The following is a 136,059-nucleotide window of genomic DNA, read 5'->3' as shown; positions in this document are numbered from 1 at the left end:
AGCTGATTGACTTATCAGGACCTGAATAACCATGAAGAGGTTACAATGCTGCAGGTCCAGAGCCTAATTACAATCTATCTTGGGTTACCTTCGGCCTCATAGCAATTCCTGGCTCACTTCTGTGTCTGAACTAATGCCCTTGTGACTATCAGGTGGAATGTTTTGGAATGTTATTAACTGAGCAGACCACTAGCTTCCACCAAGCAGAAGGCTAGGGATGTCATCAAATAGCATCTGAAGCCTGGAGCAGAATTGTCTCCATTTGGTAGTAACCTGCTACCTGATATTTCTTTGTATTTGTTATGACTTTGTTTTGTTACTGTACCAGCGTCTTGAAACTGATGCCAAGTTGTGACACGAGATGTGGGGAAAATGTACTCTGTGTTCTTGGGCCATGGTCACTCATTTTGGGCTCCAGAAATAATACTGTGTTATCTCTTTGAAATGGGAGAGTGCTTCTTGAATCAACAAGAAAATTGTGGCTGAATTAGGTGACCCAAGCCTGACCTGAAGTCAAATGTTGCCTTAGTAGAGTGGTGGAGTATGGGAGATTCCTGACACTTAGCTCTGATCAGATTGTGTCTTTTATTTTAGAGTCTCAGGGGTCAGAGTCTGATAGCCTTTGTTAATACTGCCACTGTCAAACATTCACTGAATCTAACTCCACCTACTCGAGGTATTGTTAAGATCAGTGCAATGATTTTGAAACCTTGTGGTTATAAAAGCAATATTTATATTGTTTATTTAGAGAAAAGATCTCCATTTTAAAACTCTCTTGAAAAGCAACTTTTAGGTGCTTAGGTTATTAAAATTTACCTGAGTTTCTTTCTAAGAAAAATAGTAAGAGTATAAACTATTACTACAGGTAGCATGATATTTTTTGGTTTATTTGTATTTTTGTGATCTATTTGTGTTTCTTATAATAAAGATCTTGTCATTGAAAATAAATACTGCTTGTTCACATTTTGTTTGGCATTGAAGTCTTTCTTTCTTCCTTTCTTTTTTTTTTTTTTTTTTGTTGAATGCCATTTATTGAAGGAGGGGGGAGGTCTTAAATACAGGCTTACAGCACAATGGGAGAACCCCAGAGGGCAGAAGTTCGATAACGATGTTTTATAATCTTGCATCTAAGCTGTTAACATCCATTATGCAGGATACACAGACAAGGAACTTCTCTTAAGCATTCAGGAGGGTGGAACCCAGAAGGGAATTAGCACAGGGAGGATATGAAGGTCAATGTCAGCAAGCAAGGCAACAGTTACCCCAAATGGGGGCCAGGACCCTACAGGTCCCCCTTTTACTATAAAATGAGCTTCTGACTTAGGTTGTGAGGGACGTCAGCAGGTCACCTTACCCATCCATCATGGAGACACCTGCCCAGGCCACACAGGTGCTCTGTCTTAGGTTGGTGAGCACCCCCCAGGCATTACCCATCTCTGAATACTCATTACCATACAGGCTCAATCATGTGTGAGCTGCAGAGTTAACTGTTGCTGAAGATTTCAAAGTGGCACTGGGCTTGCAATCTGTGTGTTCAACACAGAAAAGACCAACAGAAGTCCTATCCCACCCATAGCCAGTAGTGTTTATTTCTGTATGAAAAAATAGTCATTTTCTTTTGGTACATTTTTGGCCATGTAGACAATTAATTTAAGGACAGATTTAATAAGAAAACTAGTCTTTAGTCAACTAATTTTTATAGGGAAACTTAATGAGTTATATAATTATATACTTAATGTTGTGCCCAGATTGTAACCCCCAGAGAGACCACCAAGGATGAGCATACCAGAATGCAAAAGCAAGGTTTATCTGTTACAAGTCATGACAGGGAACTCATCTCAAGTGAGGCAGGGAAGAGTTACTCTTTCTTGGGGAAGTTAGTTTTTATAGGCAAAACCCATAAAATTTCTTAGAAGGGAGGGGGTTAGTACGGGTCCATCCTTGATTGGTCCAGTTTTTCCCGGGCCTGGACTTTAGCTTATTCTAGCTTATCTGTTTGCCCTATCAGGAGTTTTACAACTCCTCTCCAGGGTCTGGTCATGTTATCTCCGGAGAGGGGCATCTCGTGGTTAATTGGTTACCATCAGACATCCTGACTCTGTTCTTTTGAGTTTCTGGGGCTGGCGCCATCATTTCTGAGGACTTGAAATTGGCCTGGGTCTATCTATATTGAGATATCTTTGTCTAAGGCCCCCTTTTTGAGACAATAGAGTGAGGGTCTTGTTGTGCCTAGATCATATCCCCAAAGCCACCACTGGAGACTTTAGGTACAGAATGCAAAAGTAAGGTGTTTTCTAAGTTTACAAGCCTCCAGGGAGGCTCTTCCAAATCTCTAGCTCACAGCAGGGAGGTTGGAAGGAGCACTTCCCTTTCTTTTTGAGACTAGTTCTTAAAGGCACAGACCATATAATTTATTTTAACCTGCCTCCCTTTTTAGTCTTTTGGTTGAATATCCTGACTGTGTTTTCCAAAGTCCCTGTAGCAGATACAGCCACCTGGGGAAAAGGAGTCTAAGTTCTTATCTACACTTAGGAATCCTGGTTTAAGCTTCTCTTTGTCTGTAGGGGATAGAGTGGGGCATTTTACTGAGGTGTCACATTTAACTATTTGATAACAGTTTTCTAGAAATATGCATAAAGGGATTATTACAAATTTGGGAGTTGTGGATAGAAAGATGGCTCAGGGGATAAGAGTACTTACTGCTCTTGTACATGACTTAGGTTTGGTTCCAAGCATCCATGTGGCAGCTAATTACTATCACCTGTTACTCTAGTTCCAGGGGATCCAACCCCCTCTTTTGGCCTCTGTGGGCACTTCATGCATATGGCACTTAATCATATAAGCAGGCCAACACTCTTACACACACACACACACACACACACACACACACACACACACACACACAATTTAAAATGGAGTAAATTTCACCCCTGCAGCTTTAGTATCAGTTAAGCATGTGGGCATAACATCTTCCCACAGATAAGCCTCTTTAATGCCTCTGTATACTGAGGTCATATAGATTTAGTAGTAACACTGAGCATTGACAATGGCATGAACAATGGGTCCTCGTGTGTAGCACGAATCTTAGAAAGTCTTATTAATAAAAACAAACCTGGAGCTGGGTATTGGGGTGAACGCTGGAAGATCAGAGAGATAGAACAAGCCACAGCTTCCTCACCTCGCCGGTTCCTCAGCTGATCTTGTTTCCTTAGACTGGAAGCTTCTGAGTCCTCATCCAAATGGATCTCAGCTGAACTGCTGCTAAAAGCCTAAAAGCTTAACCAGCCTAGTTCCTGGTTTTCACACCTTATATACCTTTCTGCTTTCTGCCCTCACTTCCTGGGATTAAAGGTTCACTTCTTGGGATTAAAGGCGTGAGTCACCAGGCCTGGCTGTTTCCAGTGTGGCTTTAAACTCACAGAGATCCGTATGGATCTCTGCCTCCCAAAGTGATAGGATTAAAGGCATGTGCACCACCATTTTCTGGCCTCTATATCTAGTGACTTTTCTGTCCTCTGACCCCAGATAAGTTTATTAGGGTGCACAATATTTTAGGGAACACAATACCACCACACATGTGAGGAGATCTTCTCAGATGCCTTCCTTCCCGTTGAAACATACAAGCCAGGGCAAAGGAGGGAAGTTGTGATGACAGGTAATTCATCTTTCTGTGCAAGAGGATCCAGAGAAGGAGCCTGACCTCGCAGAGCACCTAGCAGTCCTCCCTGAAATCACCTAAGTGTCTTTGATCTCCTGACATCCCTTGCCCCTCTGTAGGTGACCGCACTGCTGTGACACAGGCTTCCTCACTTAGATGCCGATGTGTGTCTTTGAAATCGCACATTTCCCCTCATCTGCAGAGCCTATGTTAATAATAATATGCATGTATGTATACATGCGTATGTTATTTATGCATGTGTATTTGTAGGTCACAAAACTAGACAGGGGCTCCTGAGCAAAGAAGAAGAGGCCAGGAGAGGGACAGGGAAAGGAGGGGGTAATGGAACACATGCATCATGAAAGCAGAAGGGGAGACCAATCTAGAGAGAGGAAAGGAAGGAGCCAGCAGCAGGAAGAAGGCACGGAGGAGGGTATTTGGAAAGGGGGGTGGGATTAGAACAAAATAAAAAGACATGTATGTGTGGACATGTCATGATGTAACCCATTGCTGTGTTTGCTAACTTGAAAAATACACCAGTGACAGAGGAATATTTTCTGCAGGGGAGCTGATGAAAGCTCCCGAGAAGCTGGGTCTGGTGTGTCATCTCTAGTCTCATGTCTGGCTCGTCCTTCACAATGGAATGACAGGGTCTCTACTAGAGCAGTCCCATGGGGTGACATGAATGGCTGTTGCCCTCGCTTTCCTGTCCAAATCTATATCTGTTTACAGATAGCACAGACATGTAACATTCCTTATAAATGGGTTTCTGCTTAAATACACAGAAGAGGTTGATTTTTAAATATGCATCCACACTGTGGTCTGAACCTCACCCATGGCAATCTGTCTTTCCAGCATTTTACTTGTATTTCCACGTTACAACTTCCTTATATAACAAGGAGAGTCAGACTGCAAAACAGAGACTGCTCTGGGATCTTGGCTCCATCCAGGGACAGCAACAAAATCACAGTGAACCCAGAGTCTGGGAGAGACCCGCTCAAGCCCTACCACAAAGTGGGAACAGCAGAGTGGAAATGTGCTTACCCCAACAAACTCTGCCTGTGTTCTGCTGTGTATACACCCACGTTCCTCCCACAGCATGCCATTCCCCGATACAGGGCCCGAGGTATAGGGTGATTATTGCTTTGCATGGAAAAGTTCTGTTCCAAACACATCTCTTGTATGATCACAAATTCCCAAGTCCCTGTGAGACAGATGCTAATGTCAACTTCAGTTTATTCAGTGAAGACTCAGGGGCACAGAATGGTTAGAGAAATATGGTCAAGGTCACCGTCAGAACTGAGTCGGAGATTCCAATTTTCAGCTCCTGTAACCTGGCACTGCCGCTGATTTCTCTACTCTAGAGGCACCGAGTTCCAGCAACATTGAGATGAATGACGTTTCTTTCCTTGTTTGTATTTAATGGTGACAATGCAGGGTGGACTCCATTCTCCTTGTGGGTTCTTTACAAGAACAACTCCTTTAGGGAACACCGGAAACTGGAGACAACATGGACCCCAACCACAAATGAGGCAGAGGAAGACACTGTAGGGACTGTGGATGCTCACAACAGCTGAGTGAGCCACCTGATGTCTGAAGGAAGACTGGTTAGAAGGCTTCTCCCATCTCTATGATGTAGGAGAAAACACATTTGGCCTTTGTCCGGATCATAGTAATCTTCATCTCCACCATGTGGGGTTGGAATTTCCAAAGCTTTGGGTAAGGTCTTAAGTTATTACTAGGCTGAGCTCCTGTCTAAACTCTAGTTTCTCAGAGAAATGTTGCCCCCAAAAGGTCTATAAAAATATTGCTTCTGCAAGTGGGTCAGAGCTTAGATGTGGAAAATGCTTTATGTGCAGACAGACTTCATTGGGGACTTAAGTGTTGTCTGTGTTTATTTCACCTTTTGTTTTTCCTTCTTGCTGTCCCCTTCTATTCCAGTCCCTTCATGCTGCCCCTCCTTCTAACCTGTGTATCCTGTTCCCCTCTCAGCCTGGGGAGAAATTCACGGTCTGGGAATGACAAAACTCCCTGTACCCTAACCACATCCCCTCAGCAAAGGAATGGACATTTCAGGAGAAAGGACCTGTGTAACCAGAATCATTGGAACTTTTTTTGTCTCAGAGGAAAGTTTATGTGCCTGAGTTCATAGGATGGGAGTGAGCACTCTGCAGCACTGCCTGAAGATGGGGCTGGAATCCAAACAGGGGCTTAAGTTTAAGCTGGAAGAAGGCATCCTCATCCACGGTGGAGGGCAGGAGCAGCTCTTACAGAGGTTCCTGACCTTGAGTTCAGTTCCCGACAACAGAAACAAACAAACAAAGGCAACGCATAAAAATCACACCAAGAGTAGGTAAGTCAGGATGTCTTGGGAACACAGTCTGTACTACTGATGCTCCATCCTCTTGGAGGTTTTGGTTATCTGGAGAATACAGTATCTTCTAGAATTAGCTGTTTCCCAGAGAGAGTAAGCTATTGTCCTGTGAATTTAATGGTAATATACAAAGCACTCAACCTGGAGCCACATCCCCCATGAATCCGCTTTCTTTAACTTTCCCACACCACGTGTTCATATTGCCTCTGTCCTAAACAGTCCCTGGGTGGGGAGCTGAGCAGCTAGGCGTTACCTGTACAGCCCGGAGCGAATTAAAGTGAGTAAAAGTACTCCAAACTGGACTTGCTGAAGCCTTCTGCCTCACTTTGCGTGCCCCCCTATGAAGGGACCACTGAGGCTATCGGCCAGGCTTCCCTGTCTGTTCCGCCTCCTGACTCAGCCGTGTCCCTCCTCTTTTAGCCCCGCATGACTCGGGCTGCTGTTTTTGTGTCTGTCGCCTTCAGTATCCGGTTAAGACAAATACCAGGTACAAATGTTGAAACTGTTAAATATTTCAGCATTTGAAATGAAAGCCAGGGCTGCATCTTTCTCTGGCAGCTGATTAAACAGGGTTTGAGCTGGCTCATCCTGTTTATCAGCACGAGCTGGGGCTGGAGTTAATTGTCTCATCTCTGGCAGCACAGCCTTTCTGGATGTGAGCTCTGCTACCTGGATCGTGGTCTCTCTGTGTGGGATGCTGAGGCTTTCACAGGTGAATTGGTGCTTTGGGGGACCACACAGCGCTAAAGCCACCTCTAGCTTCAGAACCATCGTTTTCTACAAATAACAGTGCTATTTGGAATGGCTGTTAACTCCTCAAAATTCTTTTAGTTTCCATGACACCACAGTTTTTTTGAATTTTCTCCTACATTTCTGATTGCTCTTTTAAAATGCCTGCTTTATATATTCCTTTCCCTCTCTACCTCTGATATTTTCACTTTGAAAAGTGGTTATTGAACAAGCACTACACACACACACACACACACACACACACACACACACGGAAAGTGTTCAATGAAAGTATGTCTGCACACATATCTGTGTGTGTGTGTGTGTGTGTGTCCATTCACACGTGTGTGTGTGTGTGTGTGTGTGTGTGTGTGTGTGTATACAGGTGTGTGTGTGTGTGTGTGTGTGTGTGTGTGTGTGTGTGTGTGTCATGGTGGTCATATGGAGGTCAGAAGGCAACATTAGGGAGTTGGTTCTCTCCTTCCAACTGTGTGTCCTGGGGATCCAACTCAAGTCATCAGGTTTGGCGGCAAGTGTCTTTACCTGCTGATCTATCTCACTTGATCCTCAGTGCCAGGTTTTTACTTTGGCTAAAATGTGTGCTTGTGCACATATAAAGCACACAAAATACAAAATGACATTTACATGCAATATACGATGCATTTTATTTACAAACACTAGAGTGCTATTAACAGTGACTGTTTTATTTTTTCCTTCAGCAACTCACTGAAAAACTACTCCAGACCAGACATGCTAAGGAACTGGAAATACCGTGGTGATAAAGCATAAGACATTTCACTGAGTTTCATTGAGTTTACATTGTACTGTGAAGAATAATTACAAACTAAAACAGGAAAGTACAGATGATTTCTGATAATGAAAGGTGGTTATAAATTAATTCGTGGCTGGGTATGGTGGTGCAGGCCTTGAATCCCAGCACTCAGGAGGCAGAGGCAGGTGGATCTCTGTGAGTTTGAGGTCAGCCTGGTCTACACAGTGAGTTCCAGGACAATTAGGGCTGTTATACAGAGAAACTGTGTCTCAAAAAACCTAAAACAAACAAACAAACAAATAAACAAATAAATAATAAATTCATGCTAATGTGAGAGAGGAGAGAGAGAGGTGGCACTGTATAGTATGGACAACCAAGGGCTCTTCCAAGAGCCCAGTAGTCAAGTTGAAATAGCCAGTGAACAACCAGAAACCAGCCTGGGAAGCTCAGCAGGAAGAGCAGTCCAAGAATTGACCAGGATCATTAAGAAAAGAATGGAATCAAGGATGACTACTCAGGAATGCTGTCACGCACCTTGCTTCCTTCACTAATGACTTAGGTAAGACCGCATTCCATGTCTCTCACAGGTAAAGTCACTGCATTCTGTTTGGCTGTTGTTGGGCATCCCAAACCCCAGAATGTGGTAAATCTGTCCTGTGTTAGTGATGGGAGGGGTTGGGCAGTAGGTAAAGCAGGCACTGATAGGGAGAGTGAGTCCTGGCATCCCATGGCATGCTGGGGTGAATATTGTCAATAATAATATAGTGTGTATTTCAAAATAAATAGAAAGGAGGATGTTGATGCCTCACTACAAGGAAGTGGTAAAAGTTAAGGTGTTGGATATAGTAATTGCTCTGGTTTGATCATTATATAAACATGTATCAAAATTTTATGTGTATAGACAGGTCTACATGTATTAAATCTTTACACTGTACCATATACATTTTCCAAGTGAAAATAAATTTCCATTGGTGGATATAGCTCAGTGGAAGAGAGGCCTGGGCCAGCATACCAGAGACCCTGGGCTCCAAGCCCCAGGACCACCTAAAACAGAAAGTAAAAATGTATTTCCAGGCTCTATTAATTCAAGTTTTACTGATTTCAATATATTTGAGCTTAAACATTTTTCTCCTAAGGAAAATAAATATTTAAGGTATAACCTCTGAAATAAAATTATTGGGACAAAGTATACATGACATTAATTGTGGTAATATTTTATTTGTGCTTTGATAAACAAAGCTTGCCTGGAGATCAAGAGGGAAAGGCCAGCCATTTTAAGTAAACAAAGTCAGGCAGCACATGCCCTTAATCTGATCACTTAGCAGGCAGGGTCTCTGTGTGTTCAGAGCCAAGTGTGGTGACACACGCCTTTAATCCCAGTACCAACCACAGAGACCTGGAGGTCTGTACAGACAGACAGTGACAAGGAAGTGAGGTAGCTTGGCTAACAGCCAATGAGAGGGCAGAAAAGCAGGCATATGAAGGCATGGGTAGACAGGAAGTAGCTCGCATTTGGAAGCTGCAGAGTTGGTGAGGAAAGGTTGGCTGATGGCTTTTCCTATTTCTCTGATCTCCAGGGCTTCATCCCTATATTTGGCTCCGTGTTTTTTAATTCATAAGATCATTTAGAAATTTATCAACAATTAATGTTAATTAATCTTTCACAGCATCACTCATGGCAGTTTTGTAAACACATGCTCCCATCAACATGTGTGAGCGTGGGCATTTCACATTCCTGGATGTGTGCTAGTCATTTTAACGTAAGTTTAAAAACTCACAGTTTCAAATACTAGGGTGCAATTTTACTTTGCATTTTTCTTCTGAACGTGAATAAAATGTCTTATAGGTATGATAGCCATTTGCATTTCCTTTTCCTTGAACAAACTATGTCTTTTGTGCATTTTTTCCTTCATGACTATTAATCTTATTGTATTGATTGAAAACAGCCACTCAAATATTAATAAAATGAGTCCCTTTCATAACTTCAGTACAGTCTCCTAACCTGACCCATACAGTATCCCTTTATCCCATCACTGCCAAGAAGAAAAAATCATGTTGATGGATTTTTAGAGTGCCCCAAGAGCTTATACTGCTGCTCCTTTTACCTGGGCTCTCATTTCTCATCTGTCTGTCTCTGGTTCTCCCTGCGTGGCTTTAGAACTCACATCTTATTTATATTCTAAGTTATCATAGCCTGAGGCTTGTACTACCCAAAGTCTAGCTTTTTTCCTATAGAATCTTGTATTTTCCTCATTGTAGTGCATATACAGTTTGCAATTACTTTCCTATCTGCCAGATGTCCTAGGTTGAAATCCATATAGTTCCAATCTCTATTTCTGTGATAATCTGGACAGGCGCTGGAGTATAGTGACATTTCAATTACTGTGGAATCCTCAGTTGTTCAGTTCCTGGCATGGGACACTATAAACATTTATTGACTGCACCTGTGGGTGAATGCACAAGTTCTGGTATTTTCTGAGCTGCATGTACTTAAGTTTTGTGCCCATTTATGTTCTCTCATATAACAGGACACACCGAAGGAATGTTGTATAGAGACAGGCACATCAAGGAACTTTATTTCCTCTAGTCATCTCTCGCAAGTCAACGTGGATTGTAATTTTTCTTCCTCATATCTTTGTCTTTATTAAAGACAGTAATATTTCCTTCAGATTTCTGGCTGATACAAATACTTATACCACATGAATACAGCTTTTCATCCATCCTTGGGCCATTATCCTGCCCTGTAGAGCTAGTACCATGTTCTCTTCTATTTACTGGATTGTGTGTGTGTGTGTGTGTGTGTGTGTGTGTGTGTGTGTGTGTGTGTGTGTGTGTGTGTTTAAGAATGAATAATTGTCATGGGAAATCTGATAGGCAATAAAGACTAAAAATAACCCATAGGGAAAAATGGTTATTAGCTTGATATTTAAAAGATTCAATCTTACCAAATAAACAATAAGACAAAAAAAAAAAAAAAAGCCAATTGAGACAAAATACCCCACACCAAAGGAAACAAAACCAAAAAACCTGGAGTTGCTTTTGTGTTGGCCAACCACTTCTGGGGCCTGTCCTAGAGTGCAGTTGACATACCCAGCAACACTCTACTGGAGACCCAGCAGGTATCAACTGCAAGTAGATTCTTGGTTAAGGGGGTACTTTGTGTCCACTTCCCCTTCTCAGTGCTGGGAATTGGGGGTTTTTGTCTGGTTTGAAGTTGTGCAGATCTTTGATTTCGTGTGTGTGTCTTTTTTTTTTTTTTTGAGAGAGAGAGGGAAGGAGGGAAGAAGAGAGAGACGATAAAATTGGTAAGTAGGGAGATGGGGAGGATCTGGGAGGTTCAAAATATATTGTACAACTTTTTTCAATAAATGAAAAATTGTTGTAAAGAAATAATTCAGAATTTTGCATGTCAATGTACATATGTACATACCTGTAAGCAACTGGATGTTATTCGTGCCACCTGACAGAAATTTTACTTAGTGTTACATAATGAATATGCCCTAAAGTAAAAATAAATCACCCAAACTTGTTTTATACAAACTTTAATTATTTTATAATTGGTTCTATTTACTGCTTTGACATTTTCACTAAGATAAAAATAGTATAGCTAATAATAATCTCTATAAAGCATATTCCATATTCTGAATTTATCTTTTATTATTAGTTTTTAGGGGAGAAGATTTATTAACGTATCATAAAAGAAACAGGAAAATAGCTTCAACTAAAGTAAGAATACCTTGCCTTACACAACACAAGTGTTTTGCATATATAGACATTCAGTAGAATACAGGAAAACAATGACAGATAGAAGGCAGCACTTTATTTGTGTCCCAACTGTTAGCACATTGAGAGGACATTAATATCCCTGGATTACAGTAATGCACTAAATTGCAGTACCATACACTATCATGGTTGACAATCAAACTTGTTCCCATAAGCTTCCAAAGACAGTCATGGGAAATTACTCATTGTGAACCCCTTACAAAGGGGCCAGTGAATAATATTTTTATCCAGGTCTCCATTCTGCAATTGATGATTATGAATTAACAATATGCTTGCTTCATTGAAAATGTATTTTTTGAGTTTTCATAATTCTTTCTTTATCTATACTTAAAGCAATTTTTCAAGTTTCTACATGTGAGAATTTCTTAGCTTTCATTTTATATATTTAATAACATAAATGTTATTTGGTATCTTTTGTCCACTTAAGACAGTCTGGAAATCTATGAATGTATAGACAGACCTTTACTCTTGTCCTCTGTGAGCAGATTTATGCAGGGGATGCAGCCATTACAACATATATATATATATATATATATATATATATATATATATATATCCCTGAAAAAATAGCTTCAATAGTTAACATGCTTCATCAGCTCAATTTGCTACTAATGAGGCTCAAACATGGTCTAGTATGGCTTTGGGCATGATACATGAATGGATAATTTTCAATGGTTTAAAGCCAACAAAACCTATTTTATTATCTCACAAATATTAGGAATGAACAATATTTTAGCTTTTCTTTGTGATCTTGGGATAACAAGGAATAATGGTATGTGTAAAGTCCAGAGAAGTTTTGGTAAGTCTCTCTCTCTCTCTCTTTCATTCTTTCCTTTGTTTTCTTTCTTTCTCTCTTTTTCCAGATTGTCCAAATCCTCCAAAACATAAAGTTAAAGATGACCAAGATGGTTCAGTGTATCTTTATAATAGCTGACTGAGTCACTGACAAACAGATCTTGTGGCTAGAAATTCTGTGTCTAAGCTGCATTCATACACCTCAGAAGGATAGAGAAGATAGCATCTTCACTGGTCTCTGAACAAAGTCTTAAACATTCACATTGATCCATAGAAGAGAGCCATTTCACAGTGACAACTATTTTCCAGGTCATCTGCTCATGGATTACATTTGCACAACACTCTGTGAGGTGTTGATTCTTTTTTCTGTTTGCCAGCAATTCTTTGATAATAACAGCAAACACTCTTCTAAGTGCATCACCAATACTGGACCATTTAATCCTCATGGTGACCTCCTGTGGTTTTTCTCCTTCTTCAAGTTACAGGTAAGAAACAGTCTCAGTCTCCAGCTACTTCCAAGCTCTCCTCAGTTGATGACTTCTGGTTAGGATGAGAAGGAGAAAGACTCATCCTCTATTGGTGGGGCTGGCCACTGGAAATTTGACCCTGCTCCAGTGAGTATATGGACAACACAAAATGGACTTGTTTTTTTCTCCTTTGTCAGGGGAAGGTTATGAGGGAGGGGTGGTGGACAGGGAAGACTGGAAAGTGAGTGCAACCAGGGTGCATGATGTGAGATTTCTAAATAACTGATTTTTTAAAAAGAGGAAGAAAGTAATGGGTCATAGGCTCAGTCATATTTTGCTTTTCTTAAAATGGAACACCTCTTTTTTGTCTCTGTGTAAAGAAATATTTTAAGACATGAAGAAGACCTAGGGTAGAACCAAACACTACTGGCAAAAACAAAATAAAACAAACCAATACAATGATTCCTAATGATATTCTACTATATTCATAGATTGGTGCCTTGTCCATTTTCATCAGAGAGGCTTCCTCCAGTAGTAGATGGTACTGGATGCAGAGACCCAGAGGTAGACATGATGTGAAGAGAGAGAGAGAGAGAGAGAGAGAGAGAGAGAGAGAGAGAGAGAGAGAGAGACAGAGAGAGAGACAGAGAGAGACAGAGAGAGTCTAAATTGGAGGTCCACCAGGCCCCTCCCCTAGGAGATTGGTGAATCCCGTGAAAGAGTGGGTAGAAAGATTATAGGAGTCAGACGGGATGGAGGACACCAGGAGAACATAACTCACTCAATCAACTAGGCAAGGCTCACATGATCTCACAGACACTGAAGAGGCAAGTGCAGAATCTGCATGGGTCTGCGCCAGGTCCTCTGTGTATGATGTTATGGCTGTTAGCTTGGTATTTTTTTGTGGGACTCCTAGTGGGAGCAGGTGTGCCTCTGACTCTTTTGCTTGCTCTTGGGATTCTTTCCCTCCTGTTGGGTTGCCTTGTCCAGCCTTAATATGAGGACTTTTACCTTGTCTTATTATATTTTTTTTCATCCTGTGTAGTGGGTAGCCATTCCAGCTTGGTTCTGGAAGTTCCAACCCCCATTGAGACTCTGGCAACTGTCACGCTATGAGGCAGGGCGAGGGGAGGTGCCTGGGGACCCGAGAGCTGGATGGGCGAGCACTCTCGCTGGGCGCTCGCTGGGTGCCGGGACGCTGACTGGTGCAGATTGACTGGGCAGAACTCCGGAGAACACCGCTGGACTGCGTTACACCTTCCCCAGACCCTGCGACCTACCCATTACTTAATTTGTGAGTTACGCCATTAAATAAATATCCTTTTAACTACGTGGAGTGGCCAAAATAATTTCTCCAATAATCCTGTTTGATTATCATCTCCTGGAGGCCTGTTCTTTTCTGAAGAGGAAATGAAGGGGAAGTGCATCTGGGGCAGAGGGGAGCTGGGAGGTACCTGGGAGGAGTGGAGAGAGGGGAAATTGTGGTTAGGATGTATTGTATGGTAGAAGGATCTATTTTTAACAAGAAAAAAAAGTGAAGTTAGTGGATCAAAGAAAAGGAATATTCCAGAAATCATGATGTAGGAAGCAAAACTAAACTGTCACAGAATGACCACAGCAGCACCCGAATTCTCTTGGTAACTAAACTGACACAGAATTGTTGAAGAAAACAGTTGAGAGTAGTCTAGTGATCGTTTACTATTAAAAAAAATTGTTGCTAGTAAAGTTGAATTTTTAGAAACAAACAATATTTCCATAAAGTCACATTCTGAATTGTGTTGTTTGTCTTTTAAAAATTGTGACATTTTTGTTGCTGGAGAATTTCTCTCCAGCTCCTGCCGCCAAGTCCCGCCAGTCCCAGAGCCCACTTATAAAATAAACACACAGACTCTTACATTATTTAAATTGCTTGGCCATTAGCTCAGGCCTATCGTTGTCTAGCTCTTACTCTTATATTTAGCCCATTTCTATTAATCTTTACTTTGCCACGTGGCTCGTGGCTTACTGGTACTTTACATCTTCCTTGTCCTGGCAGTGGCTCCAGGCAGTTCCCTCTTTCCTTCCTCCTTCCTCAATTCTCCTCTCTCCTTGTCCCACCTATACTTCCTGCCTGATCACTGGCCAATCAGTGCTTTATTTATATAGAGCGATACCGACAGCATTGTCTTCAAGATTCTAATTCTCTCTATGCTTACTCTTGATTTCTCAGAATCCTTTCTTACATGCTCTGTCCTCTTTAAACCCAAACTTTCCATTTTGATAACAAATGAGTTTTTCCAATAGCAATCTCGGAAGTCTCCAGAAGGAAGATGGGGCCCCAACAACAACAACTCTACCCAATCCAGAATGATGCCATGGTAGTCATCATCATACTACACTTCTTGCCAGAATTTCAGACAACCTTACCCATTACTCTAAGACTTGCTGCAGAGCCTACAGTTAGTCTAACTGAGATTTAACTATCTGAGCTTTCTCACAGTACCCAACAGAGATAGCATCACCCCCTAAACAGCAGGAAGCAATTCTAAGAAAATGACACCCCTTCTCCCTTAGGTTTCATAATTCTCAGGGTTATGGATGATGGTTATAGGGTTGGGGGTGAAAGAAAATATCAGACTCAGCATTCTAAAAAAAAAGGGGGAAAGAAGAAATGGAATAGATAGGTATAAGATATTATGGTAGATTATTATATATACTAGCTAGTAAAATAGCAGACTTAAATAATTTGCACTGTTATGGATTCTTATATGTTGATACAAATGTAAACTATTTTTATATTCCTGTTTAAGATAATTTGTATTTGATACAAATACAGAACTATATTTGTTATAATGTACATTTTTTCTACTCTTATTTGAAATATTTGTATATTGATACAAATGTAAATTTATATCTGTCATACTTTATGTATGTTCTACTTCTGTTTAGGATATTCAGTATATTGATATATATTTAAGATTATTGTCATATTGCATATTGTATTATATATTCCTACCTCTGTTATAAATATCTTGTGTATTGTTACAATTTTGAAGTCATCGTTCTTTACCATACATTTGCTTATAGACTGTTTACCTTGTTTACATGAAGCCTTAGTCCTTAGGTTATTTCGGTAGATAAGACTTATAGATTTATAGTCACCTATGCTTGTCATCTCTATAGTTACATTAGTTAGGTTATCCAGATTTACAGATACATAGGTCAGATGGACAGGTAATCTTCAAACACTTAATAGACCTAGAGAATATGGCATTTAAATAACTTAGAATTCTGATGACATGAGACAGAATTGTTCCAGGCTGCACCAACTTGATCCCAAGAGAATGTTGGGCTTCTAAGAAATTTCCATTTGAAGTTTGTCTTCTTGGCACAAAATGGCCTACTGGGCAAAGAACTGCCCTTGTCTCGACTGCTGACAGTATGAATGCAATGCTGTCCTTTCTGGACAAGTGGGACCCAAGGAAAGTGACCACTGTACTCTGCCAAGACAGGATAAGATGGTCTTTCAGAATTCCTGATTCTGAAAATTGTCTGTCAGATACTCTAGGCCTGTAGCCAATTTAAATGCACCAACAATGCTGAGAAAGATTAGGTGACTGTACAGGCTGCCACCTTGCAAGATTCCCGAAAGTTGCTTGCATCCATCTACCATTTCTCAGGTACCATTATATTCCTTCTCAGGTCTTTGATGGGATTGAAGACTAGCAGTTATTGTTACAACTTTATATATATATATATATATATATATATATATATATATATATATATATATAATCTTAGATAGAACATATTAAGTATTAGATTCAGGTTCTTTAGGATAGGACACCTTTTGGAATGATCTTTGTAACATGCCATTTACCTATGCTCTATACTTCCCTGAACTTTAGTATGTGTTTCTTGCTTGATATTGTTCGCATTGGTTGTAGTTCCATCTTATCTAGGTCATTATCCCTCATTATTCCTGGACAATATTTGATAACCATTCCTTTGTATATAATCTTGTATTAGGTTAGAACCTTCTTATTTAGACAAAAAGGGGGAGATGTAGTAGGTAGCCATTCCAGCTTTGATCTGGAAGTTCCAACCCCCATTGAGGCTTCAGCAACTGTCACGCCTACAAGGCAGGGCCAAGGGAGGTGCCGAGAGACCCAAGATCAGGATGGGCCAGCGCACTCTCTGTTCCTGGACCCTAGACAGTGGAGGTTGACCAAGCAGAGCTCCAGAGAACACTGCTGGACTGCGATACACCTTCCCCAGACCCTGCAACCTACCTCTCCCTTCTTTTGTAAGTTACCTGCTAAATAAATCTTCCTTTTAACTACATGGAGTGGCCTTAATAATTTCACCAATAACATTTACCTTTTTTTCTATTTTGGGGGGAGGGGAGGCAATGGTGTGGGTAAGAATTATTGTTACCTATTTATTTGTTGACATACATGTTTTTATCATTTGCTTTAAAATTACATATGTGTACGTGTACATATACACATATTATATCAAATGGCTTTTAAAGAAACACAGAATTTAATTGGTCTTCTGTGAACTCGGTTGGCTCTTTTCTTTTTGTTGGACTCTTACCTTGACATTATGTTGGCAACATCTCTCCCCATTCTGAGGAAAGCTTTGTTTGTTTGTTTATTTTTTATTTATTGTCTGAACCCAGAGTTTCACAGATGAGATAAGTGCTCTGTCATTGAGCTATATCTCCAACTTTCTGTTTCCTTATTTAATCTTATGAGACATGGTCTCATTAAGTTGTCCAGGCTGGCCTTGATTTCACTTAGTAATTTAGACAGATATGGGATGTTTTATCTTTTTGCCTCAGCAGCCTGAGCAGTTGGTGTTTTTATTTTTTGCAGTAATTTTTCAACATGTGTTATGGTTGTGTATTTCAGATTTAAATCTTTAATCTGTCTTATCCAAGTGTGTGCCTGAATGTGAAAACCCAAGGCTGCTTATTCTAAACAGCCATTCCTACCTTCCCACATTGGTGTATTGTAGCTAGAGTTTTCCTACCTGGCCCACAGTCAGGACAAATCTCTTTCACCTGCCAGTCCCACAGCCACTCAGACCCAACCAAGTAAACACAGAGACTTATATTGCTTACAAACTGTATGGCCGTGGCAAGCTTCTTGCTAACTGTTCTTACAGCTTAAATTAATCCATTTCCATAAATCTATACCTTGCCACTTGGCTCATGGCCTACTGGCATCTTCACATGCGGCTTGTCATGGTGGCGGCTGGCAGTGTCTCTGACTCAGCCTTCCACTTCCCAGAATTCTTCTCCTCCTTGTCCCACCTATACTTCCTCCTTCCTGACTACTGGCCATCAGTGTTTTATTTACTAACCAATCAGAGCAACACATTTGCCATAAAGAACATTCCACAGCAGTGTATGCTACCTTCATCGCAGTTTACTTCGTCCGTGCTTTTCTTTCCACATTCACATCACATGTCCAGTGTAGATCCTTATTTCCTCTTCCATGGATCTTTGCTATAACCCCTCACTTGTCACCTCAGTTTTGCTCTACTCTTCCCAAGTCACTTTCTCAATATACAAGTATGTTCATACCATGCACTTATCCCCCAAAACTCAGAAGTGAAGCCAAATGTGTCATTCAATCCCCCACACTAGCTTCCCTCAAATACCTTGGGTCACAGTTGCCACAGCAATCACCCTGAGAAAACTATCAGTCATTCTGACAGCGAGTCTGTACACTCACGGTGTTTAGAAAACACCTGTAACATCCTAAAACAATGGCTGCTTATGGGAGAGATGGTCTGTAACAGCACGCGTCCATCCTTCTACCGTGGGCATTCACAGTCAGGTTAAGGACTAGGATGTGTGCATGTGTCAATGGACTTCTAGATGACTCAACCACTTCTTTCTAAAGCCCTTCTAGATAATCTAGCCTCCATCAGGCAACCTCCCCAGGAGTGCCACGCATGTCTGATAATATGAATCACTGGGGCTGGAAAGGTGAAAGAAAGACTTGGGGGCCTAGGGAGCAGCTCTCAAGCCTGCTGCCTGCTTCTTACCCTTATCTCCAGGCATGTGTTTGCCTCTGGGTTCTGGCTCAACCTCTTCTTTTACATTTGCCTATCAGTTCCCTGGCTAGTGTCTGCCACCCCCATGGCCTCAGCAGCCACCCATAATCACCAATTGGTTGACCCTCTTGAGTCTGCACCCCAAACCCTGGTTTATGTCTTCGAACCTTTATGTTTATGCTCTATCACAGTCTGCGTTGTTCATCTCAGTCACATTTCTAAACTGAGTGACAAACCCCTTCCCTCCACTGCTTCTGCTCCCAGGTTCTCCATTTGAGCGATGACATCACCGTCTACCAAATGACCTGGGTTAGAAATGGTCCCCAACTCCTATTTCTGCCTGGCTCAACATCTAGTCAAGGTTTTGTACTCTCTACTTCTTCACCTGATTCTTCCAGCAACACCTAATTCCTTGCACAGGTACTTTGAACCAGTCTCCATTGCCTCTCACGTGGTCATTGGGAGCAAATTCCCAATTGTGTATTTTACTGCAGCCCAAGCTGTCCCACAAAGGGCAAGTGACCACAGCAGCCCACAGTACAGACCCTTCAGCCATTGCTGAGGTCCTTTACAGTATGCTTCAGCCTCTGCTAACTGGTTTTGCTTGGTGCCTTCTCCATCCTTCTCTTCTGGCTGACACTTACTCATCCTACAGTGTTCCATGTAGCCACCTATTTCCCCAGGAAACTTTTGACTCCCCTCAGCCTTGACAAGTCTAGCGTGATAAGCAGTCTGCTAGCCATTCTCTCCCTATGCTGTTACTCTTCATGAGTGCCCTTGCTACCACTGGCGTCGTTGAAGCCCACTAGCTTGCATAGGCCTGGGAATTATGGGGGAAATGTGGCAGGGGTCAAAGGAAGCACTAAATCCAAATCCAGACCTCTCTACTCCACTTCCTGATATTCCTCCTGGGAGGAATGAAGGACATGGCCACCTGGTATTTCTCTTCTTGTGCAGTTTTTAAGTTCTCCTTCCTGAATCTCACCCCTAAGTTCCCAGGTGTCTTTCGAGCTACAGACACCAAATGCTAGGGGACACTTGAGCAAATGGGGCTGCCCACTCTGTCTTGGCTGTTACCAGGGCTCACACAGACCCCGATCCACGGAGCCCCAAGACCCTGTGAATGGCAGAGGTGATCTCCCGGTTTCTCAGGCTGTAGATCAGGGGATATAGAAGCGGTGTGATGTTGGTATAAACCAGCGCTAGTGTCCGATCCAGTCGCGGGGAGTAACTGGACTTGGGCCGCACATACATGAAGGTGGCACAGCCATAATGCAGGAAGGTGACAGCCAGGTGCGAGGCACAGGTGGATGCAGCCTTGCGTCTGCCTCCACCACCATGCAGGCGGCGCAGGGCAGAGGCAATGGCCCCATAGGAGGTCAGAATGAGCATTGAGGGCAACAGCAGCAGCACCAGGCAGGCTCCTAGTAAGGGCAGTTCATCTACGTAGCTCCGTGTGCAGGCCAGGTGCAGTAGTGCAGTGATGTCGCAGAAGAAATGCACCAGCAGGCAGGAGCCACAGAAAGGCAGGTGGAAGACTGCCACTGTTAGCCCCACCGACACTGCTAGTCCCCCGAGGCAGCAAGCCAGGGCCAGTCGTGCACAGAGACCCGGGGTCACTATAGATGCATAGCGCAGTGGGTGGCAGATGGCCACGTAGCGATCATAGGCCATGGCTGCCAACAAGAAGCACTCAGCCCCGCCCAGCGCCACAAACATCTGCATCTGGACAGCGCAGCCCAGGAAGGAGATGGGGCTGCCCCTGCCATGGCCAGGTACGCTCAAGTCGGCTAGAGAGCGGGGCACCACCACTAGCGTGTAGCAGAGTTCAATGGCAGACAGCTGGCAAAGGAAGAGCAGCATGGGTGGCCTGCTGGGCACCGAGACCACAGCCACCAGGATGAGCAGGTTGCCGCTCAGAGTGGCCAGGTGCACAGCCAGCAGCACCAGGAAGAGAAGGGGCCTCAGTTGCGGGAACTCGAAGAAGCCTTGAAGGAGAAAGCCACAGGGTATGGTGCTATTGCTGGGGCTGTCCATGCACTGGGGTCAGGAGGCACCTGCAGAAGAGAAGCAGAGGCAGGGTGAGCCTGCAGGCGCGGCCTTTCTGAAAGGCAAGAAAGGGTTACCTGGGAGTCAGAACAGAGCTGGGAGGGGGTCTGGCTGCAGAAACATTTGATGACCAGTCCCTCTTCCCCTCCACATCTCCAGAGGGACACTGGAGGGACTCCAGCGCAGCTTTTCCTGCTGTTTGCGCTAGAATCTCTGATTTGAGACTGTGGTCTAGAGCCCATAACTCCTGACCTCCCCCCACAGAGTCAAGCACTGGCCGAACTCAAGTTATTTTGTGCATTTTATATGGTCATGAGGTTTAGACTTCAAGGTCCTCCAAGGCAGGAAATGTGCCTCTCCTCTCAACTTCTCCATCTTCTTTCTTAGCTAGCTCTGCCTTCTGAGGTGTGTCATACATAGGATCACAGAGTGACCCAACATCTATGGGGGTCTCATAGACTATCTCATGCAACATTTTTAAATTAATTAATTAATTAATTAATTAATTAATTTCCAGCCCTATTATAGTTTGCCCACCCTCCCTCTTCTCCTCCTAGTCCCTCCCCCAATCTCCGGTATAGCCCCCCCATCCCCTCCTTTATCTTCAGAAAAGAGAAGACTCCCTGTGTATATCAGTCAGTCATAGCATATCAAGTTGCCGTGAAACTAGACATCTCTTCTCCTATTAACACTGGATGAGGCAACCCGGTAGGAGGAAAGGGTCCCCAAATCAGGTAACAGAGTCAGAGACAGCCCCTGCTCCCACTGCTAGGAGTCCCATTAGAAGACCAAGTTACACAACTGTAACACATGCGCAGAAGCCCTTGGTCAGTTCCTTGCAGGCTTCCTGACTATCAGTTGAGTCTCTGTGAGCTCCTATGAGGCCAGGATAGCACCTTCTTGTTTTTAAAGTGAAAAATGTAACTGAGATGGGGTCGGGGATGTATTTAACTTCTCAGAGAAATGGGGGGGGGGGGAATGAATTCCTGAGACTGAATCTGTCACTCCCTATAGCCCATATGCTGTTTGGGAATGAGGTCACTGGAGTCAATCAGACGATCAATAGTAATTTAACCTTCAGTAGAGACCCAGATCTGTAGTACATGCTGGGACAGACACTTGGGCTGCAAGGATGCTCTGTGGGAGAGTCTTGGTGGATTTGTCAGGATCTAAATGAACCTGACATTATGGTTAATACTCTGTCAGTGTGAGGAAAGGTGGTGCATGTCTGTGCTGGCTCAACTCTCAAAACGAACAGTACTTTCCACGTTTGTCATCGGACCCCAGCTTCTCATTATCTGGTGACTCATCTGTAAGCAACAGTTGGGAAACATTGTCAGTGTGTAGGTCTACTATGCTGTGGAGAATCTCCCGAGTGAAGCAGATGTGGGGTGGAAAGAAGACCATGTGACCTGCAGGAGGATGTTTGATTTTTTTAAACAGGTGTTAGCAAAATCTATTGTTAAGATTTCTTTATGTCTTTAAAAATGTAATCCCAGACTCCACCATTCCTTCAATGTTCTAATCAACATGGATCATGTGATTTGCTCATAGTCCTCATGACAGAGTATGAGTGTGCTGAAAACAGCAACACACAGTTGGATGAAAGGGCGGCAGGGACTGCAGAGACCTTGGCTTTCCTGCTGAGTGCTCCTTTTGGAGAAGTTTGATTTATCCACATCACCCTGTGCTCTTTCTTGTAGCATTTGAAGGGAGCATTTGCTAACACACATTCTGTTCTACTAATGGAGGAAGAGACAATGGGCAGGAGTAGGTTTTCCCATGGGGCTTAAACCCTCTCCCCCAGACCTTTGGGAGACATTTTTTCCCCGTCTATTGAACAAATTTAGCCAACCTGAGTCTTGTGCCTGTTCTCAGCCAGGTGTTGTAGCATTAAGAGTGAAGTTCACAGAGACAGAATTCGTGTCTTGAGGTTTCAGGCAGATAGAACTTCTGGAGTGCCAAGGATGGAGACAGCCATTCAGCTGTCCCTGCTGGCCCACTTACTGCTGCCTTCCATCTCTCAGTGGGGTGGGTTCTGGAAGGTAAGACAGACACAATCTGTTTTAATTTTCTGCACTTTCATGATGTAAACCAGGCAGATGGTAGGAAGCACTGGGTGATGGCCCTGGATGGAGTTGCTCAAGAATAATCATGTTTTCAAAGTGAAGCCGCATAAAACAAGCCATATGGGTCAACTAATTGGACATGACCAAGGGGTTGTTTCTGCTTAGCTTAGCTCTCGGGGAGAAATTGTTCCAAACTCTAGGAATGTAAGCTAGGTCTACCAGGCTAAGAAAATGTGAAGATCAACTGGGCAGGGTGGCACACAACTTCAATCCCTGCGTTAAGAGGCAGAGGCAGGCAAAGCTTCAGTTTTTCAAATCCTGCTTCTTCCTAGCAGAAGAAGCTGCAGAAAGAGAGAAGAGCTGCCTGGACCCCCTTCTTCTCCCAGGGAGATGAGAGCAGGAAGTTTCACTTTTCCAGGGGATTGTTAACACCAGTAAAAATAATGAACACTGAAGAGAGTTCTTGGAAACTGAACGTAAGGACTTTAAGCATAACCCATTTAATCTAGCAACAACTTAGTGATGTAGCTGGATTCGTCCCATGCTCACTTTGGAGATGAGGAAACCAAATGCCTTACAACTAACTGGCTAATGCTAAAGCCAAATTTCCACCCAAGAAGTTTAACCTCTGATAACCTGTGGTCTCATACACTTTGTCTGCATGGTCTAAAGAATGGTCTGTGATGGCTATACTTTCAGTTTTGAATGGCTTGATTAAGTATATAGCAAAGCAAAGTAAAAGAATAAGTAGCAATACATCTCCAAATTAGGTGCTCAAAACATCCAGCCGAAGTAGCTGGGGAGATGGCTCAGTGCTTAAGTACATAGTGCTTAAGAACACTGCTTTAAAACACCTTTGCAAAGGTCACAGGGCTTGCTTTCCACTATACATATGGTTGTTCACAACTGTCTGTAACTCCGGTTCCAAAGGCTCTAATGCCCTCTTCTGGCCTCTGCAGGCACCAAGCATGCATGTGGTACACATACATTTATGCAGGAAAAAAAATTTCATATGAATAAAATAAAAGTAAATCAATCTTTAAAAATTACTTAAACAACATCCATTAAAATAAAAAAACCCACCACCCAGCAGAAATGTACTGTGGTAGCCCTACTGAGGCAGTCAGCTTGTATTCCCAATAGAGAGAGGCCTGGGCAGAGTGGTGTCTCCTCGGGCGAGGCTCCCACATAAAAGAAAAAACAACAGTAGACAAAGACAAGGTCATCAAATAAGGCACTCAGAACATCCAGCAGAAAACGACTGGAGAAGCTGAGTCAGTCAGCTGGAATCCATGTTTGAGCATTCTCTCCCTGGATGAGCTTTCCATGGCTGAACTTTGGGCTTCTCCTCCCCACTCTAGGCACTTTTATGTCATGTAATAAAACTGTAGCAGCCTCTGTTGGAGATAGGTCATCTTCTAGCTATTTTCAAGGATCTGGTGTTTTTATCCTTGAGCTATTTTACTGCTTACTTCCTTCAGTGTCACAGAGTTGGAAGGCACAGGTCATCCCCAAACAAGAGACCTTGGAAGACACATTGAGAAAAGCGTGCTTATGGATCTATAATGAGATGGGGACAGCCCTGCTTCATGAGCCAGCTTCTCGGGGAACTCAAGGAACACAACTTACTTACATAATGCACATCACTACACCATGTAGCCTTCCTCATTTAAACACTCCCTCAAATCTTTCCCCAACAAGAGGTACATGCTAACCTTCTTCCATGGCTTCCTGCAGACTAGAAATGACCCCCACCCTCCCAGGCATTCCTGTCCTCAGATTTTCCTTCTCTGATATTTCTCTTGAGGACAGCGGATGTGAGCAGTAATGCAGATAATTTAAGATAGCAAATCTAAAAATAATTTCTCTTTAGTTTTGACATTCATCACTGCTCTGTTATTGTTCTGGCAGATTCTTGTTTCTAATTGTGTGAGGCTCTATGAAGCACCCACGGAGTCATGGCTGGCTGGTGGCCCGGGACATCTGGATGTGGTTGGAAGGTTTTCTGGGCTAGAGATTCAGACCTTGGATTTAATTTTTGCTGTGCAGCATAATAAAAATTATCCATTACAATGGTGTTTCTAATTGGTAATTTCGATAGCCAATCAAAGCACTTCTAAATATGGGGAGAAGGGGAGATACGAGAGACAGACAGGTCAGACCCCTTCAGCTCTTGAGAGTTCCAGACATGCTAGGCTGGAGATAAAAGGTCAAATGGTGGAGCTAGACTCATGCTATAGTAAACCTCATGTTGAGTAAGACTCAGAGAAACATCTATCCAGCCTGGAGCTTCACTAATGTCTGTGGGCAGAACTGAACTGTCTCACTATTCTTGACAAAATAGCCTTAAAAAAAAAAAAGAATTGCCTTCCAGTTTAAACTTAAGCTCACTGGTCTAGCATCTTAGCTTACAAAAGCATCAAGAAGAAAGGCTACAGCACAAGTCATTGACCTAAAACAAACCAATTTAGAAAGTTACAAATAAATCATCTGGATATCCTGACTGCATTGGACCTCTGGTCTATGACTTTCTATAAATGATAATGAAATAATTTGTTTACTGTTTAGTTTTTAAGGGAATAACATATATTATGATGTTTCATTTTTTCCTTAATTTTTGCTGAAAGACAACGAGCACCCACAGTTTAACGTTCTTTGTTGTTTTCTGGGTGCTTGAATAGGAGAATAGGGGCCAACTGAATTGACTCTGTTACCACTGTGGAACAGTGACAGTAAGAGCAATTTGATGAAGACTCCATAGAGAATGTGGAGAAGCTTCTAGAATGGACTTGGCACACAGTCAGCACACAGGAACACTGGGGGTATTCTCAAAGCTTATGCTTTGTTATTTGGAAGGCTTAGGTGAATTACCCTCTTAGCATTTCTCTTTCTGTCTTAGAAATCTCAGTCCTTGACTGATCCATTTCACATCCTTTGCCTGTGTGCCTACTGTCTTCCTGAGGTCCCCTGTGTACTGTGTGCAAGGTGGGTGCAAATACGTATGACTGTAGATAAGTTTGTTTGCTCATAATCTATTGATCTTTATCATCTGTCTACCTGTCTGTCTGCCTGCCTGCCTGCCTGCCTATCTGTCTGTCTATCCATCATCTATATTGTCTGTCTCTATTATCCATGTATCTATAATATCTAACTTCCTCTCCTTTCCTACCCTCCCTCCCCCTTTACTTCACTCTCTCCATCCCTCCCCCTCTCTCTCCTTCCTTTCTAGCTTGCCTCTACCTATCTCAATATTTCTATCTTACTATTTTTCTCCCTTTTTATAATTATCTTTATGCAACTGTATAGACTATATATATTTCTGGGTTTGGATCTGAGCTCAACCACTTGTCAGCTATATTAATTTTGGGTGAGGTACTCAATTTTTCTGATGCTTCATGTCTTTACAGGAAAATGGAGGTAATGACACTGGATCCCTAGTGTTGTTATAAAGATTAGGAATAGTATAAGGAAAACCCACAAAGGAAGGAACTCATCACCTTGAGATGTAACCTGTGCTTCGACAATGACATGTCAGCCTTTGGGCTCCACATGCATAGTGACTGTGATGACCCCTTTTCCTAGTCAAGCAGATCTTCACCTTGGTTTGTGACACGTACCTTGGGATGAATTAATTTTATATATTTACGTAATTATATATTTCAATTAAATATTGTTTGTGAAACAAAGTCCCTTGAATTAACACTTATTGTGTAAGTACTTTTTGCTCACACAAACAGTTTTTTCAGTGGTGTCTTCCCACCAGTCTGGCAGTTTATTTACTCGGGGGCTGATGAATCACCTCTGGATTTAGTGATTACATTGTGTACTCTTCCTTTTTCCCAGCTAGTAATGATCACAGCTTTGATTCCTGGGAGATGTGTTATTTACCTATGTGGCATTTCTATTCAGTGGGTCTGTTTCTTTTACAAGATAAAGTAGCTTGCTAAATCCTTCATGACTGAGTGTGACATGGTATCTTGTCAAAGGCTTTTGTGATTCTGAGTCTAAGAACTTTTGTTGGTTTCTTGGTGTCATGTTCATTCCCTAAAAGCATATCAGTGAATTAATAGAGAGTTTTCTTTACACAGACATTCTTGCTTTCCCATCATTGCATTTTCTGAGTATTTAAGGAGCCTACATTTTACACAGATGAGATGATTTTGACAGTTTCTATGGCTACCCAAGAGCTCTTCTTAAAATGGTAGCCATATGGCTGACCTTTGTCTAGCTCTGGGTCAACGTGCAACTAGAGGCTTTGAACTTTGACTAATGTTTCCCAGACTTCATGCTTCTCGATGATTCAGGGAGACCAGTCCCCACAATAATGTGTGTGTCTGTTTAGAGCACTCTGGACAGTTGCCATACTTTGCTCTCCTTTCTCCAGAAATCAATTGTGTGGGATTAGGGCTTTCGGAAGAGGACTTTTGCCAGGCATCCTGTTCTCTCTGATTTTCAATTGGATAGGAACTTTGAACCATGAAAATCTAGGAGTCCTACTGATTGCAGAGCTGCCTCTTTGCCTTTGATGTGTTGAAAGAGATTCTCTCCCTGAATGAAACAGGAGCCATTTTAATGAATGTCTCTAACACAGGCTTCCTCCAGAGGCAGACAGATAAGCTTCAAAAAGCGAGTGCTTTAATGTTCCACATAAAAACCGTCTGGTGCAGAGACTGCCCCAGTTCTGACACTGTGAAGGTCAACTATCACAGGAAATGAATGATCACTGTGTTGTCAAATGTTGAGAAGTATCATTCTAGGTCTGGGGATAACTTACTTTACTTGAAAAATATTTGCTCTGTAACGAAAACTGGTTTGTTTCCAAAATTTATTTTTAAATCAATTACTGTTCTCTAGGAAGGTGATTTTAACAAGCTTGAAAAGACTTCTAATTTAGACACTACAACTTCAATCTCCAAGACAAGAAGAGGGCTACCTTGTAAAACTGAAAGGCTCTCCCTCTAAAAGATGGTTTTCTGTTTCTTGCTGGCCAGAGAGTTGGAACTAAGGGATGGGTAACATTAGATGAATGGAGGGAGAAACCAAGGCTATTTTAGTATTGCCAGGGCATTTTTATAATTCACCAAGATGAAAACAACCAACCAACCAAACTGACAACTACAAAAGGTCAGTCCTTGTGGGGTATAAAAAAGTACGAGTCCCTGAGATGAGCCATCTTTCTCGGGAAAGTATTTCACGGTACTAGAGAGCCCAGGCTCCCTCGAATCACCTGAATGTTTTGTGAGCATGAATGGCATCACGTTCTCTTTCCCTATTGTCCAGTTACCTACTTTCTCTCTGTCCAAATTAGACCCCCGAGTTTGCCAGAAGGCAGCTAATGATTAGATTAAATGAGATCAATGAGGAGTACTCAGCCTGCTGGAGGTCAGACTTGGACAGAGAGCTACATTTTCTGCAATAGAAAAGCCTCTGGTTGATATGGTCCAGGGGCTGAGGATTTCATTCCAAAATAGGAGGGATGAAGGGAGTCTTTCCTATCTTGGTATTGCCAGTGGTAAGTTTTGACCTCCATAAAGCTGAACAATGATCTTAGACCTGGTCATCTTGAATACTTTCTATTCTGCCTCTAAAAATTGAAGAATGGTCCCTTATTTGTATTTTTACAAATTATCATATTGGAACCATGTGTTTTGGATACCTCTCATCACGAGGTTCACACAGAGACACAAAAACCTCTACTTATAGATGGGACAGCAGAGATATAAGAGCATCACCTAGGCAAATAATTAAATAAAAATGGAATCAAGCCTCAGGGTGCTGGCAGCCATAATTACCTCCTACTGTACTTCAGTGTACCCAGAACTTAAGGGCTCTCTGTAGGTGAGCGCACACTGACCATGTGTGCTGCTGAATGTGCTGAGGAGAGGGGCACCAGATCCAGCAGGGAGAAGATGAAGGCAGTGGAATGAACACTTGCCTCACCAGCGTTATCTCTTTAGTGCAGACCCAGTCAGGAGGCGTTTTGTTTCCTTATCCCTGCACTCTACTCCTGGTGTTTCTTTATCTTTATTTGCCTATGGATTCCCTAACCAGGCTTTTTCTTACCTGCATTCAGAGAGGGATGGCTTGGGAATGTTCAAAGAGGAGACTCAGGTCATGGTCTCTAGAGGTTGGCAAGATTCCAGGTAAAATGGAGGGCAACGGTTACCATGGGTTGGGGTGGAAGAGAAAAGGAGAGGTGACAGGAGGCGGACAAGAGATGGTGAAGCTGAAGGGAATGGAGAAATGACGAGTGGAGAGACAGAGGAAACGCAGATGGGGGGTTGCCACAGCAGTTTCTGATGAATTGTGTCTGGTTGGAGCTATAATCTCAGTTTGCTTTATGTCCCTGGAGGGGTGAGGTGATAGGGAAAAAAAAAAGAGTATAGTAGCCCATTCCAATGGGAGGGCAAGAGCAAAAACATCCTGTGACTAATTATCCCCACAAAGTCCCTTCTCAAGGTTGGAGGCCAGGGTGGAGCTTGGCAAAGGTACAACTCTGCAGTTGTCCAGAGAGAAATGACTTCCTATTTTGAGCTGCCCATCTGCCCAGAGCATAGTCTTTGCCTCCACACTTTCCCTAGAGTGTTTCTTACTTCTCTGTCATCATGGCAATTCCTGTGAATGCTGGCCCAGACAGCAGCTCGTACCACACAGCAGAGCACCAGGCAGTAGGCAGGTGTAAGGTGTCTTATGTGTTAATAGCTACAGCAATGAAATGAACACTGGGATATCTGAATGAATCTTCTAGCTCCTACACATGTGCAGGGGCCTCAGAAAATGCCCCAAAAGATCCTATTATACTAAGCAATTTTTTAACCCCCAGCTGTGTTAGTAAGACAATTAAGAAAGGGTACCCTTAAATTTGGGACCTGAATACATGCCCTTGATGGCTTAGTCATTATTTTGTATGAGATATGTGCACCAGAATCATAGGACTTAAGAGTGGATTGGTTTTTAATTTTATTTACTCAATCTTTCATTCATTAGGCTAGCAAATATTTATTGAAGGATAGTACATGCAGGTGTTGACCTAAGAACTGAGATATAGACCAGATAGCAAAATAGACAAGCATTCTTGTCTGTGTAAAACTTACATTCTATGGGCAGTGGTGGTGCACACCTTTAATCACAACAGTCGGGAGGCAGAGGCAGGCGGATCTCTGTGAGTTCGAGGCCAGCCTGGTCTACAGAGTGAGATCCAGGAAAGGCACAAAGCTACACAGAGAAACCCTAAACCCTGTCTCGAAAAACAAACAAAACAAAACAAAACTTACATTCTAGGAAAAAGAAATAAACAATAATTAAGTTAAGGTAATTATATACTACGGTTGAAATTGATAAATCCAAGAGAAAAAAATAAAGAAAGGGAATATGAGGAATGTAATTTTAAAGAAACTGTGGTGAAAAGTGATGTTTGGTGTGGAACTTAAAGGAGGTAGAGAAATGAACCATGTGGGTATGTGAGAACAGTCTGACAAGCAGAAGAAATGCCTCTCCAGGGGCCCTATAGTGGGGAACAGGCTTGACGTGCTTGTGGCACTGTAATCAAACCAGTGTTGTGGTGTGGACTGAGGTCAGAAGAGTAACACATGAGGACAAGAGGAGGGTGAGGTGGCCATACAAGAGGTACCTTGTGGGGTCTGGAGAGATGGCTCAGTAGTTAAGAGCACTGTCTGTTCTTCAAGAGGTCCTGAGTTCAATTCCCGGCAACTACATGGTGGCTCCCAACCATCTGTAATGAGATCTGGCGCCCTCTTCTGCCTGCAGTCATACATGATATATACATAATAAATAAATCTTAAAAAAAAAAAAAAAGAAAGAAAGAAAGTACCTTGTGAGTGACTGGGGACTTGGTTTTATTTAAAGATTGAAGGCTGGGATACTATTCAAGTTTCCTTCTGGATGCCATGTTGAGAGCAAAGTAGACTGTAGGAGACTGGGGAAGAACTCAGAGAGGGTAGGGCATTCTATTACAGATATCTGGGTAGGAAAATGACTTGGATCAGATTAGCAGTAGAAATGATGAAAAATTGTTGAATGAGGATATATTTTAAATGTAGTGCAACCAGAATTTCCTGATGGATTGGATATGAGGTAGGGAAACAAGAAGGGACAGAGTAAATTTTTAATTAATTGCTCAGTTAATAAATTTTTCTGAAGCAACAGAAACGATAGAAGTGTGGTAACCATGAGGAAGCTTCACATGATCAAAGGTTTAGAAGCACAATCAGAAGTTTCAGTCAGGAAATATTAAGTGAGATTCCTGTCAGACAGCCAGTACGTCGGTCTGTCGGCAGTTACCCATACACCCTACATCTCCTGAGAGAGGTCTAAGTTTGGTCATCAGTTTTTCTCACTAAGCTGCATGGGATCACTCTGGGAATGGATATAGTCACAGAAAGGAAAGTATCACACCTGTGAGCCCTGGGGCACTCAGATACTAGTTTCCCAAGGCGAGAAGAAGCCAAAAGAGGAGGCTGAGTGGGAGTCCATGGGCTAGGTTTTATCTAAGACCATTTGCTTGTCTTCTACCTCACTCCAGTTTTCACATCTGCATCATTACACAATATAGGTGGAAATCATTCTATGCTCTGCTAGCATGACTTCCTCTGTGGGCAACAAACAACAGCTTCAGTCCTTACACAATTAGTGACGGTCACTGAACACTTAGTTCCCCATTGGTGTGCTGTGTGGGGAGGTTTAGGTGGTACAGCCTTGCTGGAGGAAGTGCTTCACTAGGTTGGGCCTTGGGATCAAAGGCCTGGCAATGCTTCCAGTTCACTCTCTCTGCCTTGTGCTTGTGCTAAAGGATGTGAGCCCTCAGCTTCCCGCTCCCCACATCACACCTGCAGCTTACTGCCGCCCCTGCTGCCGTAATGAACTCCTCTTCCTCTGGAACTGTAAGAGGAAACATGCTCTTTCCTAAGTTGCTTTGGTTATGATGTTTTAATCATAGAACAAAAACGTAACTAATGTGAGGATTCTCCAAAAATTCTAAGAAAACATATACATTTCCATAATTCCCACAAGCAGGGAAAACTGTATAAGCAAACAAATGCAGAATTAAAATAGGCACAATGGAGATTAAAAATAATAATTAAAAAAAAACACTTAAAAGTATTTGTGAATACAGTTAACATGTCTGAAAATAAATGCTGATTTGTCCAAAAAGAAGTAGAGGAGTTGAATATAGTAATGACCATGAATGACATTAACATCTAAAAGGCCAGCTTTTATCCTCACTACTTCCAATGTAAAGACGTTTTGAGGCTGATTTTATCAAGAGACACATAAGCCCTAAATAATGCAAATGTTATTCTGAAAAAAATGGAAAAAAACTTATTCAACCCATTTAATGCATTTTACATAAATTAGATTTGAATTATACTTTCAAGTTTATTATACAAAAATGTCTACTGCTTTTAATAATAAAAAATTTAATACATTAAGCAAATCCAGTGCTTTTAAATTTTAATTAAAAAATTTATTTGTTTTAGTGTGTGGGTGTTTTGCCTGCATGTATGTCTGTGTACCACACATGTGCACTGAGTCCCTTGGAACTGGAGTTAGAGATGGTTATGATCTGATATGTGGATGTGTTGGGAGCACAAAGGTCCTTGCACTTACAGATAGCACTAGGGGAGCACAGGATTGTCTTTTCAAAGGAAAAGATGTACCCCGCAGAAGAGCAGCAGGAAGAATTGCAGGGGGCAGAGGGGTCAAGGACACAATAAATGTTGTGTGGGTAAATCTGGGGTACCCTTGTTAAGTTCAAGGATGAACATGTAAGTAAATTGTATAAATGATACTTACTGATGCAATATTTGTGGTCCTAGTCAACATAATAATTAAAGAAAATGATAATTGACATGGAAAATACACTGAATTTACTTGGTGATTCCACAGTTTATATTTTGAATGTAGTAGGATGAAATGACAGATTAGTCTCACTGGGTATATTAACCACGCTGAAGGGCAGGCCCTATGCCCAGCTGTGAAACCAACACAAAATGAACTCAATATTATTTTTGGAGACCTTTTGTCTACAAAAGGTCTCTCCTGCTATGTTTGGACATTTTTTTGTCTTACCAGCCTTTTGCTTGTATACTGTGGTTTCAAATTTTATGTTTTTATGATTTGGAGTTTTTTTGTGTGCATTTCTTGTGATTTTCTTCTTTTTAATTTTTTGTTTGTTGTTGTTTTCTAGAGAGAGAGAGAGAGAGAAAGAAAGAGAGAGAGAAAGTTAATGGAGTTGGGGGGAGGGAGAATCTAGAGGGAAATATGGGAAGGAAAACTGATCAGAATATAGTTTATGAAAAAAACTTTTTAAATAATAATAAAAACAAAACCTCCAAAGTGACTTCCATAGTGATTGGGTTAATTTACATTCCTACCAACAGTAAATAAGATCCCCTCTGTCTATATTCTTGTGAGCATTTACTGTTTCTTCTTTTCTTTTTTTTTTAAATTTATTAAAAATTTTTTCTTTCCTTTTACAAACCAACCCCTGTTCCTTCTCCCTCCCCTTCTCTCACGACCCCCACTCCCCCCCATCCCACCTCCATCCCCTCCTCCTAGAGGGTAAGGCCTCCCTTGGGTAGTCAACACAAGCTGGCCTACAAAGCTGGGGCCGAACCTAGCCCCTCCTCCCTGCATCAAGGCTGAATAAGGCACCACACCATAGGGAATGGGCTCTAAGAAGTCACTTAGTGCACCTGGAATAAGCTCTGGTCCCATTGCCAGGGGAACCACTGTAGCTGGAGAATTTCACCCCAGCTCCCATCAAGTCCCGCCAGTCCCGGAGCCCACTTATAAAATAAACACACAGACACATACTATTTACAAACTGTATGGCCATGGCAGGCTTCTTACTAACTGTTCTTATATCTTAAATTAACCCATTTCTATAAATCTATACCTTGCCATGTGGCTTGTGGCTTACTGGCATCTTCACATGCTGCTTGTCATGGCAGCGGCTGGCAGTGTCTCCCTTCCTCAGCCTTCTGCTTCCAAGAATTATCTTCTCTGTTAGTCTCGCCTATACTTCCTGCCTGGCCACTGGCCAATCAGTGTTTTATTTATACAGAATGATATCCACAGCACTTCCCCTTTTCTTTTCTTTTTTTTTCAAAAAGGAAGGTTTTAACTTTCACATAGTAAAATTACAGATAACAAAACAATTACCAAGCAATAATTACAGTTATAATATCTAGTCTATTTATAATAACTAGTTTATTTGGCAAAATTAAAGAAGATATCCTATCTATCTTATATTTGTGAGTTTAAGTTTTCATATATAACTTACCTTTTATCATAACTAAGGAAAATTGTAACTATCTAGCTTCAACTACATCAAAGACCTCAGAAGGATATAATATTACCTGAGAAACGGGAGGATGCAAGCAACTTTCGGGAGTCTTGCAGGATAGACAGAAACACCTGACAGCCTGGACAGTCAACTCATGTTCCTTTGTAAAGTTGGGGCATCCGTCTTTAGCCCACAGGACTAGAGTCTCTCAATCATTTTTCTCAGTGTCCTGTGGAATGTCTGGCAGTTTTCTCTGTGAAGCAGGATAGTGAAGGACCATTTTGTCAAGCAAAGTTCAGTGGTCATCTTTCTATGGGTCCTGTATGTCCGTCCAGTTTATCAAGCAGTCCAGGCAAGAACAGTTTCTTGCCCAAATGGCTATTTTTGCCAAGGTGAAGATAAACTCCATATGGAGTGTCTTCGATGCCCATCCTCCTCTCTGAAGTAAATCCGGTGCTGTCAGGAGAAGACATGTCTCACTGTACAGAAAGTCTAAATTTTTAAAAATATTTTAAATGCCATATTTTGTAAGTCTTTGAAGTATTTGAAGATTACTTATCTATCTGAAATATATCTATGTATACCTAGAAGACTTAACTAACCTGGCTATAAGTATGATTATCATAGATGACTAATTATTAATCTATTTAATTATCCATTCTAACCTAAATGAGTTACATAAACATAATACCTCAAACGAGAATAGAAAGATATATACAGTATAACAAAATTAAGTTTAAACTTGTGTCAATAAACTAAAATCTATACCAATGTAAAACATTTTAAACATAAACTAATATCTATACCAAATGTAAAACATTTTAAACAAGTTGTTGTTCTTTAATAGTAGGTTCATTAATCTACCCTTTTATCCTATCATATCTATATCCTATATATATATATAAAACCACAAACACATCAAGCCATGCAACTTTCACCCACGTTCAGAGGTACAGTCCCATGCAGGCTCCCCAACTGTCAGTCCAGAGTCCATGAACTCCCTTTAGCTTGGGTCAGCTATCTCTGTGGTTTTTCCCAGCATGATCCTGACCTCCCTTGCTCCTATATTCCTTCCTCCCTCTCTTCAATTGAACTCCAGGATCTTGGCCAAGTGTTTGGCTGTGGGTCTCTGCATCTGCTTCCATCAGTCACTGGATATAGGTTCAATGATGACAATTAGGGTACATACCAATCTCAGTGCAGGGGAAGGCTAATTCAAGCACCCCCTCCACCATTACTATGAGTCTTAGCTGGGGACAATCTTGTGAGTTCCTGGGGTTTTCCCTAGCTTCAACTTTCTCCCCATCCCCTTAATGGTACTTTCTGACAAGATATCTCTTTCATTGCTCTCCCTCCCTATCTCTCTCCCAATTCAGCCATCTCAAGTTCTCATGTTCCCACCTCCCATCCCCTCCCCTCTATTATGCACTCCCAGTTTACCTAGGAGATCTTAAACCCTTTCCCTTTCCTTGGGCCATCCATGTGTATCCCTCTTAGTATCTTTCTGTTTACCTAGATTCTCTGGGTTTGTGGATTGTAGCCTTGTCATCATTTGCTTTATGTCTAATATTCACTTATGAGTGAGTACATACCATGTTTGTCTTTCTGGGTCTGAGTTACCTCTCTCAGGATGATTTTTTTCCTAGTTCCATACATTTGCCTACAAATTTCATGTTGACACTGTTTTTTTTATCGCTGCATAATACTCCATTGTGTAAATGTACCACATTGTCTTTATCCATTCTTTGGTTAAAGGGTATCTAGGTTGTTTCCAGGTTCTGGTTATTATGAATAATGCTGCTATGAACATAGTTGAGCAAATGTCCTTGTGGTGTGGTTGAACATCTTTTGGGTATATGCCCAGGAGTGGTATTGCTGGGTCTTGAGGTAGGTTGATTCCCAATTGTCTGAGATATCACCATACTGATTTCCAGAGTGGCTGTACAAGATTGCATTCCCACCAGCCCTGGAAGAGTATTCCCCTTTCTCCACATCTTCTCTAATATAAGTTGTCATGAGTGTTTTTGATCTTATTCACTCTGACAGGTGTAAGATGGTATCTCAGAGGCATTTTGATTTGCATTTCCCTGATGACTTAGGATGTTGAGCAATTCCTTAAGGGTCTTTTGGCCATTTGAGTTTCTGCTGTTGAGAATTTGCTGTTTAGCTCTGTAGTCAACTTTTTAATTGGATTATTTGATATTTTGACATCTAATTTCTTGAGTTCTTTATATATTTTGGAGATCAGCCCTCTGTCAGATGTGGGGTGGTAAAGATTTTTTCCTATTCATTTTGTCTTATTTACTGTGTCCTTTGCCTTACAGAAGCTTCTCAGTTTTAGGAGGTACCATTTATTAATTTTCTCAGTGTCTGTGCTACTGGTATTATATTTAGGAAGTGGTCTCCTGTGCCAATGCATTCAAGGTACATCATACTTTTTCTTCTATCAGGTTCAGTATAATTGGATTTATGTTGAGATCTTTGATCCACTTGGAGTTGAGTTTTGTGCATGATGATAGATATGAATCTATTTGTATTCTTCTACATGTAGATATTGAGTTATGCCAGCACCATTTGTTGAAGATGCTTTCTTTTTTCCATTGTATAATTTTGATTTCTTTGTAAAAAAAAAAATTGGTTTTCATAGGTGTGTGGATTAATGTCAGAGTCTTTGATTTGATTCCATTGATCAACATGTCTGTTTTTATGCCAATACCAAGCTGTTTTTATTACTGTAGCTCTACAGTAGAGCTTCAAGTCAGGGATGGTGATGCCTCTGGAAGTTCCTTTATTGTATAGGATTGTTTTGGCTATCCTGGGTTTTTCATTTTTTAGTATAAAGTTGAGTATTGTTTTTTCAAGTTCTGTGAAGAATTGCATTGGGATTTTGATGGGGGTTGCATTGAATCTGTAGATTGCTTTTCGTAAGACTGCCATTTTTACTGTGTTGATCCTACCTATCCAAGAGCATGGGACATCTTTCCATTTTCTGATAACTTCTTCAATTTCTTTCTTCCAAGACTTAAAGTTTTTGTCATGCAGATCTTTCACTTATTTGGTTAGAATTACCCCAAGATAGTTGATGTTATTTGTGGCTATTGTAAAGGGTGATGTTTCTCTGATTTTTTTCTCAGCCTGTTTATCATTTGTATATAGGAGGGTTATTGATTTTTTTTAAAGTTAATTTTGTATTCTGCCACATCACTGAAGGTATTTATCAGCTGTAGGAGTTCCTTGGTAGAATTTTTGGGGTCACTTATATATATTATCATATTGTCTGCAAATAGGGGAAGTTTGACTTCTTCCTTCCCAATTTGTATCCCCTTGATTTCCTTTTGTTATCTTATTGCTCTAGCTAGAACTTCAAGTACTATATACATTAGGGATGGAGAGAGTGGACATCCTTGTCTTATTCCTGGTTTTAGTAGAATCACTTTGAGTTTCTCCCCATTTAATTTGATGTTGGCTGTTGGCTTGCTGTATATTGCCTTTATTATGTTTAGGTATGTTCCTTGTATCCCGGATCTCTCCAAGACCTTTATCATAAATGTGTGTTGGATTTTGTCAAAGGCTTTTTCAGTATCTAATGAGATGATCATTTTTTTATTAATTTTGTTTATATGGTGGATTATATTGACAGATTTTCATATGTTGAACCATCCCTGCAACTCTGGGATGAAGCCTACTTAATCATGGTAGATGATTTTTTTGATGTTTTCTTGGATTCAATTTGCTATTGTTTTATTGAGAATTTTTGCATCAGTGTTCATGAGGGAGATTAGTCTGTAATTCTCTTTCCTAGTTGCACCTTTATGTGATTTGGGTATCAGGATAACTGTAGCCTTGTAAGAAGAGTTTGGCAATGTTCCTTCTGTTTCTATTGCTCGGAACGATTTCAGGAGTATTGGTATTAGCTCTTCTTTGAAATTCTGATAGAATTCTATGCTGAAACCACCTGGCCCTGGGCTTTTTTTTGGTTGGGAGACTTTTGATGACTGCTTCTATTTTCTTAGGGGTTATAGGTCTATTTTACATTGTTTATCTGATCTTAATTTAATTTTGGTATGTGGTACCTATCCAAAAAATTTCTATTTCTTTTACATTTTCCAATTTTGTGGAGTACAGTTTTTTTTTAAGTATGACATAATGATTCTCATTGTTTGTTATTATGTCCCCTTTTTCATTTCTGATTTTGTTAATTTGGATATTCTCTTTCTGCTTTTTGGTTAGTTTGGATAATGGTTTGTCTATCTCATTGATTTTTCTCAAAGAACCAACTCTTTGTTTCATTGATTCTTTGTATTGTTCTCTTTGTTTCTATTTTATTGATTTCAACTCCGTTTGATTATTTCCTGTTGTCTACTCCTCCTTGGCGAGTCTGCTTCTTTTTGTTCTAGAGCTTTCAGGTGTGCTGTTAAGTTGCTAATGTGAGATTTCTCTAATTTCTTTACATAGGCACTTAGTGCTATGAACTTTCCTCTTAGCACTGCTTTCATAGTATCCCATAAGTTTGTACATTCATTTTTGTTGAATTCTAGGAAGTCTTTAATTTCTTTCTTTCTTTCTTCCTTGACATAGTGGTGATTCAGTTGAGCATTGTTCAGTTTCCATGAGTTTGTAGGCTCCCTGCATTTTGTGTTGTTATTTAATTTTAACTTTAAGCCATGGTGTCTGATAAGATACATGAGGTTATTCTAATTTTTTCTTTATCTGTTGAGATTTTTTTTTTGTCACTGAGTATATGGTCAGTTTTGGAGAAGGTCCCATGGGGTGCTGAAAAGAATGTATATTCTTTTGCGTTTGGGTGAAATGTTCTATAGATGTCTGTTAGGTACATTTGAGTCATAACATCTGTTAGTTCCCTTATTTCTCTTTTAAGTTTCTGTTTGGCAGACTTGACCAGTGGTGAGAGAGGGTGTTGAAGTCTCCCACTATTAGTGTGTGTGATTTGATGTGTGATTTGAACTTTAGTAATGTTTCTTTTACAAATGTAGGTGCCCTTGTATTTGGGGCATAAATATTCAGAATTGAGACTTCATTTTGATGAATTTTTCCTGTGACGAATATGAAATGCCATTCTTCATATCTTTTGATTGATTTTAGTTTGAAGTCTATTTTGTTAAATATTAGGCTAGCTACACCAGCTTGTTTCTTAGGTCCATTTGATTGGAAAGTTTTTCCCCAACCCTTTACTCTGAGGTAGTGTCTATCTTTGAGGTTGAGGTGTGTTTCTTGTATTCAGAAGAAGGATGGATCCTGTTTTTGTATCCATTCTTTTAGCTTGTGTGTCTTTATAGGCAAATTGAGTTCATTTATATTAAGGAATATTAATGACCAGTGATTGTTAATTCCTGTTATTTTTTGGTGGTAATGTGTGTGTGCATTTTCCTTCTTTGGGATTTCCTGGTGTGAGGTTATCTATTGCCTGTGTTTTGGTGGTTGCAGCTAACTTCCTTGAGTTGGAGTTTTCCTTCCAGTACTTTCTATAGGGCTAGATTTGTGGATACATATGTTTAAATCTGGTCTTGCCATGGAGTATTTTGTTTTCTCCATCTGTGGTGATTGAAAGCTTTGCTGGGTATAGTAGTCTAGGCATCTGTGGTTTCTTAGTATCTGAAGAAGGTCTATCCAGGCCCTTCTGGCTTTTAGAGTTTACATTGAGAAGTCGGGTGTAATTCTGATATGTCTGCCTTAATATGTTACTTGACCCTTTTCCTTTGCTGCTCTTAATATTCTTTCTTTATATTATATGTTTAGTATTTTGACTCTTATGTAGTGAGGGGACTTTTTTGTGGTCCAGTCTATTTGGTGTTCTGTATGCTTCTTGCACCTTCACAGACATGTCTTTTTTTAGGTTGGGAAAGTTTCCTTTATAATTTTGTTGAATATATTTTCTGTGTCTTTGAGTTGGAATTCTTCTTCTTCTATCCCTATTATTCTTGGATTTGGTCTTTGCATGATGTCCTAGATATCTTGGATGTTTTGTACTAAAATTTTGCTGGATTTAACATTTTCTTTGACCAATGAATCTGTTTCTTCTATTGTATCCTCAATACCTGAGATTCTCTCTATTCCATTTTTTGTATTCTGTTGGTTATGCTTGCCTCTGTAGTTTCTGTTCATTTACTCAGTCAGTTTCCTGAATTCCCTCAGTTTTTCTTTATTGCCTCAATTTCAATTTTCAAGTCTTGAACTGTTTCCTTCACCTGTTGGATTGTTTTTTCTTGGGTTTCTTGACTTTCTTTAAGAGATTTATTGATTTCCTCCATTCCCCCCCCCCATTTCTTTAAGGGAATTTTTGATCTCCTCTTTTAGGGCCTCTATCATCTTCACAAAATTGTTTTTAAGGTCGTTTTCTTCTTGATCATCTGCTCTGGGATGGTCAGGTCTTGCTGTTGTAGGATCACTAGGTTCTGTTGATACCATATTGCTCTTTATGTTGTTTAGCGTATTCTTACAGTGCTATCTACTTATTTCTTCCTTTAATCCAAATAGGCAGAGCTACAGGTCACTCTTCTTCCAATTGGTGCAGATGGGGTCTCTGGCTCAGTGGTTGCTCTTCTTCCAGTGCCTCAGGATGGTGTCAAGGGGGTGGGAGGAAGCTGCTGCCTGGTCTCTGGGACTGCACTGGCTGATGGACATCCTGTGCCCCTAGAACCTAGGGATTAGAGAACTGGCCTGATCAGTCCAGGGACTGGGTCCTTACCTGTTCCCAATTGGTGCAGATTGGGCATATGGGTCCAGTGGTCACTGGTGCTATAGGGGATGGTTGATGAGGGGGTGGTGGTGGGAGGAGGCTGCTGTTGGGTCTCTGGGGCTGCACTGTCTGGGCTGTTTCTTCCTTTCTTATGACCACCATCCTGACTGGTGGGAATCCTAGTTCAGTTTTGATTTATATTTCTCCAATGGTGCATGAAGCAAACATTATTTTTTGTGTGTGTGTATTTATCCTCACCTATTTCATCTTTTGAGTATTGTGTGTTCATTTCATTTGCCAAGTTGTTGATTAGATTGTTTGCTTTCTAGTTCTTTAGTTGTTTGAGTTCTTTATCTATTCTAGTTTTAATCCCATGTCAGATTTATATCTTTAGTTGCCAAGCTTTAAAATAAAGCCATCTTATTTCACCCACAAATAATTTAGTATACCTGCTTGTTTGCTATCAAGGTACTGTGTTGTCTTCATTAGTACTCTCTGTTGCTGTGAAAAGACACCATGACCAAGACAACTTTTATAAAGAAAAGCATTGAACTGAATGCTTGCATACAATTTCAGAGCTTAGTCTATCATAACCATGGCAAAGAGCATGGCAGCCTGCAGGCAGGTGCTGGAGAAGTAGTTGAAGAGTTCTACATCTTGATCCTCAGGCAGCAGGAAGAGTGAAAAACAGTGGGCCTGGTGTGGGCTTTTGAAACCTCAAAGCCAAACTCCAGTGACACACTTCCAACAAGGTCACACCTCCTATTCCTTCCAATCTTTCTCAGTAGTTCTACTCCCTGAAGACTAAGCTTTTGAATATATGAGACTGCGGGGCTGTTCTCATTCAAACCACCATTCATTCAAACCACCACATTTGTACTTGTTCTCTGCCTTTATACAGGTTATTCAAGTAGAACTTCAGGTATAATATTTGAGTGCCAGATAAATTTTAAGAAAGAATAGTAGTTAAAGCCCAGAAGATTCTAGTATTTGAAATTTCTGAGAAATTGTGAGATAGCTTTGGAATTGTTATTATAGTCAGTAGAAGTTGGTAAGACATACATTGCAAGATTAATAAGTAAGGAGATAAATGGATTAGCCTAGCAGAAAAAATACAGAATAGAAAACATGAATAATAATGTAGTACTTGCACATAGTACCTCAAATCAGCAGTACAGAAGTTATGCCTGATTTCTGAGTAACGACAGTAAGTAAGCCAACTATGCTAGTAAGGAATCAAGATACACAATTTAACAGAGAATTTTTTTAACATGTGTGTTGACTTATATTAAGGAAAAATGCATTTATCAGCTTGACTGTTGTAATTATTTCACAAATGTATAGGTATAGTGAATCATCACTCACGTATCTTGATAGTATATGCAACTTGCAATTATCAAATATTAAAAATTAGTTGAATTAAAAAAAATTATAAATGTATCCCTCCCAAATATTTACTTTTGTGCTACATTTGAGTCATTTTTACTAAGAAGGATGAACCACACAGAGCCAAGACCAGGTGGGATGTCTGGGACAAGTACACATCACAGTAAGCTAAATTCTGAATCTTCACTGGACTTCATGTAGTCAGAGAAGGATGGTGTCAAATTCAAAGGTAAGACTTGGTCTAATTTGCTGTAGTCAATTTGAGGCAAGAGGGATACGCATAACTGTAGCAATGGAATGTGAGTTAAAAGGGTCACAGATAAAAAAGTAGGAAATGTCTTGATTCTTTAGGTAGAATGTTAATTGCAAATAAATGTTTCTAAACTTTCCTTAAAAAGGATAGTCTATGATCCAATACTTTTAAAAATGGTAAAATTTTTTTTAAAGTATTGATCATATATTCCATTTGAGTGTTAGTGTATGTAAATGGACATATGTGATTTGTAGTGGTTTGTATGTGGTGTGTCCCATCAAAAGGCTCATGTGGTGGGGATTTAGTTTCCAGCTAGTGGCTATAATTGGGAGTTTGGACTCAGATGGAGAAAGTAGGTCCCCGAGAGTGGGCTCTTGGCTGTGTCTTGTCTCTGACACCTTACTGCTCATGTTTCCTGTCTGCCTTGAGTTAAGAGACTCTTTCACCACAGACTCCTTCCACTATGATGTTCTCCCCAGGTTCATGGACCCAAGTGACCCTATGATGCCCTGAACTGAAATAGTAATTCCTCAGTTGAAGTTGTTCTTGAGTATTTTGGTCACAACAACCAGATAACAGTGATTTTGCTTGTTTGTCTTTTGCTTGTTTGTCTGTTTCTAAATGAAGTAAGTATCTATTGGTATCTAAAGATGGCTAGCATTTCATAACAGAGGAATCATGTTAAGGGATTTAGGTCTTATATTAAGAATATGAAGAACCACAGGAAAGTGTTAAGCAAGGAAAGAAGTGATATGTTACCAAGATTCACCCAGTACAGTTTTAAGATGAATGGAAAGGGAGAAAATGAAATCAAAGAGAAAACTGATAGTTCAAAGTGATGTAGTGTGGGCCTTGATGGAATGCAAATGACACATATGGGTAGAAGAACAAAGAAAGAAAATATTCTGTTTGAATAGATAGTAAAATGTTATGGAAGAGGGTGTGGAAGAAATCAAACATAAGTCAGGTTTGGGACCTAGGAGATACCTGAGACCAGAAACAGAGTGCAATTATACATAGCAAGGCCAGAGTGACCTAGAAAGGATGCTGATCTCACAAATGAGCCCAGTTCTCCATGGGCTGTTCAGGTGATTATGTGCAGTAGCTGCTTTTGGAAGTACAAAGGTAGAGGAAAGGGGTTGGGGCTGGGCACATTATCTTAAGAAATATAACTAAGCTCCAGGTAGAAGGGGGCTGATATGGAGTCTGTGCAGACCTTACTGGCAATGTGTTCTACAGAGTATCTGGAAGCAGAAAACTCAGTTTCTAATTCTTTGCTTCCCTTCCTTTAGAAGTTTTTTCAAGTTAATTATTTGCTGAATATCAGAAATTTAGGGGCAGTAAAATGCTTATCACAAATAATGTTATGCTTTGGAATAATGCTTTTGTACACTGGTTTAATAAAACACTGATTGGCCAGTAGCTAGGCAGGAAGTAGAGGTGGAATAAGCAGATAAGGAGAATTCTGGGAAGAGGAAAGCTGAATGAGGAGATGCCAGCCCACCATCCAGGCAGCAGCATGTAATGGCACATAGGTAAAGCCACAGAATACATGGCAACATATAGATTAACAGAAATGGACTGAGTTTAAGTGTAAGGGCGAGTCAGTGGCAAGCTAATGGCCGAACAGTTTTAATTAATATAAGCCTCTGTGTGTTTACTTGGGGGGACATGAGTGGGAGATATTTGGTGAGTGGCAGGCTAGGACACAGGAAAAATTCTAGCTACAAATGGAGCCAAAGTGTGGGACCTAAAACCTGAGAAAGCTTTAAAAAGAAAAAAAGATTCTGATATGGAGCTAAAAACAAGTTCCCAGTTGTGTCTCTCAGGCCAGCCATGAGCTACAGTATGGCAGGTTCACAGTGGCGTGTGGGCTTGAGTGCAGCATGGTAGACTTCCACCAAGGTAAGGTACACAGTGGTGTCTCCAAGCCACACAGTATACTGCGTTGTGACAGATTTAGGTTTTGCTAGTATAGAAAAAGAAAAGAAAAAGAAGTTTCTGGGCTACACACTGCTGGATGGAAGCATAGACCCACTACTTCCCATAGTCGACGGTGAGCCTGGTTCCCAGAGCTGGCACTAAACATAGTTCCACCATGTTGGGGAGCTGAGGTGGGCAGAGCCAGCAGCCAAAGCTGCTATTTCAGTCCTAGTAATGCTGCAGTTTAAAGCAATAGATTCACAATAAGGCAGATTCAGATGGAACAAGAATTTAAATGGTTTACAGTGTGTGTAAAAATGTACATAGGCTTGAAAGAGAGAGGAAAAGGAATATAGACAGTTATATAAAGAAATAGAAAGTTTTAAAAATAGCCTTTAGAAAGAAAGTAAAAGTAATATAAGAAATAAGCCATGTAAAGATGGAAATCACACAGAGAGTATTATATTGTCTTTGGGATTTTTAACTGCAGAAAGACATTTGATTATAAAAACTGCTGAGTTACATCAATACATATATTTTAAAGATATCTTGATTTCAAAATTTATGTCTAAGGATATGTTGCTTTGGAAAAGAGGTTCTGCTTTTGTTTCCACAGAAGATGAGAACCTTTGGATTGCTTCCAGGCTAAAATGGTTTGATCAAGGAAGACCCCCTGAGAGGTCTCCAGATGATCCAATATCCAAAATCAGCTTCAAGGCAACTAGTTCAGATGATGCAGTGTCACAAACTACTCCAGTCAGGACTTGACCATAATTCTTAATTTTCTCAGGATTCCCATAAGATTATCAGCACCCACAAACCAGCAGGAAGTAGTATGAGAAGCTATGCCCAAATTGCCAAAATATTGTTTATAAATGTTTATTTTTATTTAAAGGGGGTTGATTATAAAGGCAATCTCTTTCTAAAGAAGAAAAGGGGATAATATAGATATGATAGGATGAAAGGGTAGATTATTGAATCTACTTTTAAAGAGCAACAACTTGTTTGAAATGTTTTACAATCCTATGGATTTTAGTTTATTGATACAAATTTAAAGTTAATTTTGTTATACTGTATGTATATTTCTACTCTTTTTTAAAGTATTTTGTTTGTACAACTCATTTGAAATTGTAGGATATAGTTGAGAAATACAGGTTCATATTTAGTCATCTATGAGAATCAAACTTACAGTCACATTAGTTAAGTTTTCTAGGTATACATAGATATATTTCAATTAAATAGGTAATCTTCAAACGCTTCACAGACCTACAGAATATGGCATTTAAAATGTTTGAAAAAGGACTTTCTGGACAGTGAGACATGTCTGCACCTGGCAGCACCAATTTATTTCAAAGAGAAAGATGGACATTGAAGACACACTATATGGAGTTTATCTTCTTTTTGGCAAAAAATAGCCATTTGGGCAAGACACTGTTCTTGCCTGGACTGCCTGACAAAATGTTGCATCGACTGAACATGCAGGACCCATAGGAAGGTGACCACTGAACTTTACGAGGCGAGATGGTCCTTCAGGTTCCTGCTTTGCAGAAGAAACTGCCAGACAGACTATAGGACACAGAGAAAAGTGACTGAGAAACTCTCGGCCTATGAGTTGAAAATGGATGCCCCAATATTGCAGAAGAACTTTGGATGACTGTCCAGGCAGCCAGCTGTCTCTGTCATTTCCAGAGTTTTGGAAGTTGCTTACCGTGCATTTCCTGTTTACTTAGGTAATATTATATCCTTCTGAGGTCTTTGATGTAGTTGAAGACTATATAGTTATAATTTTCCTTGGTTATGATAAAAGATAAGTTAGATATCTTAGACTCACAAATATTGGATAAATAGAATATTTTCTTTGAATTTGCCAAAAATAAATAGACTAGATATTGTAACTGTAACTCTTGCTTGATAACTGTTTTGTTATATGTAATTTTACTATGTTAAAGTTAAAACTTTTTAATTGAACAGAGAAGGGGAAATGCTGTGAAATAATGCTTTTGTACACTGGTTTAATAAAACACTGATTGACCAGTAACCAGTAAGGAAGTATAGGCGGGATAAGCAGACAAAGAGGATTCTGGTAAGAGGAAGGTTGAGTGAGGAGACACCAGCCCACCATCCAGGGAGCAGCATGTAATGGTTCACAGGTAAAGCCACAGAACACATGGCAACATATAGATGAACAGAAATGGGCTGAGTTTAAGTGTAAGAGCTAGTCAGTGGTAGGCCTGAGCTAATGGCTGAGCAGTTTTAATTAATATAAGCTTCTGTGTGTTTACCTGGGTCTGAGAGGCAGTGGACCAGGTAGGACACAGGAAAACTTCAGCTACAATGTTATGGAGTTTGAATGAGCTAATATTTGTGGTAAGATTGCTTTGCAAATTGTAACAGGCTGGAGTTTGAAGAGATAGCTCAGTTGACAGCAATTGCTGATCTTGCAGAGGACCTGAATTTGGTTCCCAGCACCCACATTATAGCTCATAACCACCTGTAACTTCAGTTCTAGGAGGTCTGATAACCTCATAGAACTTCTGCAAGCTCCAGGCATGCATGAGGTACATGCATACATGCAGGCAAAACACTCAAACACACAAAATAAAAATAATAAATATTTTAAAAATGTTAAAGGACTGAATCATCTTTAGATCTACTGTAAATTGTGATTTTATGGAGGTGGGAAGATAAAATGTAAACTCCAGGTTCAGAGGTCAGCTCCAGAGCAAGCTGGCAGGGAGTAAAGGTTACTGTAGTTCACATCTACACACATGCCAGGATCTACAGAATTGATGGCTACTATAAGAGAAGCAAGAATTTATAACAACAAGTCTTGGGAGTAATAATTAGGGACCAGCTCATCAGAAATTGGAGGACTGAACAGACAGACCACAGGACATGAAATAAGAGACCCATTAGGTCTGGGATAGAAGATGAGAACATCTAATCCTGAAGCTTGTAATATCCAGAGCAGAGGCAAAGGCAGTCTTGGTGATATTTGGCAGGTGACCTAATGAGAAGACTTGGTTTCAGAGTTGGGATGTCCTTAAATAATAAAATTACAATAATTAAAATCAATGTTAACACTCTGTGCCAAAAACAATTTGTCATTGTTTAATTTTACCAAAGAAACAATTTAGTTTTCTAACGATCCCATTGCTATTATTATTGTTGTTGACAATGTTATTATTTATCACCCCCCTTCTGACTTTTTTGAGATAAAGTCTAACTCTTGTAGTCCAGCCTGGCCTCAAACCCCCAGCAATTCTGCTCCAGTCTTTCTCATACTGGAATTAAAGACAAGACTGGATTTTCATTTGCATTTTACACATGGTAAGACTAAAGCCCAATTAGAAAGCTCAACTAGTAATCAATAGAGACAACCTCCACAAACTTTGGGAATGGCTTCAGAATCAAGCCCCTTCAAGTCTGTGCCACTGCTGTGGGTGTTACAGATGGGGAGGAAAGGGCAGGAACACACACTGCCCTTCACATGTCAAGACTTGGCGATTGGTCCTCGTTAATGCCTGTGCTCTGCATGTCTATGTACTTATACAGAGCAGTTACCAACCATGCCCATCTTCTTCCCATAGAGGCCTAGCACTCTGCATGTTGTTTTCACGTCTCTTAAATATAGAAGACCTCCAGAGGCCATGAACCTTGAATTCAACCTTTTAGAAATTAATTAATTAATTTTTATGTGTATAGGTGTTTTACTTGCTTATCTGTGCATCACATACGTGCCTGGTGGCTGTGGAGTCCAGAAGACACTGGGTCTGAGTTACTGGTGTTTGTGAACTACCATGTGGGTGCTAGGAATTGAACCATGTCCTCTGCAAGAGCATCCAGTGCTCTTAAATACCGTGCCATCACTCCAGAGCTCTCATTCAATCTTGGTACTGATTCTAAGCTAATGTAAGGAAGCTGTGGTAGAGTGGAATGGGCAGCGGGGCCGTCTCCTCCTGGCTCCTACAGAGCTGTATCTGGCTCCTGGTAGGTTCTCCTGGTTCCTGCAGAGCTGTATCTGGCTCCTGGTAGGTTCTCCTGGCTCCTTAGCAGGTGGCTTTGTTCCTCTAGGTTCTCAGGACACTCTCCCTTGCTTATACTTGAATGGAAGCCTCTCTCACAGCTGTCCTATAGCTTCTTACTAAAGTTCCTAGTAAAAAAATAAAACTACTTTAGTGCCTTCTTATCATTATTAAAATGAAAATATAATTATGTAAACCTGAAAAAATCCAGCATTCACACCCTTTCCTTAGTTGTGGTCTTCAGTTTCAACTCTGTTAGCTGTGTTTTCTAACACGTATAAACAATTTTTCTCTTTTTATTAATTTTTTTTGCAGGATTCTCCACAATGTGTCTGGAACCTATTCACCCCTCTCCCCATTCCCAGATAGGGCTAAATAGGGTAGGAGATGGGAAGGTCAGGTAGGGGAAGAAATATGGAGAGGAATAACTAACATTCAAGACATTTTGAAAACATCATATTACATTTTATGCTCATGTGTTTACATGTATATATGTGTGTGTTTATTCACATGTTTGCAGGTGATGAGTGCATGTGTGTGTACCTGAATAAACCAGAGGGCAACCTCGGTCATTCCTCAAGTGCCATATGTTTATACTACCATAATATTATTTTTATTATATATTATTAATAAATTATTTTGTTCATATATTATTATATTATTTCACTAATATATAATTATTTGAAGGTCTCTCATTGTCTTGGAGTTTATCAAGTAGGCTGGACTATCTAGCTGATGAACCCAGGGAAAGACCTTGGCTTTCCTATACCCCTCTCCAACATAAACACATACCAGACAAACACACGTGTATTTCATTTCCTGGCATAACAATGACATCATGACTTGGGTATTGAATGATACTCACTGTGAACAATTATGTTCACCTTAATTATGACTGAGTTATGCATTATTTTATCACCATTAATTATTATGTCTTCTTTCTTGTAAAATTATTACTTCCTCTAATAATTACTTCATTGACTGTTTGGTTAGCATTATATGTGGCTATCAGTACTTTCCCCTGAAAACTGAGCCAGAAGTGTAAGTCTTGAGTTCATTCAACCATAACAGGCTGTTGTTTTTTCTACCCAGTCAGAGACATTTTCCCCAAGCCCCTCCTCTCTTACCATTCTGTCGACCACTTATTCTTATGCTGTTTTTTCTTGGCTCTTTGTTCTTATTTGTGAGTCAATATAAAGCATAGACTATTGTTTGCTAGGCTACGGCAATTAGGTGGTGCCTCAGAGATTTCCCTGGGAGATCTCTAAATGACTGGCTCTAGGTCTCTTCCATGGACATGCCAGCATATTTAGAAAAGGATCTATTGAACTGTCAGGCGTAAGCCTAGCTGCCCACATCCTGGAAATCTCTAGGGAATGAGACAAGAGGGTAGAATGTGGAGGGAATCTTCCTCAGTGGCCCTCCTCTCAGCATAGGGCTCTTGCTTTGGACTGTGTATGGTGTCTGAATACAGAGTTCACTCACTTGACCTTCCTGCTTTCTGCAGGGAACAGCATGGCAGCCACTGTCTGCAGCTTCTGTGAAAACGTTTAACCTGGCCTTTGTTTCATGACTCCCTCTCTTTTTAATCTTCCTGGGTTCCGGAGACTTTCTAGTAATCTTCGGTTCACTGCTGCGCTTTCTGACTACTTCCAGCTTAGAGCTCTGCTTCCTTCATCTGCTGGGTTGGTTTTCCCATATACTTGTTTCTACTAAGCTTTAAATTACATGGCTGTTGCCTCTGCTCCCATTTCTTTGATTTTTGAAGAGGCATGCCTTTTTAAAGTTCTTACCTATGGTTTTCGAGAAATTTGCTAAAAATATGTAAATGCACGTAAGACTCGGGCACAAATGCTCTGCTGTAAGAGGGTCTCCACCCTGCGCTGCTTGACAGTGTGGAAGCTGCGGCTTCTCTTCCTTACCTACGTGTTCCCTTCTGACAGCAGCTTGGTCATTCCTCTTTGTCTCTGTCTCTGTCTCTGTCTCTGTCTCTCTCTCTCTCTCCTTCTCCTTCCCTCTCTTCCTTCTCTCTCTTTCTTTTCTCTCCTCTCCTCACTCGCATTCTTTCTCTGTACCTACTTTTTTCACTAGTTGGATGAAACAAAGTAGAGGTATTGTTTTCTTTTATTCAGTAGATACCCACATGGCCCACATCAGGCCAGTTGTCTTTTTCTTCTTCATGTGATAGTGTTACAAGGTGTCCATATATCCTTCCCATGGCATCTTCATCAGATTCCGTTGCTCTATAATTCCTAATTTTGTTGCCCTCTAGATTCCAGTAAACCCATTGGTGCCTATTGTTATTAAATATCATTCTCAGCTTCTAGTCGATTCTATTTACTTCTTTTAAGGTTTAATGCCTTCTCTTTTGTGAAATTATTATGATTGTGTGGAACCAAAAAATCTGTAATTGATTCAAGATCTTAGGTAGTCTGAAAAATAAACACCAGATTGGGGGATTTTTCCTTGATGATATTGAATTAATTCGTGATTAGAATTCACATTCTTATGAAGTACTTTCTGTGACAGTATAGAGATAAATCCTAGGATGGAGCTCAGTCTCAGTCATCTGTAGATACAAAATGAAACAAGATGACAACATGTCCATGACCAGCATTGGACATTTAGTTTTTGCTTCTCTGTTTGAGGGTTGACTGAGGTACCTTCTTGGCACTGTGGGTTTGTAGGTAAGTTTCTACTGTCCTCCATTTTTCTTGCTCTGGGAACCATATGGTGGGGCCGAGGCTACCACGGATATGTTCTCACGATGATGGTGTAAATGCTAGAACAAAAGTCAACTATGTATACTCATTTCAAGCCTCTGCTCATGGCATATTTAACATACCATCCCAACATGCTATCAGCACATTTAACACACTGTGGTGGTTTGAAGGAAAATGGGCCCCCAAAAGGGTGGTACTATTAGGAGGAGTGGCCCTGTTGGAGGAAGTGTGTCACTGTAGGGGCGGGCTTTAAGGTCTCTTTTCCTCAAAGCTTCCCTCAGTGTGACAGTCAATTGACTTCCTGTTGCCTGCAAGATGTAGCATTCTCAACTACAGCACAAAGTCTTCCTGCATACACATGACCATGCTCTCATCATGATGATAACGGACTCAACCTCTGAAATTGTAGTAAGCCACCCCAATTAACTGTTGTCTTTATATGAATTGCTGTGATCATGGTGTCTCTTCACAGTAATAAAATCCTGAACTAAGACACAGACCATCCCAACATACCACTGGCACATTTAACATTCCACCACAATATGCCACTGGCACATTTAACAGGTCATCCCAACATGCCACTGGGCAAGGCAAGTCACTTCGGCTAAGATCAGGAACTTTATTTCCACAAGTCGACAGCAAGAGTGTGAATCTTTGGTACTGTGACAGGAAAGGGAGCGTTTGCTTTTCTATTAATTTTATCAGAGTCTGTTCCTTTGGAATGGTTACCCATCTTTCCCAAATTTCTTCCAGCTTCATCAAATAAAATCACATCCTAAACTCATTTGATCTATATCTGTGACATACCTTGTCTGGATATGTTTTCTTTGTATCAGAGACTGATGAATAATGAGAATATGACTACCTGCCACACACTTAACATATAATCACAGAGTAAGAATTCAGTAACAGAAATAAACACTTCCACCAGGAACAAAAAAAAAAGTGCTAGATAGAATTTCCGAAGTCCTGTTGGGCAAACAAATATTTCTGGGTCCCTAGATTAGGCTCCAGTTATTTTCTTTAGGAATCATATCCTGATCTGGTGTTTAAATCTGTTTTGTACCCAGGGAAGCCTTTCCCTGTCAGTCATCACCCAGTTTCTTCCAGAGAGTTGAAGACATAGTGTTTATTTTGTGTCTCACATAGTCTCAGCTTCTTTTAGCCCAAGCTGATAATAATTTTCACAATATCATTCTCTCAAACACATAGTAAGTTTTCTATGACTTTCATTCCATGCAACTATATACTAAAACAAGGCCTGTTCTTTATGAGACATGTCTTCTAGAGTTACTTATAGATAAGTAATTGGGATGCATCAGGCTCCTTTCAGGTATCCCCTAAGACCTTTGGCTTAGCTGTAAAGAGCAGTTAATATGAAGCCTCAGTCTTCTATGAGGTCATATTGAATGTTACAACTTCACCTTTGATTTGATCTTTATTTTGAGGCCATTTAATAATCACCATGCCTTTTCTCCAAGTCCATCATTCAGCCCTCCTACTTCTTACATTAAATCTCACCTCTGACGTTTTGCAAACTAACTATTTAATTCCTCGGTTCTACCCTTTCAAGTAACACCATTATAATGCAACTACTGAAAATTAACTAATCTTTCAAAATTCATCTTCAAAAATTCTTTACATAATGCCATAATTTATTAAATACATTTTTGTGTTAGTTATCCCAGGAAATTACCATACCATTTTCTTGGCAGTATATGATCTCTGCTATCATTTTTGAGCTTTTAACATCAGTTTTCTTAAAGCTTACAACCAATATGACATTACCAACGTGTGCTCTTATCAGATGTTAGTATACCAAACAGCCTCCACTGCAATTATTATGGCATGTGCTTATTTTTATCACATATAAATATGCATTTTGACTGGGGCCATCCTGATTTTAGCTGTTTATTCTGGGCTCCAAACTGGGAGGAAGTGATTACCTGGAGTTCATTCTTTTTGTGCTGCTAATAACAGAGTAAGAAAGCAAGTCCATTCACACAAGTAACACTTCAAATATTTGCTTATAGCAGAGCTATTTTTCTAATCTTGCTGATCTGATACCAAGTTAAATGCTATAGTCTCTATCCTGGGGAAGATTAGTGAATTCCATTCACATGACACCATGAAAGCGGATATACTATAATACTGTTATGTGGGAGATGAATTGGTACATCATTAAATTCTCCCTGAGACAAGCTAGCAATATGGAAAAATTAAGTGGATCGAGAAAGGAAAATATTCTCTCAACTCCCTTCCACCCCCAGAGTCTGGTTTACATTCCTTGGGTGGGGGGGGAGGCACTGAGTCAAGAATTTCTACACAAATTGAAAACCAAAGCTGCTGCAAAGATGTCCCATGTGAAGATACCATCTTTTCTGAGAAATATCCCAATTAAGATGATTGGAACAGATGACTGATGGTAGTCAAGGCCAGATCACGTGTCTCACATCTTTGTGGCGTTTGATTTTAACCTGCCATCTGAAAACCTGAACAATGCAACCATAACCTCCTTTGCAATTGTATCTAGTAAATGAAATTAAGATGGAATAAATAAGTAAGCTAGCTCACATTTTAAATCAGCTTTTGAAAACTTTACTATCTTTGGAACTGTCAATTACATCCCTTGAACAATGAGGTGATGTAATATACAGAGCTAATGACAGGTAAGCATGTTCTTTTCCTACATTCACATTCTGGCCTTGTCTCTAGTGTGCACTTTGTTGTTTGTTTAATAAACTCCAACTTTGTTACTGACAGTCCTGAAATTCTTCTCTGCAGGTTAAGTCAAAAGCCCACAAACTGGAGGCTCTGACGTTACTTAGCAGGCTAGTTCAGCCTGCATCTCTCACTACTGTGGATGTTATGATCTCTCAGAAGATCCAAGAGCCTTCTTTTCTAGGGGAAATATTTCTGTTCCTCCTCTTAAGAAATAGTTCCATTTTTTTTTTTTTAAAAATGAACTTATTTCTTCATTTGTTGAGTACATCTTTTGTAAAGGGGGCAGATAACTTCTTTCATGCGCTACTTCTCTGCAGAAACCAAAACTCAAAATAAGCAATAAATCACAGACACGAAAAGAGCTGTAGTGATTTTCTAATTCATGTCAGCAATGAAAGATCTTGGATCTGTTTCTAAGAATGCGTTGAACACACCTGGCAATACTTGATGGAAGAGAGCAACCATAATTTTAGATTTTACTGGATTCATTGAGTTTGAATTCACTGTGCCAGTTATAATGTACCTGTCTAACATTTTGCTGGGTTGGTGAGTGCAAACATAGATCTATTATCCACAGATTTCTGGGGACAGCAGGACACCTGAGATCTACTGGGAAACTGGAGAAGAAAGCCAGTAAGCAGCTGAGTGACAGAATTCATGACAGAGATCTCTCTATCCCAGGCTAGGTTTTCTGTTAAGACCTAAGGGCTTAGACCAGTTTTTTTTTTTAACTTCTCATTTCCTGCTTTTAATACTTACATGCTGAAAAATGATGATTGAAAAAATTAAGTCTTCATTTTTGTGATTAAACCATTATAATTATGTAAGAGCAGAAATGTTTGTGGATAGTAGTTCATGCATCTAACAGTCTGGGGTCTAGGCTAAGGGTTATACGGTAAGCACTGGTTGCCTATGGGTGGCATGACATGTACAGTGCTAAGTGCACTTACTGGGTGTTCAAATCTGAAGCTACAGTGAAATTCCATGGTGCAGCATGGCCGAACGCTACACCAAATACCTTGGATCCACTAAGCACTTGAGTGTGAATCAATTTCTGCAATTTTCACATGAAAAAAAATCTTTTCCTGTTGTCAAGGTTTTTAGAATTCACATATTTGTTTCTGAACATGAAACTGCAACTCCAATTTTAGAAGCTGTGGCTTAGGGTCCCACCTACACATTTACTTATAGATACTCGATATTTTTCAGAAAACTGATAGATGGAGAGAACCAGTGCAATCTCGGTGAACTGCTGGTTGATGCTAGTAGAGTCCCTGTTCACTTTGCATAGATAGTGAGTATAATCATTGAGACTTGTCTTAAGTTACTCAAACTTTTATTGAGGACCACACTAGCAAGCAATTTAGAGAATGGTATAGCATTACAGCGCCTCATATCCTCACAGAGACACTCCTGAGACTGAGAGGTTAAAGCAATCCATTCTTAATGGGTGAGGACTCCATCAGGTTGTTAGATAAAAATCCCTGTTATTATTGTTATTATTATTGTTGTTGGTGTTATCTTCTGCCATTAGGCGAAGGCAGGGAGCACATCAGCCCTCAAAGATCCACAGTTTCAAATCAGTTCCTGGCTGTGCTACTTCTAAGATGCATGCATTTGTCTTGAGTCCTTCCTTTCCTGGTTGTAGTTGCTATGGCATGGTAAGTGCCAGAGATCATGAAGCTACCCTATCTCCTCCTAGGAAACAACAAATGCCATTGTTCTGTGTTAGTCAGGGAAAGAGCCATGAGATCCAACAAATAAATTTAATCTTGTCAAGTTTGCTTCAAAATAGATCAAACAGTTCTCTAAAACCATATGGTGGTGGTTTTCGCAGTTTTCAAATATATATCTGACAAAGAAATCCTTAACAATGAATACAACTCCATTTCTTTGATATTCCATGAGGGAAAAAGCACATTATTTTAAATGCCAGCCTCAAAAGTTTAAAATATCCTCAATTTTTCTTTTCCTGATGATTGGACTTCTTGACTCCCCTAAGTATGCCTGACATGCTTTTCATTCTCATTGAGCAGGTAGTCAGAAGAACATGGTTTATTCTAATGATGATAAAGAATGGAGTGGGCATAGGTTCTCAGAGCATGAAAAGGATGCATTATCAATGCAGCATTGAAATTGAGTTTAAAAATGTATCATGTTGTCTGTCATCAATTTATTATCAATTAAAAGTACAGGAATTTTTTTTCACTCTATTTATAAACAAGATATTTTTTCCCCATCTGTTCCTTGAAACTTATTGTTTTGACCTATATATTTTTCCAGGTGAAAAGGTGATACATGCTCACCAGATAAAGGCTTGAAATTCAAAGAAACTAAAAGGTAGAAAAATTATCATCTATAAATACATGATGTGGTGTTTTGCCAATGATTGTTTAACAATATAAAAATGTTTATTAAAATGCACATACTAACATTAAAATTATTTTTTAATAATTATAAAGCAATATGTGGTCTTCTTAATAGTGGAGAAGAATTAGATCTTAGGAAGTATGGAGAAGACCAAAAATGGTCCCAATGTTTTTGCTGGTGTTTATTTTACTACCCATGTGTCTGGTACAATGAAATACTTTAAGATACATTTTTCCAACTTAAAAATAAGATTAATAGTCTTCCTATTATTGAGTTTTGAGCACTCTTTTTATATTTTAGATACATATTCTTTTTATTGAGAATTTCATGTGTGTATATATGCTTTGATCTAGTTTATCCCCAATTCCCCCTCCAATTTCCCTTCTATCCTCTTTCATTCTTCTTTCAACATTTATGGACTCTTTAAAAAAAAACAACAAAACAAGGAGTCCACTTAATGCTGCCAGTATGAGGGCAGGACCAACTACTGTAGCACGGGCAGCCTCTTATGGACCACAACGCTGAAGAAAACTGACTACCTTTTCCCTGCAGCCACCAATTGCCAATAAATCCTCAGCTAGGGGAGAAATTCCTAAAGATGCAGATTTGTTATCACAAATACGTTTCTGGAATATTATTCCACAGTATGTAGCTTACTTTCCTACACTCTTAACAATTGCGTTCAAAAACCAGGTTTTATTTTTTTAAATAATTTATTTTATTATTTTAATGAACTGTGTGTGTGTATGTGTGTGTGTGTGTATGTGTGTGTGTGTGTGTGTGTACATGTGTGTATGTGAATGTGAGTAGTCACATATGAGTGTCAGTGCTTGTAGAGGTCAGAGGCATTTGGTAGCCCTGGAACTGGAGTCACATATGGTTGTGAGTCGCCAAAACATGTCCTAGGAACCAAACTCAGGTCCTCTGCAAAAGCAGTGAATGCTCTTAACCAGTGAGCCATTTGTCCAGCCCCCCAGAGCAAAGACTTTAAATTTTGATGAACTATGACTTCTCAGTTTTTTCCTTCATAGGTTGGGATCTAATGTCATGTCTAATACATTTTGGCTCAACTTGGGATATCAAAATGTTGTCCTTTTTTCCTGGAATTAATTTTTTTTAACATTTTACAAATTTTTGTATTAAGCTTACCAAGATTTTGATTTAGTTTTTTTACATGGTGTGAGGTATCAACCAAGTTACTTTTTGACATGGGTTTTCTAATCTTTAAGATCCATTTGTTGAAAGATTGAATTTTACTGAATTTCTTTTGTATTTTTCTCAAGAGTACATGAATTATATATGTCTGAGTCTATCTGTGGACTGGATGTCACTGCAATGATTTGTATGTTTGCCCTTTCACCAGCACCCCACTGCGATGGCTTCGTGTATTAACCTTGACTTTTACATTTTGGTTGATCAAAGTCTGAATATGATACTACTTCTTCATTCTCCCACTCTGTCATTTTCTCAATCATCTCAGCGCTTCTTGTTTCTTTGATTTTTCCATATAAAGTCTAGTATTAGCTTATCAGCTTCTAAAAAAAGAGTCTTATGAGGAATTTTTGTTAAGACTGTATTAAGTCTATGGGGAAATTGATATAACATTTTTAAACACAGCCTTAGTATTCAAGAGGTGGAGAATAGGAAATCACACATTTGAGACAGCCCACACTAGATAGTGAATTATTGGCCAGCCTGGGATACGTGATCTTACCTCTAAATAACAACAAAATATTTTGACCTTCAATTTACAGGGAATACTGCCAATTTGAATGAGTAGGTCTTTGAGTTCTTTCTTTGTTGTTTTGGCATTTTTAGTATATGAGTCATAAATATATTTTGTTAAATTCATTCCAAAGTTTCTCTGATTTAGACTCCATGCCCCAAATTCTCCTCTGTTTGATTGAGTCTATTGGTGATGCTTCCCACTGTTTGCTCGGTTGTTTGCTTGGTTTTAGTTCAGCTTTGATTTTTGGTTGTTTGTTTTCTGCTTTGTGAGACAGAATCCCACACCATAGCTCAGAGTAAACTGGAACTCACTATATAACCCAAGCTGGACTAATGAATACTTGGAGCAATCCTCCTGTCTCTGTCTTCATGCTTGATTAAAAGAATGAGCTCTCGTGTCTAGATCCAGTGTGCTTCTTGACACATTAAATTTTTCATTCCCAAAGTTGTCTTTTTTCAAAATCTAATTTCCTTGCTGATTTTTCTTCTATCTTTTTCTGATGTTGTCATCCATAATGATGATTTTTCTCCTATATGTCAGTGGCTTTCCTCTCTAGGTAATGGATTGACTTCCTTATTTTATTATTCTACCTGCTAAGAAGGGAAATTATGATCATGCTGAAATCAAGTTGAAGATACTCAATTTACATTCATGATTATATATTTGCGGCATAATAAAACAGAAAGACATTCCTTGAAAGAAATAGTACGCCCCACTAGGACTCTTCCCAGACATCCCCTTGCTGCCTTGTGTTGTGGAGATCCTGCAGCTTTGGGTCTGTGGGTCAGGGCCCTTCATGTGCTCCAGCAGATTATAGATGGGGTGATATTGGGGTGAGCCAAGTCATAACCCTGGATCTGGGCCTGGGCACCTGTAGGGTTGGTTTGCCAGATGGGAAATGGGGACAGCCCTCTCATGGTCACAATTTCAGGGCTGGCTCACCTACAGCTGCGCTAATGAGGTTGGCTCTATTGTGCTGCCCTGGCGAGGTGCAGGGCTGCCCTCCTGAGTGTTGAAACAGGGTAGAAGGTGGATTCGAAGGGACTGGGAATGAATGGGATCAAGATACATGATGTGAAAAAACACATAGAACAAGCAAGCAAGCAAGCAAACAAATAAATAAATCCCACAAAATAGAAACAGAAAAAAGAAAAGAAATAGTATGTCCACCAGAGGCCTCCAGCAAGAATTATACTAATCAGTAAGATATCATAAGCACTTATGGTAAATTCAATAAAAATAAAATGTTTACTCTCAGTGCTCCATCAGCAAATCCCTAGACATGCTTGGCAATGCATTAAGATAAGAAAAGAAAAATAGAAAGGAAAGCACAAAGTGTTCATGCTTTTTTCAAAGTGTGATCCTGTGGAGTGTGTTAGGGAGAAGGATGCAGAGATCAAGGATGAACTCTGACTTCTGACTTGAGCTATCACTGGTGTTCACACCTTCAAATGAGGTAATGGTAAATGTTGATACAAAAATTAAGAAAAATGTCAAACTTTTAATATGTGAGTCTAGACTTTATCTGAGCAGCTTAATAGATATAATTTAGATCTCAGTGCAGATGTCAGTACTAAAAATACAAAATCGGAAGTTATCAGAATATATACTGCACTCAAAAATTTAAGCCAAGTGGCATTAGTTAAGGAAATAATTCTATAGGCTATCACTTTAAGGCAAGCAGATGGTAGGGACTAGACCCCTTCGATAAGACAAAAGCCTGAACTTTTTATAGTGTCACTAAACTGAGAAAGAACTGCTTTTTCTGCTGCAGGCCTCAGGAATATATCATAAGAACTCAGCTGGTTATGGCAAAGTCACTACCTGGAGGGATCAGTGAATTCCTCCAGAGGAAGCCAAATTCCAAGGAGTTTTGGGTGTTGTTTGGCTTGTTATATATCAGCTGTATTCTGTTATGAAAATCATGTGTGCCTAAATAGTTTTCCCAGTTGACTTTTCCCTAGAAGGGCTAACAGTGTGGACTGATCACTCTCTGGACATTCACATTCCAGGAATTTGGAGAACAGCCCCAGGAAAGGCTTTCTCTGGAATCAGATATCTCCTTTAGCCATTTTCAAGGACTAACAGTGATAACAGCCCACATGCAAGTCTCCTGACTTAAGGTAAATTCCACAAGGAGACACCACCTAGGTGAGGTGGACATTAAGTAATCTTTACACAATTTATCTCAGACCCTCCCTTTTTATACTGGGACTTCCAGGGCACAGGACAGAGAAGAAAAAAGAGAATGGAAGAACTGGATGGGTAAGAACTTGAGAGGAACAAACTGAGATGGGGAAGAACTAGACTGAAGGGCTAGAAGAGAGTACTAGAGGAACGAGATGGAAGATGAGGAAGAGACAGATGCAGAAGAACAAGATGAGGAAGAGCCAGATGAGAGAAAAGGAGATGGGAGAGGAGCTGATAGGGGAAAGAACTAGATGGATGAGAACCTAGAAGGGTCAGAACTAGATGAAGGAATTAAGATAGAACCTAGAGGGGATAGTAGATAAATATAGAGAGAAATCAGACAAGAAAGGAGCTAGGCACGAGAATAGAACTGAAGCTGTGTATATGTGGATGCTATGCCAGAGGAATTAAAGCAAGTGGACTATAGAGCTCGGTGTGCTGAGATTCTGTTTCCTGAAAATAGTCCTCACCGTTAGTAGTTCTCCTCCTGAGCCCCTGGGATGTATAATATTAAGGCTGGTCCTGTTAATATTATACAAGATTTTTCAAAAGTGATCAGGAAATAGATCAATAGATATATGTTATTGAATCTTAATTAGAAAATTATGGCTAGTGAAGGTAGTGGAAGCTGTTGGTAAGGCAGGAAAACAAAGATTTAGAACCAACCTGGTGGGCTCAGGGAGGTAAAGAATTTGAGACAATAGAATTAAAATGCTCTTGATACACTATGGGTGGGGCAGGAGTGAGCAGAAAGGTAGAGGATAAAGGACCAAGGGAGGAGCTGGATTGCTACGGCCATAAGATGTTTATCTAATTGTAAAGAACTCAGTATAAAGGAGCTGGAGCAATGGCTCAGCAGTTGGAGAACATCTGCCCTGATAGAGGATCCAGCATTCATGTGGAACAGCTTACCGCTGCCTGTAACTCCAGCTCCAGGGGCTCTGACTCATACACACATACCTACACACAGGTGATCACACACACACACACACACACACACACACACACACACACGAAGATAAAAATTTTTAAAGGAATAATAATCCGGTATATTGAGAGAAATTTTGACTTCTGAGTCAAAGGAGAAAAACGTCAGTTAAATTTATTTTCTTTGAAGTTATAAGGAAGTTTATCAAGAGGAAGAACAAGACTGAGTTCTAATAAGCGAAAGTGATATAATTAGCTCAGAGATCATTTTCATGATACAATTTTTTTTTCTCTCAATTCACTCTATTTAATTTTAACCAGACATGAGAATATATTCTTATTCTTCCTCTCCCCTCCCCTCCCCTCCCCTCCCCTCCCCTCCCCTCCCCTCCCCTCCCCTCCCCTCCCCTCTCCTCTCCTCTCCTCTCCTCTCCTCTCCTCTCCTCTCCCCCTCTCATCATTTATACCTGATTTTGTTTAAGGTACCCTAAATGAGAGAAAAACAATGTCTTTATTCAAAGTACAATAGCTAAAAACCCCAATATGTATCTTTCCCTGCAACTCTTATAGCTAAAGCTCAGCCAGTCAGTCCAGGGCCACCAGGATGCTGAATCTGAAACAGATGACACACAGATAGCTTAAAATCATGATCCATTTTGTTAGTTGCCTCAAGTGGCCAATGGCTACATCAGTAGCATTATAACCAAACTCTCCTCATAGCATTTCCCTCCGTGGTTTTGAACGTGTAGTTGCTGGTTGGTGGCAGGTTCAAGCTCATCTCCCCCTCCCCACACTCTATCAACAATGGGTGCCTTAGTCACATCTGCATCTAGGACCAAAAAACTGACAAGAAAAAAAAAAAGTCAACAAGTACTTATTTTTGGTTTTCTATTTCAGATGGTTCCATCTGAAGGCATGAGGACAGGGATTCATGGTACTGGGGATGTGTGACAGAGGACAGACAGCTGTTCACATCCTGGTATGCCAGGAAGTGAAGCATGACAGAAGCTAGAAGAGCTTCAACAGCTATCCCACGTGACCTGCTTCCCTCATTGAGGTACTACCACCTAAGGGTTCATGATTTCCAAACACATAGCTACCCTCTGGGAACTAGCATCCAGAGCAAGAACCTGTGTGGGCATTTCAGGCACAGCATTCTCCAAATGTTTTCTAATGAATCCCTTCCCTGTGAAGTGACCCAAGAGTTTCTTTTCTGTCGCTTACTAACCAAGAACCATGAGCAGAGAGATATACTACATACATTCCCATCATAGCATCCTCAGCAAAACATCACAATAACATCATAACAACCTCTCCCTACAAGAATTCTCTCCATTTATTAGAATTTGTGCAAACTCAAAGAGGGGCTACATCGTCTTCTTTATACTAGGTCCTGTTTGATTCATGAAGGTTTAGGTCTTGGCCAGCTACTGTTTCTAGAATCAGTCGCAGAAGCAGGAACAGGAATACCTACAAGAATACTCCTATCCAGAGCATACATCTTAAGAAAACAGAGGTTGTTCTTGTTTCTGCTTATGTGCAGCCTTTTCCAATGGCTAACTTGTATGCTGCATAAAGAGAATTCAGTGTGTGTTCATTAAATAAATAGATCCACTAGTGGTTCAGGTAGAGTTGAAATAGGGGACATTAAACAAAGCATCCTTTTTTTTCATCTACAGGCACCCTCTGTGTGTCCTTATTGATACAAATGAAGACACAAAGTAAGTTTAAGTAACTTTTAGCTCAGGAGTTCTTAGATTAGGGGACACATATACTTAAGATTGAGTACTGGAATTCTGAATCCTGCTGAACAAGGTAAAAATAATTCTGTCTTAGGAGAGAAAAAGGTGGGGTCAAAGCTCTTTGGTTTTCCCCAGCACACAGATGAATAAACCTAGACTTTGTTAATTGGACAAATTGTCAATTCCAATAAGCTCGTGTTGGCACACTCAGGCAGGAGTCCCCACAGGAAGATGCTGGTACCTGCTGTGATCTGTGCTGTGATGTCTACTGTAAATGCCACCCCTGAGGGAGGAGCAAGCCCACACCAGGCAGCCCTTCCTAAGGCTCCTCTTTTCCTTCCCAGGGTGAAACTCACTGATGCAAATTGCTCAGCTGGGTCTTAATTAAAAGTCTGCTCCCTGGGGTTCTGTGCCTTATATACTTCTCTTCCTTCTCTCTCCCTCAGCCACTTCTCTTCTCCTGTAACACCCTCCACACAGGCCCATGGTGAAGACAGCTGACAATAATGAGGCCCTAGGAACAGTTCAAAGCCTGCTGTAAAACTTTTAAAATTAAGCCCTTGAGATTTGAAGAGTTGTAATTAGAATCCATGGTTAGAAGTGACCTCAGATAACCCTGCCATCTAGCTGAAAATTTCCTCTACCTACAGGTCGGCTAGACGGTGCCAGTCTGTGGTCTTCTAGACCCAAGAGAGAGCAGAGTCCTCCTTGAGCCTTTTGAGTCATGCCCCCAGATTTCTGCCAGTAGAGCAGTTGGGGTGCATTTACTTCTTCACTGTTAAAATAGAACAGTTTAATGAATATCTACAGTGACAAATGTTTGAGCTTGTTCAGTTTTCCTCAACATAAACTTCTAAAAGTAGAATTATAGATTGGAAAAGAGGGAGTAGTTCAAAGGCTTGTTAAAAATACCAACTCCGTTTCCTTTCACCCATTTATGGAAACATTTATTTAGCATTTAATGTACATAAACAAAGTACTCATTAGGCTCTGGAATCCAGCGGTAAGCAAGATAGACTAAGTTTCTGACGGCCTAATGGTCAAGGAACATAATAAAAAATTAAGTAAAACATGCAGCCCTAAATTGGACATTTTTATCACACACCCAAGGTTTGGGAACATTATGGAAGAGGGAGTGGAAAGAATTCAAGAGCCAGAAATTGGGGGTGGGGAGGGAGTACAGAGAAACACTGTTGCTTGGATATGGCAGGGCCCTCACACTTGTGAACTCTCAGTGTCTGTGGCAACCTGCACAAGACCTGCACAAGATCCAGCCTCCTATCATGTATGCATGGAGGTGGGGAGCCTCAGGAGGCCCTGCCCCTCCCTGTGGAGCTACTGGCAGGCAAATGTTCCTGGGGATTGAGAACTATTTCCTTCAGTGGTAAATTGGCCATGCTCCAGTTAATAACCCCACATCCTTGCTAAAGCAACTCTAACTAAAACTCTGGGTCATCAAGATACTAATAAATACATGGAAGTAGGAGGGGGACATTTCAAAAAGAAGGGTCCAGAAAGAATTGGGGGGATAAGAGAAGGTAATGAGGGAATAAATATGGTTAAACTGCATTATATACATGTTTGAAATTTTAAAAGAATAAAATGAAAAGCAATTTCTTCTTGCTAAAAGCCTCTCACTGGCCTTTGAATCTGCAAAACGCAGAATGCTTTGTTTATCCTTATATCCCTGTAATCTTCCTAGTATGGAGTGGAGAGAATAGTTGATCTGAAATTGTGTAAAAATTAAAAAAAATAAACTCAACAGTTACTAGATTATGTATAATTTCTTATAAAAATAGATGGTGTTTATATAATAAAACATAAATAGCTATAAATGCTATACAAATACTTAAAATTTGGATAATATGGAGTCAGGGATGGCTTAATTCCTTCTCTCATGACCTGTAGAATTGTTTGAAATAAACTCAGCTTCTTCTACACATCCTTCCTGCTGTCTCCCTAATGCAAGGTGTCACCAGGTTTGGTCTGGACTTGGAGATAACTTCCTTATTGGTCTCACTTCATGCTTCTGCTTCCCCTAAAGGGGGAATTCTCTACTCCTCTGGAAGCAGTTGGAGTGATTCTCTTGGGGCTGAAGTCAGATCTCACAGTTCAGCCATCAGTACATCAATATTCTCTTCTTCCTCTCAGAATAAAATCCAGCCATTCCCGTGGTGTTCAAAGACTGAATGCTTTGCTCTGAAGATCAAGACAGGATGATGACATCCATCCTCACAACTCTGGTAGGTAACACTAGAATTCTACTGAATACAGTAAGAAATAGAAGACTACAACAGGCACACAAAAGAAAATGAAAGAAATAAACTTTTTAAAAAGTCTTTGAAGTTGAAATAATTATGTATTTAGATAACATGAAAAATCTACAAGAATAGAATAAGAACGAAAAAGTAATATTAGTGAGGTGAATGAACAGGAAGTTAATGTAAGTCCAACATGCAAAACCCTTTATATTCTGCCTTTGTTGTGTATACTAACAATGGAAATGGAAGTTTTAGATGCTCCAACAGCCTACCAATCTTTTAAAGAATAGCTAACATTAGTGTCCTCAAACTGTTCCATAAAAACAGCGAGCAAAGGAGCACTACCAAATTGATTCTACAAAGCTAGAATCACCCTGTCAAAATCACATAACGATAGGGAAAAAAATGCAAGAAGTCTACAGACTAATATTCCTGCTGAACATACACACGGAGATTTTCAATAAAATACTTGAAAACTGAATTCAAGAACACAACTAAGTTGGTTTCATTCCAAGGAAGTCAATATGGTTCAACAACAAATCAATAAATATAATACAGAGCATAAATAGAAATCATGTGTTCATCTCAATAGATGCAAAAGAAACCTTTGACAAAGTTCAGCCTTCCTTAAGAATACAAACCTTGAGAAACGAGAAAAGAAAGAACACGAATCAACATCAACACAGTAAAGCAATATAGGAAAATGTACAGCGGACAATATAATAAATGGACAAAACCTGGAAACATTTCCTTTAAAGTCAGGCATAAATCAAGGGTGCTAACCCTCTCTGCTCTTACTCATTATACTGCTCAGTATCTTACCTGCAGTAATAAGATCAGAGAAAGAAATAAAAGTAGGGAAAAGTAATGCAAGTAGGGAAAGATGAAGTTGAAAGTGTCTATTTGAAGATGGGATGATCCTATAATTAAATGGCCCTGCCTGAGGACCCCATCAGAAAACTCGCAGAATCAATGAACACAGCAAAATGGCAGTGCACAAACCAACACATAAATCCTGGTAGCTTTTCTATAAGTCAATAGTGACCCTACTGAGAAAGAAATCAGAAAAAAATCCTACTCACTATAGGACTTCAAAAAAACTAAATGTATAAAAATCATCCTAACTGAGGAGATAAAATACCTTTATAAGGAAAAACTTTAAAATGGTAAAGAAAGAAATTGAAAAAGGCAACAGAAGATGAAAAAAAAAAAACATGCTCATGAGCTAACAGAATTAATATTGTGAAGAATCACTATGTACCAGAAATGACCCACAGCTTCAAAGCAGTCCCCATTGAAATTCCTATTAAATTCTTCCCAGAAATTGAATTCATATGGAAGGAGAAAGGACGTAGAATAGGCAGAGTACTGCTGGAGACACCACAATACCTAACTTTAAATTACATTACAGAGCCTCGTGACAAAGACAGCATGGCCCGGACACAAAAGCTGACATGTAGATCAATGGAACAGAATGAAGTCTCCCAAAATAACCCTCCACAGCTACAGCTCTGACAATGGTGTCAAAACACTCATTAGAAGAAAGCCCCTCCAACAAACGGCACGGAGAACACTGGGTCTACACACATGAAAGAATGAAACCAGATGCAGGAAAAAAAATCAATCCAAGTGTAACAAAGACTTTAACATAAAACCCGAAACTCAGAAACTGTTTGTAAAAGCCCTAGGTTTAAAACTATTTAAAATACAGCCATAAGAAGGGATATTTTTAAAACATTGTAAATATTACAGAAAATCGTCCCAAGATCAAGTGGGATTGCATGAAATCGAAACTTCTGCCTGGCAAAGGAGACCATCAGCACAACAAAGAGACAGCCTTCAGACAGAATGGGAAAAAATCATTTGCAGCTATATATTGAATTGGGGATTGATATCTAGAATTTATAAGGAATATCAAAAATTAAAGACTGCCCCAGATCAGCCAATCAATACAGGGGCTAATGAATTCAGTGGGCAGCTCTTAAAGAAAGGAAGACAAAATGCCAATAACTGTTTGAACAAGTGTGCAGCATCCTTAGGCATCAGTGAAACACAAATTAAAGCTGTTCTGAGATCCACCTCACTTCAGTCAGAACGGCTATCACTAAGAAAATCAATGACAACAAATGCGGATGAGGAGATGGGGAAAGGTACCCGTATGTGCCACTGGGAAGAATATAATTTGCTTTCTTCCTCACAGAAATCATTATTGAAGTTTCTCAAAAAACTAAAAATAGAACTTTGATATGGCCAGCTATACTGTTCTTTTGGTACATTGTGATGGCTATCGTTAACTGTTAACCTGACAGAATCTAGGATCATCTGCAAGATGCGCCTCTCAGCATGCCTGTGAGGATTAAATACACTAAGCGAGGTGGGAAGACGTGCACACTGTGGGTAGTACTCACATCCTAGCATGCTCTCCACTTTTTGACTGCAGATGTGATGGGACTAGCTCCCTCAAGCTCTTGCTGCTGCAATTGTCCTGTCATGATGCACTGTAACCTGGAGATACAAGCCAAAACAAACCATTTCTACATTATGTTGCTTTTATCACTGTATTTTCATCACACCACAAGAAGAGAAACTAAGACAGCTCCCAAAGGGCTCCCAGTCAGTATAGCACTGCACATTAATATTTAGTGTTGCATGATTTGTTCACAACAGTCAAGATTAGGATCCAGCCTAGATGTCTATCAAGAGATAAATGAATAAAGAAAATGTGATATGTACACATAATAGAATTTTATTCGGCTCTAAAGAAAAACAAGCTGCTCTCAACCACAGAAAAATGAATTCCACTGGAGATCAGTATATGAAGTTAAATAAGCCAGAGTTAAAAAAGAAAAACACTGTGTACTATCTCTCATGAAGAATGTAGTTTTGTGTGTGTGTGTGTGTGTGTGTGTGTGTGTTTAAGCCAAGAAAGGAGGAAGGGAGCTATTAGAGAGTACGAAGACAGAGGTGATGGTGGTATAAGAGAGGCTAATGAAATATACAGAACAGAAAATCGACTAAAAATATCAATTAATGAATGAAAAACTACAAATGGAGGGCATGAAGTTGGTAGGGGGAAGTTGGAGAGGGAGAAAACAGAATGGGGAACCACTTGGGAAGAGAAAAGGGGGTCAGCAAGAGTGGGAGAAAGATGGAAAAGATGGGTGAGAGAGTGAATAAAAACAAAATGTCAGATAATTTTGTAGAAAAATATTACAATGAAACCCCACATTTAACAAGAATAGAATGTTTTTCTTTGTAATTTATAAGTTCTGTGACTGTGTAGAAATATAAAAATGGTGCCATAGTTACATTCTTGAGACCTCTCCTGCTTCTCCTACCCAGTTTCTCTGCAGTTCTTTTTTCATTTTAAATTTTATTTATTGTTTGAATCTTCCATACATACATACAACGTGTCTTGAGCATATCCACTTCTCAAGCTCCCTCCCCAACTTCTCCCAGGATAGACATCTCCGGCCCAACTTCATGACCTCCTGTTGTGGTTTGTAATTTGTTTTTAACCTACAGAGTCCCAGTAGTCTTTCCCTTGTGCGCATGGGCATGGAGTCATTCCGAATGGAGAAATCAGCAGTGGTCACATTCTCCCTCCCTCAGCAACTGCTTCAACTTCCTCCCTCCCTACACTTCCAACAGCTCCGCAGTTCCCAAGTTTTAGCTGGTTTGATCCCATGCGAGTTTCTTGTAGGTAACCACAGGCGCTTTGAGCATGCGAGCAAAAGCCATGCCCTGTCCAGAGGATAGCGTGCCACAGTGCTCCTCATCTTCTGGCACTTAGATTCTTTCCATACCCCATTCCATGTTGTTTCCTGAGCCTTGGGGTGGAAGGGTTGATTCCGGTGAACACAATCACTAACCCTTAGTACTTTGAACAGTAACGCCTCTCTGCACTAGCCACTACCCGCTACAACCAGAGCTTCTCTGAGCAAGGCTGGAAGAAGCACAAAGCTATGGGCAGAAACAGAAATATTTAGAAGGCAGCAGCTTGACAACATGACTATAGAAAAATATCATTATATTCTCCCCCAGGGCCCATGTTTTTTGACCGACCATGTTTAAAATGCCAGGCATGAGTCCTCCTGCTCTGCTGGCCTCAGATCCGATCAAGAGTGTTCATTTACCCTCACTGCCACACCAGTGGGTTCATCTTGCCTGCAGCATGTGATATCTAGCTCTTGATGTGACCACTGATACCTTTTTCCCTCAGCAGCATGCCACCCTCTTTTTTTCTGTGCTTCATAGACCTTTCATGGTTATTCCTGTTCTTTGTAGCTTCTTGCTTGGGGAAGGATTTTGGTTTCTCGGTTCCTATTCCTTCTGCTTTTCCAACACTGTGATAGAATTTTTACAAAAGATCTCGTTTTTTTTCTTCAATCTGAGGCTGGGGCGGCCAGGGGTGGGAGTGCCGCTGAAGTTTCAGCCCGGGCTTAGTGCGCCATCTGGAGGGGAGACAAGAAAGGGCCCCAGTTACTCAGCTCGCAAAAATGTGGGGCTCCTCCTAACCTACAGCAAATTTCATGAAGCCTAGTTCATGAGCATACAGTCTGGGAGGGGTTGACAATAATCTCTAGGGGAAAGAAGAACTTCTTCAAAGTTGATGTTGAATGAGATTCAAATGGACAGAGAACGCAGAGGCCCTGAAGTGTGAAGACTGGGAAGTGTATTTAAAAGGTGATGGTTTCTCTGGGAAGTTTCCGTTTTCATCTCCTACAAAACATGGTTGAAGCCATTCTCATGAGAACTAACTCTTGCATATGGAAATTGGGAAAGGGTAGATCAGTGAAATATTCTTTGTCATCCTGCATCTGACCATCAATAGAATCAAAATTTACATTGCCTGTTACTAGGTAGAAGAGAACAGGAGAAAAATTAAAGTGGTATTGTGATTTCCTTGTAAAGATCTCTTTGCATTTCATAAAATAGAATTTTTTTTAAAATAAGGACAAGAGTCTGGGATCCTTAATTAGTCTTCTACAATTCTATATAGCCCATAAGTACCCACAGAAAGCTTTCTTATGTGTTTGGTACTGTGTTATATATTGAAGAATCAACTGTGAAAAATATAGGTGTCACCCTTGCCTTGCTGAAATGTACTGTCTGGTGGGGTAAGAGAAACTAACGAGACAATTGTAAGAGTGATGAGAAGTATTTCGCAGATACATGGTGTGACTACAGATAAACAACACACCTAGTTATCATACATAGGTGGACATATATTCTCTTCTAAGACAGAATCTTGGGATGTAGCTCAGTGGTATTCACTTGTCTAACATGCTCAAGGCCCTAGGTTTGATCCCAACTATCCCTTGATCCTTTCATGTTAAGCAAGTGAGTGCCACTGAGCTACATCCCGGGCTCCAAAAATATGGATATAGATGTGCTCTCCATAGGCTCATGTGTTTGAACACTTGCTCCACAGCTGATGGCGCTGTTTCTGGGAGGGTTTGGAACTTTTGGGTCTACCTAGAAGACATAGGCTACTGGGGGTAGCATGGACCTTGAGGGCTATAGTCTACTTCTACTTCCCGTTTTTTTTCTGCTTCCTGCTTTGCTGAGATATAAACAACATAGATACCAAGGTCCTGCAATTCCAGGCACCACCATACCTTCCCTGACACAAAGAACTCTATTCTCTTAAATCATGAACAAAATTATACCTCTCTTCCTTTGAGTTACTCCTGTGAGATGTTCAGTCACAACAATGAGGAGAATAAATGATACTCTTGGTGATCCTTGGCAAACTTTACCATCAGAATTAAACTAACTTGTGTTTAAGTGTCTTCATTCACATGCTGGAGCCCAGCTATTATGAATAAAAAAAAAGATATGTAGAACCAGGAGAGCATATTCCATAGAAGGTTCTCTGTGAAAGAAGCCAGGTGCCATACTTCTCAAGCAGCAGGCTGAGGGGTACTGGAATAAAGGGACAATATTTTGCTTTGGTTTTTCTGATGACAGGTGAAAGAAACTCAAATCAGCAGAAGCAAAGGCAGCACTTTATTGACTTAGGAAACAAGATAGTTCAAGTCCTGTCATGGAGCTTGAGTCACTACTAAATCAAGATTCTTGAAAAAATATCCTTGGAGATATAGTTCTTTATCTTTGATAGCTCATCTTTTTTTTATCCATAAAGTCCTGTTTGTGTAAATATAGTGCTATTATAAGACAATTTTAGACTTATATGATTCATAGAAACCATGATTTCAGGAAGAAATTATTTCCTAACTATGTTTTTTATGACTCATTAGAAAAGGACAGTGATTGGCTGGTCTACTAAAATCTGTGAACAGATGTAGTAGAGTTACTGGGTCCAGCAAGTTGAGAGCTATGGTTGACCATCCATGGATTCATGCCTACTTTTGTGATCGGGTATTAGGAGCTCTTGATTAACCACCCATTTCCATCATGCAGAAATGAAAGTCACTCTCCATACGAAATTTCACAAAACAGATGAAAACATAAAGAATTCCTATATACATAACTCTTTTAGCATTCCCTCGGTTCCTGGCATTATGAAGAGAACAGCTATGATAGATTATACTTTTGGATAAGGGCAGTGGAGCTAAAACCCATGATCTATTTTACTTATTTTTTCATTTTTCATGTGTATGTACATAGGATACACACATGTATATGTATGTCCCACGTGTGTGCATGAGCGTGTGTATGTGTGCACATGAGTGTGGAGGGCATAGGTTGATGTCAGGAATCTTTCTCATTGTCCTTCTACCTTTATTCTTTTTTTTTTTTTTTTTTGGTTTTTCGAGACAGGGTTTCTCTGCGTAGCTTTGCGCCTTTCCTGGAGCTCACTTGGTAGCCCAGGCTGGCCTCGAACTCACAGAGATCCGCCTGGCTCTGCCTCCCGAGTGCTGGGATTAAAGGCGTGCGCCACCAACGCCCGGCCTACCTTTATTCTTTAAGGCAGAGTCTCCCAATTAAACCCTAAGCTTGCCTGATAAGGCTACTTTTGCTGTCCAACTTGCTCTAAGGATCTTCTCTCTCTGTCTGCCAAAACTGAGGTGGCAGATGGGCCACTCCACCCACCTGACACTTCTGTGGGCTCTGGGGACCCCACTCTGGCCCTCTTGCTTGTGTGGTAAGTGCTTTAACTGTGGGACCATCTCCCCAGCCTCTAATGATCTATTGTAAATGCTAGCTTTATCACTCCTTGGCGACTTTGAAATTTGGGTTTCCTCATGTGTCCTGACAGCTATATTTATGTACACAGTTTAGCAATGTTCATGCACCGTGGAGTTGCAAAGACACTGATCCTTCAACACAGGAATCTAGCATAAGTGTCTGGCTTCAAACTGCAGCATATCTTGCCTAGATTTTTGGTTTGAATGTCACAAACCTTGGCCTTTGTCTATCTCTGATATTAATGCAAACTTTTTTAGGATATCAGATACAATTTTCAGCAAATTGTTCAGTTATTTTCCAAATAAATAAAGTCTGATATTTGGTAGGCTGTGTGGCCACTGTGTGGCCAAGGTGAGGTATCTATTTGTGGTAAAATCCACATGCTAAGAGAGAAATTCTGTGCTAAAGGAATAATTCGCAGTTATGTTGTAAAGCTGTATGTATATTCATATGTATGAAGCAGTATCACCCACTGCCTTAATGGAATATATCTCCATGAAAAAATATATAGCAGCCTGTTATATAATGGAATATATCTTAATGTGTGTGTGTGTGTGTGTGTGTGTGTGTGTGTGTGTGTGTGTATACATATTAGCCTGTTTTATAAAGACTTTAACTTCCAGTAACACATGAACTTGAAGCAGAGTCTGCCCGTGACAGTTCTTAAGTGGTAGTTTTGCTGTAGCACAAAGGTTAGCCTGGGTTAAGCAAGTGAACTCTCAAATACAACAATCATTCGTACTGACAAAGCATTTATTGATCACCTGCTCTGTTCAAACCGCTCAGACAAATGATGTCTGTGCATGAATTTTAGGACTAGAACAAATATTCTCCCAAAGGAGCCAACAAAGGATAGTTCTTCAGTTAAATCTCTGGATTTGAGCAGCTCCTGTAAATACACAGAGAGCATAAAAAATGCTAATCAGGAAGGTCAAGAGACAAATCAAATAGCTTGAAATTGATCTAGAAGCAATAGATTGAGCCATCTCTATTGCAAATTTTCAAAGTCATTGTCTAACTGAATCTCTGCCTTGCAAAAGATCATTAAGATTAAGATGACTCTGACGACTGAAGTGTGTGTGTGTGTGGGGAGGGGTCCCTAAAACTGAATTCTATGGAATCATGAGGATTTTTCTCTTGCATCCAATAAATGATCTTTTCCCAGATAGAACTTCAGTTGTTTCTTCTCTCTGTACCGTCGTCTGCATACATCTTCATGGGGTTTTCCTGCCACTCTGGCAAAGAGGGCAGGCTTTCAGCCACATCACTCTGGACAGGCCAGCCCCAGGCTTCAAAGAAAGGGGCCAGGTTCTTCTTCACAACCTCAGAGAACTTCTTCACCCACAGATTCATCTTGCCTTTATTGTCTTGGGGAAAGCTTGAGAGGGTTTGGTAGTCACCAAAGATCTGGATGAATGGCTCCCACCAGAAGCTCTCCTGAAGCTGGAAAGAGAAAGAAACAGAAGAACCACATATGCAACCTGCAAGTCACCCCCTGAACACATGCATGAAACCACATTGTGGATTTTACTTATAAGCCATCCTGTTCTGTTGATTTAATCTGTCAGTGGGTCTCTCATCCCTTTTTCTCCAGAACCCTATCCCTGTGACAGGTGCCATTTCTCAAGCTGCCTCAGGACAATGTCAGAGGGATTTTTGTGTTGTTACTCATTTGATTCCTATCAGGGTCTTAGTAAGCAGCAGTTAATTTCAGCATTGTTATTATTACTGTTACTGCTAAGCTTAATGATGAAGATCTGAATCTGCCTGAGGTGAGCTAGACCCTTTTATCTTATGCAGCTAAACACTGAAGTTGGCTAGCTGGGACTCTCCTGCTTCTGGTTTAGAAAGCAAAGATTCCTGGCTCACCATCTATGAATCTGTGACCCTTAGGAATATAGCCTTGAGTCATAGTTAAAACATTTCAATCAGCACCAGCTGGTCCTTTCATTCTTGCTCAACTGTAATCACAGCCTAGGTCATTCAGAAATGTTTTACACTAACTATAACCAACTGTTATTGAAGGTCCGTGTGGATTTCGGAGCTGCAGAGGCTTGTGTGCGCATGCGTACTTAGACAACTACCTGAAGCATGCGCACAAGCCACATTAGGACGTAGGGCAGGGAATAGATACTGCAAAGGAAAATAATAAAGGAAGGCTTACTGGAAGCACCAAAGAAGCTGATGTTAAAAGCTAAATGAGTGTTTCTTGATTTAAAAAGGGAGGGGGACAAAACTGTTTTAAATAAAAAACAACAACAAAAACAACAAAAAACCCCATCATTAGTAAATGCCAGCAAGATGAACCATGGTGAGAGGTTCTGAAGATGAAATGTTTGTAGTCGTAGCAGATGGATGAACAGGTGAGAACTGGAACCTGAAGGAGGAGGTTTGGTGCTTTACCTGAAGGGGCTAAGAGCTACTGTAGGTTTTAGGTTTGAAGTGTTTTCTGGCAGCATTCTGCAAGATATGTCCATTTGGGATCCAGTGCAGAGAGAGGGAGACTGTGAAGAAAGCACTGGAGCACTGGAGTGAAAGATGCTGGAGAATTGAATGTTGTTTGTGGTGTTGGATGTGGAAATCAATAGTGGTGGGAGGCAGCTACCTAGCCAGCAATTCAGTCCCATACCCCAGAGCAGCAGTCTGTGCCCAGGGGGCTTTAACGTGAATTTGAATGACAAGGTTTTGATTGACACCATGACTGGATCCTGTAGATTTTCAGACAGATTGCTTATTAAGAAGGAAACTAGTGTGGTCCAGAAGTTATCTCAGACTCATTGAAATCACAAAGGCAGTAAAAGACCAGACACAGAGTGCTTTCATGCCCAAAGCACTGAAACTAGGCTCTAGGTTTGTCTTCACTAATTAATTAGCTCAACAGCAAGCAGCTCATCTATGTTACCCTGGAAATTTGAACATGTAGTATGACTATGTGAATATTTTTTTCAATGTATTCCCACAAGTGGTGAGGACATAGAAGGGAAGGGTTTTAAAATGCTGTAAAATACTGCACATTATTTATTTTTCAATGAAGCCTCTTGACTTCATTCATGTTTGATGTTTGCTTAAGAAGATAACATCTTGAATAACTTGTTACCAGGTCACTGTCCCTACAATCTATCTTCATAATACATTGTTGGAGTGGGGTGACACTAATTTCTCCTAAGCTAACAATGTAGGTCAGGAGAAACTATTTCCATTTGGCAAAACTGAGTTTCACTGCAAATTTTCTGAATACAGCTAGTCAATTCACTGTATTTCCCATAGTGAGCCCATACACTTTTATTTATTTTCACAGTTATGTGGCAGAGAAGAGGAAACACATTTAGTTATCTACATATTATCCACATTAGGTTTGCAATTCCTGACCCACAGCAAGATGACACCCTCTGCCTCTCTCACATATTCCAGGAGGACATACACTGTGTATGGATCTTGGGGTAACTGGGGAGTCTGGTGGTTCTCACCTCTGTGGTGGTATTGTGTTCCCCAAAATATTGTGTACCTTAATAAATTTATCTGGGGTCAGAGAACAGACAGCCACTAGATACAAAGGCTAGAAAATGGTGGCACTCACACCTTTAATCCTAGCATTCCAGAGATAAAAATCCCTCTGGATCTCTGTGAGTTCAAGGCCACACTGGAAATAGCCAAGCATGGTGACACATGCCTTTAATCCCAGAAAGCCAGCCTTTAATCCCAGGGAGTGGTGGCAGAAAGCAGAAAGATATATAAGGCGTGAGGACCAGAAACTAGAAGCATTTGGCTGGTTAAGCATTTGGCTGGTTAAGCTTCAGGCTTTTGAGCAGTAATTCAGCTGAGACCCATTCCGGATGAGGACTCAGAGGCCTCCAGTCTGAGGAGACAAGACCAGCTGAGGATCTGGCGAGGTGAGATAGCTGTGGCTTGTTCTGTCTCTCTGATCTACCAGCATGGACCCCAATAACTCGCCTCAGGTTTGATTTTATTAATAAGAACTTTTAAGAATCCTGCTACACACCTCCCTGAATATCTGTTCGGTACATGGAGATAAGTCTCTAGAGCTGTCCATACAACCCAGTTACTCAGGGGTGCTCCCTTGGACAGGTGATCTTTGATCCTCTCCTTCCGAAGTTCAGGATTCAGAGAAGGGTGGGCCTGATCCCTGTGGATGTTTAGAAAAGTCTCATGCACATAAACAGCCCAGAGATTGCACAAAGCTTCATTGGTGTGCAGTGGGAAACTCCATTTACCCTTCTGCTGGTTGTGGCCCAGCTCATGTATCACACCCCAAATACCGTGTGACCTGATTGTGACCTCATCAATGATGCCTTTTGCTATACTAGTGTAGCTCATGATGGGGTATCCAGAATGGAGAAAACCTGAGGAACATAAGGGGAAATAATCGATGAAGTGATACATGTAATGACATTTTGTAGACTGCATCTCCACTATCCCAGAAGCTCTAAAATACACTGATAAGCTCACTTTGGCTCTGCTCACTACCTAAGCTTATTTGCAGCCCATCAGGCTTTCTTCTCTTTTTCTTGGACATATTTTGACACTCATCTGCATTTCACTGTGAAGGGTGAGTGTATGTGGAATGTGATCCGTTATTTTCTGTTTTTAGATGGGTGATTCATGCATGTCATGAGGTCTTGTGTCTGGTGTCCAACACTGAGGGAAAGCAGTATGGCTTTCCTCCAGTTTAGTCTTAATGTTGAGGAATCATTTTGAAAGTCTGTAGATGCCAATTAGTTTTCTCATTGTTCCCTACACAATCTATTATTTGTCCTGTTTTATTCAGCATTAACAAGTCTCCTTGACTCTGCTGAAAGCTACTGAGTATGCATCTTTTGTCTTTTCTCTTACCCATCTTTGACTCTATTCAATTATCTTCCATGAGGACACGTGAAAAATCTACAGATTTTTGCTTTTCATTCCTACAATCCTGTAACTATTTGCATTTTTAAGATTAAATGATGATGGACTATGTTCTTCATTGATCTCTATAAAATTATGTCAGTTCAGTTGAAGCTCAACTCTCAGAGTATTCCTATAGAATACCTACCAAGTGAAATCTGTTTGTCAAGTACGACCCTCTCAGGTCTTTCAAAAGGGAAGGGCCTGGCTGCCAGCTTGGCTACAGCCTGTACCATCTCATCCCAGAGTTGGAGCACCGGGTATGGGTCCTGAAGGACCATGAGGTTTTCTGTAAGGATCGTCAGGATAATATTGTCTGTGGCTAGTTCTCCCCAGGGAGCTTTGCTGTACTTGATAAGATTCTTCCATTCCTCCTGGGTCGTCTTACCTGGACATAAAGATTACATACCACTTTTTCTGGATTTCAGTTATACCCCTTCAACTGTAGACCACACAGAGAGATAACTTGGTAATAAATCTCACTTTGTCTTTCTTTGTGCTCCTTTTAGACCTCCTACAAGAGGGTGTTCATATTTCTTAGCCCAGTTTCTGTCTTGGGACACATCTTTCCCCAATCATTTCACTGCCTTCTTTCAAGCCAAGTCCCTTCTCCTGCTCCAGGTTTCCCTCTGCTTTGTGTACCATTATGAAACTGGGCCTCCTACTCACCTATCCTGAAGTATGGAGCAGACACAGCCCCAGTGATGGTGACAGACACATCATCCTGATTGTACTTGTGGGGAACAATGATGTAGAGAAGCCCCCCATAGAGTCAGGAGATGGACTTCTGAGATGAATCTAAGTGGTATGTATACGTCATCACAGGGGGACGGTGGTAAACTTTTGCTTCACTTACGTCGTCCATATGGCAACCAATGAGGACCTATCATAGTGAGCATAAGTCATCATGAGAATGACCGAACCACCTCCCCTCTGTACGTATATGTATATATACGTAAGAAGCCTGGCAGAGTTGGCAAGAAGAGAACCTCAGAATGGCAAGTGTCATGTGTGTAAGTAGAATATTACTACTACTTATCCATTTTCTCTAGGGCACCCTCTCCTGTTCATAACCACTCTTTTGTTCTCTGTAGAGTTTAGGGACTTAAAAAAAAATAAAACTAGTTCCAAGGTAAATATTGATTCAGAGAGTACACTGCCATTTCCTTCGGGTCTCTACAAGAGAGGACTATGGAAGTGGTTTATGGAACTGAAGCTTGGAAAACATTTGGACAGTATTTCAGATACTCCAAGAAAGAAAACCACTGAGAGAAGCTTTGACAGTCAAGATGGAGAGGTGAAAGAGGAGGTGCATTCCTAAGCCTCTGTTATGTGCCAAGATTCAGCTTTGCAATGACTACTGTCTTTGTCTATGTAAAGGGAGGTGTTTTCTGACCTATATGCCTGGTGAGGTAGTTGGGAGAATCTAAAATGTTACTGAAGAGAGGCAGGAGGATCTCTGTGAGTTCGAGGCTAGCCTGGCCTACACAGTGAGTTCCCGGACAGCCAGGGCTACATAGAGAGACCCTGTCTCAAATGAATGAACAAGTTACTAGAAGAGGATGTGAAACTACACCGGACCTGTCAAAAGTTCACTTAACAGGGAGCCAAATGCTTTACCTTCAGGTTGGCTTGAGTCGCTTCACTGGGAAGTGTTATTTGTGTGACCCGACCCTCAGGCAAGTAGAGTCCAGTGCTCACCCAGGAATTGAGGTAGTCTGATGAGAGTCATAAGAAAGGTTGCAGTCTTCCCATTCATGATTCCACCTTCACCCAGAGTCCCTACTCCACCAACAGAGTGACAGATCTCCCAGACCATCCTTTAGCCACCCAAGCTGCCTGTGTTCCTAAACTTACCTTCATAAAAGTTCATAGAAAAGAAAGAAGATGGACTTTTGAGATGAAAGCACCATGTAGCAATGCTGACGCTAGCCAGCCCCCTGTTTCTCTAGTCCTGAATTCCCAGGGTCCCCACTCCATTCCTTACCTGTGCTGATTTTAATGGTCATGGGAGATTCCGTGGAAGACAGTAAGGAGGGAGGAGGAAGTAATTAAGATATGTCAACTCCGGATTTGAATAGTTCATAAGCCAGGAAAAGCAGAAAGGCCTGGGAGCTGCCATTTATGATTGGGTGTTCTTCACTCACATTTGGGAAGCCCTTGTTTTGGATGATTTTCAGAGCATGTTTCTTCACAGAGTCATTGATAGAAATCTTCTGATGTGTCATTTGGAACATGTAGGAACAATCTTTCAGGAGCTTCCCCAGCCATCTCTCTTGTAATATGCTCTCCTGGCTGTAGATCATGGACTCAAATTGGGCCAGGGCTGTACGGATGTGTTAGTTTATCACTTTAGCATTTGGGACTGGGAAGGAGCCTTGATTGACTACCTGGCTTATGATTCCAAGGCCAAAGCATTTAAGGATGATGTTATTTGGGTATTCAGTCATGCAGTTAGAGTCTGGGTTCCTGTGGCCCCATAACCAGGTATCTGCACCAATTAGCAAACCTCCACCTTTGGCAACAAATTCCTCTGCTTTCTTGGCATCTGTATCAGTGAATGAGCAGCAGCAAAAGACACTCAGATCACTGGTCAGAAGTTCGGTTTCAGTCCACTGGAAGCTGCTTGTTGGTAGCATAGACTTCAGTGCTTTCATTTCTGAAGCCAACCCAATCCTGCCTGTTTGATGCCCCATCAGCCAGTGCAAGGCATTGAGCACAAATGGCAGCTTCGTTTGATTAAGCATCAAACGTGCATGCCCGCCCAGCACCACACGGCCGCGGCCATAGTGGGCAGCTGCAAGAAAGCAATTGAATGAATTGTCAGCTCCCAAGGGAAAGGCCCTCTGCCCATGTACCAGCAGCTGGGAGGGGACTGCCCTTGTGCCAATGTCCATCTCAGACACCCCTTCCAGGAGCTGCTGCTGGTCATACTTGAGCTCATCATTACACCTGGAAAGAGACATTTCTCAAGTCAGTGAAGAGAAGTGAGTATAGGTAGGGCAGAAGAGGTTGTCCAGGACCTCAGTGCTTCGGGTGCAAAACCTTTTACACAACTTTAATCCCAACATTCAGGAGGCAGAGGCAAGCAGATTTCAGTGAGTTCCAGGCCAACTTGATCTACAAAGCAAGTTCCAGAACAGCCAGGGCTGTTACACAGAGAAACCTTGTTTCAAAAAAGAAACAAACAGCCGGGCGTTGGTGGCGCACGCCTTTAATCCCAGCACTCGGGAGGCAGAGCCAGGCGGATCTCTTGTGAGTTCGAGGCCAGCCTGGGCTACCAAGTGAGCTCCAGGAAAGGCGCAAAGCTGCACAGAGAAACCCTGTCTCGAAAAACCAAAAAAAAAAAAAAAAAAAAAAAGAAACAAACAGAAGAAAGTGAAGAGAAGAGTTATACTTGCATCTTCAAATCGGTGTTTTTTTTGTTTTGTTTCTTGTTTTTTTGGTTTTGTTTTTTTTTTGGTTTTTCGAGACAGTGTTTCTCTGTGTAGCTTTGCGCCTTTCCTGGAACTCGCTTTGTAGACCAGGCTGGCCCGGAACTCACAGAGATCCGCCTGCCTCTGCCTCCCAAGTGCTGGGATTACAGGTGTGCGCCACCACCGCCCGGCTTTCAAATCGGTTTTAACTGGACATTTAACAACACAAGATCTTTATCTATCATACAGTGAAGCTTAAAATACACATAGAAACCATCCTAGTGGAATTTTCCAGAGTGAATTGCTACCTATTCTGATATTTAAGTTGCTTCTTTGAATTATTAACAGTATTAAATAGAGTGTGTAAACAGCCTATCTTTGGGCACGAGTCTCAGTGGTAGAGCACTCACCACACATGTGCAAGGCCTTGGATGCAACCCCAATATGGGGGATAAAACAGAAACAACAACAACAAAATAAATTTAAGTGGACAAAACTGGAAATTGGAGATGGTTGTGTTGAAAGAGATAAAGCATGCTTACAAATAAATATTCTATGTCTCACTTCAAATGCAGAATTTTAAAAATGATGTAAAAGTAGAAGGGGAACGTTTAGGAGGAGGACCAGTGGGGATGATGAAGCCAAGAGAGGGTACTGAGGTGAGCATGAGGAGTGTCCATGGTGTGTATGTGCAATACTATCACAATGCAAGCAGGCATTTTGTACAGTAAATGTAAGCCAATAACAAAGAAAAGTAAAGGAATGGATGGAGAGGAGAGGGAGGGGCAAGAGGTGGAAGGGGTGGGAGGGGAGGGGAAGGGGGGAGGAGAGGGAAGGGAAGACCAAACCAAACAAAAAAAACACAAAACAAAAGGTGGGAGGAAAAATTTGCAACATGTAAACAAGCCAAAGAAGAGTAAGGACACCTAGTAATCAATAAGAAAAAGATAAAAGTTAAGTAGAAAAACTGAAGAGCAGACATTTCAAGAAAAAAGTATGAATTGTTATAAACATATAAAAAGTTCTGCATTAGTAATCAGAAAACACAAGTGAATAAAGTTTCTCTATGCCACAGTGACAATATATTAAACAAAAACTCGTACTATTCAGTACTAGTAATAGTATAGGCTATATTTTACTATGAGTTAACATGGCCTTTTAAAATAGCAGTTTCCAATTTCAAAAGACATTTCATATTTTAATCAGGCTTTTGCCTGATTAGACTAGGTGTAAAAACTTGTATGTGGGCCAGGTGGTGGTGATGTACGCCTTTAATCCCAGCACTTGGGAGGCAGAGCCAGGTGGGTCTCTGTGGGTTCAAGGCCAGCCTGGTCTACAGAGTGAGAGCCAGGACAGGTACCAAAACTACACAGAGAAACCCTGTCTCAAAACAAACAAACAAACAAACAAACCAAAAAGCCTGTATGCGATGAACTGTAGATACTCATGACAAAACTTTAACAACAAATATTGATATAACTTAAACCTTTGTTCTTTTGTATCATGCTAGGTTCTCTCCCTTTTTTTGTTTGTTTTTTGTTTCTCTGTGTATCCCTGGCTTTTCTGAAACGCACTCTGTAGACCAGGCTGGACTTGAACTTAGAGATTCACCTGCCTCTGCCTCCTGAGTGTTGAGATTAAAGGTGTGCGCCACCACCGCCCAGCACAGTAGTTACTCTTAATGGAATCTGTTTGGAATGAAAAGCATCAAGCAGTCGATCCAATCCTATAGTCAAGGGAAACCCACCATAATCCCATTTTTATCTAATGAGTAATCCTGCTGTATCATGGAAGAAGATGCTACAGGGCTGCCCCCAGGTATCTCACCACACTTTGCCATTTTTAGCTCAGGTATTACCCTTTTCTGATAGTACTACTTTGCTCGAGGAGAGAGGTTCCTGAATGTAAAGCTACACAGTTTATTCATGTCACATTTCCTTGCTATCCCTGGAATAGATTGACTTTGTGTTTGATTGACTGACTCATTCATTCATTCATTCATTCATTCATTCATTCATTCATTCATTCATGTTTAATTCCTACTCATAATGCCAGGTCTTACATGATGTTCTAACAATACAGTGGTGATATAATATACAAGACAGATATAATTCATTTTTTAAATTTCTCTGTGTGAGGGAATATGTGTATATGTGCCTATTTACTTGTGTGTGTGCTCACATCTGTGTAGATGAAAATTTAAGTATGTGCATGCTCATGGTGACCTGAGTCTGGTGTTTAGAAGTCTTCCTTGTAGCCGGGCGGTGGTGGCACACGCCTTTAATCCCAGCACTTGGGAGGCAGAGCCAGGCGGATCTCTGTGAGTTCGAGGCCAGCCTGGGCTACCAAGTGAGTCCCAGGAAAGGCGCAAAGCTACACAGAGAAACCCTGTCTCGAAAAACCAAAAAAAAAAAAAAAAGAAGTCTTCCTTGATCACTCTCCACTTTATCTATGGATGATGGATCTCTCAATTGAACCCAGAGCTTATCCATTTAGGTAGCCTACATAGCCAGCTTCTACCAGGAATCCCTTGTCTCTGCCTCCTACATACTGGAATTACTGGATGGTCTCCCTGCCAACCTAGCATTTCTATGGGTGCTAGGGATCTCATTCTGGTCCTCACACTTGCTTAGCATGTACTTTTCCTTCTGGGCCATCTTCCCAGATGTGAACAAATACAATTTATTTCTCATATATTTTGTAGACTTTTTTCTGCACTTACCTTCAAATTGTAACCACTTCTTAATAATTACTTACAATGAGGAGACTCACTTGTAAATAAAACAAAATACCCCAACCTCAAGGTATTTAATATCAAGTCTATACTAGAGAAGATAAAATAACGTTGCTTAACTACTATGGTAGCTTGTGTGGGAATGGCCCCCCATAGACTTGTATTTGAATACTTGGTCACTAAGTAGTGTCACTATTAGGAGATACAGCCTTGTTGGAAGAAGTGTGTCATTGGGGGTGGGCTTTGATGTTTCAGAAGCTCAAGATAGGCCCAGAGTCTCTCTCTCTCTCTCTCTCTCTCTCTCTCTCTCTCTCTCTCTCTCTCTCTCTCTCTCTCTCTTTTTCTCTCTTCCTGCTGGCTACCAATCTAGATGTAGAACTCTGGGTTCCTTCTCTAGCACCATGTCTGCCTGTGTCCCACTATGCTTCCTACCATGATGATAACGGACTAAACCTCTGAACCTCTAACCAGCCCCAATGAAATGTTTTCCTTTGTAAGTTGCTGTGGCCATGGTATCTCTTCATAGCAAAATAACACTAACTAAAACAACTACTATAGGTGATAATTACATTAGTATTTATAACTATTTTACTCGATAACCAACATATCTACTGTTAGGCTGAAAGCTCCCTTTAAAATAGACTGATTGGGCTGATACTTAACAAGAAAGGGAAATATCACTTACTTGACATAAAGTGTGAGGTTGGGTATCTTTTTAGAGACCTTGAACAAGTCTCTATTCCCACAGACATCTGTGAAATACACTCCAGCCATATTTGTCACCTGGTTTCCAGGAAAAATGGACAGCACTTTATCATGTCCATTTTGTTCAGCCCAGTATCAGGCCTGGCCTCCAATGAGCAAGCCCCCACCACGCTTCACAAACTGGACCAGCTTCTCAGTCAAGCTGTCATTGTAGGCATCTGTGCAGTAAACACCCAGAGTCTCTCCAGGTTCAGGCTGAACCAGTGCCTCTATGCCAGAGTCACCTAGGATGTTTGCTAGTGATGCAAAGGAGGAATGCACTACAATGGGAGCCCCTGGGGAGGGGCAGAGCCAGCTCACTGCATTGAGAAGAAATGGAGTAAAGCCAGTATGCAACAAGTAGCCCTCATGGGATATGACAACCAGGCGGCCTTGGCCATAGGAAGAGGCAGCAATGAGCACCTGGCCCCTGTCATTCACCATCACTGGGAAGGCGGCCTCCCCAGTAAGAAGGAGTTCACTGGGAATGGATTCTTTAGGAAGATCCCAGCTGGTCACTCCATTCATGAGGGTCTCAAAAGCAGCATCAGGAGCTGTTGCCATGGTTCTTCCAGCTGCTGCAGAGGACACAGAGACTCGGGATAGTGAATGAATGAACAGGCACTAAATGAATGAAAGCAATAAATGTTCTTTTGCAGTGTCTTGCACAAGAAAGCCTGTACTCAAGCTTAAGAAGAAATTCGAGTACTTACCTCTCCTTGCATTTCCTCTGAGGAGCTTCACCCTTAGGATGTATTTTCATCACTCAGTTATTTCTTGCTATATCTTTCTTCACTTCCACCCAGATGTTCCCCATGGCTCTCTTCCATTGTCTTAGCTCACCTCTCTTCTAGCTCCATGCTACCCACCAGACCCTGTAATTACTTTTCATTTATAAGATCCCCATGGCTTACCCCAGCCCAGAACTCTTCAATGCACATAAATCCTTTATTTTGCTGAGCAGATTACAGTTATCAGCTCCAATTCTTATTTGTGAGGAACTGTGCTCATATTTACTTTGCCAGAAGAGCAAACATTTGAACTTATTTCTCTCCGTGTAAGGAAGATGCTATCAACCTTGAGAGGTTTGATGTAAAGGTTGATTTGTTTAGGGACGGGCAATGCATCTGTCAAAAGCCGACTCCTGGATGTTTATCATTCTCCCCAGTTGCTCAGACTGATGGGAAGCAGCACGTTTTTAGAATCACGTTTGCCTTCTTCCTTTCTCCATCTAACACCCCACCATCAAACTCTGCAATGTATCAATTCCACCTCTTTCCACTACTGGTGCCTGTAGCCTGTGCGAGGATCTTAAGATTTCAGGCTTGGACTACACCAGTTATCCCATGCGCTCTCCTGGTGAGGAGCCCTCACTGGTGGTTAGTTTTTACTGTCGAGTTGGCACAGCCTACACCCACCTGAAAAAGAGATCAGGAATTATCCAGATTGAGTTGGCCTGTGAGCATGTCTCGGGGTGGTTGTCTCGACTGTGAATTGATTGTCATGATTGTTAATTGAGGTGGAAAGAACCAAGGAGGCACCACTTCCTGTGTTGGGTCCTGGACTGTGTAAGAGTAAATGAAGCTAGCTGGGCCCTCAGCAAGCAAGCGGTAGGCATGATGTATTCATTTCTCTATATTCATGACTAGGGATGTGGTATGACATCTTTAAGCTCCTACCCCTGTGAATCCTCTGGAATTATGGACTCTAACCTGAAATTGTGAATAAAATAAATCCTTCCACCTCTAAGTGACTATCTGTCAGGGTCTTTGTTAGCCCAAGAGAAATGCAACCAGAGAAGGCGCCTCACTCCTGGGAAAATCGGAACCCTCCTTTTAGCCTGGAAATGGAAGTCTGGGATTTGCCTTGCCATGACATTTCAGCTTTATATTTCATTCTTTTCTCTATAAAGACTCTATTTAAAAAAAAAAAAAAAACAAGAAACAAAAATGTGACTCTGACGTGATTTTTATTCTGCAACAGTTCATTTCCTGCAAACTGCCATTTTTCTTCTCCCTGTTTTTGCTCATTTTTGATACTCATTTGCTAAAAGAAGCCAGGTAACAAAGTTTCTGCCTTCATTCTGAGCACAGAAATTTGTTCATAGAAAGCACAGGGTACAGGATCTTTAGATGCAAAGCGTGGCTCTGATTCCTTTTGAAGTCCAATTGTGAACAGGTATTGTCATTGGAATAACATGCCTTCCCAGTGAAAAATCACTCCACGCACTTAGAGATGAAGGGAAACTCTTTGCTACAGTGCCTAGCTGGCTGGGGCTAAGGCCCAAATAGGAGTTAGGTTTGAACAGAAGGTATATACACTGTAGGCTTATGTATTCCCAAACATTGTCATCTGTAAATCTTGTCTCAGCCTCGGGACTTTGAACACTTTGAACCATTTACACAGAGACAGGAGACTGCAAGTCTGGCTGTTTAGACAGACAGGAGGTTTCCACAGCAAAGCTGTTGCCAGAGTTATTTCTTAACTATACCTGTGTTGCTCTTTCTAAGAGTTGTTATCCAGGATCTTGCTCTACTGGCAGAATCATGTCTTTCCTGATGAGAGCACAGGGGACTTATGGCAGACTAGACTTAATGATGGTTGTGACTCTGTGCTGCCCCTCTTGAGCTGCCCTTGGAGGTATGACTTTGGGGATGGGCAAAATGGCTGGTTGTAAGTCATGGCTATTTCTTTATTATGGGCATGGAGCTTAGTGGTAGTTGAATAAACATGTGCATCCTAGCATCCTAAATTTTGCTTATCTCTTGCAGGCGTGGTTAGCAGACTATTCTCTTTGGGGTATTTTGGAGGTGGTGCCCCTTAACCTAAATTCCCCTTGTGTGACCTAATGTCTCCTAAATAAATCTATTAGTAAATCCTTTATAACTGTGCTTCTCAACCTGTGGGTCTCAAACCTTTGTCAAAACCCCATCTCTAAAAATATTTCAATTATGATTCATAACAGTAGCAAAATCACACTTAAAAAGTAGTAATGATACAATTTAATAGTTGGTGGTCCCCACAACATGAAGAACTGTTTTAAAGGGTCACCATATTAAGAAGGTTGAGAACCACTGCTGTAGGACATGCTTTTTACTATTTTGAGTTGCTTTGCTATCCGTACAGCACTGAGAGGCTTCTCTAGTTGACTGCACAGCCTAAGTGCATGGCACCTTTCTAGCTATCAAGGTTGTTGAAGAGTGAGTGAGAGGAGAGCTTCGTTCTTTTGAGAAGCAAGAAGGCTAGGCAAGATGCTTCAGTTTCAGCACTAGCTCAGCCTGACAGCTCTTCTAGGTGACTGGTTTTCAGAGAGTTAAAAGACCTGCTTACCCCGCAGGTTTCAGAAAGAACAGGTGTAAGCACACGACCCTCTGTGTACTCTTTGTGTAGCTGCAGATTAGCCAATACTCTGATGAGCACATGGGTTATTTTGTCTTTTGTTGAGGTAGCCAGAGACATAGGCAAAGAAACATTTACTTGGAAAAAGAAATGGATAATTTATTTCTTTTTTAAAATAATGTATTTATTTTTCTCTTATGTGCACTGGTGTTTTGCCTGCATGTATGTCTGTGTGAGAGTGTTCTCTCTCTCTGCTCTTGACTGTAGATGCGATTAGCTGCTCCAAGTTCTGTCACTTTGGCTTCCTCACTGGACTGTAACCTGAATTAATGAGCAAAATAAAACCTTATTGCTCATTGCCAAATAAAATTAGGAGAATCGGTAAATATTATAGACTGTGATGGCTGAGTGAGGCAAAGGCTTTAAAAATATGAAAGAAAGCAGCGAGATCTCTATGGTGAAATCCCATTGAAGAATTTCCTCCAAAGACCCATTCCTTTTCTTTAATCTTTAATTAGGAAACTGAAATATCACTACTAGCCAGATGGGACCAAATAGGGAATTGTGAATTGGGTGATTATCACTGAGATGAGAGGCACAAAACTATATATATATATATATATATATATATATATATATATATATATATATACATATATATACATATATATATATACATATAGTTTTATAGGTCATGGGCAGCTTAGTTGTGGCCCCTCTAAGATTCCCAGGATTAGTGCTGATTCATTCATGAAAACTGACTTACCAAAAGTCAATAGGTCAAACATCCATTCACTAGAATCTACCCACCAATCCATTGATCTATATGCCTACCGCCTAATTTGTTGAATTCATTTGTTATTTTAGTTTTTTTTTTTTTTGCTATTGAATAACACTCAGGGTTTTGTACCAAATGAAGGACATATTTTAATGAACTATGAAAAGATATGTCTAATTTAAATTTGGGTTAGTTTTTATTTTAATTATTTTATTTTTTCTTTTTCATGTGTGGGGTATATATTCATGTGAGTATACCTGTTTGCATATGTTTTGTAGGGTGCACATGGACAGGTGTGTGTGCATGTCAAGGTCAGAGGTTGAAGTTGGGAATTTCCCTCAACTGATTTTTCACCATATGCATTATTTTGCAGGGTCTCTCAATGAGCTAGTCTGGCTAGCTTAGTTTGGAGATTGTCCGTGCCTTATGAGGCACTATAGGGGCTTCCATGTCCATCCAGCATTGACATGGGATCTGCAGGGTCTCACACTTGGATGGCAAACATATGAACTGCTGGGCCATCTCTCTAGCCCATATTTTATAATTCATAACCACACCTAGAAGATTATTCAATGGTTCTTTCTACCACAGACTTCTTATTGTATAGCTCAAGGGAAACAGAACATAGAATAAGCACTATTGGGCAAATGATAGGTGAAGAGGAAAATGTGCATTTAAAAGTTAATATTTAAGAAGAAAAAAACTGATGGAAACTAGATTAAGCTAGACACCATCTAAAGCACTTACAAGATGATGGTGTGATCTCAGTGCTCCCACAAGGCAGAAAACGTGGCATAAAACTGAGAGGAGACAGTCTATAGAGAAAGTAGAAACAAACAAGCACCACATTAGTTATTTGAAGTAACAAATCTTTGCAAAGGAAAAAAGGAGGAGTGAGAAAAGCAAAAATAACTACTATTACAATTGAAAAAGGAACAATGGGAAGTGGTACAGTGAGGGCAGAATAGCATGGAGATGCCGAGAGACATCTCAAACATTTGGAAATTCAGACAAAAGTAAATGGGTTGTTGAACACATAGCTTCCCAAACTGAACTGAAAATGTTAACTGATATAAAAATAAAATTTATTATAAAGAAAATTCCAGACTGTGTCTCGTGAGCTATTTGAAAAGTTCAAAGGGCAGATCATTTTACAAGTTATGAAATGTTCTCAATAAAATAAAGTAAGGAACACTGCATAACTTATTTTATGAATAAGGATATAAATTTGATGTCAAATCATTGTAATTCCAGGCAGGTCTAACCTGTAAATTTAGATGAAAGAGTCCAAAGAATAGCATTGCAACTGTAAACAATAATTTATATAGATTATAATATGCATGCCTAATTAGGTTAACACTAATTGAGACTGAATGTTAGTTTAACACCAGAAAACAAATCACTACATCCATCAATTTAATAAATGAAAAAAACTACATGATGGTTTAGCTGTTGAACAAATACTTTTTGTGAAATCAAAGGTTTTTCATAAAAATCTCTTAGAAAATAAATGCAAACTTTCCAAATCTGATAATAGGTATGTGTATAATCTTAGTTAAACAAAATAGTTAAGCTGTAAAAAGGCCAAAGATTTCCTGTTGCGATCAGGAATTAAAACTATGCTTTATTTTTAACTGACACACAATAATTATATCCACTTTGGGAATGCATAATGACATTTCTTTCTTTTAAAAAAAAGGTTTTATTTTTATATATGTGTATGTCTGTGTGAGACTATGCATATGCATTTGTGGGTGACTGTGGAGGCCAAAAGAGGCTGTTAGAGTCTCTGAAGCTAGGGCTACAGGTCATTGTTAGTGATCCAATACAGATGCTGAGAATTGAACTCTGCTCCTACACCGAATTCTGGTTAATATACTCTGTGAGACTCCATTGGAGAAAACTGATTTTTTTCCACTTGGCCAGTGGGTATCAGCTGCAGACAGCTTCTCGGTTAGGGATGAGAGCCTGTGTGCACTTCCCCTTCTCAGCGCTGGGACGCCATCTGGCTCAAACCTGTGCAGGCCCTGGGTGTATTGGCACAGTCTCTGTGAGTTTATAAGAACCTCTGCATTATCTATGAGAGAAAGTATCAATATGTAAAAGTAGGGGTATAAGAGGAAAACTAGTTTTTAAACACTCAACTCTCTCTATGTATTGATCTATGGCCTGAAGAAATCATTTGGGATCAAAATTCAGAAAGGCTTACTGTTGCTATCTTTATTTGCTTTAGTAGAAGCCCATGAGGAGTGTTGAATGGGACCCCAGAAATAGGCATTGTTGAGACTGTTTAAAGAAAACTAAAGTATAATTAATACTGGGATTTATTGTAAAGATGATGCAATAAGATGTCATGACAGAGAAATAAAGAGATAAACAGCAGAGAGGAAGACAGACTCCAAGGATATCCTCACATTCACAGACACTTAAGCATGAAAATGAGTGAGAAAGAGTTGACTTGTCAATGAGTTTAACCCAAACTCAAAACTACTATTATATTCTTAGTTCTCAAGACCACAAAACTCATGGAAAAATGCAACGTTTAAAGAATATCATAAAACTCTTAGAAGATAATATGAGATTTCTTTTAAAAATACATTTTATGGGACCTCCTGAAACTGAGAAGCTTCTGTAAGGCAAAGGACACAGTAAATAAGACAAACTACAGCCTACATGGGAAAAGATTTTCACCAACTCCACATATGACAGAGGGCTGATCTCTTAAATATATAAAGAACTCAAGAAACTAGACATCAGAATAACGAACAATCCAATTAAAAAATGGGCTATAGAGCTAAACAGAGAATTCTCAAAGGAAGAATTTCAAATGGCCAAAAGACATCCTTAGTCGTCGGGGAGATGCAAATCAAAGCAACTCTGAGATACTATCTTACACCTGTCAGAATGGCTAAGATCACAAGCATTGCAGACAGCTTATGTTGGAGAAGATGTGGAGCAAGGGGAACACTCCTCCACTGTTGGTAGGAGTGCAAACTTGTACAGCCACTTTGGAAATCAATATGGTGGCTTCTCATAAAATTGTGAATCAATCTACCTCAAGACCAGCTATACCACTCTTGGGCATATATCCAAGGAATGCTCAATCATACCACAGAGACACATACTCAACTATGTTCATAGCAACATTATTGTAATAGCCTGAACCTGGAAACAACCTAGATGCCCGTTAACTGACGAATGGATTGAGAAAATGTGGCACATATACACAATGGAGCACTACTCAGCAGAGAAAAACAATGACATCATGAAATTTGCAGGCAAATGGATGGAACTAGAACATATCATCCTGAGTAAGGTAACCCAGACTCGGAAGAACAAACATGGTATGTACCCACTCATAAGTGGATACTAGAAGTAAAGCAAAAGATAACCAGACAACAACCCACAACTCCAGAGATGCTAGATAATAAGGAAGACCCAAAGAGGGATGCATGGATTGCCCTGGGAATGAGAAATAGATGAGATCTCCATGAGTGAACTGGGGTGAGGGGTGGGCAATGGAGGGTAGGGGACAGGGGATGAGAACACAAGGGAATTGAATGGTCAAACTGGAACAGAGATCGAGTGGGAAAGCAATGAGAGAAATACTGTGATGGAGGGAGATATCATGGGAATAGAGAGAAACCCTGTGCTAGGGAAATTGCCAGGAATCTCCAAGGATGACCCCAGCATCAACTACTAGAAATAGTGGAGAGGGTACCTGAACTGAACTGGCTTGCCCCAGTGATCAGTGAATACCCTAACTGTCATCACAGAGCTTTTCTCCAATGACTGATGGAGTCAGATGCAGAGATCCACAGCCAAACACCAGGCAGAGCTCCATGAGTCCAGTCAGAAAGAAAGAGGAGGATTCTGAGAGCAAGTACACCAGGATCATAATGGGGAAAGCTGCAGAGATGACCACACCAAACTAGTGGGAACTCATGAAAGTTGGATCAATGGCTGTGGAGCCTGCATGGGACTGGACTAGGCCCTCTGCATGGCAAGACAATTGTGTAGTTTGATTTGCTTGGGGTGTCCCCTAGTGGTAGAATCAGAATTCATCCCTGGTGCACGAGGGGGCTTTTTGGAGTCCACTACCTATGATGGGACACCTTGTGCAGCCTTGAGGCAGGGGAAAAGGCTTGGACTTGCCTCTACTGGATGTGCCTCCCCAAGGGAGGCTTTGCCATTTTGTGAGGGGGAGTAGGGGGTGGGTTGCAAGGAGAGGCTGGAGGTTGGAAGGAGGGAAGAGGGGGATCTTAACCTGCTGAGTCTACTTTGGTGGTTTATGTGTATATAGTTTTGAGGTTGACCCTAGACAATACTATAGACAACTAATGACTTCTGAGAGAGGGAGAACTAGTCTTTTCCAGGGATAAGGCCCATGACTGATTTTCCAATATAAAATTTCACAAAGAAATCTGGATAAATAGTCTTCCTTCACTCCTGATGTGAGTACAGAAAATATTGATTTCACTCATTACATTAAATTTAAGAAGAAATTGTCTTTACTAAATGACTGTCTAAGAAAGGTGGTAGGTATGTGCACAGAGCACAAGTCACCTGGCAACACAGAAATGGTCACAATCATGCCTAAAATGGGGCATAAAAACTGCCCATGAGAATTAAGTGATCACATAAAACACACTTCAAACACTGGCCTCATTTGGTGCCAAGCAAACAAACTAAAACAATGACAAACTGCTATGTAGCCACCACGTTGGCTAAAGAGTATCTAGTGAGATTCTGTTCATGAGCCCAGAGCAATGGAAACTCAGATATCCAAAAGGGTACAACTCCTCTTAAATTTGCCTTTATCAAAGTTGAAGGTTTGTGTGTTTATGTGTTTGTGACACATCAATTTTATTTATAGTGTACATCAGAGGAACTGTTACACATAGACAACAGCAAAATGTCCCTAAATGAAACAATAAAATACCTATCAATAACAAAGAGTAGCTAAAGGTACTGCATTTATGGACTATTAGGCAGAACTAAAAATAAACTATAACTTTGTTCATTGACAAAGTTGATGGTTAGTGATCTACCTGGTGGCAGGAGGGTCTATATCTTGAAGGGAAGTAGTGAGTGGTAGTGGTGGTATCTGGTTATTGGTTATAATCTCCTAATCTAATGTGATTCATTTCAAAATTTTCATTTAAGTTTTATATTTACTTTCAATATATTTTTGTGAGCATGTTATATTTTATGATAAAAGGAACATTATTGGATGCCTTACTTATAAGAGCATAACCTGGGTAGAAACCAAGACAACATTCATAAAAGTACGTTTTCTCCTTCTTCAAGTGTATTTCACAACACTAAAATTAAAGTGTCAAACAGTTCTGTCTGTTTTGTGCTTTCGCTTTCCTGCTTTTCCCCTCAAGCTGATAGGCTCTATATACATGCATAATTTTATGTAACTATATAAAACCTAGGAACCAAAAATGAGCAAAACCGTGCTATGTTTGTCTTCTTGAGTCTGGCTTCTAATTTGCTTAACATCTCCAGTTACATCTATTTTTCTGCAAATGACATATTTTCATTCCTTTTTATGGCTGAAATAAATCCCATGTGTATGTCTACTGCATTGTCTTTATTTGTTCCTCAGTTGTTAGACTGCCTAGCTCTTGTGAATAGTGCTTCAAAAATCACTGATATACAATTGTTTCTGTAATATGTTGACTTAATCTTACGAGAGCTTTGCCTAAAGGAAGCTGTCATAACTCAGTAATTTATATGACTTTGCTCTGCTTTGGACATGATTTGAATGTTTTTAAGGCTTTGTGTGTTGAAATTAATACCTACTGTACAAGATTAAAAAGGATTGGAGCTTAACACTAGTGTTGAGAAATGGAACCTTTGGGGAATGATTAGGATTAGATAATTTATTAAGATAAACTCCCTATTATTGATACTTAATAGTTTTAAAGGAAGAGAGAAAGAGAACACACACACACACACACACACACACACACACACACACACACACACACACACAATCTGTGTATTCCTTGTCTTTTGTCCTGTACACCTAGACAGAAAGAAGGCCATTGCACAATTTGGCACTTTGACTTTGCATCTCCAGAACTGTGTGCCAAATGCCAACTATCCTTTGTCAAGTAGCCGCCTCTAGTATTTTGTTATAGCAAAAAAGAAAAAAAAAACCAGACTAACACATACTCAACGTTATTCTGAGAGTAGAATTATTTTGCTTGTTCTGCTCAAGAGGAGATTCTATCTGGCTAAGTGTCCTTTTTCATGTGAGGTGAGCCAAATAGAAAGGTAGCCTTTACTGTGGTTCTATGAGATCTTGGGTTTCATGTTACTTCCTTTCTCCAGTGAGAGGTCACAAATTTATGCATACTCCAGATGTAGGAGGCCCTGTGCTCACAGGTAGGACCAGGAGAACCAGGAATGTGAAAGAAGTTGTCCCTTCAAAGGGAGGGATGTATAACCTGCTTTTGTCTAGAAGGCTGGAAATGGAAGTGGTTAATAGCCTGGTGACACTTACACTGTGTGGCTGAGACCACACAGGATCCTCCCCCAGACGCTTATTGTAAACTTGTCAATCTACAGAACCAAATTATTATGGAAGGTATCACATGTAGTCAACCTGTGGAACCCATCTTTATAAAAGATGTTACATGTAGTTTACAAAGACTTTCGATGTAGTTGTGTCTTAAGTTTTAGCGTGCAATGGGACTGAGTTATTTATCACTAGGAAATTTTTCACCAAATTGTGCCTAAATTTAATTTTACCAAATTTACCAAATATACCTAAAATAAACTACTTGGGGTCAGACTCCTGAAGTTTGAAACAACACCAGCTACTTAGTTGTGTTGAACTGAACTACCTTCTTACCTCCCTCAGAGACCCCCACCCACAGAGGATTGGATGGGAGAAGTCTGTTCAAATATTGAATGAGTGACTTCTATTAGTTATAAAGTCATGCTCACCTGTCAGCGTTTTCTTTAGAAGATTATGTTTAAGTGAGAGAATCCATGTTTGCTTCGTGCACATAATTCTTTGCAGTTTAGATGTCTTGCTAGCTAGAAACATACAACATCAGCTTTAGAAGGTTCTTGGGTTATTTCTAATTTTTATTTATTTATTTATTTTTAGAATATGTAAAATTAATAAGATGTGATTTAGACTTAGTGTATGTATGTAATTGGTGAAGGCAAAGCTATTGCATCCTAAAATCTTAAATCCATTCTAGCACAATATTTGTGAACGTTTCCCTCCAACTAAAGCATATTAATTTGGGAGAATTTTAGAGACAGGAAATGAAAATAATATTGAAAAATAATTTGCTTCAGGAAAAGGGAACATTTATTTTTTAACTAACACTAGGGCAAGAGACTGAGTTTGCCTTGATGAACCTTTTTACGTTGTATTTGAAGGGCAGAAACTGTAATGTTCATATGTGGCCACAAGGGGGAGAGAAAAACGCTATAGGCAGCACAGACTAGACTCTACCTATTCACCACAGAACTTAAGTGATTCCTCTTAGCTATGTTTGTTATTTCATTTTAGCAGTATTTCCCAGCGGGAGGCTATTTGATGGTTCACTTAGATAACATACCAGTGTTCTGGTTTTCTGATATTAATCGTCCATTCTCTTAAGTTACTGGCTGTATCACATTCAGCAAAGGACATAGAGGTAGATCTTCTTTACAATTATTAGTAAGTACTCCTCTAAACTATGTTAGGGTGACTTCTTTACTCAAAATGCTTTCATCTCGATAGGACTGTAGTTTTTTTTTTCATTCACTGGATCTCATACCCTACATGAAGGCTGGGTTTTCTCATCCAATACAGTAATGGTGAAGTTGGAATATCCTTAAGAAAAACAAAGGCCCTGAACTTAAGAACAACTTTCTCCAAAACACCACAAAGCCCTCAATTTTGGAAGTTTTAAACTAGTGTAGGTAGGACAGGATGTTGATCATACCCTAAATCAGTGGTTTTTAACTTTTGGGTTGCGACCTCTGAGGAATTGAATGACCCTTTTATAAGGTTTGCCTAAGACTATGGCAGAACACAGATATTTACATTACAATTCATAACAGTAGCAAAATTACAGTTATAAAGTAGCAACAAAAATAATTTTATGGTTGGTGGTCACCATGTCACGAGGAACTGTATTAAATGGTTAAAGCTTTAGGGAGGTTGAGAACCACTGACTTTGGATGTATGCCTTAGATGAATGACCTTTATTATCCAGTTATAATTTTCTGCTTGAATCCAGACTCTGCAGTCCAGAAGCTGAGCAGGGTCTGACACAGGCAGAACCATGGGCCATAGCAGACCTGATAGCAGGTTAGTACTATCATGTCAGAAGGTCTGGCATCCAATTCCTGCAGTCAGAAATGCAGCTTTCTGTTCATTTGCTTTGTGTCTCTATTTTCTCCTCAAGTAATAGGGGCCATAACATAGCTTCTTATATGGAAAAGTAAGCATAAAGCCTTTTTAAACAGCAAACTGCTAGATCCTTGGGAGAAAAATACATGTTGAGATATGATTTTTAGGTTGATTAGTTTCAGTGAAATGATATAAAGGCAGATTATTTTTGTTTTGTTATTGTTGTTACAACCATCTCCTCTATGTTAATATAGTTCACCAATCTGATCCACAAATAACTAGTTCAATTCTGAATGACTCTTAATGACCACATACTCTATTTATTCAAATGGTCTATTAAGGATTATTCAAGAGAAACAAAAGCTGTGTTACTGAGGAGGGGATTCCTTGGTCATCCTAAAGGCAGCATCCCCGATAAAGTTGTCTCCTGCATCCAACTTGCATTCATCTGACTAAAGCACACAGCCGCTGGAGTTCCTGTCCCTGCAGAAACAAGAAAGTCTTTTTTTGCTTGAATGTCATTCCTAAGTGTAGACTATTTTTAATCATGGTGAGTAGCCTTGCATGGTTTGGTTTTCCACAGTGAGGCCACTTGTGTTGGATGCTAATTTTCAAGGTCTGTCTACCTTTGCTGGTTCAGTAACAGAGACTTGGTCATCTTGGGGCTACTCATGGACCAGAAATAAGGGGAAGTAGCTTTCTTCTTGTTGTTGTTATTGCTTCTCTCTCCTCTTCCACAGGTAACCTCAACAACAATGATTGCATTTCCTTAGGCTGTTCTTCATGAAAGGACAATAAATTCTTTTATATATAATTTTAAATCATTTTTTATTGAAAATAACTTTTTTCCATACAATATATCCTGGTTATGCTTGTCTCTCCCCCAATTTCTCCTAGATCTTCCCCATCTCCCTATGCACTCAAATACACATCTTTTCTTGCTTTGTCTCTTTAGAAAACAAACAGGAATCTTATGAAAAAAAGAAAGAAATGACCCAAAAACAAAAAGAAAAAAATAATAGCAAGATAACCAACTTGAATAAAGCAAACAAGCAAACAAACAACAAAGAGCAAAAGAAAAATCACAAGAAATACATATAGATGCAGAGACAAGTATAACAATACAACATCAGAAACCATATTATATAAGCAAAGACCTGTAGGGTAAGGGGGAAAAGACCAGGCAAAGCATTATGACAAACGAACCCCCAAAAGTATCCTTGAGTTCATTTTGTGTTGGGAATCTACTGGTGGGCATGGGATCTGGCCTTAAAATTGGTTTATATCTCCAGTGAGACTCTGTTGGAGAAAACTAGTTTTCCATTTGCGAGTGGTTATCAATTGGAGACAGCTTCTGATTAGGGATGGGGACATGTGTCCACTCTCAACACCGGGGCCCCATTGGGCCCAGACCTGTGCAGGTCCTGTGTGTGCTGCCACAGTCTCTGTGACTTTATATGTGCATTGGTCCTGCTGTGTTTAGAAGACCTTTCTTTCCTTGGTAGTCTCTGTCCCCTCTGGCTCTTCCACTCTTTCCTCCTCTTCTTCCTCAGGTTTCCCTGAGCTGTGAGGGTTGGAAATTGATGGTGATGTCTCACTTAAGACTGAGTGTTTCAGGGTTTCTCACTCTCTGCACTTTGTCCATCTGTGGGTGTCTGCATTTATTTCTATCTACTGCAAGAAGAAACTTCTTTGATGATGACTGAGCAAGGCACTGTTCTATGAGTACAGAATGCCATTAGGAGTCATTTTATTGCTATGTTCCTTTAGCAAAATAATAGTAATTGGTTTGCCCTAGGTCCCTGGCCTATCTAATCAAGGGTTCTTGGACATTCAAGTGAATCTTAAATCCAATCAGGTATTGGTTAATTAATCTTACAAGATTTGTGCCACATCGTATATGCAGATCACCATTGCAGATTGAAGAATTTGTAGCTGAATTGGTGTTTACCTTTTCCTTTGGTAGTATGCTGAGTACCTTCCAGTACTGTGAACATTAGTCAGTAGGTGTGAAGGCTCTATGTAAGCACCAGCTCAACTTCTCTATATTGAATGAGTTGTGTAGGTGTTGTCTTCAGCAATTGTGGCTTATTATCTGTTTGTGAAGAGCAGCCCATAGCCTTAGCATAAGCCTAGGTTGTCTGGCCATGGGACCCCTTTGGCCAAAAACTTGATTACGTGTAACTCATTCCTGACACTAGAGGTTTCATTTGGTGATGAGAGATGTCCAGTTAGGACTCTGTTCCCCCTGTTATTAAACAATTCAAATTAGATAACCTTCATATTTGTATATAATTTAGGAAGCTTCTACTGTATTAGATTTCCATACAGCCCCTCAAATGGCCATTAGTTTTAGCTGTTCTTCCACATATTCCCTTTCTAACCTTACCTTCTCCCTTCCCATTTGATTCTCCTGTTGTAGCCTCCCCCATCCATCTAGTATATTTCCCTTTCTTAGAGTGATCCAGTGCCCCCCAGTCCCTTATTCTGTACCTAACTCTTGTGCTTATATGGATTATAGACTGCTTATTGAAGACTTAACAGATAACATCCACATATAAGTGAATATATACTATATTTGTCTCTTTGAGCTCTGGGTTATCTCACTCAGGATGATTTTTTTTCTAACTCCATCCACTTATCTGCAAATTTCATGATGCAATTTTTATAACAGCCAAGTAATGTTCTATTGTGTAAATATACCACATTTTCTTTATCCATTCTTTCATGAAAAACATTGAGGTTGTTTCCAATTTCTGGCTATTATGAATAGAGCAGCAATAAATATGGTTAAGTCAGTGTTTCTGTAATAGGATGAAGTATCCTTTGGGTATATGCCCAAGAGCTGTATAGCTGGATCTTGAGGTAGATCAATTCTGAACTTCCTCAGGAACCGCTACACTGATTTCTATAGTGGTTGTACAATTTTGTACAATTTCCCACCAAGAATGGATGAGTGTTCCCATTGCTCTACATTCTCACCAGCATGAGTTGTTACTTGTTTTATTGATCTTGGCTGTTCTGACTGGTATCAGATGAAGTCTCAAGTAGTTTTGATTTTCATTTTCGTGGTGACTAAGGATTTTGAGTATTTTTTTAGTGCTTCTCAGTCATTTATGTTTCCTCCCTTTTTTATATCTGTACCCCATTTTTAAATTGTGTTATTTGTTTTCTTGATTTCCAGTTTTGAGTATATATATATATATATATATGTATATATATGTATATAGATAGATAGATAGATATAGATATAGATAGATAGATATAGATATATAGATAGATATATTAGAGATTAACCCTTGTGATAGCTATTCTTGGTTGTCAATTTGATTACGTCTGGAATTAACAAAATCCCAAATGACTAGACACAACTGTGAAGGACTATTTTTTCTTAATCAATTGAAGTGGGAAGACCCACTTGTAATCTGAATCTTTAAAGTGGGAAGATAAATTTTTAATCCAGATCTTTTGAGGTAGAATGATCTACCTTTAATCTGGACCACATGTTCTGCTGGCAGCCTACATACAAGACATGAAAGAAGGAAGCCCTCCATAGCAAGTCCTCCTCACTTGTGGTTCTGCTTCTTCCCTGGGATCCTTGGCTTCATTGGTCCATGAGGGCAGAGGGAGCAGAAGCAGGAAACAGGGTTAGGATGACTGTGGGTATGATGGAGACAGCCCCCCAGAGAGACAGACTTCAATGAATCAACTCAACTTCATTCCAGAGTATAAGGAAAATATAGGATTAGGGAGCCTGGGGACAAACCCTGATTTGCATGAAGTGGTGCACTCCTATCACAAGGCTTCCTATGCGGCACTTGGGTCCTACAACAGAGCTCCTAGACAAGTCTTCTTAGCAGGGCCTCTGCCAAGGGTCAAGCTAAAGATAACTCAGGCATCTGGTTTAGAGACAGCTTTCAGATAATGTCAGACCTGCAGGCCCAGGGACATTCTCCAGATAAGGGCAGGTAGAGGAAGGAAATTTTTCTGGGGAGGGAGCTGCCAGGCCAGAGAGACTGTAACCTCTCCCAGCCAGCAAGGCCTTCCCATACTCTCTGGCATTAGAACTTCTTTGGGATTCCAACATGTACTGAAGACAAGCTGAGGTGTCCATCCTTGTGGAATAAGAGCAATTGCCAGATTCTTGAACCTTATGTTCATAGGCAGCCATTGTTGGATTAGCTGGACCAAATCCTGTAAGTCATTCTAACAAATACCCTTTCTATGTATATATGCTCATTCTCTAAGTTCTGTTAGAGTACCTTGACTAATACAACCCTCTTTCAGATGTGTAGTTGGTTTTTTAAAAAAAAAACCTTTTCCCATTCTGTACCTGCTTCTTGGAAGGATAATGAAGTCAAGCAGTGTTCAGAAATTTGTTGGAAACCATAAAAAAATAGAGGCTCCACTTAAGACTTCTTAAATGGAACTAGTACAGCTGCTCCTCTGGGCTGGCAGCATGTGGGACCTTCTTGGTAAGATGCAGTATGTCATTTTAAGTTATTGCTGAGGGGCTGCACCTCAGAGTGAGCTCTTTATTCCCCAGGGTGAAGAGTTTCCCTTCTCCAACTGTCTACAGTGCTTCTTACTCAGTTTTGTTCCTTAGACCAGGGCTTGATGGAGTTTCCAGTTTCAATCCTAACCACCCCACACAATCCCTTCTTTCTCAATTTACCCCTAACATGTAAAAGTGATGAACTCTTCTTTCACCACCTATAGGTGTGTATAGATGTGACTTTTGTTTTTCATGTAGTAAACTTTGCTCTTCTGGTTCACAACCTCTTTAACTCCATTCCAAGAGATCCAATAACATCTTCTGGTCTGTGAAAGCACCAGGCAGCCGCAGAACACTCATACACAGAAAATTAAAGGAAAGAAAGGAATGGGAAAAAGCCATGCTCACAATAAAACCTGCATTCAGAGGCTCGACCCGGGGAATGACAGCTGCAGCACGAAAACTCTACTCTGGAAGAATGTAAGTGTTTTTCCTGCATAGTGATGGACAGTATGGTCCTTTGAAGACTGTGCAGGAATAGGCAGTGGCTCCACTTCTGGTCTTTCCTGCAGTTGCAGGCTTGTTTGGAGTATGCTAGTGCAGGGCATGCTCACAGGCAACATGGTATGTGACAGGCTCTTGCTTGGGGTAGCAGGCACAGCAGTGCATAAGAGTGACATGGTCCCTTCCTTGACAAAGTCTCCATGAAGTGGGAGACCTTACATAAGTCAATTCCAAGGAGATGACTGGTGTGTAAGGAAAAACATAGACTGTAGCAAAGCCTGGAGTATGAGGACAAGTCCAGGGGAAAAGAAGAAGAAAAAAGAGGAGGAGGAGGAGGAGGAGGAGGAGGAGGAGGAGGAGGAGGAGGAGCAGGAAGGGCTCCTGAAAGAGGAGGAGGAGACCTTAAAGGCAACAGCATATTAACCCAAGTTAATACACAGAGGTCTTTCTTAAAGCCACAGGAGATTCGTGTGAATTAGGAAAGGCCTCTCTGTTGGCCCCAAGTGGTGAGATGTGCCCCAGTACCCTGCATGACCCTATAGTGTGGGTTCCAAGACAGCACATCTTTCCTTACAGGGCAAGATTTTATTAAATACAATACTAAACCATATGAATTATTTTTTTACTGATATTTAAATAACAGGTAAATATAACTTCAAGTAGGACATGTTCTTTGTTGGTTTGTCCATTTTTGTTCTACCACAGAGGAAACCTAGAAGCCAGAAGTGTCTCTACTCTTTTATGAAGTACAAGAAATCCAGGAAGACAAAGGCAAAAAAGATACAGAAGCAGAGAACAGTCTAGAGATGAGAAAGATGATGTCCATAAATGACGTGGGCATCATGGCTATAAGAAAGGGAGAGATCTGGAAATATACATAGGGATCCAATAATAGAAAACTGCATCAACTTATTATATTATATATAGAGAGAAATAACATGAAGTTGGGGAGGTAGGGAGGTAGGGAAGACCTGGGAGAAGTTAGAGGAGAGGAAAGAATATGGTCGAAATATGTGAAAATTTTGAATAAAATATATTGTATGCAAAACTGTAATAAAAATAAAAAATAATCAGGATAGTATACGACAGAAGTGTGCTGTGGGATGTCCTATGTGCTGTGAATATATGTTGCTATGATTGATTGATAAATAAAATGCTGATTGGCCAGTAGCCCGGCAAGAAGGATAGTGTAGGTGGGACAAGGAGAGAGGAGAATGTTGGGTGGAAGAAGGCTGGGTCAGATGATGCTGCCAGCCGCCGTGATGAGTAGCAAGATGTAAGTTACTGGTAAGCCATGAGCCACATGGCAAGGTATAGATTAATAGAAATGGGCTGAGTTTAAGTGTAAGAGCTAGACAGCAGTAGGCCTGAGCTAATGGCTGAGCAGTTTAATTAATATGAGCTTCTGAGTGACTATTTTATAAGTGGGCTGTGGGACTGAAGGGGCTTGGTGGGACCCAGAGAGAAATGCTCAACAGAAGTGAAATATTAAATAAATAACAAGGAACTTAAAACAAGAGTAGTCCATTCCAGCTCTCTGTCTCCACCTCTACTCACTTTCAGACCTACTTTTTCTAAGAGATTATTTCAAACTCTTTACAAAAATTATTTCTAGGGTTGGAGAGATGCCTCAGCAGTTAAGAGCACTGGCTTCTTTTCCAGAGATCACGGGTTCAATTCCCAGCACCCACATGGCAGCTCACAACTGTCTGTAATCCAGCACCAAGTGATCTGACACCCTCACACAGACATACATGCAGGCATAGCCCCAATGCTTACAAAATAAAAACAAATAAATCATTAAAATTTATTTCTATAGCTCTGAGTAATATGCTTACATTATGCAATTTCAAAATGTGTAATACAAATTTGTTATGAAATTTCTAAACCCAAAAAAGAAAATGAATAACCATTTCTCAACTGTCTTTTGGTATAACTACAATTATTAAAGCTTTGGGCAATCTAATCAAGCTTTTGTCTGCAATACTAAAGGCAATGTCTGCTTTCCAGTCTATGCAATAGAAATCTGTGACCTGCACTTCATCAGCTTGACCTGGATTACCTTTCATTACTGGAACTAGTTGAGGTTAGAAGGTATGAATCAGATGTACCAAGCTGGGATCCTGTGCCCACTTCAGCTACAAGTAAATCAACCTCTTCCAAACCAGCTTGACTCTTTGTATTGTAGACAAAGGAGAATTCATGGCTACACTTGGCCAACAGCTCTTCAGCTGGGGGTGGGACTTCATGATCCCACACACACAACACTCATGCTGGGACTTGTCTTAGCTTAAAATTCTTGAATATTTTTCCCCTAATAAGGTTTCTGAACTTGGAACAATAAAATTTCAGGCATAAAATTGATTTTTATGCATCCAAGACTAACCTGAGAAAGTTGCAGCCACAGACAAAAAAAATACACCATGAGCATTAAAACAAGAGGCAAAGCTAGTGTCTGTCTGCAGGAATGAGAAGAAACCACCACAGGGCTCCAGGTCCAAATAGAGGTGTGTATCAGCTTAGGTTTCAGTTTTGTCTCCTAGGTAACCTCCTAATTCCAGCATCATTCCTCTACTCACCCCTTCCTCCCATCAGGATTAAGACATCACCAGTTGGGGAACTGAAATGCCTTAGTTCAAATACCTTCCCAAGCCTGGGTCCCTAAGGCAGATGAGTCTAGGCTGAGGTAATGAGAAAATCGGACGCCAAAACCATTTAGAGATTCAATCTGATATTTAGTCAAATGCAATAATTAGCACAGGGGAAAATAGAAGTCTTTAAACTTTCATCTGTCTTTTAGGCAAATTTTTGTTACAATTATAAATCTGTCGAGGATAAGCTCTACAGTCTATCACTGTTATGGACATCTGCCAAACCCTGACACTTCCTCTTCACAGTTTTGACTGCAGAAGTTGTTTAATATCCGCGTCATTTTCTCCTGTATGATGAGGTGATGTTAACTCTATTTTCCTTGGAAGTCTGCTGGAATATTGTTCACTTAACTCAGAAACTGCTGTACGCAGTTCCTAGGACAATGGACTGACTTTTCCGTCTATGTCAGGAGACCTTTGTGTTCTTTCACATAGCACGTATTTCCTTAACGCCTTTCATGTGCAAAGGCACTTGCCAAATACCTAAGGAATGTTAATATCTAAGGAAATGGTCCCTGAGTTGAGGATGTGCTTGATGGAATGTGAAAAGGGATATTCTCTAGGTTCATTATCACAAGAAGCTCTGGGCTCTAAAGAAAGCCTGTAATGATATTAAAACAACCTAAAATATATTTTAAAGACAAATGTTTGAGGAAAAAATAGTTAAGGCAGTGTCTCAAGCCAGAACACAGTGGTGAAGCTGGCAGTGTGGCAGAGTCCTAACTCACCCCACCCCCACCCCTGCCCCACCTGCTCCATAGCCCTTACTCCTTCGTACTCATGTACACATTCAGAGGGTGATCCTGCCAGCAAGGCAGGCAGGTCAGGCTATCAGCCACTTCCTTCTGAATAGGCCAGCCCCACGCTTCAAAGAAAGGGACCAGGTTCTTCTGCACGGTTTCAGAGAACTTCTTCACCCATATATTCATCTTGCTCTTTTTGTCTTTGGGGAGGCCAGAGAGGGTTTGGTATTCAGCAAAGAGGTGCATGAATGGCTCCCACCCAAAGGCCTCCTGGAGCTGGAAAGAGAGAGAATGGGAAGAATAAGGCGTTGAGTTTGTGAACCTGACTGCTGCCTGTGTGCATGGTCATAGGTATATCAGGGACTGCTTCCCATCAGCTTCAAACCTGTTGTTTGTCCCACCTCCCATCCTGTGTCTCCATATAAAACTACCTTATTCGATCACAGTGGCTCTTGGCAACCAAATTTTACCCCTCAATCTAGTAAAGATGCTCTCTAGAACTCTAATGTACAAAGAGTTACTCAATAAATGACAGTTACTATTATTAGCTTTGTTTTTTAATGTATTATCCAGATCTTAAGTGCTTTCTCCAGCCAGACTGAGTTGGGTTGCTCATCATCTGAGACCACATCTCACTCTTCAAAGCCAGTGAAGGGACACATTAGAGTGTAGCAGTCTAAGAAGCCAGGGCTTGCTGCTATCTCCTGATTCTACGTTCTTGATCTGTCATTTAGGTAGGTGCTTTTGAACAGGTTGATTGAATTCTTAACTTAGGGTTTATGTGCCTCTGTGACATGTGAGCTAGATAAGGCCTCTGCACAGGGTTGCAGTAGACAGGGCAAAAGGTCTGGTGTGGCCAGCAGCTTTGATGACTGGCCATGAAAATTGGAAGCACATTTTTTGAAAGGGGACAGGGATAGATGCTTTTCCACAGGAAATGGACTAATTTTATGACTTCATTGCTCTCCTATTGGTTGGTCATTATTTATTCAAACAAGGCCTGGGGACCTTGTTAGTAGATATGTTTCTTCTTACAATACCAATTGTAATGCAGTTGCCCTGTAGACATGTCCCTGTCATTATAACCCATAAAAGCAAGGAAAACAAAACATATCCAAACAACGGCTGTTATGGAACAGCTATTAGAGGATGAAGGGCAAAGCCAGTGAGAGGAGTCAGGAGTATGACTCAGATCCTTCCCTCTCAGTCAAAGTTCGGGACAGTACAGAAAAATGTGCCTTGTAATTTCTCAGAATACTTTCCATTTCCTTGCATCTTCCAACATCCTGTTTCTGGAAGTGGGATGGGTATCACTTTTATCATACAAGTATATAAGCTGAGAGGTACCACCGGTGACTCACATCCAGGGGTGGTAGTCCCAGGTTTTAGGGGGTCATGCAGGAATTGGAGAGCTCTTAGGAGGCAGGACACTACATGACTGAGGAGTCTGTCAACACCATCTCCCTGAATTTGTGCTCAGTACCTGCAGATATGTTTCCAGCGCTGTCCAGACATTCCAGTTACCCAGGGGTGCTCCCTTCTGAAGGTGGTCTTTGATTCTCTTCTCTCGTTCTTCAGGTTTCAGTGCAGGGTGGGCTTGAGCCCTGGGAATCCCCAGAACTGTCTCATGCACGTAGACTGACCAGAGATTGCAGGTGGCCTCGGTGGTGTGGGGAGGGAACTCCCATCCATGGCACTGCTGATTGTGGCCCAGCTCATGGATGGGTCCCCACAGGCCTGTACTTCTCATGGCTGTCAAATCGATGAGCTCCTGCACAGACTCCAGGTGGCACATGATGGGGTATCCTGAATGCATCCAGCCTGGGGATGCAAAGAAAGAGATGGAGCATGAAAGCAGGGTCTGCCTCAACTTCCTCCTTCCACTGTTGAGCTTTTCCTTCACAATCCTGGTTGTACCCAGTGATTCCAGATATCTGTGCTGTTTGGAAAGCAACTGGCTTTTCTATAGTAATTGACCCCTTCCCAGATTCCCCCAATTAAGTATTGTCCTGGTCCTTACTCTGAAGGGTGGGAAGATACTTCACAGTACCATCCTTGCTGGAATTTACTGCTTTGTTTTCAAGATCTTCCTTTGTCTGTGAGTCTATGGCATGATCCCCTGAGCCTGGACTAGAGAAGCTAGGGTAATGTCAGTTTCCTCCCATATCAGCATTGTTTTCAAGATCTTCCTTTGCCTGTGAGTCTATGGCATGAAGCTCTGAGCCTGGACTAGAGAAGCTAGGGTAATGTCAGTCCCTCCCACCAATTAGCATTGTTAACTAGATTTGCATGACATAATATAGTTTTGTAGATAAAAATTTAGCTTCCCCATGTGGGAACAGGACTCTGAACTGATTCCCTACATGTATGTATCTTCTCTGCAAAGTCCTTGGTACCCATACCTACCTCAGACTTCTTTATTCACCCTCCCCCTTCTTTTTCAGTTATGACTTATGTCTGGAGGTAGTAGTCCACTTTGAATATGCTTTTTGAAAAGATCTTGACAGACACTCGTGGCCTCCCAGCATCGAGTTTCTGGCCGTGATTACTATCTTAGGAAATTGTATCTTGTAAGATGTCAATGACCTTTTGTTTGTAAACATCTTTCACTTCCATCATGGTCCAAGATTTTTTTGTCCTTCTTTCCTTGCATTTTAATAACAAAATTATGCTTTACAAATCTTGGGCACTACAAGAAAAGTAAAATAATAACAAAATGGAGTTTGCTCACTAGGAGCATTCCCTTGGAGCACCCACCACATGAGATCTGCACATCTGCGACAATTCTCTCAGGTCTTTGGAAAGGGAAAGGCTGGGCTCCCAATCTGGCCACGGCCTGCATCATATCATCCCAGAGCTGGAGCAGAGGCTCTGGGTCCTCCAGATCCTTGAGGCTTGCAGTTGGTACTGTCAGGATGATGTTGTCTGTAGCCAGCTCTCCCCAGGGGCACAGGTTATCCTGGATACAGCTCTTCCACTCCTCTAGGGATGTTTTACCTGGAAATATATAGCATGGAACCTGCCACCCATTCCCCCTTGAGCAGTGGCAGAGAGAGAGAGAAAGAGAGAGAGAGACAGACAGACAGACAGACACAGACACACAGAGAGAGACAGACACACAAAGAGAGACAGACACACAGACAGACAGAGGAGTGAAATTCTAGAAGGAAAGAACTGAACCAATGACTTGCTATCATTCAGGTCCATAGGCTGTAGGTGAAGGTCAAACTGCTAGACGCCTCTCCATTGTACCCAAAGTCTCCATAGACAAGGTTGATCCTACCCCCTGCCTACAGATTCATGTTCAACAGTTCTGCCTTTCTCCCTCTAATGACCCTTGTTACTCTCTCTCTCTTCAATAACAACCCCATAGTCACCAGGACACCTGGAGCTCAATGCTCAGTCCACTCACCTAGCTTGTAGTACGGGGCAGGCACTGCCTTCTTGATAGTAACAGAGACAGGACCAAGCTGACAGCCTTTGGGTACAATGATGTAGAGGAGACCACCCCAGAGGCAGGAGACTGACCGTTGAGTTCTGTCCATACAACACTGGTAAGTTACCACAGGGGCTCGAGACAGCTTCCTGGCCTTGCTTAGGTCATCAGTGTGACATCCAATCTGTACCTGAACAGACAATCACACCACATGAAGGGAATTTGAGGCCCCAAGAAGCATGTAGGGTTTTGTTAGGGGCATATGGATGGTGGTGATTACATATGAAATCCTAACTTCCCTTTTCTGTGAAGGATACGTGTAGTCTATGAGACTGCAGCACTCCAAAGTCTGTTGGACTCAAATGTAAGTTTAAGGTTTATTTAGGGATGTAAAACAGTATAATAGTGAATTTCCATTTGATTTGAGTTGGCTAATTACTAGGTGTAACTGAGTAGGCACTCGTGGAGTCTCACTATCAGGCAGAATCCTGGGCTCTTCTATCAGACTTAAACAGCAGAGTGACGCTGATGCTTTGTGTGATGCAGGACATCTCAGGCTACCCATTGTGAACAGATACAAGTCCATCCAGATGCTACCAAATTGAGCCAGGAGGCAGAGAACTCATCTGCTCTCCTCTGTCCAGCTCACCCTTACATGCTCTGTGGGGTTGCCTCTTGGCCTTTGTCAGATAGAAGCAGATAAATCTGTTATCTCAGAATGCCGATATAAAAGCCCTTAAACTGTAGTAGGAAATGAAGCTCAGAACTGAGAGGGCAGAAGAATTTAAATTCCCATGGAAGTCATATATTTTCATGATACAGGTTATGGGACTAAACAACACTCTTTTGGGTGTCAAGATGAAGAGGTCAAACTCCGGCCTCTGCTACCAGGAAAACTGGTGAGTACTGGTAAGTAATAATGTCGCTCTTCCTTATCCCTCTAAGTAGGTAAAATTGTCACACATGGAAATCAGTCTTAGGAATGAGCGTGGGTCATCAGTAGTTTGGACTTTCTGCTGTTCCATCTATAAGAGGGGCAGAATAACTTTCTCCTGGGCTCTCTGGTGTGGGAGAGTCTTAGCTATGTTTGGGGAAGTGCTGGTTCCCAGTGTCTAGCCTTACCTTCAGGCCAGTAGAGGCAGCAGCTTCAGAGAGAGAGACCTCTGCACTTTGACCTTCCAGAAGGTAGAGCCCAGTGCTCATCCAGGTGTCACTGTTACCTGACAAGTCACAGAGAAGGCTGAGTTGTGTTCCTACATGGCCTGACTCTACCTGGAGCCTCCCACAGATGCAACTTCTCCCATGAACTCCAAATCATCCATCCTCACTTCCTGTACCCTTTCCTCCTTGGCCTTAATTAAGCAAAATCCCAGCTCCCATTGTCTAGCACAGCATGGAGCTATTCATTGTGAGGATCAGAACCTTCCAGGTTCTGCAAAGTTAACCAAACCCACCTTCTCCCAGGCCAAGAATACTCGGAGCATTCCCTGTCCATTCTATACCTGGGTTGGTTCCACTGATCTCCACAGTGATGGGATGCTCTGAGGGACAGAGATTGGAGGAGGAGGTCTGAGTGCCAAGGCCCTGGGCTAGCTGGGAGCAATCAGTCCCAGAATGTGCCAGCTCTGTGGCCAAATGGAGCATTGCAGCCTCACAGGAGTGACTGGAAACTGGATTTTTCTTGCTCACAGCTGGGAGGCCTGCCTGTCTCAACATCTTCCTCAGCAGCCGGTGCAGAGACATATAGGCAGGAATTCCCTGTGCAGGAATCTGTAGGAAGCCTGCAGCATCTACTCCCAACCTTGCCAAATACTTCTCTTCCAAGTTCCCACCCTTATGGTTCAACATAGCCAGGAACTCAGAGAGAGCCCTTCGAAAGTGGTAGTTCCTTATCTCTGTAGGAAGGACAGGGAAACAGTCTTGGCTGAGGGTCCGAGGCAGGATGCTGAGGCCAAAGGTGTTGAGGATAACATTCCCAGGGAAACCTGCCAAGGCAGAGCTGCCTGTGTTCTGGGAAGCCCACCACCAGGACTGGCCACCAATGAGCAGCCCCCCGCCCTCAGAGACAAACTCCTGTATTTTCTTGGCATCCCGATCATTATAAGCCCCGCAGCAGTAGACACACACGTCACTGGTCAGATGAGACTCCAGGCTGCAACTCAAGCCATGCTCCAACAACAGGGAATGCAGATTATTGAGACTTTGGTTCACCCCAATATTGCCTCTCTGGTCTCTGGCCAACCAACGTACAGCATTGAGCAAAAATGGTTCCATCTGAGGAGCACAGAGCATGGCCTCATGGGCAGCCAGTATCACACGACCACGGCCATAGTGGGCAGCTGCTAGGAAGCAGCCGAGGGAGGTATTGAGCCCCAGAGGGAAGGCCAGGGACCCATGCACCAACAGCTGTGAGGGGACACCTCCAGTCTTGATGTCCAACTCAGAGATCCCATCCAGCAGCTGCTCCTGGTCACGCCCGAGCTCCTCCCAACACCTGGGAAGAAGATGAGAGAGATGAAGAGCCCGTATTCAGTTAATGAGCCACTCACTATAGCCCACCAAGTAGAGAAAGATGACATAGTTGACAGCGACTTTCCTTTCTTACCAATAGTATTTTGGGGTTTAATAATGTGTGTCTTATCAACATAATGCATTTTTTTCTTTGTCTCATCATTAATCACATATCATCATTCATATTTGCTCTTGCTTAGCAGCACATAAAACACCAGTGTTTCTCATAACTGAGGCTATCATAGATGTGAAGAAAAGAGTGGCAGTGATCTTATTCATAATACCCAAATCCACATTCTCCAGATGAACCCCTCCAAGAATTCTTGACATTAGTCAGCCAAGCGAATATTCTAGCTCAAATTTCATATCTTGAACATTATCAAAGTGTGTAAACAAAGCTGGAAAATCTAGCATATTGGATGGAGACAGCACTCTTCCAATGCTTCCCCTGGAGTAATCTTCAGATACAAGATGAGAAATAAGACTGTAGAAACATCACACTGGATTCTCGACAGGTTTGCTCAGAAGCAGGGACATGTTACAAGTAATTTTTTTTAAACTTCTACTTAATTTATACAGCCATATATCTTTTTGAAATTCTTACTTAGGGCAGGTGAGATGGCTCAGAGGGTAAAGGCACTTGTCACCAAGCCTGATGACCTGAGTTCAATCCCTGGAAGAAGAGAACCAACGCCTGAAACTACTCTAAGACATGTGCACCCCCACACACACACACACACATACATGCACATCAGACTCAAGCACGCGCGCGCGCGCGCGCACACACACACACACACACACACACACACACACACACACTCATTGAATAAGCAAATACAAAAAATACTTAAAAATTCTTATTTAAATCTGATAGTATTTACCATTTTTTACTTAGAAGTGGTCAACATAAAAAACAAATTTTTAAAAGGTTTTTTATTTCAAAAATTAAAAAACACAATTTCTAGATACATTAAGTATCAAACAATAAGAAATGGATTGAATAAATCATGTTAACATTATATAGTAAGTCAGTAATTAGACAGTATTGGGAAAGGATTAATAGAATGTAATGTAGACCCTCAAGAGACTAAGTCAAATTTTAAAAATGCTAAGATCCAAAAATCATAAACTAGACATTGAAACAGAATCTAACCCATATTTGTCAAAATTTATCTTCTGGGATCATCTTGACTATTAGAGTTATGGGTCATTTAAATCATTTTTGTATAATTTTATCATTTCAACTTTAAAAACAACATACTTTTAAATAAAAGTACAATATTTCTAAAAGTAAAATTAGTTAGCTCATTTAATTACTGTAAGGATGTGGTGATATTTTATTTGTGCTGAAATGTGGTGATATTTGTGCTTTGATAAACAAAGCTTGCCTGGAGAACAGGAGGGAAAGGCCAGCCATTTTATGTAAACAAAGTCAGGCAGCACACACCCTTAATCTGATCACTTAGCAGGCAGGGTCTCTGTGTGTTCAAGGCCACACTAGGGAACAGAGCCAAGTGTGATGACACATGTCTTTAATCCCAGGATCAAACATAGAGACCTAGAGGTCTGTACAGACAGGAAGTGGCAAGGAAGTGAGGTAGCTGGGTTAAGAGCCAATGAGAGGGCAGAAAAGCAAGGCATATAAAGGTGTGGGTAGACAGGAAGTAGCTCACATTTAGAAGCTGCAGGGTTGGTGAGGTAAGGTTGGCTGGTGGCTCTCCCTATTTCCCTGATCTCTAAAACTTTCACCCCTATATTTGGCTCTGTGTGTGTGTTTTTTTTTTAATTTAATAAGACCATTTAGAAATTTGTCTACAGAAGAAAGTACATCTTGTGCCATTTCTTCTTAATTCCATATCAGTGCAGAACAAAACAAATATCGTGTCTCAATTTCATCATCTCATTTTCAAAGAAACGCAGCAAGTGTCATGTGGGCTCAGGATTCAGGTTTTTTTTTCCTCTTTTAGAGGCTCAAGCCTTATTCTGAGCCACCCTGACACTGAACAACAAGAACTGATAATAAAACAGGCCACACTCTGTGAAATCTCAGCTGCGGGCAGAAAGCTTTCGGCATAAGGAGTGGGAATGACAGAAATCAGCTACATGAAGGTATGGATTTTTTTCTTGTACACAGCTGCTATGATCCAGGAAGTGGGTCACTCAGTATTTTGACTTGTCAAAGTGTAGTCATTGTATTCTGGCAAGGTAACTAGATAATCATGTGCAAACTACTTTCCTTCTCCAAGCCACCATTTCTCATCTATTTCTGGGAGTTTAAAGAGATCACTAATGCATTAGCTAATACAGTGTCTGATATATACAGTAAGCCTTGAACTTGCTAGTGGTTATTTAACAAATACAAATACATTAAGAAGATCTGATTTTTTTAGGGACTCTGTACCTCATAAACAAGGAACATAATACTGGTCATTGTTATGGTCTGAATTCTGTCCCACCCCAAATTCATGTTGAAGTGTAGACGGCAGTACCTCAGAATGTGATCTTGAGTGAAAATAGCACCATAGCTAGCTATAAAACCATATTCAAGTAGGGTGTCTCATTATGGCCAGTCCTTACAAAGCATGGAGACCGGAACACTGAACATGCATTCAAGAATACCAGTGTCAATGATGTCACTAAGATGATGCCTCTAGATGCCAAGGGACAGGCCAGCAAAGATTGCCATCAAAACATGAATCAGAGGAAGGCACTGTACAGTTTTTCCCACATGACCAGGCAGGATTAACCTACAAATATTTATCTCAGATAATAGCCTCTAAAACCTATCAGATGATCAATATCTATTGCACCAGAAATGTGCGGCACTTTGTTATAGCAGCTCTAGCAATCTAATACAGTCCTTAGCTAGGTACAGCTTGTACCTTAGCCATGTACAGAATTGTTAGCAAAACCTTCCATGTCTACCTGCTCATATGCTATTTCCCATTCACAGTTTTTAATTTTCCATTACCTACAGTTGGTTGTGAGGCTTTTTATAGTACTTTGATTCATTCATTTCACACAAATTCTTACCTGGAAATGGTCAATATTTATGGATTATATGAAATACAAAACTATTAACTAAGAACCATGCTGCCTACAAGCTGAGGTCCTTGTGTGAAGATCTTTCTACTCCACAAGACGGTGGTGAGGGTGAATTCCTACAAACAGGTACATCAGCTGCTCTTGGTGCTAGGAGGGGATAGACCTTTATGGATTTATGACCCTCTCTTCCCTTAGGCAGATAAAGCTGGGTATTGCAGAGGACAATCACCTTGCTTTCAGGACCTTTCAGCAATGATTTGCAGTTAAGGAACCTGTCAGGTTGGTGGAGGGGGGTGCGGGGGCGGTTGGCCAAAACCTCAACTGGAAGGCAGAAAGAAGTACGGCAGAATCTAAGCTAGGGATCTTTTCAGAGTTCAGAGTTTAAAGGTGTAGTCAGCCCTCCTCCTCTGTTTCCTGAAACTCAGTTGTATACTGCCTTCCATAATGCAAAGTTCTCTGCAGAGCTAACACTGGGCCACAGGCCACCCTTTCTCTTGTTATAGATAGTTGTGCCTCATGTTTTTCATTCATTTATATAGTTTACGAATGTTTGTTAGCCTCTCCCTTTGCACATTTTGAGCACTTAGAATTGAGGGACTAGGATTTAGATTCCCTGGTAGGCAGACAGTTAGGATGGGAGCTATAACTAGGTAATAAAGATACTGAAATTCCAAGATGGCTGGGTTCTTTCTCACCCTCCTGACCAGAGACAACAGCATGCCAGTTTCAAACAAAGGTCTTGTGGGCTTTCCCTCCCACCAGTAGGGGCCCTGCTGAGGAACTGGCTCAACAAGTTCACGGTATGATCTGGGTATGATCCACAGCAGCTGTGGGCAGATCTGCTAGTCCATTTCTCTTCAAACTGACCAACCTGAGCTAGGGAAGAAGTTCCTTCAAAGATTTCAAAAACCCCCAGGCCTCCAGGAGATGCCTCCTTGCTCTGCTCTGTGGAGGGTCTTTCTTCCTGTGTATTTCTGGGCATGTGTGTTTTTTCACCCCTAACAAAAGCCTTCCTTTCGTCTGCTGTTGTCAGCTGTGCTTGAGATTTTTCCCTGCTGCTGTCTGCCATCCTAGGGATTTGTCCTGCCTTTTAAATTTTAACTGACAGAGAAAACAAAACCAATCAAGATCCCAAGGTTGTAACAGAATGAAACACTGGACAGGACAGATGACATCCAGACCTTGTCCAAGCTGTACATTCTGGTAGGCTAGAGACATTAGCAGGTGGCCAAGTGACTAACAGGGAGACAGTGCTAGGTGATGTGCCCAGGAGTTGGGAAGTATGCTAAAGTGAAACTCCAACATAGTTCTGATTTAATAGGGCCGGGAGAGGGCTCCTGTCTTCAGCGTTTTAGTTTCAGTTTGTATAAGGAGGATCTGCATCTTAACAGCTGAGAGTTGTATGATAGAGAAAGCAACTTGAAAGTCAAGTGTTTTATATTAATTGCTTAGATATTTTTAATAACTATATTTCCAAATGCCTTAATACCTTAATTTTTTTTTTTTTTTATAAAACAAGACATTTAATGCTACATGTTATAGTGTTTGCCTTGGTAGAGAATGCCAAACTAATGATTGTAGGGTTTTTTTTTTCTTCCTCAAAGTACAAAACTATAAAATTCTGCACACTCAACAAAAGAAAATAATTAATTAGTTATGGAAAGTTTTGATATTATATTGTGGCTAAAAGTTCTCATTAAGAAGATTCTTTTTAAACATCAAATTATTTTTAAACAGAACACAAAGTAGGAGTGTGTAACGATACCAACAATTGGTTGCACAGTGATTAAAGATGCATGCAAGTAAATACTTTGTGAGAACATTAATGAAAACTCCAAATATTCAATTGCTTTAGTGTCACATTGCTTTTTTTAGTTGTTTTTTTCAAGTTATGAGAAGCAGCAATGTGAAAAATTATTTTCGTAGTGGTTGTCTGTGTTAAGGTCTAAATACAATTGCCAAGAATGATGGGTAGAGTTTAACAGGCATTCAACAACCTACATGTGAACCAAGTAAGAGATACTGTACAGTGGAGAAAAGGAGCAATAAGAAAACCCATTTTGGGTTGTTCCTTTTATTGCTTTGGGCACTCAAATACATGGCATCACTCAGCCAATTGCATAAATGATGCTTAATGAGGTCAAGTAACTTGCACATGGACACAAGGCAAAGAAAAGTGAAAAACTGGGATTCAGACCCAGGCCTCTCTGACTCAGGCACATGACTTTAGTCAAGTGTTTCTTGGCTCTATCAGAAGTACTACCAAAAGATAAGTAAACAGCTAGGCAGCAACACCTCTGCAAACGTATCCTTCATATCAAAGCATAAAATTATGCAAACCCAGAGTGAAAAACTAAAATTCTACTAATATTAATTGATCTTTATGAAATGAATTAGAAAATAACTTACACCTACAGTTCTTTGCAAAAGAAAATCTTATTTTTGCCAGCATAACAAAAATTAGACTGAGATCTAATGACTCCCAATGGATTGTTACTCAAACCTATTAAAACCACTTTTCCAAGTCTTAATTTTTCTCTAAAATTATAAAAATAATACCTAGTGTCATTTTTATTTTTAAAAGTATTTATTAACATATTAGAATTCAATTAATAAATATTGTGGGTATTTTAATTTTTTCGTATTTTCTATGGACATATATAAAATATATATGAATTTTATATTAACAGAAATTATAACATATTCTTTGATTATTTGGCAACTTGCATTTTTGCATATCAGAGCTTTCAAATGTCACTTTGGACTGTCTTAAACAGATTAAAACTATCTAGTCATATCTTTGTTAGCCAAAGGGTAAAAGTTTAGATTAGACAGGAAGAGTCGATTCTAGTGGTCTATCACACATCTTGGTAATGATTATAAACACTGCTGTGTATTTCAAAATTGCTGAGAGGAAATTGTAAATGTCCTCACTACAAGTAATGACAAATATGTGAGGTAATGGATATATCAATTCTTTTAACTTAAGCATCCTATATGTATATAATATGTGTATGCATCAAGGCTTCATATTGTATATATATATACAAATTTTAAATAGAAAACTCAGCATAAATTGTGTTAGCCAGCTTTTTGTCATTATGACAAAATACTTGAAGAATATAATTTAAAAGAGGAATGTTCATTTTAGCTCTTGGTTTCAGCTCAGGTCAGCAAGCTCAATTGTTTGAGGCTGTGCTGAGGCAGAATATCCAAGCTGGGAGAATGCTGTGAAGCAACTCTGTTCATTTTATGGATGCCTGGAAGCAGAAAGTACAAAAGAAAGAAAGAAAAAGGCAGGGAACAAGATACGCCCTTCCAGGGAATGTCTTCAGTGTTCTACTTCCTTGGCTGTGGCCCATGTTCTAGTTTCTACCGCCTCCCAACAAGGCCATCAAATTATGACTCCATTAGCTGATCAATGCACTGGCAAGGTCAGAGTCCTGATGAACCAAAAACCCAGGCCTCCAATGCATACGCCTGTGAGGGATATTTCATATTCAAGTAACAGCATGGCAAAGGTAAAAGGATGGCATCTTAATGTGATCAAGAAGCGTTTTCCTACTGTTAATGGGCTTAATAGGATAAAGTTATTTAAAATGTAATTATAATGCTGTAATTATAGGGAATTTGGTGAGGATTTAACATGTTAAAATAACCATTATCAACTCACTTCAGTTATATACTGCCTGTTATCACATTTGTAACACATTCTCATGTTCATATTCCTACCTGCATATGTACCATTTCCATGAATTTGGCATCATTGTAACAGAATTGTGTATCTTAATGTTGTTTACTGTATTGTGAGTATAATGCTTTCCTTTTGAGGTCTCTGAACATGGGATTTTTAATGGCCACATAATTATTCACTCTGTAACTGTAGTATATACCATACATTATTCAAGATCTTCTATGGCAGACAATATGTGTCTTACTGTGTTTCACTTAATAGTGACAGTATCACTAAGAAATATGTACTGAATATTGCCTCACAGGTCACTTTCTGCCTCTGTCCTGTATTTGTTCTTTTTCCCCATTGAGGATGCTTTATGAGGACTCTGCATACCCGTCTTTGTCTCTGAGGAAGCTTCTTACCCAATCTGTAATGGGGTAACATGGTAATGCTAACAAAATTACACACTCATGCCCCATAAGCCAGCTATCCCAATTCTACAGACACAGTGAGGTTATAAAGATACATATATCAGGACATTATTTGCAGCCCATCTGTAATAGTAAAAATACTGGAAAAATAAAAATTCATACTGGCAATTCAAATGTCTGCCATTAAGGAACTTAATAGATTATATGATATCTACACATGGAAGCACAACAGAACAACAGGGCATCTTAGCACTCTGTTATGTAGCCATACCTAGCTTGATAATCCAGAATACTATTGAACAGAAAGAGTAAGTGAGAAAAGCTGATAGTGTACCACTGCTTTCTCAAAGAGAATACTGATACGTATGCATTTGTCTGCTCATGTATATAAAGAAATATTGCAGCATTAATGAATTTAAACAGTGAGGGGAGAAAGGCTTTACATGTGGGGAGAGAATACAGGTTTTAAATTTTATTTTTGAGCTACTACAGAACTATTTGGCATAATTCTAAAGGTTAAATAGCAAAAGCAAATAAACACGTAACCGGACATTTCCAGGTACCCAGTGGTATAAGCACAAAAAAGGGAACTGTTCTAAAGGGCATCAAAGTTCACTGATCTAACTTCATATAATATCCCTAGGAAAATATACTAGGAGGATGAAAGGCACAGGAAATAATAACTGCTATGGTTTATTGCTAAGGAATATTTGCTGCTATTTGCCTATCTTTTCCCTCTGCCCCACCTTCCTTCCTTCTTTTTCCCTACTGAGAGCAGTTTTTAAGGAACTCCCCAGACTCTATGACTCTGTCCAAGTCAGCTTCTTGGGAAACCCAACCTCCAAAGGGGAACTCTCTATGTCTCTATATATCTTCTTAGGAAGCCAACTGACACAGCCAACTTGACAATGCTAGTAAATACTCCTTGCAGTTCCCATCAGTCACCAATCCCACAGTCATTTTGCTATTGCTAGTACTGTCATTTGAATTTTGCAACTGTTGGGTGTATATTACGGTAAAGCAAGTAGTTCATTATGTTGGTGTCTTACAAAATGGGGAAAAAGCTGACTTTCAGACTCTATACAACACATCATCCTGGACCTTCCAGTACTGAGCCAATCAAGTCTGCCCTTATCATTTTGAGGTTGAACTGCATCTACTCTTCCATTTTCCTTCTCTAACTAGTTTCTTGCAGTAGATGAATGAGACTGAGCACGAGTTGACCATTCTCAGTACTGGGCCACAATTGCCCAGAGGAATATTGTACTGCTCTCTCTATTTCTGTGTATACTTAAAGTTCCATAGAAAATGAAACTTAAAACAAGAAAACCAGAAAACTTCAGGTTTAGGAGCAGAGAAAGAAAATGTAGGTGGAGATGAGGAAAAACAGCTTTCTTTTTTTTGAAAGGGAGAAGTCTTTGAGGCAACTGAGAGAACTACAGTGCTCAGACTTAAGATCAGGAGACATTTAAAGGGCCAGGTCAACACTTAGGGGTTCATGGTTTCTCCTGGAAGGACTACTGTAACTTGGAAAGCACCACAAACAATTTGGGAATACATGGTCATGGCCTTGCTCCAGTAAAAACCCTATTTACAAAAACAGGGGGCTGGCCCACAGGCCTGAGCTTGTCAATCAGACAAGAGAATCAGAGCCAGCTTAAAGCAAATCAGATTCACCTGTCTGTGACTGGTTAACCCAACCCTCTCCGTAGGGAAGGACTCTCACACTCCTTCCCTGGGGCTGAGGGCCATGGGCACTGCTAACTGTTCACCCAACACTGACATTCCCTTTCTCCCTTAGGGAAGGACTTTGATTTCTTCAGAGATGCCCTTTTAAAAATATCCTCAGACCCTTTGGTGGTTAAATTTGACCACCTGATTAAGTTTTATTCATTAAAATATCAATGGAGATCCATGTCAAGACTGCAAGAAAATAGATTATTTTCTAAGTTACAAAAAAGAAAAACAGATAGACCCAACTAGTGTGTCTGCTCCAGGAATCATGCCTGGGTGTAACTAGAGAGCCTGGAGCAGTGCTGGCCATCATCACAAAAGGTGAAAGCAACAAACCACAGTAGAAATGGGGACAGAGAGGGAAGCATGTAGCTGGGGACATCATGGAGAAACTGCCATAACCCTGGGCTGGCTACCTGGGTTTCATAAGATATATAAAATCAGAAATTGTTAAACATCTATAGTAACTTTTTTACATATGGAAAAAGCACAGTTAGTCATTAATATCTCAAAACCCCAAAAATCTAAAATTAAACTCTCAATCCCCTCTACTCTCATTAAATGACATCATCTTTAATCACTATGATCAAAATTATCCATTTCTCTTTTTCATTTCTTGCTCCATATCCAGTCCATTGACCCAGCCTGCTGGATCCTACCTTGGGAGCAAAGCCACAGCCATACCTCTTTCCAGTAGCTCCATTACATCATCCTAGACATGTCATCAGCAGCTCTCATATGGTCTGTTTCAGTGGCCTCTTATGGGTGTCCTCCTCTCCATTGCACCCTATCATCTGTTCACCAACCATGGAGTTCCTTTTGCTGGTCATTTGCTTGTTCACACTTATGGCCATTGTTTGTACTCCGCCATCTCTTGTGTTGCATTTGCCGGGCTCCCTTACCCTAACTCTGGTGAGTTCAGCTAGGGGAGGCAGAGGTTATTTAGCCAGTGAAGCAGGAAGGAAGAAGGAAGGCCCCAAGGTTGGTGGTTTCTTTGGGTTTTATTTCTATTGAACACCAGGTCTTCTCCAGGACTCCAGTTAACACCAGACTGACCTCTTATCAGGGGTCTTACTGCTGCTTGGCAGACTGATCATGAGTTCAGCATCCATACGGTGATCGCCACACCTGGGGCCCAGTAGTGCCACCATTTTCCTCAATCTGCCCTGCTCTTTGGGCTGAGGTCCAGTCCTATGTGGTTTTCTAATATTCTCTCACCTGAACTATGGGTTCTGTTTACTAAATTTCTTCTGCTTGAAATACCATAGAATTCCAACCAAACTGGACTGATATACCTTCCCTGAAGAGGTTAAACAGCCTTTATTCTCCTCCTCATTGTTATATCTCAAGTCATGCCTTCTTCCCTTCTTGTGGCTCCTATCAACATCTGATGGACTTCTTGTCTATTGGTTTGCTTTCCTGCTTATTTTTCCACAGATTCGTAAGCTTCATGGTAGCACACAGTGTCTGTTTTGATTCCTGCTACGTTCCCAGTGTCCAGCACAGGGCTGGGCCCAATTGTAGATGTTCATATAGATATACTAGTGTTTTATGACTCATTTAGGACACTGATAAGCAGTCTGTTTTAGACACTCCATGTGGAGAAACATTGGCAAATAGCACAAGCTTTTCTCGTAAGTGGATAGAAGGGAGTGGCCAGCAGGACCAGCTTTTCTTGTGCCTTGAGGCATTTTAGTGACCATGTTTTTGATTTTGCAGCAGTTAGAAAACTGAATAACAACAATCACTTGCATTGAAATGGAAACTCACTGGAAAAGGAATATCAGCACTATTAAAAAGAATTAGAATCTAGAGCCGGGCGGTGGTGGCGCACGCCTTTAATCCCAGCACTTGGGAGGCAGAGCCAGGCAGATCTCTGTGAGTTCGAGGCCAGCCTGGACTACCAAGTGAGTTCCAGGAAAGGCGCAAAGCTGCACAGAGAAACCCTGTCTCGAAAAAACCAAAAAAACAAAACAAAACATAACAAAAAACAAAAAGAGTTAGAATCTATTAGGGGTCATAGTGGCACACTCACCTGACATGGAGTGGGATCTTTGGTACCTTCTTGGAGATCTTGAACCTATCTCCATCCCCATAGACATCTGTGAAATACACTCCAGCCACACTTGTCACTTGGTTCCCAGGGAAACTGAATAGCACCTTGTCACTGCCGTGTTGACTGGCCCAGTACCAGGCCTGGCCTCCAATGAGCAAGCCCCCACCACGCTTCACAAACTGGACCAGCTTCTCAGTCAAGCTGTCATTGTAGGCATCCGTGCAGTAAACACCCAGAGTCTCTCCAGGTTCAGGCTGAACCAGTGCCTCTATGCCAGAGTCACCTAGGATGTTTACTAGTGATGCCAAGGAGGGATGCACTACAATGGGAGCCCCTGGGGAGGGGCAGAGCCAGCTCACTGCATTGAGAAGAAATGGGGTAAAGCCAGTATGCAACAAGTAGCCCTCATGGGATATGACAACCAGGCGGCCTTGGCCATAGGAAGAGGCAGCAATGAGCACCTGGCCCTTGTCATTCACCATCACTGGGAAGGCGGCCTCCCCGGTAAGAAGGAGTTCACTGGGAATGGATTCTTTAGGAAGATCCCAGCTGGTCACTCCATTCATGAGGGTCTCAAAAGCAGCATCAGGAGCTGTTGCCATGGTTCTTCCAGATGCTGCAAGAGGACACAGAGACCCATGTTGGTCAAAATAGATTGAGGAACCAGAAAAAAAAAAAGGCAAGCAACTAAATGCATTTAGTCTGCAAATTACTAGGACCCCACTTTTATGACTCCAATATATAAGAAGAGTAAAGATGATAAATAAGTAGGATTATAAATAAAAGTGCAGCAATTTCCAGTTGCTGTGTGATGAAGAGATACAGACCAGTCAACTGGAAGACTGCTTTAGACTGAATGACAGGAAAGATCACCTAAGAATGTGGCCTTGAAGCTGAAACCTGAAGTGCTGTGGGAAGAGCATGCTGGTAAGAGGCCCACCAGGGCAGCAGTAGAGTCAGGGAAAGGCGAACAGGACCTGAGGTAGATAAGGAGGTGCAGCTTCCTAAATGGCCTGGTGGATCAAATGCAGGAGTTGACTTAGTGTTTGTTGTATTCCGTCAGACAAAAGAGTAACATGACCTGCCAGAAGCTGCATTAGTTAGGATCACATGACCTGTCAGAAACTGCATTAGTTCTGACAGCTTTCCTCACTGTTGGAAATGACTTCCAAATGATCAAATCTGCCCTAATGGGAAGCAATCCCCCCACCCCCAACTGTGTGGTCAGAGGTCTTTTCAAATCCTTCTGAAGCCTGTAGGCTGACAGCTGAATTCATTCCAGTATTCCCTTCAGTTTTTCCCCTCTCTCTTCTTCCCCTTCTCATTTCCCCAAGTGCCATGGATCATAGCAGGTGTCCCACACAACTTCTCTATCCCCACATCTGAGTAGCTCACCACTGGGGACTTTCTGTCCATTCATATGACTAACAGGGCAGCCCTCCATTGGCTGTGACTGATATCTTGAGTTAGTTTCAGGTACTGGAGGGAACTATGGATACACACCCCGTGCCTCCCTAAGGTGCATCCTAGGAGGGTTCCTGGAAGGCCTGAGCTCTGCAGGCTCAGTTCTAGACAGCCAGCACTCACCCTTGCTTGGCTCCCTTCTTTCCTGTTTGTTTGACCCAGATGCTTGACTTAGGTTTTCAGGGCTCTCTTCCCAAATAAGCTTCAGGGGAGAACCTGAGCATATCAGACCCTTGCGCCACTTGTCTCCTTTGTTCCTCCTGATCTTATGAACGGTCAAGAGCTCATGTTGCCAGTCTCCTCTCATCTGTCCTCAGAGTCGAGTCCACTTAGCTCACGGCCACGACCAGGCTGAACTGACCTGGTCTGAGCCTGCAGAACGCATTCCCACCTTCATCATGCTAGACTAAGAACTCTACAGAGCCCTCACATTTCAGCCACTCACTCCCTGTGTGGTGAAAGTATTGGTCTTGGCATGTCCATATGTGCTCCACCCCCCCCCCCCCCCACTTCCCATCCCACTTCATGGCACTGCTCCCAGGAAAGTGAGCAGTGGGAAATTCCGCTTAGTGATCTGGGGTAGAAAAAGGCAGCAGATAGACCAGGAACCCCAAGTTCAATCTCTTGTTAAGTCTGCCTGAGAAGAAAGTTTTCTTACTTTTCCCTAGCTTGGCAGGAAAAGCAAACAAACAAAAGCCACGTGGGTAATCTGTCCTGAAACAGACAGGCCCACCACTCTGTAACTAAATGCTCTTGCACACGCGAACACATATTTTTATCAAATTTGTGACTCAAGTTCAAAGAGCGGGCGTAAATCAGTTCTGAGTTAACTAGAAAATTGTACCAGATAAATGAAACTAAAAGAAAAACAGACCTGTGGAAGATACACTGATTCTCGGGAATGACGTCCGGTAACCTTCTGACGCTTTAGGTGTCTCCTTCCTGCGTCGCCCAGCCGCTCGAACACCCAGCCTCACCCTAGAGCACACCAGGACTAAAAAACTCACTCGGAGGAGGTCGCTGTGCCTGCCCGCCCACTGTAGGGGCAGACTAGAGGAGTGCAGTCCCATTGAAGGTCTGCCTAGGGGCGGGACCTCCCGGGGGCGGGGCTATAGAGGGCGGGGCTTTCACGGAAGTTTGCTGTCATGCAGAAGTCACCTGGTCGGGTCTGGAGAGCGGAGCTTCTCCAGGAGCCCTGCTACGAGGAAACTGGGGTGGTTAGGGGCGGGACTGTCCATTGGGGTGGGCTAGTTGGGAACTGGGCTGGGTAGGTGTGGGGCTGTCCCGGAGGCGAGGCCCTTGGGAAGCTGAGCTATTACCATAACCCGGCGGGTTGGCTCCACCCTTAATGGAAACCTCACCTTCACGCAGATCTGCCTGATTCTAGACCCCACCCTACCTGGAGAGAGGACTCTCTGCAAAGCTGTTGATGGACCAAGGGAGAAAAATCAAACTCCAAATCTCCAATAAATCAGATCCAGGGCGAAAATCACCAAACAGCTACACTCTCAGATCCGGAATCTGGCACCGACTGGCTTGGTAGCACGCCAGGGCTGCACTGCCCGAGGTTAACCCCAGCTTGGTTCGGGCGTCAGGGCCTGCCCCCTGGTGGCTGACACTGGCCGTGCACCTGTAGGGGTCTGCTGGGAGGACATGCTAGGCATTTTGGCCTGAGTATGCATAGTAATCTGTTGCAGAGACTCTATTGCTGGGCAGAAAACATGACTGTGACGTGATCTACACAGGCAAGACTAAGCTGGAGGAGTTAAAGTTAAAGCGTGGATACTGCCCGAATTTCTGCCCAAAAGGTGCCAGAAAAATGAAGGCCGAAGGAAGAGCAGATTAGCGTGTCCGTTTGAGCACAGTTTTGCACAGCAGTATGTTGTTTTTACTTTTATCATATATTAATAGGTTTTGTCTGTTGATGGGAAGGTGAGAAGATACGACGAGAATACTTACCCAGAGACTTTAGAGCCTTTGGTGCTACCACTAGCCATGCATTTAAACAGTGCTGTTTATGAAATTGTGTTTTTTTTAAATAGCTATATGCTTGCTTTTCTATTTGTGCATTATCTAAAATCACTAGTTATTCTCATAAACATCATATTGAATTTTCATAGCAGTCGCTCTGTCTTGCTGAGCCAGATTTCTGGCTCATTCCCTTTATAAGTGAATAGCATCTACTCCAGGACCTTGCTGACAAGTTGTCCACCATTTTGCATTTTTTATTTTGTGATATCTGACAGTGTACTTGATTAAACTCTCGTCCATGCTTTTCTGTATACACAAGGCATTCTTTCCTGCTGTCCACCCTCTGCTGGTGAGGAGGGCCAACATCGTAACCAGCTTCTGCTTCTAGCTCTTCCTGTTCTTCCAGGGTCACCAGTGGGGGCTTCCCTCCTCGACTTCAGCTCACAGCTGGCAAATGTCGACTGTATTTCTGTTTGGAACTTTATCAGGTATATTTTCAGTTAAGCTAAATTTAGTCTAGGGCAGTCTCCCTGCTTTGTGATCTTGTATAGCAAACTTTATTTATCTTGTGCTCCCCTACCCCAGAATTCTCAAATGAAGTTGCAATGCCCAGTATTTCATAATATAACTGTATTTGCAGGGCAAGTCTTTAAAGAGATGATTTAGTTAAAAGGAGGCCATTAAAGTGGGGCCTCCAGCCAATAACCAGTGTCCTTATAAGAAGAAAAGGAGACAGGATGAAGAAGAAATAAGGTGTGATGACACTGTGAAAGATGACTACCCACCTGAGAGGCACGGAGGAAGGCCTTAGGAAAAGGCAGACTGCATGTCCCTTGATCTCAGACTGCCAGGCTATTGAGCTGCCAGAAATGTCTTTGTTCAAACAACCCAGCCTGTGACAGATTATGTCTTAGACAAGTAATATACATGTCCTTCTCTGTAAGCATGTTACAGAATGTTAAAGGTGTATTCCTAGGAAAATCAAGCAAGTACTTGATATGCTCGTTCAAGCATACATTATCCCCACATGTGTACACACATACATATACTTGCATACAACGGTGCGCAGTTCGTGATCTGGTTTTAGGGTCGAAAATACATTTGCAAGGCTCACTTTTACAACAAAACCATGTCCTCCTTCCACTTATTGCCAAGAAGAAGTCAATAAATAAAATATAAAAGAACAAACAATATTAGCGGTAGGAGTAAGGAAAACTAGGGGTGTTTATTAAAGTGTGTATTTGCATGCATGTTCTCCATGGCCTAGCATCTCAGTTTTAGAAATTCACTCTATGTAAATGGATCGATGGTTGTTTAGCAGAAGATACTCATGGCCAAGTTATTTGAAATAAAGTGACAGTTCAGAATTACTTACTAAAAAATTCAGACAGTCATCAGGTTAGCAAGCTTGTATAACAAGCATTCTTACCACTGAGACATCTTGGTATCATTGCAGTGTCTGTTCCAAAGTTCAATGATGATCATGTTAGCTGCCATGTGCTGACTCTCTATAACCCCAGGATCCTGATCGAGACACATGTCATTCACATGGGCTTGTGCGGATAACCATTCTTTATTGACATTGTGGTTCCTATTTTCTCCTAGGATTCTGGCCCAATTAAGTCCTTTAAATTTACGGAATGCATGGCAGCCCCCATTGCCAAAGAGGAAATTCCCCCTAGAAAACAAACCTATGTTTCCTATGTCTTATCAGTCATTCCTTCCAGGAGTACAGTCCGATGAATTTTGTCTCATTTTTTTTTTTCAGTTTTGTAGTGGACATTAGTTTCTTTTTAGAAGGATTTTTATGTTCATTATTTTAAGTGAAGGTGTATGCTTGAATATATGTGTGTTCACCATATGTGTGCAGGTATCTGCAGAGGCTAGATTTCCTGGAACTGGAATTATAGGCAGATTGTGAGCTGCTGATATGGGAACCAGGAACCAAGTCCTAATCTTATGCAAGAATAGCAAGTGCCTCTTCATTGCTGAGCGTCTCTCCAGTCCTGATATTAGCTTCTAAACAATTACATAAACATAAGTCAATACATAGCTGGTGTCTCACAAATGTTTGCTGATTAGTGGAATAACTGGTCTTTGGGCGACTAGTGAAAATCTGGTTACTAAAGAACAACACACATTTAGATTTCAGACATAATACGAATGACCTATCATGCTTTCAGAATATCTCATGCTAAAAACTTATTGTGCTGTGAAGCAGTTTGAATTCTTAGAGTTCATGCTAAGACACTGGCCTTGCCGGGCAGTGGTGGTGCGCACCTTTAATCCCAGCACTCAGGAGGCAGAGGCAGGCGGATCTCTGTGAGTTCGAGGCCAGCCTGGTCCCCAAAGCGAGTTCCAGGAAAGGCGCAAAGCTACACAGAGAAACCCTGTCTCAAAAAACAAAACAAAACAAAACAAAACAAAACAAAACAAAAAAGACACTGGCCTTTGAGAACTAAGGTGAGAGAGAGAGAGGGAGAACACAGGGCTCGAGTCTGTAACCTCTACATTGGAAGCTCAGCCCAGCACCTCTTGTACACATGGTGCTCACAGGCTTTAGTCAGATTTGCCCTTCGTCAACCTGACTCTTTATGGTAAAGCACCACATCTGTTATTTCTTTGTTTTCTTGCTTGTTTTGAGACAGGGACTACTGTGTAGCCTGGGCTAGCCTGAAACACAATCCTTCTGCAGCAGCTCCCATGAGTACTGAGATCATAGGCATGTCTCACCATGCCCATCTCATTTTGTTCATATTAAGGAAGGGGGATTGGAGGAAGCTAGTGGTTAGGAATATCTAGGGTAGCACTGATCAAGAGGAGGTGAGAAAAGAGGTCATTTTTCAGGAGAGAAATTTCTCTCTGACTGGAAGTTGCTGTGGATTCTATAAACTAAGTATTTTAGTGTTGATATTAACATCTTTCTCTTAAAATGACTTTCTTATCCTTTTGGTTATGTCGAAGCCACTGTTTTATTGCTGTGAAGAGACACCATGGTCTCACAACTCTTATAAAAAAAAGCATTAAGTGTGGCTTGCTTATAGCTTCAGAGGTTTAGTCTATTATTATGGGAGTGAGTTTGTGGTACACAGGCAGGCATTGTGCTGGAGCAGTAGTTGAGAGTTCTACATCTGGATCTTCAGGCAGCCAGAAGAGAGAGCTACTGTGTTTGCTTGGGCCCTTGAAAATTCCTCCAACAAGGCCACCTCCTAACTCTTCTCAAGTAGTGCCACTCCCTGATGACTAAACTACAAATATATGAGCCTACTCAAACCACCACAGGTTATAATCTTTAGCCTTTAACTTCTGAGCCATCTCTGGCTCTAAAAGAAGGGGGGAAAAAGATTTTGGAGAGTCAGAGTGAAGAAGCAAGTCTGTCATTGCTAATATACCTGCCTTTCAAAATGATATCCTCCCTGAGGAATGGAACCAAATTAGTACAGAAACATCGCAAAGATCATTAAAAATTGGGAGATAAAGGATGATGAGACACATGGGAGCTAACTTAAGGGCCACTGGTCATGCAAAGGTCCAGACCCCAGACCTCCCCTCTACCTTAGGCTTAACCAGAAACTATGAAGGTGAAGGTCGATCTGTTCCTTCTCTATACAGCCATCCTGAGGACACTCTGTCAGACAGAAATGATATGAGGATTGGTAAGTCTGTAGGTAAATATTTAAGTCAATAAAGAGAGGGCAGCTGACATAAAAACAACTGTAACATCAAAGCTAAAATTTCATCTAAGGGCCAGAATTTGTCGGCAAGCTAAGGCAATAGAAGAGAAGGGGGAAGCAGTTATTGCTGATCAGAGAAGAACTTGGAGACAGTAAACAAAAACAACGACAAACCACACAGTGTCTGTGAGAATAGTCTAGTGGATGATGCTAGAGTATGAGACTGAGTTATATCCAAAAAAAAAAGACAGATAAATAGGAAAAGCTTCATTTGAAAAGGACAATATGCCCACCATCATGTGAACTTGTCAGTAGGTCTTGTATATGGGAAGCTCCATGGAGACATTTGATCTGGGTTTGGAGGGACTTGTCTGTTCTATTGAGGAGTTAAGACTGTATGCTACATTCCACTGAAGACAGCAACTGTGGAGGGGAGCCAGCCTGAGCCTAGGAGACAAACTGTGTGTGCTTTGGAGGGCAGAGCTAGAGGAATGGAACTGGTAAGGCCCTTTGGAGCCCAGAAGATCATGAGAATCCCAGATGCTCAACACTGAACTTTTTACACGGTTAGACTTGGGTTTTACTTTGATTTGAGTATAAATGTAACCTGATTATTCCCTATTGGAATAAGAAAGTATTTAACTTGTGTTTTGATTTCAAGAGAGCTCCCCAGTTAATATACTTTAGATATTTTAGAGAGTCTTGAATAGTTTAGGGAAGCTTTAAACTTTGAAAGAGATGTTGGATATTTTAAAAGACTGAAATTTTAAAGTGTTTGACATTTTACAGACTGTGGGTGTTTCTAAGTTGTTTATGTTCTATGCTGTGATATTGATATTAATATGAGATCTTGGGGGATAAACAAGAAAGGAACAGTTATGGTTTCATGGCAACATATTGGTGTGTCAAGATGACAAAAGGTCAATTGTGATGGTTAGAGTTTGTGTCAGCTCAAAAAAAGTCAGAGCTATCTGGAAAGAGGAACCCCAATCAAGAAAATGACTCTATTTGATGGCTTGTAGGAAAACTCCCAATTAATGATTGATGTGCATGGACCCAGCCCACAGTGGTGTGATGCTATCTCTGTTCATGTGTTTCTGGGATGTATAAGAAAGTATGATGAACAAGCCACAGAGAGTAAGCCAGTAAGCAGCATTCCTCCATGGCTCCTGTTTTAGTTCCCATCTCCAGGTTTGTGGCTTGAGTTTCTATCCTGATTTTCCTCAATGATGGACTGTAAGCTGTAAGATGAAATAAACCCTTTCCTCTCCACATTGCCTTTGGTTATGGTTGGTTTGTCACAGCAATAGAAACCTTAACAAAGACACATATAGTAAATAGACTTAATTGTCCACCATACAAGAGAAAATTTGAATAGTTATTATTACTCATGGTATGCTGATCCAGTTTTGTAGATTAGAGAGCAATATCTGTGGTTATTCTGGTTTATCACTAAGCTAAATGAGGATAGCTTTATATGCATGTGTTCTAATTGTGAACTATTATTAATAGTCCTTGTCCTTCTTCAATTATTTTTAGCTATGAGTTAAATTTAATGTGGTCTTGTATATTCTTTCCCATAATGTTCTTAAGAATGTGCAAAAGATTAGTTCTGATCTAATTTAGGGAAAGAGATGGCTGGACCCCCGATGTGTTTCTAGTGGTGTGAGTCGCTGGAGAGGTTCACTAAGCCACAGAGATGGTCCAAAACAGGTGTCTACAGCTGTTTTTAAGAACAGATAATGTGCTGGCCATGAAAGTGTTGTTCTCAGATTTCCAATTGCAGGACATGCAAGTGCCAGTCAGTCTCAGCTGGTGTGTCCTGGAACCCTTGGCGCCAAGGCTATTCTACCCAAAGGATCCCTCCAGCCAATGATTGAGTGTAACAGGAATCTTAAGACAAGGGATGATGCTGATGGTAATTTTGGCTCAAGAACTCCACAGTGGCCTTCATGAGACCTGTATGAAAGTCAGCCTTTGCTCCTATATGGCAGTCCAGTGCTATTTCTAACCTTCTCTGACTCCTTCTTCACATCGTCTAACAGTCACTTCCCTTAATAAACGTCTAACACATGGCATCCTATCTTCCTCTTCGAGGAGACAGAAGAGCATAAGCACTATTAGAAATATAGCTCCACAAAGTCTAACTCTCAAGTGTATTTATTAAAGTTGTCTTCTAATAGGAGCAAGGGGAAAATTATTAACAAGCACATTCATGGAAGACCCACTATTTCACTTTCATTTTCTGCTATGTTTGTGATAACTTTTATTCGAATTATCTCAAAGTCTGTCTCCAAGGACAAGCATCAAACTGCTCCATTGAAAACAATGGACTCTTTTTTTTTTTTTTTTTTTTTTTTTTTGGCAGGTGCCCAGTCCTAGGTCATAGTTAGAAAAGCTTTTATATTCTCCTTTGGTAGGTCTGTGAAATTAACTAGACCCTACATTTTTTTGTCTGCTTGTGTGAGAGGTGTGTGGAACATCTGTGGTGAGAGCCACTAATACTCTAGTGACATATTAGAACGCATTACCACTGCAGAGATACAGACTACTGTCTAGATTTCTTCCTCTGGTAAGAAACTAAGGTGGTCTTACATCTGTAAACTCTGCCATCTCTAGGTCATATACAAACTTCAGTATTTTATTGAAGACTTGAGCTGTCTGGGGTTCAGCAAAATTAAGTTAATCTGAAACTAACAATTATCATTGATCTCTAGGAAGTCTTTAATTTCTTTATTTCTTCCTTGGCCCATTGGTGATTCAGGTGAGCATTATTCAGTTTCCATGAGATTGTAGGCTTTCTGTAGTTTTTGTTGTTGTTGAAATCTAACTTTAAACCATGGTGGTCTGAAAGAACACAGGAGATTATTCCAAGTTTTTGTATCTGTTGAGAATTGCTTTGTGGCCAAGTATGTGCTTGATTTGAGAGAAGGTTCCATGGGGTGCTGAGAAGAAGGTATATATATATATATTTTAGGATGGAATGTTCTGTAGATATCGATTAAATCCATTTGAGTCATAGCATAAGTTAAGTCCTTTATTTCTCTGTTAAGTTTTGGTTTGGCAGATCTGCTCAGTGGTGAGAGTGGGGTGTTGAAGTCTCCCACTGTTAATATATGGGGTTTTATATGTGATTTAAGCTTTAGTAATGTTTCTTTTACATATGTGGGTACCCTTGTATTGGGGCATAAATGTTCAGAATTGAAACCTCATCTCAGACTCTGAAATATCATATCCACTAGGCACAATAGACAAATCATCTTTAATCAACATGACCAATATGATTCCCATATCTTCATATACATTTTAATGCACAACTTTATTCAGGCTGAAGATACTGAGAGTTACCAATGGGGAAGGAGTGGGAACTGGGACTCAGTGATGGTCAATATCCTCACAAGAAGGATGGAGAATGTAGTTTAGGGATAGACTGCTTACCTAACCATGTTCAAGTCTCTTGGTTCTACCCCAGTACCACAAAACAAAACAAAGATTCTATTTAAAAACAAAAAGCAAAAAACAGAAAACCTCTTGCAGAGAATGAGTAAGTTAATATCCACGAGCATGCAAAACTAGCACTTTTATTGTTTTTTCTGAAAACATAAACAATTATTGTTTTCTCTCCTAAAATTTCTTATGATATTAAAAAAAAATCCTTCTGAAGGTCTCCCATTATACTGAGATTTCTGATCATGGATGTCTTTAATTTCAACTGAAGTCAAATAGACACCAGTCTGGTCAGTAGGATGAGGGTGGATATGGAATGAGAAGCCCAGAATCACAGGGCCTGAGTTATCCAGTACTCTAATCTTTTGTCCAGGTAAGTTCCAATAAGTAAGACTAAAACTTTCATGGCTAAGCAAACTGAATCATATTTTTAATCAACCTTCTTCATATGAACTTGGTTCAAATTTCTGTTTCCTTGAATGCATCAGGTCATTGATAAGGACCCAGAGACTAGTGTGTTAAGATGTAGAGTATTTCCATTCATTACCTTTGACAGAAGACATGGCAACCACTAAAATGAAACTACTTTGCTCCCTATCAGACAGTAATTTCAGAATGGAGAGGACAAAATTTTATTGAAAAATACAATTTCATTTTCAAGTTTCCCAACTGAGTTTCTACTAGGTCAGTGTGTTGGTCAGTCATGCATTGCTGTGACAAGATACCTGGGATGACAAACTTAAGAAAGGGTCTGCTGGGGCTTAAAGTTTCAGACATTCCTGCCTATGCTCTGTTTCCTGTTGCTTTGGGAAGAGGCAGAACATCATGTCAGGGAATGTGTAGTGTAGCAAACTTGTGATCCTCATGGCGTTTGAGAAACAGAGAGAGGGAGGAGCCGAACTTCTAACACCCCTTTCAAGGTCACATTCCTAATGAACAAATTTCTGTTAGGTCTCTCCTTTTAAAGGGACCTAATTAATTTGAGTCTAAGCCTTTAACACAGGAGTGTTTTTTTTTTTTTGCGGAGGATGGGGGTTATACTTCTAACTATAACAGTTGGTGAGTCCTACTAATGGTTACACTAGACTTCTGTAGTCAAGACTTTCGTCTGGTGGTGGGGGCTGGAAGAATGACTTGGGCATTAAGAATGCTTACTGTTCTCAAGGAGGAGCCAGAAATCAGTTCTCAGCACTCATGTTGAGTGACTCACATGTTAATTGTAATTCCAGGTGATCTTATGCCCCTTTCTGGTCTCCATGGCACCTGCATACATGTGACAGACACACACATTTGTAGATACATACAAATGCATATAGATAAAAATAAATATCAGAAAAAAATTACATCTTGTAAAGTAGCTACCTAGTGATGACATTCCAAAGTGTCTGCTTCACTGTGCTTCATATAATTTTACTTCCCTTTGTTTTGAGTTAATTGCATGGTTCATTGCATCATTCTGAGAATCAGCTTAAATATCACCTTCAGAAGCTTCCCTAGACCACATTACATAAAACAGCAAGCATGCCCATTTTATGGGCCCCCACCCAGAGATCCACTTTCTTATTCTTAGCTATAATATTTTCCTTCTATATATCACATCACATTTTCTCTTAGAATTTTCATGTTCTTATTAGAACATAGCACCATGAGGACCAGTGTCCCAGTCGACTTTACCTAAACTGTACACAGCTTAGAGTCACCTGAGAAGGAAATTTCAGCTGAGGGATTGCTCACATCAGCGTGGCCTTTATTATAATTTAATGCAAAGGGCTCAGTACAATGAGGGTGGTACCATTCCCAAGGTAGGTAGGTGATCCTGGTCTTTATAAGAAGGATAGCTAAGCATGAGTCAGTGAGAGAGCCCCAATCAGAGTCCCTCCATGGTTTCTGCTTCAAGTTCTTGCTTGAGCTTTTGTACTGACTTCTCTCAGTGATGGACTACCGGTATATAAGAATGGAAGTATAAGCCAAATAAACCCTTTTCTACCCAAGCTGCTTTCGATCAAGGTGTTTAATGACAGTAACAGAAAGAAAATTAGAGTAGCAAGAGGTTTGTTTTATTTACTTATATTTCTAGGCCCTAGAACAATTTTGGTAAATGTACATAAATATGTATGAGTGAATTTACTTGCTAGCCTAATATAGGGGACTTCAATGTTGAGTAGCTATTGTACAAAAGCCCCAAATTTTGATGATTCAATGAATGTTTCTTTAAAAATTATTTTTAAACGTGTATGGGTGTTTTGCCTGCAGGGATGTTTGTGTACCATGTGTGGATGGTTCTGCAGAGGCCTGAAGAGGGCATCATATCCCTTGGAACTAAAGTTACAGACAGTTGTGTGCTGTCAAGTGAGTTCTGGGAATTGAACTTCGGCCCTCTGCAAGAGTAGCAAGTGCTCTTCACTGCTGAGACATCCCTCTAGACCTTCCATATGAAGAGGTTTGATTTAACTTGGGGAGGTAATTATCCTTGTGGTTCCATTTAGTTTTTCAGAGAAGTTGAAAGTCAAATGAAGCCAATTTTTTTTTTTTTTACCAGCTTAGTTTCCTGTCACACACAGGTTACATATTCAGTGAGGTAATTTGGATACTAAAGAAAATGTTTTCATACACATACACACACACACACACACACACACACACACACACACACACACACACACACACAATCTAATGTAATGAATGTTTAAATTCATTTTGACTTTCAGTTCTTTCCATGTGGTTCAATTATAGCACTTTGCAAGTGGATTTTATGAATATTTGTAGAATGGATCTCTGGCTGGAGGGTTCATGGACCCTAAGGACATAGCTACCTCTCCCAAGGAAGTACATATAATTACCCCAATGCACTTCCTGTTTTTTCCCAGGAAAGGTTCAGAAAATCTGTACTGGGAAGTGAAAATGCTTTCAACCATCCAACAAGTGACTCGGAGGAGGTGATACCATTCCAGTTTCATTTTGGTTTACCAAACACATTTATCAAATAGTCCTTACACACGGTACCTCTTGTGTACTTTGTACTCATTGTTTTAAAAATGTGTCCTTTGTGCCTAGTTAAGAGAAATGCAGATTGGAACCACTGTCTGAGGAGCAAAGGCTCCTGCTCTGTGAAAGCCTTGGGCACTCAGGAACCTTCGTTGCACCCTCAGCCAGGCCATACTCTCCTGTTGTAGATAAATAGGCTCCTAACACACTATCAGACTAGATCATTCTGAGACCACCAGGAGATGAAACAAGGCTACGTTGTCTGAGCAAGCCACAAAATGCTGACAGCTTTCAGTCTTTTCGAGCATGAGCAGCTGCAACTTTTTCAAAAGCAGAAAATGCTTTATATCCATTTTAGTTTGCCTCAGTGCCGATGGACTTAATTGGGATTCTGGCTGAAGAACTGCCAGTGCTCCTCGACAGCATCATATCCACAGGAGAGCCTTATTTTTTCCCACCCTCTCCTAAAGTATCCAAACTACTTCTCAAGTCACATAGAAGCTTAAAAAATGTGGTAGCATGAAGATAGATTCTTCCAATGCAAGGGGAATATAGCTGAAAAGTAGATCATAATGTGTAGATAGTGGCCAAAACCTGAAAAATGGGTAAGAATCTTCTACCAACTGGCCCCATGCAAGAGTAAAACTTGTTAAAGTTAGTAAATGAATAGAACAGAACATCTTAAAGTCCTTTTTGGTTCTTCATGAAGTGTTTCATGCACTAGGGTCTTGGGAAAGAATAGTAATTAACCATCTAATACCAATGCCTCTTTGAACACTATTTCATTCCAAAAAT

The 136,059-nt window shown here is 40.8% G+C and overlaps 3 protein-coding genes and 1 long non-coding RNA gene across 5 annotated transcripts; 1 reads left to right on the top strand and 3 right to left on the bottom strand.

Moving 5' to 3' along the window:
* Positions 1 to 17,679: 17,679 nt before the first annotated feature.
* On the bottom strand, positions 17,680 to 29,056 carry LOC102904640 (olfactory receptor 10AC1). Its single transcript, XM_076566045.1, has 3 exons — positions 28,808 to 29,056; positions 22,531 to 22,713; positions 17,680 to 20,683 (listed from the first exon to the last, which is right to left on the bottom strand). Exon 3 carries the CDS (start codon positions 20,661 to 20,663, stop codon positions 19,710 to 19,712), a length of 954 nt encoding a protein of 317 aa, XP_076422160.1. The 5' UTR covers positions 20,664 to 20,683; positions 22,531 to 22,713; positions 28,808 to 29,056; the 3' UTR covers positions 17,680 to 19,709.
* Positions 29,057 to 42,312: 13,256 nt separating this feature from the next.
* On the top strand, positions 42,313 to 65,078 carry LOC121827943 (uncharacterized). The gene is made up of 4 exons (XR_006070284.2): positions 42,313 to 42,364; positions 56,067 to 56,123; positions 61,897 to 62,056; positions 64,893 to 65,078. It is a non-coding gene; the product is annotated as an uncharacterized LOC121827943 (long non-coding RNA).
* A 7,880-nt stretch (positions 65,079 to 72,958) lies between these two features.
* LOC102909271 (TRPM8 channel-associated factor 3-like) lies at positions 72,959 to 84,535 on the bottom strand. The gene is given in 7 exon segments (XM_042273142.2): positions 72,959 to 73,600; positions 76,181 to 76,518; positions 77,208 to 77,447; positions 77,729 to 77,942; positions 78,680 to 78,777; positions 79,053 to 80,011; positions 83,895 to 84,535. Coding segments are annotated over 7 exon segments (2,742 nt in total). The 5' UTR covers positions 84,518 to 84,535; the 3' UTR covers positions 72,959 to 73,330.
* An 18,692-nt stretch (positions 84,536 to 103,227) lies between these two features.
* LOC102909579 (TRPM8 channel-associated factor 2-like) lies at positions 103,228 to 124,686 on the bottom strand. Of its 2 annotated transcripts, XM_042273140.2 has the most exons (9): positions 124,587 to 124,686; positions 124,062 to 124,165; positions 121,703 to 122,339; positions 109,773 to 110,764; positions 109,393 to 109,490; positions 108,247 to 108,460; positions 107,592 to 107,831; positions 106,318 to 106,655; positions 103,228 to 105,110 (listed from the first exon to the last, which is right to left on the bottom strand). In XM_042273140.2, the coding sequence occupies exons 3-9, from the start codon at positions 122,323 to 122,325 to the stop codon at positions 104,856 to 104,858; spliced, it is 2,760 nt and encodes a 919-aa protein (XP_042129074.1). In that variant the 5' UTR covers positions 122,326 to 122,339; positions 124,062 to 124,165; positions 124,587 to 124,686; the 3' UTR covers positions 103,228 to 104,855. The 2 variants fall into 2 exon arrangements, with proteins under 2 accessions (XP_042129074.1, XP_006997235.2); XM_006997173.4 differs by lacking the exon at positions 124,587 to 124,686 and having other exon boundaries at positions 124,062 to 124,270.
* Positions 124,687 to 136,059: the final 11,373 nt, after the last annotated feature.

Source organism: Peromyscus maniculatus, chromosome 3 (assembly GCF_049852395.1).
Source record: "Peromyscus maniculatus bairdii isolate BWxNUB_F1_BW_parent chromosome 3, HU_Pman_BW_mat_3.1, whole genome shotgun sequence".
NCBI classification, from domain to species: Eukaryota; Metazoa; Chordata; class Mammalia; order Rodentia; family Cricetidae; genus Peromyscus; species Peromyscus maniculatus.
This window is presented reverse-complemented; position numbering and strand designations above follow the sequence as displayed.

Excerpts from the sequence above, each read along its gene's own strand:
- LOC102909579 (XM_006997173.4), bottom strand. The coding sequence starts at position 124,257 with ATGGGACTGCACTCCTCTAGTCTGCCCCTACAGTGGGCGGGCAGGCAC. Across the intron at positions 108,461-109,392 it reads CTGCCTCTACTGGCCTGAAG|GTACAGATTGGATGTCACAC; the intron begins GTAAGGCTAGAC and ends TTGTCTGTTCAG. Across the intron at positions 105,111-106,317 it reads CGCTGGAAACATATCTGCAG|CTCCAGGAGGCCTTTGGGTG; the intron begins GTACTGAGCACA and ends CTCTCTTTCCAG.
- LOC102904640 (XM_076566045.1), bottom strand. The coding sequence starts at position 20,663 with ATGGACAGCCCCAGCAATAGCACCATACCCTGTGGCTTTCTCCTTCAA.